This window comes from Oryctolagus cuniculus, chromosome 6 (genome assembly GCF_051225735.1).
Source record: "Oryctolagus cuniculus isolate XC-2025 breed Fujian yellow rabbit chromosome 6, ASM5122573v1, whole genome shotgun sequence".
NCBI classification, from domain to species: domain Eukaryota; kingdom Metazoa; phylum Chordata; class Mammalia; order Lagomorpha; family Leporidae; genus Oryctolagus; species Oryctolagus cuniculus.
This window is the reverse complement of record NC_142872.1, coordinates 24946611-25089962: the sequence shown is the minus strand read 5'-3', so window position 1 is coordinate 25089962 and position 143352 is coordinate 24946611. Positions and strand designations below refer to the sequence as shown.

Sequence of the window (143352 nt, the reverse complement as noted above, 5' to 3'; positions counted from 1 at the left end):
ATGAGGCCACTGCTGCTGCTGCTGCTGCTGGGGTGGCCGTGTGGCAGAGCAGCTAAGATGCTGTGTCCCATATGGGACAGGGTGCCGGGCTCCAAGTCCCCATTCCAGCTTCCTGCCAATGCAGAGCCAGAGACAGCTCAAAGAGCTGGGCCCCTGCCAGCCACATGGAAGCCAGGCTTTAGTTCCCAGCCCCTGGCTTCAGCCCAGTGTGGTGGAGGGCATTTGAGGAGTGCAAGGGAGGCCTCGCTGCCTCTGACTCTCAGACCACATACTTACGAGTCCTCACTCTAGGCCAGCGCTGTTCTCAAACCTTTGTAAGCCTCACTCGGGGCTGCACGGAAAGCACTATTACCCCACCACAATCCAGCTTCTGTGGGAGGAAGGGAGCTTGTGCAGAGACGAGGAACTGCCTGAGGGCCAGGGCCAGGCATCCTCGAAGCTGGCCGAGCGATGCAGACCCACGCCAGCCTCCGGCCTGTGTGCCGGAAGGAAAACGCGGAGCGCAGCCACGTGCCCGGAGAGGGGGGAGGAAGCGTCGCGGGCGGGCCTTGGCTGCACACACTCATGCACACGCAGCCGTCCCCGTGCGGCTGCCCGGGAAGGGCCAGGTGCTGCTCCCAGCGCGAGAGCGAGGAGTCGCATGGACGTCAGACGCGGAGCCTACAGGCAGGCAAGCAGACCCAGACTACCTAGCAAAGTGTGCTTCCAGTCAAGAACCAGGAGAGATGTAGAAGAGGAAAACGGGTCTCCAGCCGCTGGCTGCTCTGTGAGCACGGCCCGTGCACAGGTGCAGGAGACAGGAGATCTTCCATGCTTTCTGCTCTGTTGATGGCGGAGGCAAAACCTCCGTAAATTTCCCATCTGCCCACAGCCATAGCTTTTCAGACTCCATCTCTGCGGGGCTGCTCTAGAGCAAGCGCGGAGAAGGGAGAGCGAGGGCTTTGGGCTCAGGCCTCTCTGCTGGTCCACTGTGCCTTCCTGCAACGCGCTCACTGCAGCCCGCGGTCTCATCATCGAAGCGGATTCCGGGCTATCGCCACGGCATCCGCCCAGCTGGGAGCAGCGCCCTTCTCTGCTGCTGCCCTCGCGGTCTCCTCCTCCCTCGGGAACGGTGGACATCCCGCCCCTCCCAGCGCTCCCACTGGTGGCCGCGTGGGCAGGGCTCTGGTCGTTCGGTGGCTGGCTCCTTGGGAAGCCCCGTAGACTCTCGAGCGCGCCCCACAGGGTAATCAGACAAGTGGAACAGCCTAGCTGTTAAGACAGCAGCGGGGACACCTGTGTCCTGTACTGCAGAACCGCGGTTTGATTCCTGATCCAGCTTCCTGCTAACGCAGGCCCTGGGAGGCAGCAGGTGATGGCTTACACAGTTGGGTCCCCCTCACCCCAGCAGGAAGCCTGGACTGAGTTCCTGCCTTTAGTCCCTGGCCTGAGACTGCTGCAGGTACTTGGGGCATGAACAACTGAATGGGAGCATTCTCCCTCTCCCTCACTCCCCTCTCCCAGATAAATAAATAAATAAATAAATAAATAGAATTTTTCAAATGCGGGGCTGCCATTGTAATGCCACAGGTTCAGCCATGCCGGCAACTCTGACATCCCATGTGAGCACTGGTTTGGGTCCCGGCTACTGCATTTCTGATCCAACTCCCTGCTAGTGCACCTGGGAAAGCAGAAGATGACCCAAGTGCTTGGGCCCCTGCACCGTGTGGGAGACCGGATGGAGTTCCGAGCTCCTGGCTTCTGCCTGGCTCAGCCCCAACCATTTGGGGAGTGAACCAGCAGATGGAAGATCCCGCTCATCTCTCTCTTATCTGTCACTATCCAAATAAATTTTCCTAGAAATTCAGTGCAATATGACTCCATATTGAAAAAATTAAAAAAAAAAAAAAAACTTACCACATCAAAGGGGGCGGGAGCTCAGAGCCCACCAGCGGGTCTCCCCGTGCTGCTCACCTTTGGGGCACCAAGTCCTCTTAGGAAGCACAGCAGGGCAGGGCCAGAACCCAGGCTTCGGAGTCCACCCAGACACTGCTTCCAGCCCCAGGAGCAGAAACACAGCCCTCTCCCTGCCGGCCACTCCGCCCATCTCACAGGGCGAGTCCGCGCGCTCTGGGCCCGCCTTGGCGTCTTCCCGCGCATTTCCCCGCGCAGTGCATTGTGGGAGCGGCACTTGCTGCGGGCCTGCGGTGGTCGCACCGCGGCTGGGCAGGGCGTGGGGCAGGCGGGTGTCCCGCCCCTGTTCTGCATCAGTGGCCGTCGCACGGATGGCCTCGAGGAGTCGTCCGCTCCGCTGCTGGCCAGCAGTGGCCGGGTCCCTGAAGTGGACATCAGGACCGCGGACAGCGGGGGTCTCCAGACACCGCCCTTGCGGGGAGTTCCGGCCTACAGGGGGCAGTCACGGCCCCGCCTCTGCCGCACTGCGCCCCTAGAGGGCCGGGTGTGAGTCTGGGCTCAGGCTCAGGCTGTGAGCCCGAGGCGAGCCCTTCATGCCCACCCCTAGCTGTGGCCCCAGCGTGGGCAGCCCTGTCCGCTCGGCGCCCTCCTTCCACAGCGCACTCCTGGGCCGCGCGAGGCACCCACGCAGGCTTCACAATCACCCCGGCCCTGGTACCACGAGGGAAAACAGGCACCCGGGACCCTCCCCAACCCCGGGGGGTCCAGGCAGCCCACCCACCTCAACTCACCCTGCACCTCACTAATGGGGCCTTAGGGAGCCACCCAGGGGTGGTGGAGGGACTTTGGACCACTGCGTATTTCAACCAGGGGCCACAGGAGGCAATGGAGCCGAGTTCCCAGCTTCCAGACGGTCTGGGCACTCTGAGCCAGCTCATTCCACGGTGAGGAACAAGCCCTTCTGAGCGCTGCGGCCAGGCTGAGCCTTGCTGGACAGCGCCCCTGCCTGCCCCTGGCCTCCAGGAAGTACTGTGTGTCCCTGCGGTGTGAGCAGAGGGCCTGGGTGGTTGCAGGGGCATCCACAGCTGACCCGCCTCCCCCCCGCCCTCCTCAAGGAGAAAGGAGATGCCACAGCCTGCTGTCCAGGAGAGCACCGGGCCCAGCCGCCGAGCTCCCTCCTCCTGCCCAGTGCCCCCACCTCCCACCCGCGCAGCCACATTCCCAGACAGGCCTAGGCAGGGCTCCCGACAAGGCTCCTGCAGGCCCAGCGGCCTCAGGTGCCTCCCCTCCCCGCCCCTGCTGCCCCTTTGAAGCTGTGGCCCCAGGGGCTCGCGGGGAGCATCCTCATCTTTCCCGGCCTGTTTCTGGGAGCCCCACTGGCGGGGGGAGGCTGGGCTGCCGTTCTTTCTGCTCCTCTGCCATGTCTGCTTCTCCTGCTCAGCAACCCCAGCCTGCCCCTGAGACGCACACCCCACGATACAGACACGCACACACACACCTCACCACGCAGACTCACACACACACCCCACCATGCAGACTCACACACACATACCCCATGCGGATTCACAGAAACACACACACACCCCACCATGCAGACACACACACACACACACACACCCCACCATGCAGACTCACACACACACACACACACACCCCACCATGCAGACTCACACACACATACCCCATGCGGATTCACAGAAACACACACACACCCCACCATGCAGACACACACACACACACACACACACCCCACCATGCAGACACACACACACACACACACCCCACCATGCAGACTCACACACACATACCCCATGCGGATTCACAGAAACACACACCCCACCATGCAGACACACACACACACACACACACCCCACCATGCAGACACACACACACACACACACCCCACCATGCAGACTCACACACACATACCCCATGCGGATTCACAGAAACACACACCCCACCATGCAGACACACACACACACACACACACCCCACCATGCAGACACACACACACACACACACACCCCACCATGCAGACTCACACACACATACCCCATGCGGATTCACAGAAACACACACACACCCCACCATGCAGACACACACACACACACACACACACCCCACCATGCAGACACACACACACACACACACACCCCACCATGCAGACTCACACACACATACCCCATGCGGATTCACAGAAACACACACACACCCCACCATGCAGACACACACACACACACACACACACACCACCATGCAGACACACACACACACACACACACCCCACCATGCAGACACACACACACACACACCCCACCATGCAGACACACACACACATACCCCATGCGGATTCACAGAAACACACACACACCCCACCATGCAGACACACACACACACACACACACACCCCACCATGCAGACACACACACACACACACACACCCCACCATGCAGACTCACACACACATACCCCATGCGGATTCACAGAAACACACACACACCCCACCATGCAGACACACACACACACACACACACACACCCCACCATGCAGACTCACACACACATACCCCATGCGGATTCACAGAAACACACACACACCCCACCATGCAGACTCACACACACACACACCCCACCATGCAGACTCACACACACACATAACCATGCAGACTCACACATACCCCCCACCATGTAGACTCACACACACACACACACACACCCCATGCGGATTCACAGAAACACACACACACCCCACCATGCAGACTCACACACACACATAACCATGCAGACTCACAGAAACACACACATCACGACCATGCAGACTCACACACACACACACCCCATGTGGATTCAGAGAAATACACACACACCCCACCATGCAGACTCACACACACACACACCCCATGTGGATTCAGAGAAATACACACACACACCCCACCATGCAGACACACACACACACACACCCCACCATGCAGACTCACACACACACATAACCATGCCGACTCACAGAAACACACACATCACGACCATGCAGACTCAGAAACACACACAGGAACATGCAAACTCACAGAAACACACACAACCACACCACAACCATGCAGGCTCACACACACACACACACAACCATGCAGATTCACAGAAACACACACACACACGAACATACACTCATAGAAACACACATACACAAACACACAACCATGCAGACTCAAACACACACACACACACCCCACCATGCACACACACCATGCAGACTCATAGAAACACACATACACAAACACACAACCATGCAGACTCAAACACACACACGAACATGCAGACTCACAGAAACACACAGGCACACACACAAACACACCACAACCATGCAGGCTATCACACATTCACACAACCATGTAGACTCAAACACACACACACAACCATACAGACTCACAGAAACACACACACAACCATGCAGACTCAAACACACACACAACCATACACACACACACTTGTTGTCTCTGGCACACAGGGGCTCACATACACATCTACAAAGACTGTAGGCAATGAGACTGGGCCCTGAGACAATCCCAAAGGGAAAAAACACATCAACCCTGGATTTGTGAAATGGAAACACAGGCTCTTCAATTTATTTCGCTTACATTTCTACTTTCCAAGTGGACTATTTTTTAAATTAAACGTTTTGTTTGGAGAAAACTGGAGTCTCCTGCAGCCCTAAGAAATAATAGAGACTCAAGAAGAACATCTTGAAAAGCCGTGGCCCAGCACCCTGGCCAGGGAAATCCCACCCTTGGAAGCCACTGATCTGCTCACCTTTCCCTCGTTCCACCTGCGTGTGTGTGTGTGTCTCTGTGTGTGTGTCTCTGTGTGTGTGTGTTAGTCACGGCAGCTTTATCCCTTGCACAGGTCGGCCTCGACGCAGAGCAGTTCCAAAGGCTTTCCACTGCCCTGGCCTGAGCACACCCACTTCCCTCTGCTCCTCCCCTCCCCTCCGGCCACTCCTAACCCGCACCCCCTCACTTCCAGAACATCACACGAGGGGAACCACACAGCACGCAGCCTCCTGGGCTTGGCATCCTTCTCTGCAGATCCGTTCGAGCTATTCTGTGTCTGTGAAGGTTTGTTCCTCTTCCTACTGAGCACCACTTTAAGGTTGTTCTTTTAAACAACTGTTCTTGTTACAAGGAGAATTATCCTACAAGGAGAATTATCCTAACAGTAGCAGGCATGTTTATATTCATTGCTACGCTGTGCCAGGCGTGGTGCTAGACTCTTCTTTAATCCTCATGTCAGCCTAGGCATGGGTACCAGCATCACCCCACCCCACAGCGGAGCTGGAAGCAGGTGCCAAGAGGTTGACAGGGGTATTCTTCGAAGATACCGCTCCCTCCCACATGACTGTAACCTGTGTGGTTTGGGATGACTTCCGTCACCCCCCTGAACACACTTCCTCTCCACTGACTCACAGGGTTGATGCCAGGAATACAGCTTTGGCGTGTGAGCCTGTGCCTGGTTATTGCTTTCCATTCAAGGAAGAGGCAGTGAAGGCTCCAGAAGGTTCCATGAAGTGAAGCCTGCTAGGGGCCATGAGAGCCAGTCTCCATACACCCCCTCCAAGCCAGAGGTCAGACCATGTCAGAGCCCCAGCAGCACCCCCAAGTCACTTCCACAAAGTCTGCCTGGAGACAAGAATAGGGAGAGAGGCCCCGACCTCAGCTTCCCTGTGGCTGCACCTGCAGACTGCTGGCTGTGCTCGAAGGAGATGCCACAGCCGAGTGATGGAAACCACGGGAACACACTCCAGCCCCGGTCTGGACGCTGCACACGTGCAGTCCGGGTGTCAGCAGGGCAAGCACCCCTTGAGCCTTCGGGCAGATCCTCCCTTGCCTCTTCCAGCCTCTGGTGACAGCTGGCAGTCCTTGGCTAGTGGGACGGTCACTCTGGTCTCACCTGCCTCCCTGGCTGTTTGTGAAGGAATCTCCCTCTCCTTTCTCTGACCTGGACACCAGTTACTAGGTCAGCACCCTCCACCCCCAATCCAACGTGACTTCCTCTTAACTAATTACATCTGCAAAGCCCTGTTTCCAAATAAGGCCACACTCACTGGGACCCAGGGTTAGGACTGCAATATATTTGGGAACAATTCACCCCAGTACATTTTTCAAAGACCTCAGCGTCTGCTCTGGGTGTGGACCAGCCTTGGCACGAGACAGTCTGGGGTGACAGATGTGGCATCAGTAATCGCTCACTGCTTGCTCAAGGGTCAGCATGTTCTCTGTAACCACCCAAAGCACAAAGAGGAGTGGGAGGCAGGAGGACCACACGGCAGGCAGGCCAGGTTGGCCCCAGCTGCCCCTCCGAGGAGCAGGGAGTGAGCTCCCTGGCGCTAGTGGCATCCCAGCAGTAGCCGCATAGCTACCCACCAGGCATGGGCTGCAGAGCGTGCTTTCCCACGGAGCACCCAAACTCGCTCTTGGTGGGCAGAAAGCACAATGTGCCCTCCAGAAGGCCGCGGTACGTACATGGACACATGGGGTGGGAGGTACTTGCAAAGGCCCACGGAAAATGGCATTGAAGTTCATTTGCTACAAACATTTTGAAATCCATGCATAGCTGTTCCATAACACATATTTTCCATGAGCTCGTAAGAGTCCTCATCTCTGGTGTGTACTTTCTGGGGGAGGGGTGACCGGAGAAAACATGTCTAAATCTGCTCCTGCGGGAGGCACGGAGGGGACAAGGCAGAGAAACTCTGCTCTCGACAGAATGCTCTCCTGCAGGGGCTTGGGGCAAATAGTCTCAGACTCCGTGCTTGCGGGTCCAGAACTTCCCACTGCCTGAACCCCAGGTTTGTAACCTGTGACTGTTGCTAGTACAGGTGGAATAAGGGCCTGCCATTCTACTGGGAGATATTTGTAGGACAAGCTCTCCTTTGGAACCGCTGGGCCAGCTCCCTGAACCCTCTCAGAGAGAAAGCAGAGCCAGCCATGTAGTGGAAGAGAGGTTTGGAAAGGACAGACTCGCTCACACCGAGGTGGGAAGGTGGGAAGGGATGAGAACCAAAGAGGTCAGAGCATGACGGGGTCTTTGAGTTGAACCTGCCCTTGGTGCAGCACAGGGGATTCAGGGAGGAGCCTGCGTATGTTTACTTAATTTATTTGAGACAGAGATCTCCCAGCTGCTGGCTCACTCCCCAGATACCTAGGACAGCTAAGGTTGCAGCAGGCTGGAGCAGGAGCCAAACTCATTCTGGGTCTCCAACATGAATGGCAATGTGAGCCATCATTTGAGCCATCATCGTTGTCTCCCAGGGTGCACCTCAGCAGGAAGAGAGCTGCAGCTTGAATATGGGATGCAGGCATCCCAAGCACGGCCTTGACTGCTGTGACCAATGTTGCCCTTTATTCTCTTCTTGAACCCAGATCATCATGTACCTGCTGCCCACAGCCAGCTGAAGCCAGTACACCAGTGTGTGCCTGGAGGAGGGGGGAGTGGAGTCTTCTGCCAGGTTTCTCAATGACTGTGCTTGGTTCTGCTTCCCCCCACCCTGAGGATCCTGCTGGACATCCTGGAGCTGGGGGGGGGGGGCAGGTAAGATCGTCACCGAGGAAAAGAAGGCTGCTCCTCACCACCAGGTGGCAAGGGGTCCAGGCGGTGGCCATCACGGGGACTGGGAAGGTAGAATCTCAGGCACTCTGAGTAGCTAACAGCATTGTTGTTGACAGGAATAAAAGAATCAGATCGCACAGGAATCTGCCTTTTCCCAGTAAAAGCCAGGAAAGACACAGCTGGAGCAGCCCAGAGCACAAGACTACATCACAGCACAGGCATGCGAACCCGGTGTTAGGCTCAGAAAGCGGTGTTCTGATCAAGCCGGCTCTTCCGGCTTTGTCATACGGGCTGCAGCTTTGAGGAGGCACAGCTTCCTAATTACAGGGGCGTAATTACAGGTGCGAGTGGTTCCGAGTGAGAAAAGGCTGCGTCATCCGACTCGGAAGTTTTCTTTCAGGAAGCATTAGCACAGAACTAATGGATTAGTAATTTAAGAAATTTGTTTTCTCCTCCAGATGCTGTTTCTCCTGCCAACACCCTGGTGCCCAAACATTTCCTCTGGAGAGAGTTCCGAGAGGTGAGGTCACCTCCAGCCAGTCACAGCCTCCCTCCCCCTCCCAGGCATAAGTCCCCCCACAGCTACAAGTGTCTGTCACAGCACACGAGGGGCAGGCCCTGCGTGGGGTGGGGACAGGGCTGGAAAGGCCATCGAAGACAAGGGGAGCCCTCCTCCAGCTTGTCCACTCACTGCCCATCTTGCAGGGAGCTGCGTCAGCCTGGCCAGGGTGGGGGCCGCTGGCCAAGCTCCAGGAACCTGAATGCAACCTCCACCCACTTCGTCCCTGCCACAGTGGCTCACGCAGAGACCGCAGGGAAGAGCCCATCTGGGGTTGGCAGCTCCGCCCAGAGTTACCTGGAGAACGATCCACTGGGAACACGGGCTCCGTGGCACCATCAGGTGCACCCCTGTCTTTACCCAGTGCAGTCCTTCCCTCCTCATCTCAGCCCCACTCAGCCTCCTCGGGAGCTCCAGGCCCCCAGGATGCTCACCTGAGCTGCAGGTGCAGCCCAGACCTGTGAGCCTGCCCCTCAGCATCGTCTCACCAGGACGTAGCTTATGAACCCCAAGCCTGAGCCCAGGGCGCCGAGCAGAGGGTGGCCCAGCTGGCCCTTCTGTGCAGCTCCATCTGCTGCCCGGGACAGGGCCGCATGGCCTTCTCCTTGCTAATTACCAAGAAGCTCTTGTTAGAAGGGCTCGTCCACCCAGCAGTGTGTGACCCTGCGCCTCCTTTGTTTCTTCTATAAAATGGGGTAACTACAAGGCCTCCCTATGCCCGAGGTGAGGGCAGGGAACTAATGAGTGCCTGTGACGTGTGCCAAAGAGTGCTGGTGCAGGAAGTGCTCCAGCATTGCCGTTACCCCACCAACACGATGCCCTTCACCCACCTGCCTTTACCCAGTGTGGGTGCAGGGGCGGGGAGGGCCACGCACTGGGACCCCCACCTCACCAACTGCCTATTCCCTCCCCGGGTGGTCTCACCACTGCAAGCCAGGGCAGTGGGCAGTGCTTGCTGTTGCCCCACTGGGTGACAGGCAGCGATTGGAAAACAGCAGAGAGTGTACCACTCAGGGAGAGACAGCTATCTCCCTGCTCCTTCCCCCAAGCAGGTGCCCATCTTCTCCGAGGCCTGTACGGGGGCAGGAGGAAGCTGTGGAGCAGCAACACCCTCACCTGCATGTCCGTACAGTCAGTCCCCAGGAGGCGTGGTGCACGCCCACGGTCAAGGTTTGCAGTGCAGGTCCCCTGCCCTTCCTGGTGACTGTGCCCAGCTCAGGGCATCCAGCCCACCAGTGCCCCTCCGTGCGCTGACACACCTGCCCGGCTCCGTGTGTATGGCTGCGGCCCTGGGTAAAAGCTTCCAACTCCCTCAGCTTCACAACACAGAAAGCATTCTCAGGAAGCCCTGCCTCACCACACTCCTCCAGCATGGGGGTACAGGGACAAAAAATAAGTGCTCGGTCTCCCAGGACAGCCCCCATGTGGTTTCCCACAGAGACAGGCTCCGAGGAGGCAGCGCCCTTGGACCCGGGATCTCTGTCGCTGGGTGCACAGTGGAGGCTCCTGTGGGGTTGTGCTCCGTGCCCTGGCGCAGGCTGGCCCCCAGAGCAGGGCGGCTTTCCACACAGGGCCTTGCAGTAGCACTGGAATCCAGAACCCGCAGGGAAGGTTGCGTGGGGGCTCTCACCTCCCTGCCACAGAGCACAGGCAAACCTCCCCACTCTGTGAGTGAACTTTGCTCACTGCAAGTGCAAACTTAGAAGCCGGGGCTGGACCATCGGTCCCACCGCTGTGCACTACACTGGAGCCAGTCTTGACCCGCTGGAGCCTGAGTTGCCTTCCCCATCCCGTCTCCCTCAGCGGCTGTGCATTTAGTCATTTGCTCAGCTACTAATTAAACAGCTGTCCCATGCCAGGCCTGAGCTGGGTCCTCAGAGGAGTCAGCCAGGTCCCCGGCGCCTCCAGGAACTCACACAAATTCCTGTTCATGAAAAAGCTCTCTAAAAGTAGGAAATGCTGAACTACAGGTCCCATTACTGCAAAAGGCGTAGCATTAGCAGTACCGAAGCTGCCGGGAAGGGCAGAATGCATACCAGGTTAGCGCTGCTGGGGTCTGAACGCGCACCAGGACCACACGGGAATCTTGGTACACTGCAGACTGCCGCATGGAAGGGCTGGGCCGGGCCTGAGCGTCTGCGTTTCTACCACGCTCCCCGGATGTGCTGCTGCCAGTTGGCGACGCTAACTCTGAGCAACAGCTGCTTGTGAGCCAGAAACACAGCCCGGCTGATGGCAGGGTTTGGTGGGAGGGGGCCGTGGGATGGGTACATTTTGTGGGGGGTGCCTGAGTCTGGGCGTGTTCTAGAATACAGAGCCCCTCCAAGTGGCGGCCACCCAGGATGGTCGCTGCGTCTGTGAGTTGCTTTGCAGAGTGAGGCAGGGGGCCTCCGAGGGAGGCAAGCAGGAGGCAGAGACAGGGCAGCTGAGCACGCGTCGTGCACCACTTCAGTGGTTTCCAGAATGCTCTGTGGAGACACAGGTTGTCCCAGGTGCAAGCGGCAGGTGCGGTTTGAGCCCGGCTCTTGGGCAGCTTCGACTGGCGCAGACGCTGGGGAGGAGCCTGTCTTTGGGTGAGGCTGAGTTGAAGTATTTTGGACCGAGGGAGGCACCCAGCTTAAGCCACAAAGTACCTCAGGGCAAGTCCCAGGCACATCGGACCACGAGAACGGAGCTGGGGGCCCTGAAAGACTCCGTTTTTCACTCAATGAACTCTTTCCTCCAGAAATAAAGCCTCAAGGCCCGTTCAGCAGCTGGAACTTTCCCTCCGAAGACTGTACCCTGGCTGGCAGTGGACTTAAGCAGCTATTTGAAGCCTGTAATTTTCACAAAAACAGCAGGGTATGCCTGGTGGGAGATGCTGTCTACAATCCACAGGGAGGGGGAACAATGAGAAAACTTCAGAACAAAAGGCGATCCAATTCCATCAGAAAATCACCAACAACTGCCGGTCCAGACTAACAAAGACATGGAAAGTTTTCCAGGCAAACTGGGTCTCGGAGGGGCCGGGAAGCATGCCGGTTGCCGGATCCCCGGGTATGGGGGAGGTACCAGAAACCCGGGCCCAGAGAGCAGGTGGTTTTGAGGGTCCCGGTGAGAAAGGTCAGTGGCCATGTAGGTCAGGAAGATGGAGCCAGGTGAAAATCTCGAGGGAGAACCAACAAGGCTTGGAAGTCAGCCACGGGAAAGGCCCAGGCTCCAGAGGCCAGTGGCCATCTAGGGGTGCCTACCCTGAGAGGCGGCAGAAGGCAGTCCAGCCGCGAGGTGGGAGCACAGGGGGCTGGACCAGTGCGACTGTGCCTGGAAGCACTTGCAGGTCAGGGGTAATGGAAAGAAGGCTTCTGTCCTTGGTGACGGAGCAGGTCCTTGGTGTTCCTGGGCCTCCATGAACTGAGGGCAGGCAGCACTGGAGAGAGAAAAGAGCCAGCGGGATTCTGCTGCTTAGGGCACTGTTGAGGCTGTCCCCGCGCCCGGCCACAGGAACACAGCAGCTCACAGGCACGCCCGAGGGCTCTCTCCCGCGGCAGGTTCTCCCGCACATGCCAGGTCTCATGCGAGCCATGAGGCGGGCCCTGGACAGGGTCACGCTCTTCTCCTGCAGCCTGCACTCAAATTCAGAGAAGCATCATCAGCTCATCTCTGCCGGCTCCGTCCCGCTCCCAGCAACATGGAGGCGAGCAGGCGAGTGAGCCAGCTGACCGGGCTGACATGACTAGGGAGAGACATTCACTGGCTGAAATCAAACGATTTCTGCATGTTGACACAAAGATCCACGTGTCCATGTAAGAAGCACCTGGCAAGCCGTCGGCCAGGTCCACCCTGTGTGCTGGCACCGCCCAGGCTGGGGCTCAGATGAGAACCACCGACTGTTGTCTGTGCAGGTCTTTTGCTGGCTGCCATGACAGGAAGAGCCCGAGTCCCAAGGCTCTGACTCCCAGACTTCTCTCTCATTCACGGGGGCCTGCAGTGCGTGCACCTAGCAGCCCATTCTCCTGGGCGACTCTGCTACAGCAAGAGTGCGAGCACGCGGGCCCTTCCATTTGTGTTGCTACTGTGTCCCATCTTTTCCCGTTTCATGGCCAGTTATCTAATGGGCACGGAACCATTTCACTTGTATTTTAAATCAAAGCAGCCCAAATAGATGCTCGCAACTTGGAAAAACAGAAACAATACCAGTCCTTCCACATGATAGGTTTATAAGATGGGATTTGTTTTTCATGGTGTAGAAAAGATCACTTTGAGGGAGAAAATATAATTTTATCCATTATGAAACCTGACCCTTCTTCTCACCTGTACAGGTGAGACTGGATTCTCTGTGAGCTTCTAAATTCTTGGGTAAAGGACAGCTTCAGGGGCAGGCATTTGGTGCCATGCTTAAGACGCTGCTTGGCATCCCATGTGCATCCCATATCGGAGGGCCTGGGTTCGAGTCCTGACTCCACTTCTAATTCTAATTCCAGCTTCCTGTTTTTGCGCACCCTTAGAGGCAGCAGGTGAGTCCCTGCCATTCACATGGGGGACGTGGATGGAGTTCTGGGTTCCTGGCTTCAGTCTTCCCCAGCCCTGGCTATTATCGATATGTGGGCAGTGAGCCAGCAGATAGAAGATATCTCTGTCTCTCTCTTTTCATTTTTCTTTTTTTTTAAAGATTTATTTATTTATTTGAAAGTTGGAGTTACACAGAGAGAGGAGAGGCAGAGAGAGAGAGAGAGAGAGAGAGGTCTTCCATCTGATGTACACTCCCCAGTTGGCCGCAACAGCCAGCCGATCCGAAGCCAGGAGCCAGGAGCTTCTTCCGGGTCTCCCACATGGGTGCAGGAGCCCAAGGACTTGGGCCATCTTCTACTGCTTTCCCAGGCCATAGCAGAGAGCTGGATCGGAAGTGGAGCAGCCGGGTCTCAAACCAGTGCCCATATGGGATGCCAGCGCTTCAGGCCAGGGCATTAACCCGCTGTGCCACAGCACCGGCCCCTGTCTCTCTCCTTCAAACAAAGTGAAATAAATAAATTACTTAACAAGAAAAACAAACTACATGTAAGTATGCATCTAAAAAAAGAGAGAAAACTCAAGTTCAGGAAGGTGAAGTTCGATCTAAGCTGAGATTCAAACTCAGGACTTCCAACCAGAGAGCCTGGTCCTCTCTCTGCCAAGATGTGGCTCTCAGCAGGGAGGCCTCGGGGATTCAGGCGAGGTTAGCTGACCAAGATGCAGAGTCTGGGGCCCCGTGCTTCTGGGGCCCCTTCGGGCTGGGGCCAAGAACCTGCAATTAGGCTGAGCTGTAGCCGCATCGTCAGCTTATCGAAGTTCTTTAACTTGGGGGGGAGAGCAGTTGGTGGTGATCCGGGCAGAGGCTGGTCTAGGACCTGCATGCAGCTGGAGAGCCCACGAGTAGCAGTCAAGGCTGACTCCGGCTCCTCCAGCAGAAGCAGGCCAGTGCCAGGCTCAGCGGGCTCTGGGGGCAGCCGGCCGGGGCAGCACTGGCAGCTGGTGTGGCCTGGGGCCGGGGCGCCTTAAGCGACATCAGGATTCTTTAGTGTACTGCCATGGAAAGAGTGGTGAGTTGAGATCTCAGCTTCACCACAAGCTTCGGCCTGTGAAGCAAAGTCTGTTTTCTGTTATTTTCTACTCAATATGGAGTTTTCCACATTGTAGAATAAAATCACCTTGGCAGGATAGTCTTGCAACCGAAGTGGAAACACTATCCCGTGACGTGGCACGTTACCAACATTAAGCACAGCAAAGGCCATATTCTAGAAGGCAAGGGAAGGGGGTTGGTGCGTGAGCCCACCTAGCCGCGGCTGTGGCGAGGGCCGGCCCAGGCTCTTGGGCAGGCAGGGAGCCCCTCCTCCAAATCCACAGTCCGCCCGCTCGCTTGCTCGCTCTCACGGGTTTTTCCACCGGTCATAAGGAAACATTCTGAAGACACGTGGGCTTCCCCCAGCTCAGCCCCAGGCCAGGCCTCGACAATTCCCAGAAGACATTCCTTCCACTGCCTTTCCCCACTGGCCCCGGCGCCAAAGCTCAGCCTTCAGTGCTAGCCTGGCTGCGATCCCGGCCTGCCCGGGGCCTCCTGGCTGTCCCTGGGTGACTGCACTGGGGACCCGACACCCACCTTGAACGTGTGGACCTGGAATGAGTGCCCTGCCACACCCGGGGCCGCTCAGGGGCCACGCCAAGCTCCGTCACCTCCAGTGGGGGGAACGCACACAGCTGACGCCCCAGGGAGAGTTTCGCCTTAACTGTGGCTCAAGATGCTGGGGGGGGGAGGGGGGAGGCTGCCTGGGAGCAGCCTTCCTGGTGTGCTGTAGCCAGGCCTTGTGGCCTGTGGGGCAGAGGAGGAGAAACGAGACTGCGAGGGTTGATCCCTGTCGAGGCTGATGACGAGCACGTGGGTGGTTTACGCTGCTCTCTTGGCTTCTGCAGAAGCTTGAACGTTTCTAGAATAAAAAGCTGAAAAAGTAAAAGGAGGTATGGGTGGAATCCGTGTTCCTATCCCCAGCTCCTCCTGTCCAGAACACTGAGGGTTTGTGTCACAGAGGCAGGGAGCCAGCACGGAAAGCATGACCCAGCCCCAGGCCGAGGCCGAGGCCGGCTGCACCCACCCCTCCATCGCTCAGCACAGGAACACCTGTGACGGCTGTGCTCGCCTGGCAGCAGAGTCCAGCACTGCACAGGACCATCGTGGTCCCTGGCTTCAGGAGCCCACAGATGGGCTGGGAGGAAAGAGGCAAGGAACAGAGAACAAATCCTGCGACCACTCCAGACTGACCAGGGCCATACAGCCGTCCAACAGGACGCAAGGGAAGATACAGATGGGGCGGCTGCTCTGGCCTCAGGGGTCACAGGAAGCCTCTCAGAGAGGTGACACTGGAGCAGGGACCTGAGTGAAGGGAAGCGAGAACCACGAGGGTATTAGGAGGGGTCACAGGTCAAGGGAACACATGTGCAAAGGCCCTGAGGCAGGAGTGGGCTTGGGCCTACAGGAGAATCCACAGGAGGGCAAGGAGGCTGGAATGCAGCCGGCAAAGGGGAGCAGGCTGGGTCTGAGCAAGCAGAGCAAATCTTCCAGGCCTCGGGGGCAGCTCGGATTTCTCCCTGAGAGGACACAAAGAACAGGCGTGCCCACCCTGGTCTGCAGCGAGGAGAAGCGCATTCTCGAGCAGGGGTAGTGTTGGGAGACCAGATTGGAGGCCCCCCGCAGCTTCGGAGGCAGGGAGGTGAAGACAGTGTGGCCCTCGGAGACGACTGAGGAGATGGAAGAGGCTGACAGGTGGGAGACAGGAGTAAGAGGGAGAAGAATCAAGGGTGGCTCCTGGGCTGGGGTCCGAGCAGCTGAGCCAGGAGAGCTGCTGAGCTGGGAAGGGAAGGCCGGAAGGAGGGGCATGGAGGAGAGACCCGGCTGCAGAGGTCAGCGGGAGCCAGCCCCACGGGTCAGGCCCCAGAGACTGCCACCGCCTCCTCAGCAACCCACACGTCCAACACAGGGCCGTGGCTGATGGGACGCGAGCAAATCGCCCCGTGGGCATCCCTGGTGGGACCCTCCCCCACCGCTCCAAGGGCACCCGGAGTCCTGCTGCCCAATGCTCAGCTCAGAGCCCGCTGACCCTGCACCCACACCCCACCTCCCCCCCTTCTCCCCTGCCTGTTCTAAATGATCAAAAAGCCGCTGCTGTTAGAATCAGGACAACCTGGAGCTGTCCCCGAGGCATTGCAGCCACCAGGAGCACCTGCCTCCCCCACCACCTACAGGGCCCCTGCCAGCCGCTCGGAGAGAGACGGCCACCCATCAGCTGCCACTTCCACCTCTCAGCCTCCTGGTGCTCCTCCTTCAAGCTCACCCTGGCAGCGCCCTGTGCGCATCCAGGGGCCACCCAGGCAGCCCTGTTCCCGCACCCCACCGCACAGATCCTCCAAAGACGGCTCCCAGGCCTGGGACCCCTGTGTGCCTGCTGTCTCACTGGCAGCTTCTCGGGCGAGAACCGCAGCGCTCTGCTGACGGCAGGTGAAGACTGCATGTTGGTTATCCACTGGGCCCCGTGCTAAGGACATCTGCTCCCATCCCCCTCCTAGGTGGCTAACACTGCTAACCCAGTCTGCAGATGGGGGCCCACACTCACATGCTAATGAACCGCAGAGCCAGGATTTCAGGCAAGGTTTCTTTGAGCCATGCAGAGATCCTCCCACATGCAGGGAGGTGCAAACCATTGTATCCACAGTGCACGGCACAAGCCGCCAGAGGCCCTAGGGGATTGTGCCCAGCCCTGACCCAGGCCCTGCCCTGGGGAGCAGCCAACAGAAAGGCCAGGTTTACCCAGGTGTCAGGTACAATGGGCAGGGGCTCTGGGCTCAGCGTCCGGGCACCTGCTCACAGGGAGCAGAGTCTCATTGAAAACAAAGGGCTGGGCTGGTGACGGGATGGGCAGTGGAGAAGAAACAGCCAAGTTCAAAGACAGCCGCTGCAGGTGAGCGACTCCTGACGTGAAGGTGGGACAGCTGCTGCCCAAGCCCATCCCACCCAGGCAGGCAGCTCACCTTCCAGAACAGGCTCAGCCCCTGCAGGACACCAGGAGGGGACGTCCCCATGGGGACCAGTGCCCACCAGGAGGGCTGACCTCGCCCCTGCCCAGTTCTATTTCCCAGGAGTAAAGGTCCAGTCCTCCAGCCATGGGGAGAACTTCTGAGTGGAAGGCTCAGAGAGGCTAGGCAAGTCGCTCAAACTCACAAAGTTTAGGCGAGACAGAGCCCAGATGCAAACTCCAAGGGTGATCCGAGCCCGTTTTTATGTGGGGAGTTCTAGGTGGTCATTGGCTCTCCCAAGCCAAGTCGCCACTTACACAGGCCCTGAACGACATCAGGGCATGGCCCACCAGGGACCAGACCCTGGTGCTGTGCCATCCTGCTTCCATCACTGTCATCAGAGCTGACACTTTGGAAACAGGTAACGTGCCAGTCACCTCACGTACATCATTTCACTGACTCTTCCCAGAAGCTCACAAGCTCAACGTCAATATCCCCATTTCATAGGACAGGAAATCTGAGCTCTGAGAAGCTCCACCCTGTCAGTGGACAGGACAGCAGTGACCACAGAGGACCCTCGTGAAGGCAGCAGCCTGCTTTGCACTCAGCTGGAGAGGCCGTAGGTCGGCTGCCGGCGGTGAGTCAGAGCTCAGAGATGCCTGCCAGCCCCGGGAGTCGCTCTGAACCCTGGGATAGCACAGCCTGCAGGGAGCGAGGCCCGTGGTCAGATCAACCAGGAGGGATGTTGGGGCCTGGCTCGTGGCTCAGGCCCTCCCAGGCCCCCTTCCCTGGGCCAAGAACGCTGCTGGTAACCCCGCCCCCTCCAGCCAGGTCAGAGGCTGTCCTCGCCGGCAGGGCAGCCAGGGCCACAGCGGGGCCTGCAGAGATCTGCAAGCTGCCAGGAACAGCGTGAAGGGGGCAGCTTTCCCGCCAGCTGTCAGCCAGTCCTGGGCGGGACTCGGTGCTGTGGCTCATTAGTTGTGCCGCCCTGGGCAAAAATGTTTAAGCTCTCCGTCCGTCAGTTTCTTTATCTATAAAATGGAGATGCTGCTGCTGCCTACCTCACAGGGTTAGCAGCGATCACACATGTAAGACTCCTAATACACTTCCGGGGACACAGAAAATACCAAACGAACGAATGAACGAAACTGCCCTTTTCCTCTGTCCCTTAAGGTAACTGACCAAACTGCATCGGGCTGGAAGGCAGAAGTCCCAAGCCTGTGAGTCTAGCCAAAAGATCACACACCTCTGTGCCTCAGTTTGTCCTTCTTTAAAATGGGGGTGTTGCTTCCATCCTACTTGATATTTAACAAAAGGTTTTATGCTGCTGATTTGTGAGAAATACCTTTGCAAGCCCACGGTGCAGGGAGAGCTTGGTTTTCAGTTGCCTTATCTTTTTTGAGGGGACTTCAAAATTCCCATGGGAAATAAAATTTAAAAAACTTATTTTGGTCCAGAAATGTTTTTAAAAGCCATGTATTTGGAGAGTTTTCAAAAAGTTGCTGAAAAATGTACACTTTGGAATAAATTAGTAAAGATTTCAAAAATTGTTTGCACCCAATCAACCTTATGTTTGACTTTCATTTCCCCGCGCACTTTTGCTTCCCATTAGCTAGCTCACCCTGAATCCACCTGCTCCAGTTAAAAGCAAGCCGGGGGGCTGGCACCATGGCTCACCTGGTTAATCCTCCACCTGCAGTGCCGGCATCCCATATGGGCGCCGGGTTCTAGTCCTGGTTGCTCCTCTTCCAGTCCAGCTCTCTGCTGTGGCCCGGGAGTGCAGTGGAGGATGGCCCAGGTTCTTGAGCCCTGCACCCGCATGGAAGACCAGGAAGAAGCACCCCTGGCTCCTGGCTTCGGATGGGCGCAGTGCCGGCCGTAGCGGCCATTTGGGGGGTGAGCCAACGGAGGGAGGACCTTTCTCTCTGTCTCTCCCTCTCACTGTCTGTAACTCTACCTCTCAAATAAATAAATAAATAAAATCTTTAAAAAAAAAAAAAAAAAAAGCAAGCCGGGATGGGGGCATCTACTGGAACTGAGACGCTGGGCTGGTGAAGAAAATAGCAGTGCTTTTCACCTGATTCGCGTCTGACACTCACGATGATCAGAGGATTTGCCCCCATAGCACAGGGACCTCCTTCTGGCTGGGGGTCCCTCTCTTCCCTGAGCCTCCTCATGTGAGAGGCCATCACCGAAGACTCTGCCTTCTTTCCAACCTCACACCGGGGCCAGAATGGGATGTGACAGCCAGAGCGCTGACTGCACCATGCTGCCTACGACACAGCGATTTGCTGCACTTGTGGGTGGAAATCTTTGCAAGCATGCGAGGCCGCTCTAACTCCCAAACTGCGTTGTGCGAGGATAACCAGAAGAGCACCGCTGACTCTGCAGACAGAGGCCGCTCACGGACGGGGCAGTGGGGACTGGGGGTCACGCAGAGAAGGAGGCAGGTGGTCAGTCCTCAGGTCTGCCGCAGCCCCCTCTCAGGCCAGTGTGGCTGTGTGCTGCTGGCAGGCCTCAGGGAGCCCACGGTCTGGTGGGGACAGTCACTGAGCAAGCCCACGGTGTGAAGGAAGCTGTTCAGGGTGCTTGGGGAGGCTAAAGCCAGGCAACTCAGCAGGCTGGAGAGTGAGGCAAGGCTTCCTGGAGAGAGACACTTCTGCTGTGAAGCTAACCTGGCTGAGTGCGTGGCAGGGACAACTGGGCAGCCGGGTTGCCAGGGGTGTGGCTTGACCTTGCTTCATAAATGCCTACCCCAGAGGTGGCCACTTAGCCTGGGGGTTAAGTTGGAACTCCTGGATCCCATATTGGAGTGCCTGGGTTTGAGCTGTGACTCCACCTCCAATCCCAGCACCGGGCTCATGTGCACCCTGGGAGGCAGCAGGTGTGAGTGACTTTCAGTATCACCATCTTGACGGCTGCTCAGGTCCATGGACATTTGCATTGCCCTTTCTGGAGTGACGGCGTTCCATGGAGCCTTTTTTCCCCAGTGCTGATGACAATGGCAATGGGCTGGTAAGTTCAAGCAAGTTCACTGGCAAGGATGGGGTTTTCCAGAAGAGGCTCTGTCCATCTTCATCTGCCTACAGCCCTGCCCAAGAACTCTGACAGCGTGGCCTCTCAAAGTGTGCTCCGTTTCACCCCATGCTAATGGGGGGTTCCAAGGTTAAAGCTGACCTCATCAAATCACACTGAGGGTCTCAGCACCTTCCGGGTGTGGGTGGGTGTTGGCCTGTCCCCACCACGGGAATGAGACAGTGTGTCCTCTCCTAGGGGTGCTGTGACAAAGCGCCACAAACCAGTGGCTTCACACAACAGCAGCTTGGAGGCTGCAAATCCAAAGTCAAGGGGCCAGTGGGCCAGGCTCCCCCTGGAGTCCAGTCTCTGCCACCATCATCACAATGTCTCTGTCTTCACCTGCCCTGCTGGTATGGACATGCGTGGTGGGATTTAGGGCCCACCCTAATCCAGGATGACCTCATCTTAATTGGCTGCATCTGCAGAGACTCGCCTTGCAAACCGGGTCACGTTCACAGGCACCAGGCGTTAGGACTTGGGCATATGCTGTCTGGGAACATTGTTGTGACTTAGAAGGGGAAGAAATGAAAAGTCCGGAAGCCGCGCCTCGAGGAGCTCAGCAAACAGGCTTCGTAGCTGACTTCTGGTCTCTGGCAGCTGACTACCAGCGATTCAGCAAATGCAGTGTTTGCAGGCGAAAATCCCGACACCTGCCTCCTAGGATTACTGCAGGATTAACCAGGTAAATAAGCAAAGCACGGAGCCTGCAGCTGCCCAGGGAGAGGGCAGGGGACTGGCAGTGTCAGACGGGCGTCTGACAGGAAAACGACCGCCTGCTTCCGCGTGCGGGATGGGCTGGCCGGGGCGGGGATTCTCTCTTGATCTTGCAGGGCCACGTCTTGGGTGCTCTCAAGCCAGCCACAAGGACCGCCTGGATCCGGGCTGTGTGAAGAGCGGCTGTCCATCTGTCTGCCTGCCTGTCAGGTCTCACACCACCAAGCTCCCAGGAGTTTTATAGCCTCTTTGCTCAGCTCCAAGCAGGAGTGAGAGTCCCTTGCTGTGTCCCTTCATGGGAAATCAATGATGAAGAGTTTTGTAATAGCAATTCAGTGTTCAAGATGTGCATGTCCGGGAAGGTATGACCCCAAATTCTGCTCCAGCATGGCACCAAGCCCCTCCCTCAGGCTGCCCGGTTACCTCTGGCACCGTGGTGTGTGACAACAGGGTAGAAGTGACTGTTAGAAAAATAAACCCCAGGATGTGAAGGTTGAACCTTTAGCATCCACGGTGCCTGGAGCAGGCACAGGGAGAGCAAGGAAGGGCACTGGGGGGCTCGGCCCTGCCCGTTGCAGCTGGAGCTGCTGGGACTCGGGATGGGGAGAGCTGTGGGTCCCCAGGTGACTGTGCACAAGGCAGCGCAGGATGAGCCCTTGCCAGGCCTGCGGGCTGGACAGGGCCCAGCAGCACTGCCTCCTGAGTCCAAGGCAGGAGAGCGCGCTCCCAAGGCCCCAGGGGTCCCATGAGTTATCAGGGCTGTGGTGCCCCAACCTGCAGCACACCCTTCCTTGGAAGCTGGAATCAGGGGCAGGCTTGGCCCGCAGGCCCTCAGCGCACGTGCACAAGTGGCACGCACTGTGCACTGCCAGCAGGTGCACTCCCCAGAGCCTTGGGTATGGGGAGCCACACAGAGGCCCAGGCATGCACCTGGAGCCCGCAGGGACTTCAGGAAGGCCTCTGACAGAGCGCCTGTGCTTTGACCTGCTCCCAGAACCTGCACCTGTGAAGAAAAGAGGGCGCCTGGACCACCAAGAGGAGTTTCCAACGGGGCCCCTCTACAATCAAGGCAGGGCCGGAGGCCACGGACGATCAAAGTTAATTTGGCCTGGGGAAGAGTCAGGGAGGAACAGCAGGGTGAGCAGACCTTCATGGGGGGCCTCTCCAGGCTGGGGGGCTCCTGAGGCAGGGCCCCGCCTTCATCATGGTTGCTCAGCCAGCAGTGTTGGACGTGCAACACATACATGGGAGATCTGGCAAGGACTAGAACTCACATTCTCAGTCCAACAGCACTTCCTAAGTGCCTGCCAGGCTGAGTGTTAAACACTGGCAAGGACACAGAGGCCACAGTGTGGGAACCAGAGAGCGAGCAAGCGGTGTAGGGCTCAGGCCACGGCGCCAGTCTCCCTGTCCACAGTTCAGTGGCTTTGCAGCCCCATGCCATCTCTTCCTCAAAGGAAAAGGGAGTGTGATAAGGTGGAGCCCTACTTGTTACAGGGACGTGAACCCTGCCGAGACCATGGAGACACAACCGCTGCACGCTGCACAGAGTACATTTTCCATAACAGTCGACTACTGACATTGGTTTCTAGAGTGTGCTATAAAATTCATCAAATAGGCCGGCGCCGTGGCTCACTAGGCTAATCCTCCACCTTGCGGCGCCAGCACACTGGGTTCTACTCCCGGTCGGGGCGCCGGATTCTGGCCCGGTTGCCCCTCTTCCAGGCCAGCTCTCTGCTGTGGCCCGGGAGTGCAGTGGAGGATGGCCCAAGTGCTTGGGCCCTGCACCCCATGGGAGACCAGGATAAGTACCTGGCTCCTGCCATCAGATTAGCGCAGTGTGCCGGCCGCAGTGCGCCGGCCGCAGCGCGCCGGCCGCAGCGGCCATTGGAGGGTGAACCAACGGCAAAAGGAAGACCTTTCTCTCTGTCTCTCACTGTCCACTCTGCCTGTCCAAAAAAAAAAAAAAAAATTCATCAAATAAACACACAGACTTTCAGTGTTCCAGTCGATGAGCTCTGATACTTGTATGGACTTGTGTAGCCATCATCCAGGACAAGATGCACAGGTACTTTAAAAAGCTTGTGGAAAGTGGAATTAGAAGAAACAGATTTTGGTGCAGAAAACTATGCCTAGTATTTTCATAATGTTCATTCTTTTTTTTTTATTTGACAGAGTTAGAGAAAGAGAGAGAGAGAGACAGAGACAAAGGTCCTCCTTCTGTTGGTTCACCCCCCAAATGGCCACCACGGCCAGAGCTACGCCGACCTGAAGCCAGGAGTCAGGTGCTTCTTCCTGGTCTCTGATGCAGGTGCAGGCGCCCAAGCACCTGGGCCATCCTTGACTGCCTTCCCGGGCCACAACAGAGAGCTGGACTGGAAGAGGAGCAACCGGGACTAGAACCCGGTGCCCATATGAGAGGCTGGCAGTGCAGGCGGAGGATTAACCAAGTGAGCCACGGCGCCAGCCCTGTAATGCTCATTCTTAATGAACTTTCTGTATGCCTGGATCTACAAATTTTATGTGAAAAAGTAAACTTATTTTTTCATCCCATTTTTCTACAAGCTTTTTGAATCCCCCTTAGTTAGCTGTTACACATTTCCAACCCTGGAAAGTTCCCTTGTGCCCTTTCCACTCAAGCTCCACCTCCCTGTACCGCCATGGCTGTGCCCAACCCAGAGCTTCATGCCAATGGGGCCTGAGTACGTCCGCAGCCTCCTTCTCCATCTGGCTCTTTGGCTCAGTATAGTGTTTCTGAAGTTCATGCAGGTTGTTGCAAGTATTAACAGTTGGTTCTTTTTCATTGGTGGCTACTATTCTGTTGTATAAAAATATACCACTGGGGGAAAACACTCTCTTCTTCTGTCAGTGAACATTTGGTGTCTTCCCTATTTTTGACTATTATTTTAAGTGAGTTCACTGTAAATCTCTGTGTGAACATGTTTTCCTTTCTTTTTGGTAAATGACAAGGAGTGGAACCCCTGGGTCATATTACCGCATCTATACATCTATGCTGGGAAGACACTGCCAAACCGTTTTCTTTTTCCCATTCTCATCAGTGAGATGCTGTTCCAATTGCTCCATGCCCTCGCTGGCACTTGGCATTACCAGTCCTTTTACCGATGCCTTTCCAGTGAGTGTGAAGTGACGTTTCAAGGTGGTTTGCATTTGCGTTTCCTTGTGATGACTAAGGGCGCTGAGTGTCTTTTCACGAGCTGCTGGCCATTCACATATCTTCCTTTATGAGATCTCTGGTCTCACTCTGAAACTTGGCTTGTTTGTCCTTTTACTTTGACCTATAAAAGTCTTTATGGGTTCTGGACACAATTCCTTTATCAGATATGCGTATTTCAAATATTTTTCCATCTGTGGTTTACTCATTCATTTTTTTAATGGTGTCTTTTGATGATGAAAAACAGAAACGTGGACCTTGGCCACCAATTCATTATTCTTTCCTTCATGGTTCATGCCTTGTGCAACCTAAGAAATCCTCACTTAGCACACAACTGTGAGGACGTGGACTTTTTTTCTGGAACCTTTTTGATTCCAGGTTTTGCATTTATACTAATGATCCATCTCAAATTATTACTCTCTCCCTCTGTTTTCTAACTATAGTGGTTGTTTAAAACCGGAAACACTCAGGTTATTTGCAGGATCTGAACTTAAGCCTCAGGCCAAAGAGCTACCACCAGTTCCCAGAAAAGGCTGTGTTCCACTCATGGTTTGACGCATCCCCAGGGTGGCCCTTCCTGACCACAGGCCACAGATGGCCAGCTTGACAATCTCAGTCAGAAAGAACTGAAGCTGGCTTCCCTGTGCCCACCATGGGCCACTGGGCTCCTGCATACAAACTCAGACAACCACAGTGGCCCTTCCAGCAGCCCCAGCAACCCCCACAGACCCAGCTCAGGGCTCAGGAGGAGCTCCAGGGCACGCGCTGAGGGTGGCAGGTGAAGCCTGCCCGCGTCTCACTTGATCTGACAACTCGGGGCATGGCACGACGTAGGCATTCCCAGAGGCCCACAGTCCTAAGAAGAGCGAGGTTCAGCTACAGCAGGCAGCTGAGCCCCTGCCATAGCTTACCACCACTAGGACACTTGGGGCAACAGGTTCAGGGCAAAGTGACAGGAAATCCTGGGTTGGGGTCAGGGAGGGGCATGAGGGCTTGGGGTCCTCAGGAGGCCAGGAGGAGGCCCAGAAAGGTCATGGTCTTAGGAGCAAACAGCTGTAGCCCTGCCTTTAAGAGGCAATGCGGGCGTTCCATTCGAGTCCTGACTCCATGTCTGATTCCAGCTTCCTGCTAACGCACACTCTGGGAGGCAGGAGATGACAGCTCGAGCACCTGGGGCCCTGCCACCCATATGGCGGGTCCAGACTGAGTTCCTGGCACCCAGCCTGGCCCAGTCATGGCCATTCGGGGAATTAACCAATGGCTGGAAGGTCTCTGTCTCTCTGCCTTTCAAACAAATTACAAAAATAATAAATAAATTAGAATGAACATAAAAATACAAATACAATAAAAATACAAATAAAAATACAAAGCTAGCGCACCGTGGCCCGGGGATCTGAGTCCAGGCGGCCTGGCTCCAGAGCCGCTAAATACCTTACCAGGGCTGAGAGGTCGGACTGCTCCCTCAGTCTCCTGAGTAGCCGGCGCCCCCAACTCACCAAACAGTGGATGCCTTGCGTGGGGAACCCAGAAAATCACCACCCACCAAGTCAGGCAACCCCGGGGCGGCTGGGCCACATGGAGCCAACACCTCTGTGTCGCCGTGCTCCTGGACACAAAGCGTTACCTGAGCTGACCCGTGGCCTCCTCCCAGACTCAGAGTTCCAGAAAGCCGAGCTGCTTCCCTCTGGGTCTCTTAGAAGACTCATTCCAGCCTCATTTCTAACTCAAATAATTTTAGATGTCAATTGTGTGTCTTTAATGAGCCCAGAAATTTTCATAATTATCCTTTTTTTCCCAAGTCATAATTATAGGGGAGGGTATATGCTACAGACAAGAAATTTAAATAGAGCATTTTACACACTGAAGCATTCTCCCCCTTCTCCTATAAAGAAATTGCTTCAAGAAGGCTTCCAACTGTCCTTCTCTTACCTCTCTTTGCTGTCTGAGGTCAACACTGGGGCTGACGTTCTAATTGTCCAGGCCTTGGCCCCTTGTCCCAGGTGGCGGCCCCAGCCCCAGCCATGGCTCAGCGACTGGTGGGAGGTGGGAGTGTAAGTAGAGCTGCTCCCTGGAAGGAAGGCCCAAGTTAGCCCCGAGTATACCTGGACACCCCTCATAGGGACACAGGGATGAATGAACAGAGCCCCAGGGGGTGGTGGGACCAGTCAGCAGACTTCCCAGATGGGTTTGCTCCAGTGTCAAAACCTGTGTCCAGTGATCATGGGCAGCCCTGTGCAGGAACTTGAATGGGGTGGGAGTGATAGGCCCAGCAAGGATTGGGGGAAGGGGTGCTGGGGGGGACACCAGGATTCTAGATTCAATCATTCCCACGCTCAGCCTTCATTGAGCATCCCTGGAACTCACTGGCTAGCATCCCTCTCTTCCCGTACACCTGCTGGCATCTGGCCCAGGGGACCCAAGACAGCAAAACTCAGACCCCTCTCATTCAGAGCCCCATGCTTCCGGACAGTTCCACCAAGCTTGGTATCAAGGCCCCCGTCTGGTCCTCAGCTGAAAGCTGAGGGGAGGGCTCTGCCTGTCCCTCTCTAGTTCATCCCCTGCCCTTGTGAGCCAGCTCAGTCTGGAGGCCTTGCCACAGCACACTCTGCTAACACTCCCTGGCAAACCCAGATCTCCCAGACTGAGACCGTGCCTGGCACTTCCCATTGTGTGCTGTACTCTCATATTCAGTTGCCCCGAGGCTTAGCAGCTACTGCTCTGCCTGTCTGGGTGCTAAGACCTGAGGCTCAGAGCGGCCACCTGCCAAAGGCCTCAGTGTGCTCGTCCATGCAGCCCTGCCCAGCACTTGCTGGATGCCGTGGTGGAGGCTAGAGCCTGCAGAACTGCATCTTCCTCCATCTTGGCTACACAGGGGCCTGCTCTCCACGGGACGCCAGCATTTTCTCTCTTGCCAAGTGACTAAGAGCCAACCTCCCTCCCTTCCAGAGCTGCTAGGAATTTGTTTACTTCTGAACCCAAGAGCCCATATCCTGGGGAGCTGCTAAGGGCAGGAGCAAAAACATGTGGCCAACATCAGAGGAGAGACGCCCGGGAGCCTGTGTCCTCTGGCAGGGGTCAAAGAGGAAGCACAGCCGCCTCCAGTGCGGGCGGTGAGGGGAAGGTGCCAGCACAGCTGCCCGAGGTGGGGGGCCCGGCCCTCTCTGTGTCCACTGGTGGCCGGAGGGAGGAGGGCCAGCCAGGCCCTTGCCTGTGTCACTCTGGCTACCAGATTCAGGCAGGCTGGAGTTGTGCCCTCAATGGCTGGCCACCCGACCACGCCTGCTGGGAAAACACAGGGGGTCCTGCAAAGGCTCCTTCAAATGTGAACCAAGAACATGCCCCGTGCCCAGCACCAGGTCATGCTCTCCTGGATTTTACCTTCTTGTCGGGGAGACTGACAAGAAGCAAGAAGAGAGCGATCACCAACAGCATGAGATGGCTGAGAGAAAGGCGGGGCAGGTGGATCTGATGGTGGGGACTGCAGGAGGGCACTGGGTGGGCAGGGAGGAATTCTCTGTGGAGGGGACCTTGGAAGTGACAGGCCGAGGACAAGAGCAGCCAGCCTCCCAAATCCAGGGAAGAGGCCCACTGGTGGAACAGCCCGCAGGCCCCAGCAGGCTCAGTGCTTTAGAGGGGCAGGAAGAGGTGGGTGGTAGAGGCCGTGAGGAGGGGTGGCAGGGGACTGGTCTCGCAAATGCCAGCTCAGCAGGGTCTCTGGATCTCACACCAAGTGGCTTGGGAGACCCGGGAGGCCCAGAGTGGGTTGTGGACGGCTGAGAGCTGAACGTCTGAGCCGGGCAACAGGAGCCTGCAGGGCTCTTGTTGTCAACATGATTTGCAGTGATTTCCCGGAGCCCTTTCACATGCCAGGTGTCCAAGCCGTGTCCTCCTGCAGGCAGCCCCTCTCACCTCCGTGCGTCCCATGGCTAGGACCAGGCTCCCCGCCCCCGGGAGCCGGCAGAAGTCTGGGTGGGCCGGACACATCTGTGTCCTCGGAGGATCAATAAAAAGCAGAACACGGCGCGCCAGGCCACCCTGGAGACCGGAGTCTTCTTCAAAGTCTGCCCCTGCCCCCCCCCCCCCCCCGCCCCGGCAGGCCCCTGTCCCTACCCTCAGTCGCGGCTGCCGGGCTTCCTGTGAGGCGCCCCATCCCAGGACAGACGTCCCCGCCAGGGCCGCCAAGGTGGAGGCCTAGAGCTCTCCCGCCTTTCAAGTGCATCTCCACCGCTACTGGAATGTTCCATCGCGCCAACCCGGACACCTGCAGTACAAAGGATCTGAGGGGCCGCTGCTGGACGCTGCAGCCCCGCCCAGGCTGTCAATGAACTTGCCTGTTCTCCCCTCAGGGCTTCTCTCTCCCGTGGCAGAGGCGCAGACAGGATGCTAGATCGGAGGGGTACGGCAGCTTGACTTTAGCCTCGATTCCATTCAACCGGTAGTGGCTGCTTTGAGTGCGATGCTAACAGGGCTTTGGGCCATGTCTGCCTCTCCAGAAAAGAGGAAAGAGGGGAGAGCTGGGTTAGTGATGCCTGCCCTGAGCACAGGAGAGGGTGGTAGGGGCACACGTGTCCTGTATCTGCCAGTCCTCTCAAGCTGGCAAGTCTGGTGACATCACAAGGGGAGCCGGCACACCAGTGCCTCTTCCTCTTGGCAGAGCCCCTCAAACGCTACTGAGTCTCGAGCAGAACAGGTGCCAGCACCGCCAGCAGCCACTTCAGGTGGGCTCACAGGACAGCTCCTACCAAGGGCCGCTTCTCAGCACTTCCTCAGGCCTGGGCCTCTCCCTGCTCCAGTCCACAATGCCCTACTTCTAGGCCAACGAAGACAGGTTTGAAACCAGAATGCTCTTGGACAGGCACGGTCCACAGCAGACTCTGTAGCTCTTGGATCACTGCTAACGGCCCAAGCTAAGCAGCAGGAGTTTTAATGAACTATACTTTCAAAGAAAATACCACATTTTTAAAAACCAGGAGCATTTAAAATGATCAAATTCACAAGGGAAAAGAAGGCTGAATGAAGGAGCCAATGCAAATGCACGCCAAATACACTTCTGAAATCCAAGGAGATGTGGTCTGAGCTTTTAGTCTGAGCGCAGTGAGCGTGGAGGCCCAACTCCGGAGGAGGAAGACCTGCCGTGTTCAGAGCAACTTCACTCCTGGGGCCTTGCATTCCCACCGGCCTTCCACCCTCAGCGCCGGCCAAAGACAGGCCGGAGCAGATCCAGCTCTGCCGGAAAACATCTCTGCCTCTGCTGGCTGAGTGGCAGGCTTAATGAGCAGCCACATTCTGACTTAATTGCCAGATGACCAGCAGTGACAGCGTCTCCAAGGATGACTGCGTCGCATGGAAATGTGTGTGAGATCCTCAGCTATGCAGCTTCTTCTGAGGGGAGGAAGGGTGGAGAGGGCTGGCTCCCGTGGGCTCCACCGGGGGCGCTTCTGGTCGTGCCCTGTCGCTGTTCCTGCGTACGGGACACTTCCTGACAACACAGGACATCGGACACAATGTGTGAACACCACGAAAGCCTCCTGAACAGATTAATAATGCATCTCATTTGTCTATTTTTCCTCTTACATGGTGCAGACTATCAGGCTTCATTAGAAAACTCAGAAACCACTGAGTCTGGCTCACTGGGAAACACCAGCCCTCCAAGCTGGCTACTCCAGAAGGCAGCCCAGGGCCAGACGAAGAACCACCATGAGCTACTGTCCACTGTCTTCCAAAGCTTTGCCACTTTGGCCAGCACAGTTGCAAGAAAACTCAGGCTTGGCTCTGGGCTGCTCTGAGCCCTGTGGGCTGCTGCAGGGCAGGACGGAAGAGCCTCCTACACCAGCCGCACTGAGCAAGCGGCAGCCAGAAGCGGACTTCTTGGCTGGTCAGCAGCCTTGACTGAGTCTGTATCCCATGCCAGCCTCACACACCTGATCTCACATGATCCCCACGCAACTCCCAGTGGTGGGAAGACAGTGATCCCCATTTCAAAGCTGTAAACATATGGGCATGAAGTCTAAAACCAACACCTTTGGTTTGATATGAGGGTAATTCCAAAAGTTGGTAGAAAATGGAATTAAAAGAGAAGTTTATCTTGGTGCAAAAAAAATTTTGAGATTCATGCTTATGAGTACATTTTAGAAAACTGGGAAGCAAATAAGAACTCTTGCAAAAAGATCATGGTTGTCTAACAAGTAACCACTGTGCCCTGGTCTGCCTGGAACTTCTCTCGTTTTGCCATCAGAAGTCTTGTGTGCTTCAGTCCTGGGCAAACTGGGACGGTCTGTGCCCAGGCAGTGCCTTGCACCTCTGAAAGCTTCCAGGGAGCCCCTGGCTTGCTGCTGCCCACCCCAGCTGCCCGAGGACAGCGCCTGCAGAAGGCCTCTGGGCAAGGCAGCAGACACGAGCCCTCTGCGTCGCTCCCTCCCCGTAACAGGGAGCTGCGAGGCAGATTTACGAGTCCTGTTTCCCCTGGATCCGACCTTCTAACCCTGGGAGCGCTTAATTGCCTTTTCCAGGTTCTGCTTTAATAACCAGCTTGACTCTTGCCAATTCTGGCTTCACTGAGAAGCGCTGAATGTGTGACGGGAAACGGAAAGCCCATTACTTGATACTTGATCCTGCCCGTGCCAAAGCCTTAATTCAGGAACTTCACTCGTCGAGGCATCCTTTCTGAAAGGATGGTCAGAAACACACTGGGTGCGTAAAATCTCCCAACCCAGGAGGTATGCAGAAAGCTGAATTTTTATGAAAATGTTCTCCCCTAAGACACATTTCAGAGCAACTCGTGACATGAATTACAGGAGGGCTTTGGAATCCTTGGGCTCTCCCAGAGGAGCTCGGCATGTCTGTTGGGGCCTCTTCGGGCCCCACGCTCCACCGTCCAAAGCAAGCACGGAGTAAGGTGCAGACATCTGGTTCCTGTTTCTGGACTCAGAATTGATCTGCTGGGTGAGTCTTGGCAAGTCACAGAACCTCTCTGAGCTTACGCTTCCCTAATCCTGGCTCACTGGACTCCTCTCAGGGGCAGGGCTGGGAGGCCAGTTAATGAGCAGGTGTTTTGGGGAGGGAGGGCTCGGGCTGTGGCATAACAAAAGTGAATCCCAAGGAGAAGTGGGGACAAGTAGGAGGTCGGGGACGGAGGGGCTTGCAAACCACAACAGATCAGTAGCGAGACCGTGCCGACACAGGTGGCTTAAAGAAAGCGAAACGTCTGCACAATCCCTCAGCTGTAGTGTAGGATGATCTGATCTCCTGGTACAACCTCTGGCCGAGTCCTGCGGGTTCTTCAAGGGCCCTCTGGAGCACACTTGCCTCCAGGTATCCTTCCCAAATTCCCTGGCTCATGCTGGCCTTGTCCTCTCCCCGAGGAGCCTCGTTCCTCCTCTACCGGTCCCCCAGGTGCCACACGGCTTGCAGTGTACTGCACTCAGCTCTCACTGCTGACACTGACAGTTGGTCATCATTATCTCTATTTTTCATATGAAGAAACTGGGGCACAAGAGGTTTTTGGCAACTTTGATAGTGACAGATTCATCCTGCTGTGTCTAGGACTTTGCTGGCTTTAACACAGGAAGTCCTGCACCCTGGGAAACCCCCAGCCCCAGACACTCAGCAGTTGGGGACCCAAGTCCAAATGCAGGTCTGGCTCAGTGCTCCTGGCTCCTTTCTTCCCCCATCCTCAGCCCCAAGTCCCCAGGCAAGACGCAAAGTCCCCAAAGACAGCAGCTGGGCCTTCAAGCCCAGAATAGAGTGGGACTGGGTTAATCTTTGCCAGTTTGAATAAAATCATATCTTCACTTCCATGGTCACAAGATCGGATTTCCTTTAATGGCATAGCTGGGCTGCTCTTGTAAGCTATTTAGGGAAAGGTCTTGCACAATTCGGAATTACAGACAGTAAAGACGTTGAAGCTCATGTCTCCTCTGTTCTCTTATCGGCAAGGAAATGAGTCAGCACGGTGGCACCACAGGACCCTCAGGCTCCCACCCGAGAGGCACCTGCCATCCCTCGTCTGCATCAATCCAAATGTGTTAATGCACAGAGCAGACCTTTGGAAAGGCACGCTGTACAGAGGAGTCTGCGATACTGGCTATGAACTGACACGTTCAGCTCGTGAGGCCGTTTCTTTTAGTTTAGACACTTGTTCAACCATGTACGTATGTCGTCACCAAATGCTGGTACCATTAAATATAAACCTCAGCTGACCAGTTCTATGATTCTCTTCCCACAGCCACAGGCAGCAGAGGAAGAATCTGCTCACCAGGTCGCAGGGGCTGCGGTAAGACACTGCCTACGGATTCCCTCCAAGGCCTGGCTGGGGTCTGTGTGACAGCAGAGACCGATGGTAGCAGGCTCAGGGCCGGAGGCACCAGTTTCTTGTCACCAAAGGCCAGAGTGGGTCAAGAGAAGGAGGAAGACTCTTTATGTTTTTACTTTCTGTGTATTTGAAATTTATATCATGCCCATATCTTACCTATTCAAAGTAAGAAAGAAGAAAACAGCAATGCCTTTAAAAAGTAAAGGCTGGGATGTCCAAGAAAACCTAGCCAATCTCTTCCAGCCAATGGATTCTTGCCAGAATCCAGCACAAAGCTTCTGCCAGGCAGACATGCCAGGGCAAGGCACCGAGGCCAGAGCTCATGGTTACCACCTGGCCTGCTGACATCTCCAGGAAGATGTTACCCCTGGTCCACCCCAAAGCCCATAGGAACACGCTGGACCTGAGTGAGGCTGTGAATGAGAAGTGGATTCTGGAAGGACATGCCAGCCTGGGTGCTCCATGGGGCTGCTTCCAGAGTCCAGGCATTACAAAGGAGCCTCAGGCCTGTGGGGTCAACCCATACCCCCATTACAGTGGGCAGGAAAGTATAAGGTCATGGCTGGCTCCTGGTCGTGAGCCGTGGATGACGACGAGACCAATCCTCCCACCTGGCCCCGTTATGGAGAGTGTCCGTGAGCCTGGCCTTGTCCTGTCTCCGTGCTGCTGACCACCCAGCTCTGCGGCACATGCTTGGGTGTGGGAGATGCAGTCCCTTTCCAGATGTTCCATCCAAACCAGGAATTCTACTGCCACAACTAGCCAAGCCTTGCATTGAGCATCCTCTTCCCCAGCCCATTTGTGACTGTACAACTGAACAGTTGTACAGTCCACTGCTGAATCTCTGAGAAAGCACAGAGATGAATTTCTCAAGAGTGACCAGGTCAGCACAAGGATGCCAGGTGTCAAAAGGTGAGACTGAAGGTGGAGGCACCTCCTGGCTCTGCAGGTCCCAGGGTACCTGTAAACAGGTGATGCCAACAATCCTCGTCCTAGCCACAGCACAAAATGCTGTGAGGAGTTGAGCCTCTCCTCCACACCCAAGCTCTCTCCTCACTCCCAGGCCCTGCGGCAGCCCTGCCCTCTGCCCACCTCACTCCTTGGCTGATACTGATAAACCACACAAGAGTGCCTCAGGGCCCACTCTGTTGGCACCAGCATGCATCCCTGGAGGCCCAGTCAGGTTGGTGCTGCAAATGGAAGCAGGACTAACCATGACAGCCACTCTGGGCCACCTTTCACTGGCTTCCCAGGGGACTTCAGCACAGAAACAGCCACAGCCATCCAGGGACGTGAAACCTTTCTCCCACAAACGCACTTCTCAGAAGCAGACCTGACAAATGATCAGTAGCAATCACAGTAACAATGCAGATTGGTGGTCCTCCCAGCGAGATCACGGGGAACATTTCACTGCTAAAACTATTTTTAAGACATCTCTGTTAGTGGTGGCACTGACACTCTTCCTCCTCACTGCTGCCCATGGGAACCGGGTCATTACTTGCCACTCATTCTTGAAAAGACACACTCACCTGGCCACTACGGGGACACGGGTTCTATGTGCTATGCGTTCCACCTCTGGGCTCTCAAGGATTCACAGCTGAAGCCCCTCCCAGCAGCCTTTTCTCCCATTTTTTTTTTCTTTACTCCAAAGGAATGTGGTTGGTGTGCACCTGCAGGAATGACCTGCCCATAGCCAAATCACTGTACAGACTGGCTGAAGTCTCTGTGCTTTTCAAGGAAAGGCAGAGATACCTGCAGGTACACATACAAACATGTGCCCACACATATGTACATTCAGGCATGCATATTTATGGCACACATATACATATGAAGGTACTTAAAAAAATTCATGGGAAATGGAATGAAAACATGCTCATTTTGCTGTAAACACTTTAAAATTCATGCATAGTTTTTTCATAACATGCATTTCCCATGAAATTTCTGAAGATCTCTTGTATGCATAGAAACACACACGCACTAATACCTCCCTGGCCTCATCCCAGGATATATGGGGAAGTACCAGTGACCCACCTGGGCTATGAGCAAGGGCAAAGGTGATGGAGCAGCAGGAGTCAGACTTACCCTCCCATCCTAAGCAACAAAAAAACCATTTTACAAAATAAACCAAACAGCAGTTTTCAGATATTGGACTAGCGCCAACACAGGACAGTGGTCTGCAGGAGAACGGGAACTTCCTGCAGCTTCCGGGGCAACACAGAACCCAGCAGGGAAGGATGTGCGACGGCCGGGGCAGTCAGAACTCGCAGTGCCTGCCGGAGAGGCAAGTGTTGGGAGCCGAGGACTGGGTTTCACACAGAGCCCCAGGGGTCTGCAGAATCTCAAGTCTTCGCTGACTACTCATCACCACAGGCAGGGGAAGAAGCTGCCTAACGCCAGATGAGAGCCACTAGAAACCGCCAGTGATGACACAGAGTCAGGGCACAAACAGCTCAGCATACACAGGGCGTCAGATAAGTGTGTTCATGGGGTATCGCTCCTCTAGTGGAGAAAATTAATCCCGAATGAAGGCTGCTTTGCCCCTTGAGAATTCTTTCATATACCTAGGGGCCACTTGTATATCCTCTTTTGAGAAATACCTGTTCAGACCACTTATTTTTTCATAATTAATTAATTAGTGTGTGAGACAGAGACAGAGATACACAGAGAGAGAGAGAGAGAGAGAGAGAGAGATCTATTTCATTTACTTCTGTCCTGATCTTTGCCATTGATTTCCTTTTACTAATTTTCAGTTTGATTTGCTCTTGCTTTTCTAGTTCCTTGAGCTGCATCATTAGGTTGCTGATTTGGAATTTTTCTCTTTTTATGCAGGCCTTTATTGTTATAAACTTCCCTCTTGGTACTGTTTTTGCTGTATCCAATATTTTTTGGTATCTGGTGTTCTCCTTTTCATTCGTTTCAAAAAATTAAAAATTTCCTTTTTTCTTTCTTTCTTAACCCATTGTTCATTCAACAGAAGTGAATGTTTTCTGACTTCCATGTGTTTGTACAATTTTTGAAGTTCCACTTCTTGATGTCTACTTTTATTCCATTTTTAACAACTTAAAATTTTTAAGAAAGGCACAATGTAATGGGAAAGGACAGCCTGGAAACAAACTGTGTAAGAACCATTGGATAGTCATGTATAAGAAGTAACTCAATCATTTCTTCACACCATACTTAAAATTAACTTCAGGAGTGGGTGGTAGAGACAACATCTGGGAAAACCACATTCCACGTCACAGCAACTGGGTGTGCATCTCAGCTCTGTTCCCTATCATAGCGTCCCGATAGTAACATACACTCTGGGAGGCAGTAGATGGTGGTTCAAGCACTCACATATAAGACCTGGACTGTATTCCTGGTTCTTGGCTTCAGTATGCCCAGACCCGGCTGCTGCAGGCATTTAGCAAGTGAACCAGTGGATGGGTGATCTCTGACCATCTGTCCGTGTCTGTCTGTCTCTCTCTTTGCCTTTAAAATAAATAAGATAAATAATTTTTAAAATTAATTTGAATAGATAATAGACCCAAATGAAAGAACTAAAACTCTGAAACTTGCATAAGAAAACCCCAGAGAAAACCTTAATGACCTTGGGGATGGCAAGGATTTCCTAAAAGGTACAAAAAGCACACACTATTTAAAAATAAAACAACAAATCGGACTTCATCAAAATTTAAAATATTTTCTCATTAAAAGATGTTCTAATGGCAATAAAAAGGCAAGTCATAGACTCAGAAAATAATTGCAGAATATCTCTCTGGAATACACAAGGAACTCTTACCACTCAGTAACAAAGAAACAAATAATCCAGTTTTTAAAAAGTGAGAAGAGATGTAGGCAGACATTTCACCAAAGAAGATGCTGAAATTAAAGTGTCCACAGGAAGTGTCAGAGAGCGCCTGGAGCACCTGAAACTCACACATGTCTGCAGAGGAGACAGGGTGGTGGTGAGTCAGCTGGGACAAGAGTTTGGCCGTCTCTTAGAAACTTAAACACACATCTACCGTACAGCATAGCCATTCTACTCTTAAGTATTTACCCAAAGAGAACTGAAAGTACCTTTCCACACAAAGACTTACACATGAATGTTCAGTGCAGCTGTATTTGTAATAGCCCCAAACTGGAAATAACCCAAATGCCCATCAACAGGTGAATGAATGAACACATTGTGGTATATTCATACAATGGAATCCTACTCAAAAAGAAATAACTATTGGTATGTGCAATAACATGGAAGAATGTCAAAATAATTATGCTGAAAGGAGCTAGACAAAGATACACACTGTACAATCCAATTTATTAAAAATTCTAGAAAATGTACATAATCTGTAGCGACAGAAACCAGATCATTGTTTTGTTGGGGGTGGAGTAGGGGGCAGGGACAGAGGGAGGGAGAGAAGGACTTAAGAAGGCCTGAGAGACTTCGCAGTGGGGGAAGTGATGGATATATTTACCATCCTGATTATGAGTACAGTTTCTTTGGTATATCCATGTCAAAAAACATCAAATTTAGCACCTTAAATATTACAATTTATTTATGTATCAATTCTACCTGAGCAGAGCAGTAACTAATAACGAACACCTTTTCCAAGAACTACAAGGGAAAAGGGTGAGATTGGGTATCCATCCTTAGAACACCCAGCCAGGATCTGACTGGCCAGCCTCACCCTCCTGTGCACGTCCACTCCAGCTTGGCCATGGCTGGTCTTAACCGGTTAGCAGCTGGAGCCACAACGCCCGAGCCTCAAGAACTGACACCTGAGATGTGACGCTCGGTATCAGCAGCAGGGGTCAGTCCCACACGCTGGTGGGAAGACTCTCTTCCTGCCATTTAACCTGCTTGGTGATGAACTAATGGTAAGAAATAAATAAAAGGAAGGGCTCGTGGGGGTGTCTCAGGCACCGATGACAGCTGCACAAAAACCTGCTGTGCTTATGAGAAGTTCAACATGATCAACTCCTCGCTGGCTCATTTCAGGCCCAAGGCCCACATCGCCTCCTTTTATGAGGTTTAATATCCCTTGGAAACCCTCTCCCCTTACATTCTCCATCTCCTCCCTGGAACAGCTCCAGAGGGGTCTCTGATTGGGTTACATACAAGGTCCTGGGCTTGCAACTTCCTCTCTGCCATAAATCACCCCTTACACACTCACTTTTTCCTTCTCAGTGTTCTTCGGTATTAATAGCCCCAAATCCTGGGAGCATTTGAGAACTGTTCCAATTTTGGTTTGAAAATCAATTTGGAAGTTAATGGTTGGCTTTGCTCAGACTCCAATCCCTCTGGGAAGCTGAGTTCCTACAAACCTGGCCAAGCCTGGGCTGGGGGCTCCCCTTGAAATGCTGAATACTTCGGTCTCAGTCTTCTTCTTTTACTCTGTCTCTAAAATCAAAATGTTACTGTTGCGGATAAGGGGTGGAACCTAACACCTTGTGCCCTCGGAGCTTACAGATAATGCTTAAATAGACCACGGAAGAGGAGGTCAAGTTCTGTTAGGAAAACAGAACAGTCAGTATGAAGTCCGGTTGTGCTGATTAAAAAGCCTCTGACGATCTTCTCCACTTTTTTGGAAACATCTATTTCCTAAGTCAGTGCTGCATCCTCTGTAGGTTGCTGACCTCCTGCAAGAAAAATGAGAAGGTGTCAGGTCTCATCAAATGTTGCTGCAAGCAGGGACCCTCTGCTGCCAGACAGGCCTGCCCCCACCATAGGCCAGCTGGGATGTGCATTAGGGATAGAGGAAACAGACCCCTTGTTGGGTTTCTCTGAGAAGACAAAGGAGAAGCCCCTCATGGACCAAACCGCACCAAGAAATGGAACCACTATTGTTCAGCCGTGGTACTAGCGCCAGAATTCAGCCATGGGCACTCTGGTTGGCCTTCCTGAGTGCCCCCTGCATAAAAAGAAAAGGGTAAACACCGTGTCCAGCAGCCTGTTGGTGACCAGCAGTCCTGCGGCCCCATGGCTGGGCTGCCCAGCACCCCCTGGCCTCCCTTGAGGCTGGCTTGGGCAAACCTGTGAATTGCAAGCTTGAGCCCAAGTTTAAATAGTATTCCTCCTCCTTTCTCTAGCTCCTTCAGCCCTAGTTCTACCCTTAGATATTAGAGGCAAGGTTTCAATCTTTCCCTCCACAACTAGTGAGGGGTCTGCCTGTGGTACCCCTAAACATGCCCCTTAACCTCCAAGCCAGTCCCCTGTGCTGTTACAGCAGGCCTCTGTCTCGGCCCAGGGTGGGGCTCAGGTATACCAGGGCGAATTATTTATTTAGGTGTAGCTCCATCAGGCCCCTCCTGGAGACACCATCAACAGTACATCTGGGAAGGGAGGCTATTAGTCTATTCATTCGAAGGAGACAATGTCCCTTTTGAACCTGATATATCTCATTTTGGAAGAGAACAAAGCAGGACAATTGCAGCTGGAGGCAAGCAGAAAGCATCTGCTTCCGTGACGTCAGGGCTCCTTCCATGCGGCTCCCAAGGCGCCTGGTGTCCCTTCTGGCTCCCCAAACAGGGTCCCTGTGGGGCAACGCGATGATAACAAGAGGCTCCCATTTACAGAGCACCCCAGCACACAGCACTGCATCTGCACTGTCTGGTTTCATTCTCACAAAGCCAAGAAGAATTGAGTTTTCTCATCTCTGTCATACAAATGAGAGAACTGAGGCTCCAATCAGTGAAATGGTTTGCCCGAAGTGATACAGTGGGGCCAGGACTCCACCCCAGGCAGCCAGTGCCAAAGCCTGTGCTCCACCCGCATGTGGTATCCAGCCTGGGAAAAGATGGCAGCAGGAGGCTGGGCTCCAGCTCAGAGGCCTCCAGGCAGCAGCTTATCCAAGAGCAGTGGGGAACTTACACAGTGAGTCACATGCCCTGGGTTCCCCAGAAAGCATCCCAGATCTGTGATGGGCAAGACAGAGGCAGCAGGCAGGCCATGGAGACCGGCCCTGATGACATTTCCTTTTCACAGATGAGAAACCCAGGCTCCAGGGAGGTTAGGAGACTCTCCAAAGTCATGGAGCTACAAAGGGACAAAGCTGAGACTCCAATCCGGACCTAGTGCCCTGCAACCCAGGGTGGCTTGAAACATGCCTAAAGGGAAACCTGTGTCATTTACCAACACTGCGAACATCATTCAAGTCATGAGAAAAGCCCTCATGCCTGTTTACAGCTAAGAAGTGCCTCTCTACTGGGCTGGAACTCAGCTGTTGTGCCCCAGACCTCACCCTAACAAGGAATGAATGGCGGGGGTCTCCAGGCACATGCACAATGCACCAACTCTGGGCACCACCATGCAGGGGCCTCAGACTCTGAGACACACGCACCTGCAGCTACTCATGGACTAGAGCAGTGCACACCCCTCTGTATGTGAGAACTCAGATTCTTGGCAGGCTGGCGGCTTTGCCAAATGGGGGGACAGGCACCTTGACTTCCTGGAGACTCAGCGAATGACAGGAGGCGGGCATGATGCTAACATCCCCAACCTCTTCACATGCCACTGGCTGGCCCTGAGCCATGCTCCCTGTTGTCGCACCAGTACACCCTGGTTGTCCACAGCAGTGACTTGCTCAATCCTGCATCCCGACTTGGTTTCCTTCCCTCTGTTTCACATCCCTGATTCCTGGGATCACTTCCTGATCACTCAGACTTCATCTCAGAGTTGCCTGAGATGAACGTGGGGTGGTGCCTTTCTAGAAAGCGTCTCTCCCACCTCAGACCCACAGGCTGTCCCCTCTGTGACTCTTCCCAGGAGGCAGGACTGAGGCTGAGGGCTCAGGCTCTGGAGAAGTCGGGGCCTAGAATGGGACTCAGGCAGGTTCTTCCTGGGCACATGAGCTCACCTCCCACCGTCTGTTTCCTTGGAGATAAAACCACCATAAGTGCACTGATGTCACAGACCAGTGTGCTGTGTGGTGTGTTCATGACAAGCTCATAGCACTGTGCCCAGCACACCCTGAGTGCTCACTCACAGACGGCTTCCTTGTGATGGCTCAAGTGCATGGGTCCCTGCCACCCATATGGGATATCTGGATTGAGTTCTAGGCTCCTGGCTTCAGCCTGGCCCAGCTATGACTATTACTGGCATTTGGAGGAGTGAGTCAGCCAATGGAAGGTCTTTCTCTGTGTCTCTCTGCCTTTCAAATAAATGGAACCTTTTCAAAGGGTGTCTGCTATTATTACTGGTGTTCTTTTGTATGAGAATAACCCAAGCATTGTCGTCCCTCTGTCACCTGAGCTGTGATACCTCTGAAGTCCCACGGTGAAGATATTTGATCTCTGCCTTCCCCAGGGATCCCCTCCCAGGCTTGGTGCTCAGTACACACCTGTTGCATTCAGCGGCTTTGTTTACCCTTTCACGATCCATTCCCTAATGAAAGCGACAGAGACACACACATTATCCTGCATGGCAACTCAGGGAACAAGGCTCTGAAGGACTTGTGCCTCTTTTTCCTCTCAGCCTAGTGTGCTGCTCAGTGCAAGCCCATGGGCAGGAGGAGGCAGCTGGGATCCACGCCCTGGGTTAGGATTCACTCTCACATGTTGATGGCACGCTAGACAGGGAGTGCCTCAGGACAGTATCTGTGTCCATCTGTGTTCATGAGTCTCCAGGCCAGGCCCGGAGCAGGTGCTCGGTAAATGCTTGCCCGCAGGCTGCAATCATCTCATCTTGGGCTGTCAAACAGCACCAGGCGTCTGCCTTGTGAACTGAAGTCACCGACAGCTGGATAGAGCCAGAGCCTGAGCTGATTTTAGAGGATGCTTCACAAGTTGGAAGATCGTCACGACTTTTTAAACTTTGCCCTTCCCATAAATGTTATGGATGTCAGGTTACATTAAACTTTGTGGGGTATATAAACAGCTTACATTCAGTTTTCACACCCAAAGTCTTAAAGTGTCTCAGTTTGTGGGATCCCGAGTCTTGATGATTCAGCCACTGTGATGGAATCTCTGGCTCCTTGCTAGCACCAATAGTTAGTAGCTAAGATTTTAAACATTTGACTAGGAATGAATGCAACCACCATTTGGGACTATTTGTGAGATACTGGGACAGCCTAGAGTGTGCATGGGGCCATTTCTTAGCGCTGGGTAGCTCCGCCACTCAGCTGACTCCACTGGCCGCTATGACTGGCAGAAACCTGTGTCTTCACATGCAAGAGATTTCAAAACAGATTTTGTGCTTAGGAAAGAGCCATCAGAAGTCTGTGCACTTAATTCCAAGGTGAGGTCCCCAAGCCTTCTCAGAGTTCACAGGTGTAGAACCACCTCACTTAGAGCTCACCTTGGCTGCAAGCTACCATCAGCAGGGGTGTCTGGGACCCAGTCTGGATAAGGAAATCAGAATACCTGAGGGTGGGACATAGGATGGGGATTGCATGACTTTCTCGGGTACCTGTCACATGTGGCAAGCTAGCCTGGAAACTGGCTGCTCTGAAGATCACCAGTTCAAATACCTGATTCCCCGGCAATCAGCAGATGAGAAGCAGGAGGGGGCAATGGCAAGCAGTAGATGCATCATGTACATCAGAAGCAGCCATGGAGGCCAGCGCTGTGGCGCAGCAGGTTAAAGCCCTGCTCTGCAGTGCCGGCATCCAGATGAGCCGGTTCGAGTCCCAGCTACTCCACTTTGGGTCCAGCTCTCTGCTATGGCCTAGGAAAGCAGAATGGTCTAAGGCCTTGGGCCCCTGCACCCATATGGGAGACCCAGAAGAAGCTCCTGGCTCAGATTGGCATAGCTCTGGCCGTTGCTGCCATCTGGGGAGTGGCCCAGCAAATGAAAGATCTTTCACTCTCTGCCTCTGCATCTCTAACTCTGACTTTCAAATAAATAAATAAATCTTCTTAAAGAAGCAGCAGCAGCAGCAACCGTGAGAAGAGCAGAGCAATGAATCATGGGTACAGGGGAGCCACCACCCCTTCTCTTTGCCCCCAGCACGTGAGACATGCACCTCTTAGCCAAGCACTTGCTGTATGGAGTCATGTCTACCTTTTTCTTATTAATTTCAGATTGTGAGCTCCTTGGAGGAAAGAAGCAGTTTTAATTCATCCTGACACCTCTGATGCTGGCATCACATCTGGGACAACGCAGGAGTTGATGAAATGTTGGTAGAGAGAGTGAAACAAAGAACAGCCTTTTGCCTTCATGCCTGGCCCTGAGAATGTTACAGTGACAATGCCTAACCAATGGGACAGAACCCCCCCATGAGTGGCAGAGGGTTTATGGCCCTACATCATTCATTCAAACACACTAGTTTGACACCTCCTGTGGGCACTAGATGCCAGAGTGTTTGTAGGGGAATTCGGAACTGAAGAGGTTTAGGAAACAGACGTGTGGAGACAAGGGCACCACACACCCAGAGAAGGAGAAGCATGGGACATGTTCCACGACACTGATGGGCAGCTGCCTGGGACTCAGGGTCCAGTGGCGGTGGCCAAAGCAAGGTGCTGCTCCACGAATTTCTTTCCCAGAACCAGAGATGATGCAATGCCCATGAGAAAGACTCCCCTCCTAAATGATTATCTTTTCTCAAAACCTGCCACAGGGCTGACATTCTTTATTCTGAGAAACCCACTCATGGTAAACCTCATTCCCATCATCCTGGATGAGCAAAGCATCGTCCAGCTATACTTCCATCTGGTCCCCTTCTTCCTTTCCCATGGTCACCTCCCCCTGCACCCTCATTTCTCCTTTCCTTTTCCTAATCAGCAACAACTATAACCCCTGGATCCCTCCCAACTCACCACTAGCTCTTGAAAGACAGTTTCTGTCTGTCTCTCTCTCTCTCTTTCCCTCTCTCTCTTCCCCTGCTCTGAGCAATTCTCTGAGCTTGCCCCAAATCTTCCCAAAGTCTGTCATGTCCCAGAGTAAGGGCCCTGGTTTATCAGCTGTAGCTGTTAAGTTGGTCATTGCTTCCAGAAGTTCCCCAAGATAATAGGAAAACCACTTGAGAGCAGAGAGATACAGGCCAGGGGTGACTGGAATTGGATTTCAATCCTCACTCTGGCCTGCTGAGTTCTTCCTGAACACAAGCTCTTCATGTGAAAGATATCTCAAGACAGGAGACCACTGGGATGTTTTACTGGAAAACCACAGCAGTATTTCCTGATCTCACATGCACAGATCGCTGAAACTAGCCCTCTAATAAATGGAATTTTCCTCATAGGGATTGCACACGCCTAAACATAGAATCTCACCAGATCCCTGGAGTGGGGACTGTTTCCCCCGTTTTATGGAAGGAACACTGGGAGATGAAGAAGTTAGGAGAGTTGGCGAGGGTCCCAGTGATATGGTGGCGAGACAGGGCAAGCATGCCGGTGTCCTGGACAGTCACAGAAGGACCTTATCTTCCACAAAGTCTTTGCCCATTAGTGCACGTGTGATAAATGTCATGGACTCCAGCAGTCAAATCACATGGCTGGAGTCTCACCAAACAGTAATGGTAACCAGAGCAAGAGGACTGTCTCTTTAAGGACTGCACACACTGAGGGCGAGAGGTAAGTCCCAACTGATCTACGGAAGAACAGACTATTCAAGGTCACAGGTCAAAGTGCAGGTCCAAGAAGTAGAATGAGATCCCATATCCATCATGCAAGGGGCAGACGGGCCTAAGGGAGGCTTAGGAGTTGGGGAGGCAGGATGTGAAGGTGGATAAGATGTTTTTCAAAAGGAATAACAAAGTATTTAAGAAAATTTGCTATCCGGGGTCCTTCAAAATCCTACTTCCCATTAAGGCAAAGTTTGTTCCAGATTGCTCCATGCTGGTCCTTGGGATTCAGACACGCATGGGCCAGAGACTGCGGTACAGGCTACCGGAGTCCACTGGCCTGAGGAATACAGAGCCTTCGGAGCACAGCAGGCCCAACTGGCTGGATCTGTAACAAAGCCGAGGCCGTCAGAAGGACAAGTCTGTTGTGGCATCTGTGCTTTGGATTTGAGGCCAGCCCAGGCTTCCATGGGTACCTAAGAAGCAAGGGGCCATTTCATTAAAAGCACTGATCCAGGTTCTGCAGAAACCACACCCCCAGAGGGCTCCCAGAGATGCATGGCTACATCACAGGTGGCAGACATCAACGCCTGGCTAGTGGCTCATGAGTAGACATCACCCAGCCTGTCAGAGGCCACAGCAGATTTTAGTGGGAGGGGCAACTTGTCTTTCAAGGGATTCTTTTCTGAGGCTCTGGGAGGTGAAGCAACCCTAGCGATTTCCTGGGTTAGAATCCTGCCATAACAGGTGCAGATGCGAGACAGCCAGAGAGTAGCCTGGGGAATCACAGGTCACACAGCTATGTTCATTTTTGCATAATCTGTTCTGGGCCTCATTCATTCACCTGCGCTGCTTAGCAAGCACAGAGTAGACTTTTCTGTAATCTTTTTGCTTTCACTTTTTACTTTTCTGTAATTTTTTTTTAAGTAGCTCAACCTGCCTTGAATATGGGCTACATATAAGGGGAGGGAACCCAAGGAGAGAAGTTAGGGCAAAATCTGAGGTGTGTGGATTGGACTCAGGGCCATGGGAGGGAGGACTCAGGGGCTGGCTCTTGAGGTGTCCGCATGGGTGATGAATCAACACCACTCACTAAGGGGGCACACAGCGGGAGAAAACATGCTCAGATAAGAAGGTTGTGGATTTCCTGGGCAAGAGCCCCAAGTGGAATTGACACCAAAGCCGGGGAATAGCTGCACAGGACCCAGGAGAGGCCCTGTCAGCCAGCCAGCTGGATGAGGCTACACCAAGGCAGCCCCAGTGGATGACCTTGGGAGGCCTCTGGGGTGTGTAGATGGAGAATCAGGGGCACCCAGACAAGGTCCCTGGAAATTCAAGAAGCTAAAATGGGCACAGAGCTGAGAGAGGAGCTGGCAAAGCCGCCACTGATGCTCAGGCTGCAGTGGCAGGAGGAGGGTGTGAGTGAGGCGACTCAGAAGCTGCAGGACTTTGAAGAGGATGAGATGGAAGAGAGCACGGGGCAGCTTGTGTGTGCCCTCTGCAGGGAGAGCAAAGGTTTGACCTGGGGTCTGCTGGCCCAGGCCCCTGGGTCTCCCCTCAGGCTACACGGCAGCGATGAAGGGCCCTGTGGATGCTTGCATGGGTCTCTGGCTTAGACACAAGGCGCTGGCAGAGTGGCTCCATCAAGAGTGATGATTAGGGACCGACACTGTGGCCTAGTAGGTAAAGCCGCCACCAGTAGTGCCGGCATGTGGGCTCTGGTTCAAGTCCTGGCTGCTCCACTTCTGATCCAGCTCCCTGCTAATATGCCTGGGAAAGCAGAGCAGGATGGCCCAGACTGGACCGTTGCAGCCATTTGGGGAGTGAACCAGCAGATGGAAGCTATCTCTGTCTCTCCCTCTCTCTGTAACTCCACCTTTCAAAATAATTCTAAAAAAAAAAAAAAAGAGTGACGATTAACAGTCACCAGAACAGACAGCGTCTGGTGTCACACAGAAGCTTTCTCCTTCCCTCTAACACGAGTTGCAGGCCCTCTGGGGGCTGCTGGGGCTGCTTCTGCAGCAGGGTTTGAAGAGGCAGGATAGACTGCCTCATCCTGCAGGAAGTGCTCGGCGGGGCTTCCTCCATGGGGAGCGGTCCCTGGCTCCTCACATCCTGATTTAGAGAAGCAGATGACAAGGACACATCGGAAGAGATGCACAGTCAGTCATTCCAGGGATTGAGAAACACAGCTGAGGCAAGCGTGGGTTCTACCTTTCTCCCGAAGACTGAGCAAAGTGAGAACGCCTGGTGACCTCCTGCAGCGTGTGGCGGGGACTCGCCCAGCTCCCTGGTGAAGTGAAATCGTGGAGGACACAATCCCTGTGGAAGGCACCACTCATCAAAAACACACACGTGCTTATTTTCTGCTCCAACAACTCTTCTGTGCAGCCTCTGTCCTAGACAGCATCCACCGCAACCTGCAGAGATAAAAATGCAGGGATAAGGGGCAGCGCCATGGCACAGTAGGTTAATCCTCCACCTGCAGCGCTGGCATCCCATATGGGCATCGGTTCTAGTCCCGACTGCTCCACTTCCAATCCATCTCTCTGCCATGGCCTGGGAAAGCAGTGGAAGATGGCCCAAGTCTGTGGGCCCCTGCACCTGCATGGGAGACTGGGAAGAAGCTCCTGGCTCCTGGCTTCGGATTGGCGCAGCTCCAGCCGTTGGAGACATTTGAAGAGTGAACCATCGGAAGGAAGACCTTTCTCTCTGTCTCTCCCTCTCACTGTCTGTAACTCTACCTCTCAAATAAATAAATCTTTTTTTTATAAAAATGCAGGGATAAACTCAATGGCTCTCAGTACAGCATGGTTTAATTGTACTGCAGTATATGCACATCGCTGTGTGCAGCTGTTAAAGAGTGGGGCAGGTGCACACACTGATAAGAAAACATCCAGGACTTATTTTGAAGTGAAAAACACAAGTTAAACTAGTGGGATGATGTGTATAGCATGGCCTGGTTGTTACTGACAGGTTGGTGTGCCCATAGAAGGAACACTAGAAAGAAACTCAAGGTTACTCTTCCAGAGGTGGCTGGGAGGGTGAGAAAAGGGGGTGATTCTTTCAACTTTACAGACTGATGTGCTGGTTGTGTTTGTACAACAAGGCTGTGTGATGGGTGAGATCTGATGCCTGAATGTTGGCATCCCAGCTGTCTTGGACACAGAAACCCCAGCTCATTCACCTTCCCCAAGGCTGCTAGCTACCATGGCAACCTGAGTCACATGATGGGCCTGTTCTAAGAGCACAGCTGAGGTTCCCATGACCATAGATGATACATAGGGTGGGCCAATCTTGGTCAGTTCCAAGCTTCTCCCAGCCACCTGGGCACCTGTGGTGCTTCTCTCACTTGCCTGGGCTACTGTCTCTCTTGCCCTCACACCTGCCAAAAATGAAGGAAGGGAGCAGAAAATAAGTTAAAGCAGAAGCCAGGTGATCCTGGGGCCTTCTCCTCCTGTGGCAGCAGCATGAGCACAGAGAGTTGGGATCAGGAGCAGCAAATGCACTCTAACCACTTCCCTGAAGGTCGACCATCAGCCTCATTCTCGGGGGTCTGGTGTGACTCTGGGATTGGCAATGTCAGGGGCATTCTGAGATCTCAACTTTGAAGCTCAAGCTCACTGCCTCAGGTTCTATGCAACACGGCTTCAGACTCAGTTAGAAAAACACAGCCAACAGATGATATGTGCCTACTCAGTGTTGGGGGTTCTTCTGAGTCCTTGCTACTCAGAGTGGGCCATGGACCACCACCACCAGCAGCAGCAGCAGCATCCAGGAGCCTGTTAAGAATGCAGCATCTATCCCATTTGGGTACCAGTTTAAGTCCTGGCTGTTCCACTTCCGATCCAGCTCCCTCCTAATGTGTCTGGAGAAGTAGCAGAGGATGGCTCAAGTGCTTGGGTGCCTGCACCCATGTGGGAGATCTGGAGGAAGCTCCTGGCCTTGGCATGGCCCAGCCCCACTATTGTGGCCATCTGGGGAATGAACCTGTGGAAGCAAGATCTCTGTCTTTCCCCATCTCTCTCACTGTGTAACTCTGCCTTTCAAATAAATAAAAAACAAATTTTAAAATGTGTTCTGATTTCAGAACACACAGTGAAGTCCTGGGGATGAATGAGCAGAGCCATCCAATACCAAGTGCAGGAACAAACCAGAAGCACATGCGCTTCACCACCTGATGTTCATCTGTTCCAAATCCCAGCTTACAACACACACCTCTCCCACCAACACAGCCCGTCTGTGCATCAATGAGAAGGAGACTATCTCATGAGAAAGCATCCACGGGGAAGAACAATGCATGAAGGCCGCCAAGGGAGGAAACACTTTCTGACTTGCAGCATGTGGAGCATCCTTTCGCCCAGAGTTGAGCTTTAAGTCCCGCTCTTTGTGAACCGTCTCAGGAAGGGTGCCATGCTGCTAGGTTAGCACAAGTAGGTAACACACTGTAACAGCTGCCGCACTTGCTGCTGAGACTACTGTCTAGGGAATCTGGGCCAGACACGCACAGCCAGGAGCTCCTTATCTGGAACATGGTCAGGCCTGTTAGGCTGGTGGGAAGTTTGTGAACTGAGGGTCAGGGGAGCCTGCTTGGGACTCCTGCCTCCCAATCATTGTGCCCTCCGCTCTGTGACTGATGCATCCTATTCCCATCACGGTCAGCTCCTGGGTCGTCACAGACATTCAAACACAGAGACCCACGTAATAGACCCCAGGAAGCCACAGCGTGACTCTCTCTCATCGGGTACCAATTGAAAAGACAGGCCTCCATGTCAGTGGTTCCCAGGCACACATGAGGATGTTAATATCAGCCGCTTTCTTTCCATCCCTTCCCTTCCCACTTGTATGACTCCTTTTTCTTCAGATCACCCGGGAAGGTGCTCTTTAACTAAAGATTAATTAATTCTGCCTCCATCACTGGAAACATCCAGAAGACTGATCAGGATACTTCCAATGAGATCTGATACATTCACCATCCTGTCTTAAAAGGGGCCCTCTCTCCACACCAGTGGCTTGATGCTAGCCTTGCATGAAGAACATGCCACCAGCACCAGGTGGCCTGTGCAGCTTCTGTCTGGAGTGGCTTTCCCTGGTCCAGCACACTCCACTTCCCAATATGTTTCTGTTCCTTCCAGCTTTTGACCTCCTGCTTTGTTTTCCTGCTTATTCCCTCACTGCAGTCTATCTGCATGTAAATATGAGAGGGTGAGGATTCCAATCCGGTTTACCCTCACTGTTTCCTCAGTGTGTGGTGCCTGGTGCAGGGTAACTGCTCAACAAACATGTGCTTGAAGACTAATGGTCTAAGACTGAGTGTCTCACAGCTGAGGCTCTGTCTGGCTTCTCTCATTCGTGGCTTTGGCCATTATCTACAACTCATATTGGTCCCTGCTATTCTGGAGACACTCCAGAGCCCAAGACCTCATCTCCTCGGCCTGTGTGCAACCCGGTTTAAATGCAGCAGGAACAGACATACACACAGGGCTAAGGGCCCACATGCTAAAGCCGGTTGGAAAGCCTCCCACATCCAAGACCTGGATGAGAAGCAAGGCCTTTGATACAGGTGCTAAAGAGCAGGTGGACAAGAAGCCCTAACACGGAGAAGAGCTGAGAGATCCTCCAGGGATAATGCAAGACTGAGACCCTCCAGAGAGAACACAAAGCTGAGAAAGACCATAAAGCAGAGCTGCACACCCAGTACCCACAGAGCCAGAGGCTAGGAGGAAACAATCCCTCAACACGATTCTTTGCACACGCAGAGGAGAGAGCCAACCACTGGTTTCTTTACCCCATAGCTCATGACCTGTTTATGGCTGCCATGAGCCATAAAAATACATAAGAGTTTGTGTCTCGGGAATCTTTGACAGTCCTGCTCTCAGCATTCTGAGAAGTATCCTGGGTCACACTGGGGTCTGAGCATGGTCTCTACAATGGCGGGGTAAACGGGGAGGAAAATTCCTGCATTCAGCTGTTAGCCCCAAACTCCAATGGCCTGGTTACCCAAGGATGATGTAGCCTGGCTGAGAACTAAGCAGTGATGGAGATCAATACTGTGGCCACCAGAGGGAATGCAGCTAGGCTCCAAACACCTTTGCAACAGCCACCCTCTGAAAAGGGCAGCCAGTATCCTGAGTTGCTCACCCACTCACTGAGGTCAGGCTATGCTGGGCCCTCTTAGAGGGTACAGGGTGGCTGTGGTGGTGGGGCACCAGAACCTCTCAGTGAACTGAGATGGAGGAAGCATTCATTTCCCAGGGCAGCTGTCACAGAGACCCACAGGTTGGGCAGCCTCAGCAAACAGAGATTTACTTTCCTGTTGGTTCCGAGGCTAAACACTTCCTTTGAGCCCCTGGGAGCTCTAGGGATCCCTTCTTGCCCCTCTCTAGCCTCCAGTGCTTTGCTGGCCATGGTAATCTTTGGCATCCCTTGCCTTGTGGATGGGTAACTCCAATCTCTGCCTTGCTGTCACATGGCCTTTCTCCTCATGTGTCTCTGAGTCTATTCTTTTAACGACACCAGGATTGGGAGGCCCACCCTACTCGAGCATGTCCTCCTTTTAATTTAACTAATTATATCTGTAATGACCTTGTTTCTAAATAAGGTCACATTCTGAGGCACTAGGAGTTAGGATCCCAACTTATCTATCTTGGAGGAGACAAGATGCAGCCTATCAAGGAGAGAGACAGTGCTAACCTGGAGAGGTCAGCAGCTAAGGGATTCTATAGTTGGCAAGTCCAGAAAACCTCCAAGAGAAACAGCTGAGTAGGGAGAACAGACCCAGGACCCAGGACCCTAAGCCTTAGCATTGACCTAGTACCCAAGCTGAGTGTAAAAAGTAGCGAAACTGCCTAGGGTGGACCTCAGGGGCTTAAACAAGTAGCATAAACAAGGAGCGTATCAGATGACCATTGCAGGCTGGAGACCAGCACAACCTGCCTGGTGCTGGCCAGTGTGAGCCTGAGAGCTTTCACAATGCAGCATAAGGGGTGGTCGGGGAAAGAGCCTCAATAGGGACCAAGGTTAAATCTTACTATACCAGACCTTGGCCTTGAAGTCAAGTTTATTTTGGATTAGAGACATTACAGCAAACAGGGAATTCTTAAATCTAACTAATGTTGTGGCTGGACATTTATAACGACGCTAACCATATCCCTTCACCTGTAGTCACACACTTCCATGTGGTACACAAAGACCAGCCCTCGGGATATGGAGGTCATGACTCAACGTGGCAAACGGGGTTTTAAATGACAGAAAGAAGCCAAGTGCAATGTCACTGGGCTGGATAAGCCAGTGTCGCTCCCGCTCCTCCCCCTCAAATCCTGCAGACAAGAATATTAATAAAATAAAACTTCAAACTCTGATCCTGGAGCAATAACAGAGCGCCCGTGCCAAACTGCACAGCCGGGGGGAGGATGTACGGAGCTGAGCAATCTGCGGACAGCATTTCTCGACTGAAATTCTTGAAAGCTTGCAGTGCTCGAGCCAAAATGCTCTGGAAAACCATTTCTATGGAAAATGCAAACTTTATGAATTGCACATGTGGCCACATAGCCAGCTCTACGGCTCTGAACGACAAGATCTACACAGAAATCTGTCCCCACATCAGAGACCACCAGGGCTAGTGCAGACCATGCCATGGCTCCCAAGAAGATGGGAAACCTGTTCTGGCCCTGGTCCTTCTTGGCAAAGCGGAAAACAGAACCCAGTGGAGGCTGCAGGCTAGACTTGGATGTGACAGACAAAAGGGCCACTTCCCTTTGCCTGAAGGGACCTGCCTGGAGAAGGAGCCCCCGAGGGGAGAAATGGATCCTTTTCTAGCTACTTACCTTCTTTGTTCCCTCTTCTCCCATCTGGGAGACAGCCATCAGAACTGTACTTTTCTTGTGTCGTAAAGTGAGTTAACGGCTTCTATGGGAAGTGCTCAGAAAGCGCCCAGTCCATCCAAAGACCCAACATCAGTTCTCACCTGCAGCAGGCAGAGCCTCACGATCTTCCCCCCAGGTGGCCTTGTTGCCAGCACTCCCCCTGCAAGTGCATACTTTATAGATCTCCATTCCCTTCCCACTTTGTCTCCCAACAACCTATTTAGAGTCTGGACCGCTTCCCACTCCCTGTCAGAGGATCTGAGGACAGGAAAGGCCCTCCCAGGTCCCTCAGCTTCCGCCCCTGCCCCAAGGCAGAGCTCTGTTCACACCGACTCCGACAGATGGATGTCGTTTCAATACAGGAAATATTTATTGAGAACCCGGTCTGGGCCAAGCCCTGCACTCGGCGCTGCTAGGAATACACAAAGGAGTAGGGCAGGCTGAGTTCCCGCCGTCCACACAGGGGGACTGGAGACTCAGGCAGGACTTGATGCTGGAGTCATGAAGGAGAAATTTCTTCTTCTCTGGGAAATCTCACTTTCTGCACTTGAGGCCTCCAACTGATTGGATCAGGCCCACCCACATCATCTAGGGTCATCTCCTCCATTCAAAGTCCACTGGCTGTAGATGGTTAAATCTGTGTTTTAATAAATAACTGGGTACTGGACTTTGGCCAGATTAACAGAACCCAGCCAGCACACACTTGTCAGTTTTTCTTCCTGACCACCAGCAACTTCCAGCTCACTATGAAATGCAGAGAAAGTAGCTCTCTAGTGACTTCACCAGCTCCCCCAATTGCATTAGACTGACTCTCAATAAAATATCTTCCATGCCACTTTACTCATAATGGTCTCATCCCCTGACCGCATATGGCTAGGAATTGTCTGGCCTTCTGGAACACTGGATCAGCCTACTGAGCCCTAGGTTACAGCCCATTCGGGAGACCACACCTTGGCAAGGGTGGGGGCACTCCCATGGGGTGAAGTTTAAGTCTTAAACCAGAAACCAAAATATGATGCTGTTCCTCCCATAGCTTCATTATAGGGCCTAGACATTGAGGTGTGTGAGCGGCCCCTAAACTGTTGCAAATCACAATCCATCCTCACAGTGCTGGGTCCTCCTGTTCCCGAAGGATTGTCCACACACATCGCTTGGTGAGTGCCACACCAGGGGCCCCCAGCGGCTGCTCCCCAGGAGGCTTTGGCTCTCAGAGAGGCTGCCATTGTCACTGAAAAACTGAGGATCCACATGGCCGGTGACAAGTTTCCACTGCCCCCACCACTAGGTATCAACACCAGGTGTCACCAGTCCCAGAGAGAACAAAGGCCCCTCTAAAAACCCTGAGCAGTCACATATGGTGACAGAATTCCTGGGACAACCCCAGTCTTGGGGCATGGAAGCTTCTAAAGAAATGCCCTTGACAAGCCATTCCTTCCTGGGGCTCCCATCACAGGCAAGCTCGCCTACTGAGCTGGCCCTTGGTGCTGTCAGCTCCTTTGTCTTCCAGGGGACTGGAGACTGGTCAGTCCATGGGAAACTCCCCTCCCTCCCTCTAGCTCCTTAAACCTCATCCAACAGGCAGTCTCTCCCCTAAAATACACGTAAGTGGTACAGCCCTCATTTGTGTAATTGGTCATGAGGTCATAACCAGTATCTGTGGTTTCTTCTTCTACTAACCATTCTGTGCCCTCATACTCAGTCAGGACCTCAGTTAGCTGAGTTCTCTTCCTGGTGGGGTGACCCAAGCCTTAATTCCTGGAAGGCCTGAGTCCCTAATCACCACGCCTACTTTTAGTTGCCGTAGTTTACCAGTAACCCTTACTACTTTGCACGGAAGTATTAAAAGGCACCCCAGAGAACCTCCAGTGTTCTAGAACCAGTCATTCTTTCCCTGTTGTGTAGCTACAACCCCACTATTTCACGGTAATCAGGATCACTCACTCCAACCAGAAGAGTCAGTACTTACTCTGCATGTTGGTTCAGTGGCCTAAGCAGCTCAAAATGGCCAGATCTTATCTTTCAATTTAATGAGAGTACAGTTGTAACTCCAGCTGTAATCCTGTGTGTGGACTGTTAGGCGTAACAGTGAGAGATGAAACTCCCATTTATAGCCCTTGCTTCCCAGACCCATGTACTCTATCAGGAAAAAATACTGTATTGTGGTTTCTTCTTTTTCAAATTTGGTTATTTATTTATTTATGCCCACAGCTGCCAGAGACAGGCCAGGCCAAAGCCAGAACCTGTGAACTCTATCTGGGTCACCCATGTGGGTGGCAGGGCCCCAAGTACTTGGGTCATCTGCTGCTGCCTCCCAGACACATGAGCAGGAAGCTGGATCAGAAGCAGAGGCAGGATTCAGCTCTAGACACTCCATGATATGGGACATGGGCATCCCAAGTGGCAGTTTAACTCACCGTGCCACAATGCTCGCCCTCTATGGTTTCTGATTCAAAGCACAAGACTGTGCCTTCTAAACAGAGCCCTGTCCTTCCAAGGTATTGCTTCCAAGTGGAGCTGCCACTGAGTCTTCTGTAAACCACTGCAAATCTCATTCAGCCCACTCTCTTCCAGCTGATGTGGTATATGGTAAGGCCATTTATTCCTTGGAAACACGACCATACTTCCTCTACTGAGAAGTGGCTTCTGGAATCATGGTTCCTGCTGTAGAGAATGCCAGGATGGTGGGTAAAGTACTCCGTGAAAGCAGGAGTAGTGGGGCTAGGAGAAGCACCATGCAGAGAGAAAGCTAAGCTGTCTGGGATACAAGTCTCATCCAGTGATGCCAAATACCTGGCACCGTCAAGATTGAAGAGGCCCACCATCACCAGTCTGTCACCACATGGCCGCCCGCCTAGGCCCCCCAGGAACAGGATCATTTCAGAGACTTCATGTTGGTCTCTGCTGGAGGCAGATTAGGTGCCCAACTGCAGTAGTAGCCGTGGCAGCCCTCGTAAGGGGGATGTCCGTGCTGCTAAGCCCCTGCACGTCCTCCTCCCCAGTCAACGCAGCACCTGTGTTCATGGCCCACTGAGCTGCAACTGGGGAGCTACTGGCTGATAGCTACCAAGCTGGTCACTTTGTCCACCAGCCAAACTCCTCCACAGTAGATGGTACCCTTTGGATGTCCACACAAGACAACACCTTCACCATTTGTACTCATTCTGAGAGAGGTCCATCTCTGTACCTGTACCTAGATATTCTTATCGTTCGTCTTCCAATCCTGCTCCTTTCAAGTGCCTGCCCATGCAGCTGCCCACAAAGCAAAGTAGACCCATGCTCCTGGCCATTTTTCAGTCCTTACTAGTGGACAACCAAATGTTCTGCTTAAAGTCCAGTCCTTGGGGTCCAGTCAGCACAAAGAAACCACACAGAAATGCAAACAGAAGAAAGTAAATATAAAGAATTACTAACAGGGGCAGGTTTTTGGCATACCAGTTAAGACACCACTTGGGATGCCCGTGTTCCATGTGAGAGTGCCTGAGTTCAAGGTCCAGCTCTGCTCCTGATTTCAGTTTCCTGCTAATGCACACCTGCGAGGCAACAGGTGATGCGCCAGGTACTTGAGTCCCTGCGACCCACATGGAAGACTTGGATTGAGGTCCTGGGTCCTGCTTCAGCTTGGCCTTGGACTCTGGCTTACCCTAGTCCCAGCTATTGCTGGCATTTGGGGAGTGAACTAGCAGATGGGGGAAAATCTCTCTCTCTCTCCTTTAATTTCTCTGTTCTTCAAATAAATAATCATGAATAAATAAAAAGTCAAGAAAGAATTACTAATAGGGAATTAAAACAATGGCTAGTAAGAGTTGAAGCAAACTCTGAGCAAGATCCTGGTGCAGATGTAGGTAGCAGCCACAGCCACATCTGAGATAGTATGTGCCCTTCCCTTCCCCCAGGGCTGGGATGAAGACCTTGGAGAAGGCCGGGCGGGGAGAGGAACCTGTTGGGATTCTACTCTCTGGGATGTCAGGAGAAGGTATCTATAGAGGCCATGCTTTGGAACTTCCTGTACAGCCATTTGAGAGAGTCTTGAGGGACGCCACTCACAAGGAAGTGACTTACTGATGGCATTGTCCTAGAGAGAATATGTTGAGGGGCAGCGAGGAATACATGCCACTGGGCACTGCGGGAGCTCAAGGTGTCCCCTCCCCACTCCCTGGCAGGAGCCCAGCTCTCAGGACCCAATCTGGAAACAGCTGGCTCTGCAGATACCTGGTAGATCCAGCTCCTGCAGCCAGGAACAGAAAAGCTCATCCTCTCTGGTGTCACCACAGCATCTATCAGCAAGGTTTCCCTGCTTTCTGCTAGCACAGAAGTGTTCCCACAGAGCAGGCAAATAGGGGTGGGTTTGGAGATGATGGCAAAAAATGGATTAGTGTGCTGTTGCTCGGAGATGGGACCAGAGAGGAAGGTGGGACAGAGCACGTTGCCCACACCCTGCTCACAGATAAACCAAGCAGGCACTGCCCTTGGTCAGGAGCTCGGGCTGCTGCAATCAGGACAGGAAGCCTGAGAGGCAGGATACCAGCTCCCTCCACCCTGTCACTGGGTGACAAGCTCAACCCCAAAGCAGGGGCCAAATGATCTTAGTTCTGTTTGCCTCTGAGCAAACCACCTTGCAGAGTAACCCTTGTGGGTTTGACGCTAGGGGACTGACAGCCTTTGCTCACCCCCCCACCCCACCCCCAGGGCTAGGCTAACAGTAGATGCTTAATAACAAGCAGCGACTTCAGGAAAAGAGGTTTTCAGCTCCATGCCTCAGCGCGTGACCAAGCTTAGCTCCAGGCTCACCCTTCTACAGGGCGATTCCCTCCCTGTGACCCTGGCTGGTTCCTGAGAACTCGCTGTGTCTGGAGGCTCCCTTCCACCCTGTGAGAAGCAAGTGTCATCCTCAATCACACTCACCACAGCCTGGCCCTCTCAGAGGCCGGCAACAGCCCTCGGTCCTCGGGACTAAGAGAGCGGGAGGTGTGCCGGGGATGGGGGAGGGGGGCAGGGGGAGCAGTTCTTGACGTATCTTGGAGTTGGCTCATAGTTTTGACCTTTGCGCTTGGTGAGTGAGGCTTTTGGAAAGGGAAACAGAGAAGCAAACGGCCGCTGTGGCACCTCTGGGATTTGGGGTCAAGGAAAAGATGCACCACATCTGGTCACTGGGCTCTCAATCTTGTAGCATCTCCAAGTTGGGGCCCTGATTTCGTAAACATCTCCAGTCAGGGCTCACAAAGCAAAAACTGTCTCGCACAAAGAACGTTCCAAGAGATTCACAGCCTTCTCCAAGGTCCTACAGGCCTGAATGAGCTGCTCAGATGCTCTCTTCTCCCCCTGCCCGATGCCCCCTACCTCCTCCACGTTAGTGACATCAAGCACGTCCCCAGCCACAGCCCATAGGACCACCGTACTCCCCTGCTTGGCTTTCAGAGGCTGCTGGGGCCCTGCCTCCGGGAAGCTCAGCACCCATCTAGTCCAGCAGACTCTCCCCACTCGCAACACTGGAGGGCATGGCTTAGACCTTCGAGCTAGCACAGCAGGGTTCAACACAGTCAGCTTGCAGCAGGAGCTCACCAGGGCCAGAGAACAGGTCTCAGCAAGGTCTGTGAGGCGGAACAAAGCTACACAAAGTGCTGGGCACTGGACCTGGATGTCAAAGACTAGGAGCCTGGAGTATTGGAAGTGTTCATGCAGGCATGCCCCCAAAATTTCACACAAGGAGAGCAGCACCCTCACTTCCTCTTGCCACAATCACAGCCCCTGCCTCAGACCCATCTACCTCCTCCTTGGGCTGATTTAGTTGGAAAAGTTGGATCAAGAACATGCTGTAAATCCAAGGTTCCGTTACTACCTCTCTGACCTCTCTGAGGGCAGGAGTCACCTTGTCACTGGAGACGGACACTTCAGGGGCTCTCTCCTCAAGCAATTGTGGGTCAACTAAAATGGGAGTCCAGGAACCCAAGCACGTGTCTATTTGGAGAAAATATGAAACATTGAAAGACAGAACGGCTGGTCTCTGACAGTGCCTCCACATGAAGTGGGTAGAGAGGGAGAAGCTCCTTTCAGTCACTGATGAGTCCCTGCAGAGCCAAGGTCCTCCGTGCTCAGCCAGGACTCTGCATGAAGCAACCCAGATGCCACACTTCGCCCAGCTGGCAGGGCAGGTCAATTCCCAAGTCTCTGATGGGTACACACATCCTCCTCTTTGCCTCCTGGTTCCACACAAGCATCCTCACCCCCAAAGCCACCCCTTCTGCCCAGAACTCGCAGCCAAGCAGACCCCACGTGTGCATTACCTGTGCCGCAGCCCCCACTCATTCAAAGCCTCCCTCGCTGTCCATCAAGCCTCAGCCAGCGCTGCTAAGTCAGCCAGGGATTCCTTGTCTTACTCTCAGGACACGGGATTCTCTGAAGCTTTCCAGTCTCAGGGGAAGGCCACCTGCCCTGAGAGGCTGTCCCTGCCCACTTGCCCAGCATTTGTCATCTCTTCCTCATCTGTTTCACCTGTTCACGCTCTTTCTTGCCAACCAGGCTCCAGCCACCGTGAAGTCAGGCACCACCACAGGATCTGGTAAATATCAGACACTCAACACACACTCGATGGAGGACACAATGAGGCCCTACAGATTCCCGCCCCTCACAGAAGGCATTCCCAGCTGGCTGACACCAGCATGATCATTTATACCTGTCTCTCCCAGTGGGTGTTATTAGCCACAGAACTCTTTCCCACTCTAAAGCAGTCTTACCCGAGCAATCTGAAAGCCCTCTATCATGTGGCCCACAGATGCTATGTCTTCCAGCTACCCCACGGCAACATCCAGTCCTGGCCCACAGGCTGCCCCAGCCTCTGCTCCCGTTCCCACAGATTGATTCACTCAAGCCCCCATCACTCAGTTGTTTGGCTTCAACAGGAATTCAAATTTGGCAACAGGGCATCTTCAGGGCCCTCCCTCAGGGCAGCTGGGCAATCAGGGCCATAGGCTTCAAGCCTCTATACAGGAGAGGGTGAAAGAACTGCACTCCAGGCAACTTGCTTACCCAGCTCTGGGCCACTGTAGAGAAGTCATCTAGGACTCCTAGCAAACTGGTCCCTGGGAGACCAGCTCACGCCTTCTCTTTTTCCTGCCTCCCCCACAAACAGCCGCAGAAGGGGGTTTTGCAAGCACTGTTTACATTCCTGCCATTTTTGCCTGTGTTTAGACTCACTGCAAAACACAGCTTACACATTCACAAGGAATCATTGGCCCTGGTGGATCTCAAATACCCTTTCTTATAAACCACACAGCACTGTCTCTACCCCCTAAGACCATACGCCAACATCCTCATCTTATGGCCGCAGAAACTGAGGCTGGGAGGGGCACAGCTGTGCCCAAGCCCACGTCTCCTGCCCCGGTAACCTGTCACCCCCATTTGAGGGGCAAAGCCTCTGAGGGCCTGAGGTTCTAGTTTTTAAGAGAAGAAACTGATTTGACGTTTCAAAACACTCATGTTCTTAGGGCTTGGACAAGTCATGGAGGCGAAGTGTACATGCCTGGTCGTGAGTCACTCCTGGCGCCAGGCAGGCGTTTGCCTGATGACCAGGCTTGGGCTTGGTGTGTCAGGAGCATGTGGCACAGCTCCGAGCACAGGAACCAAAACCACTGTGCTGAACAGCAGCTCCTCTGGAAAGGGCCAGGGCCAGGCGTCCCTGAGAGCAGGTGCTGAGACAGGACGAAGGCCTGGCCTCTGGTTCCAGCCAGGACAAGGGCTGAGGGTCTGCATGGCAAACTCTTCCTTGGGGTCTGCACCAGTGGGGGTTTAGGGGCCACTCACCTCCCCTTAAGAAAAGTATCAGGGCACCAGGAAAGGAGATACCTACTGAGGCCCATCATATAAGGCCAGCACCCAGACAGAACCCTCCAAAGCCACCATAGACTGAGCCCAGAGAAGGGGCATGAGGTTGGAGGATACCATGAGGGCTGTAAGCCCTGTGGATCCCAACCTACTCTCTCTGCTACCACTGGCCCCAGGCAGAAATTGAGCATGGTTCTTTCTAAATGTCAAACGAGACTTCCAAGCAGGGCTCCCTGAGGCCAGGCCTTGCTCCAAGGAGTCACATTATAAAGAAAGCTATGGGCTATGGGCTCTGGGGCACAGGCACCTTCTACAGAGTGCACTGGACGCTGTATGGGCTTGGGATGGTAGTAGGGGCCAAAGACTGGCTCAGGAGCCTCAGAGAAATGGACTCCTTCCCTGCAAGAGCACAACACAAATGCCCTGGGGACCTCGCTGCCCCTGTGTCCCCAAGTCCAGGAGGCCCCTCTACACATGTCCTGGCTCTGTCCTCCACAGGTAGGGAGGCCAAAGGTTGGTGGAGCTCCAAGGACTGCTAGCCTAATGGTCTCCCCAAGTCAAGGAGATTTAGGGCAAAATGGTTTTAGAGCCAAGTTACTTATGGCATCCCTAAGTTCCGGTTGGGCCCTCGCTGCATGGCCTGTGCTGGGTTTGAGAGAGGAGAAAATGCTACTTCGATCCTTAGCGGCTTCCAGACTAACAGAGGAAGGATAATAAAAACAAGTCTAAAGTAGTAATTTGGTGCCCTGGCTTGGGTCACAGAAGAAAAGACACAAGTAGAAAAGCTAGTAAAATCCAAATAAAATCTTGAACTAATACATTGTATCAGTGTTGCGTGTTTGCTCCCTCTCTCTCTCTCTCGCTCTCTCGCTCTTGTTCTCATATTGTGGACCATCCCCTCCAAATTCACCCATTTATTTCCAGCATTACTGAGGTGTAACTGGCCAAAGGACTGTATCTATCTCAGTTTCTAATGTGATGTTCTGATACACATATGCCATGTGAAATGATAACCATGATCAACCTAATTAGCATATCCATCACCTCACATTTTTTAATTCTATGGTAAAAGCATTTAAGATTTCCTCTTCTAGAAAACTTCAAATATTCACTATAGAATTATTAGCGGTGGAGGCTGGTGCTGTGGTATAGCAGGTAAAGCTGCCACTTGCAATGATGGCATCCCATATGGGTGCTGGTTTCAGTCCCAGCTACTCCACTTCCAAGCCAACTGCATGATAATCTGCCTGAAAAGCAGCGGAAGATGGCCCAAGTGCTTGGGCCCTGGCACCCACGTGAGAGAACTGGAAGAAGCTCCTGGCTTGGAGTGAACCAGCAGATGGAGACCTCTCTAACTCTGCCTTTCAATGAGGTCCAGAACTTACTCATCCTGTGTAACTTAGACTTGGTGCTCGCTGACCAAGACCTCCCTATTTCTCCCACTCCCACTTCCTGGAAATCACCATTCTACTCTCTGCTTCTTTGAATTCAACCTGTTTAGGTTTTACACACATGTGAGATCATGCAACATTTGTCTTTATGTTGCTGGCTTATTTAACATAGCATAATGGCCTTCAGCTTTCTCCATGTTATTGCATCTGTCAGAATTTCCTTTTTAAAGGCTGAATAATTTCCCATTGTGTGTGTGTGTGTGTGTGTACACATATTCATACACATATCACATCTCTTGTATCTACTCATCCATCAGTGAACACTTGGGCTGTTACCATGTCTTGGTTATTGTCAGTAATGCTGCAGAGTGAGCACAGGACTGCTGATATTTCTTCCTCTCATCAGGGGTAGCACAGTTATGTCAGGCGTTAACATTAGGAGAAACTGGGTGAGGGAAACAGGGGAAGCTGCACTCTCCCTGCAAATCCAAAGTTATTCCTCAAACACTGATTTCAAAAAGCAGCCACTGTGTGTTGGGCACCATATGAAGTCCTTCACATGTTTTACATCATGTAATCCTGTAATCCTCCCCCCGACGAAAGCTGCACAGGGACTGCAGTTAAACTCTCCATTTAACAGCCAAGAAAACTGAGGCCAGAGTCACAGAAATTCAGAAACTAGGCAGGTGGCCAGAGGCTGTTGGAGGTCACAGGTACTGGGAAGAGCAGAGACCAGACAAACACCTGCACCACCCTGCGTACAGAGGGGCTGTTGGATCAGTTTGCTCAACACACAGCCAAGTCCAAATACAAAGGAGTGATTTGCCATAAGGGCCCAAACACACACAGGGCTTCCTGAGCCCCTGAGAAACTGAGGCCCACCTGTGAAGACTCCTCCTCATGCACATCAGCCGCCACCCCCCGTCTCTGCGGCGTGCAAAGCCTTCCAGCGGGAAATTAAATTCTTTCCTCTTCTCTCCTCAAGGGCCCTGGAACACAGTCCGCAGAAGCTTACCAAGGGAAAATTCTTTCCTCCTTCTATTTAAGACTGGTTTTTGCAAGACTCAAAACACTTCCCTGGGCTCTTTTTCACACACACAGAAAGCCTACAGCTATTCCCAAGTCTCCCACGAAGCACAAGGCCCTGCACCCATCCTGCCTCCTGGTTGGGCCCATCAGTGCAACCCTCAGCCTCCCTCCCCTCACCCTTCACTTAGTCCTGAGCTTCACCACCTGCATTTGTGGTTCAAGTTAGGAGATTCAGGGAGGAGGAGGAGGAGGAGTTCTCTCTTCCTTATCAGCCAGTGAGCCTTCCTGGGCAGAGAACAGTTTTTGAGTTCTCTTTCTTTATTACCCAGGCTCTGCTGGGGGCTAGAACTGGGAGTTCTGAGCACCTACTGGAAGTAGGTGAGAGGATGAGCTGCAGAAGAACCGAAGCCAAGGGCAAGAAGAAGGCTTCCTCACCAGGCTCAATGCTGTCTGCCCTCAGTCTCACTTATGAGCAAGGGAGACCTGGCCTGGCTGTCTCCCTGAAAAGCCTTCCCCAGGGATCACGATCGTGGCCGTAGCAGAACTGGAGTCTGGGTGACTGTGTCATGGTAACCCAGGGTGGAACTGTGTGTGTGTGTGTGTGTGTGTCCAGCATTGCTCTCGATGGCTGACTCTGTCTCATTAGAAGAACTCTCTGTTTCGCCCTCCTGGCTTTGACCACTTCCTATCAGTGACTCCAGCGAGCAGGGCCACAGCAGAGGAGCTGATGGTTGCCTGGGGTTGTTTCATGCTCAGTGAATAATTATGTGAACAAACTAACACAAAGTGGTTGCCAACAGCTATTAGACCTGTGAAAAAATAACAATGCAGAGTGCAGTGGTCTGGCTACCAAAGGGCCCTCATGGACAGGAGAAGGCCAGCTGCACTCCACATCTGTAAACTCCAAATGCAACACGAGAAAGGGGAACAACCGGAGAGGGGGGACTGTCCCCAAAGCCTCCGTCCCAGATTCTATCAACGCTCCTGTATGTGCTTTAATTGCCTGACAGTTGGTCCTGTTCCACACTGGGTTGCACCTGAACCAGCCAGGGAAGCCTTGCCAAACCTTTGACTCTTTGAACAGGGGCAGCTGAGGCAGGAGACAGGAGAGTGTACCTCCACTGCCTGCAACACAAGACATCTCCCAGCACTCTCCCTTCAGACGCTGCACCTGGCTGGCGCTTTCCCCTGCACGGAAGCCCTCCCTGCCCTAAGGGCAGCAGTGCTGGCCGCAGAGGTCCTGCTAGAAGGTCCCTCCTTGCAGGGCAAATTGGCACAGGTGACAGTCGCCTGTCAACTCACACCTGGGAAAGTGGCCTCCCAGGAGACAGCAGGCACAGGAATACCCATCTTCATCCCACCTCTGCTGCCCTTGGACACAACTCTTGAGTCACACAAAGAGTATGGCTTTGCAGTCACACAGACCCAGGTCTGACTCCTAGCTCTGTTATTCACGAGCTGGGTGACCCTGGAGAGGCGATTTAGCTTCTCCGAGCTTTAATTTCCTTATCTGCTCTTCAGGGTCATGGAAAAGACTAGGCACAATGAATTGAAAGCTTCTGGAACAAATGCCTGCTCTTTTCATGAACACTAGCAGGTGGCACTGCCCCAGGGAGGTGGGTGAGCCATGCACCTGGAGCTCTTCCGATGTCTGCATCAATCACAAATCCGCACTCAGACCAGACATCCCTGCCCCAAAGCCTCACGGCTGTCACCATTCAGCTCACAAAGTCAGGCTCCAGAGCGGGAGCTGTCTCGTGTCATCTTCCGCCACCTTCTCTCGTGAATCCCAGGTTCCCACGTGAGACTTCTGGGCCTGAACACGCCCTGCTCAGGCCCAGCACTGCTGCGGCCAGGCCTCCTGCGGGGCCTCTTGCTGCCCATCTGCAACTTGCCGAAAATCCATTTGTCTCCCAAAGTCGGCGTCCTGAATCACCTCTGAAGAGTTCCCTTCCATCTCTTCATCAGAATAGCCACCTTCCCTCTCCACAGCACCGTCTTGGGTGTATTACCAGTGGCTTTTCATCAGAGCTAGATTAGAATCTCTCTCTCTCCTCTAAGGTCAGTCTTCCTGCTCTAGGGAATCTATTCTAAATCCATCCGGCCCTTCCACTTCCTGGCGGGTGGCTCTGGTCTGGTCACCTAAGCCTCGTCCTCTGTGAAGTGGGATGAAGATCACAGCCTCAGACTCATGGAGTTGCTGGAAGGATGCAGCATCGGCCACGTGTGTGCCCAGGGAATGTTACTGCTCTGAGAACAGTTTGAGTTAATGGGGCTGCTGGCCCAACAGCCTGGAAATTCCCCAAGGCCAAGCACTGGATTGTCCCCTCATCATGAACACGGTTCTTGGCATGACCAAATGCTCCATGAATGTTGGCCGAACAGGACTGGACATTCCCTTGGGGCAGTTAACCCTTTGAAGGCAGAGATGGAATCTGCCCTGGCCTCTTTGAAGAGTCAACCCTGTCCTACTCTAAGGCTCTGGCCAAAGGCTCTCCCACAAGAGCAGCACAGTGATAGTCTGAGACTATCACCACAGAAGGTTCTAGAAGTTCAGCTCCATCACTTATTCTCCACAGGGCTTCCATGTTTAGCCCTGTGCTATGCAGGGCTGCAAGTGTACAAGGAATTGGGCTTCGTTCTCACGGAGGCTGCAGCTGTTCTCGGCTTTTCCTCACCGCCTGTCAGGAAACAACTCAAAAACATAATTGAGCAGCTGGGGCTGTAAAAAGAACCTGCTTCAGAATAATACGTCACGTCCAGCAAGCATGAGGACTTCAAAAAGTTATTGGAAAATGTGTACTGCAAAAAAATATGCATAGATTTCGAATGGCTTGCACTAAAATAATCTTTTATTTCTACTCTTCTGCAAACTTTATAAAGCCCCCTCTCATGTGCCATCATCCTGGTTGGGACACTAATGCATGTGGGGGACAAGGGGACAAGCTTTCTCAGTGTACCCCTGACTGCTCTGACTGCTCCCTGCCTACTGTTCCGCTGGTGAGGCACAGGACTCCCTGCGCTGTGTGCTCGGGCTCCTGCTGGCCTGGGCCCCCTCCCTCAGAGCCTATGGATGAGATGGTCTCTCAATACCTTTTCAGAGACCCTAGCCGATGGGCTCAGTTCCACAGACACCGTCTGAGCCCCTCACCCTCTCTCTCTACTCTCTAGTGGCCATGAGAAGTCACACAGTCAGGCTCCACCAGCAGAGTTCTCACCCCTTCATTCTGCATCTGCTCACTGTGGCTTGCTGTGAGACTGAGGCCAACTTTGATCAAGTCACTTGCACATGTGTTGTTTTCAAAGATTAGCACAGAATCCAATACAACATTTCCCTTGGATTTCTCTTCCAAGCCAACAGTGAAAGAGCTATTTCCAAAAACTAACACATTATTAACCAAAGAATAAGAGCCAAGAAAACAATGTGGCCAGCATATTTATTCCAAACAGCTTGTTTAGAATGCAAATGGTGAATCTATCTAATTCCACCAGGCTCTTCAGGGAACCACACTGAAGGCCTCTTCCAGCCAGCAGAGCCAAGCAAGTCATCCAGATGGTTTGGGCTCAGCTCAGTGGCCAGGAGCTGACCAGTCCAGGGCAATCCTGGGTTCTCCTACATCATAGAACTTGCTCTGCTACCTCTCATATCTCCAACTTGTGAGCCACACCCCATCCTCCATGCTCTGACTTTGCCTTGAAAATGACCATCTGGTCACAGTCAGCAGCAGCATTCAAGAAGCTTCCTGTAAACAAAGGCAACTCTCCCTTGAGAAGAGAAAACCAAACCCTACCATGACAGCCTCCATTAATAGACGTCAGAACTGAGCCCTAAGCTTGTGAAGGTCCCAACCCACTAGATTTGTGAAAAACAAGCGAACTTTCCAATGGCTCTGGAATGTCCACAGCCTTGGAGAACTGCATTCATTAAACTGCCTCTGCTCATTAAGTAGATAAGATCTTAGCAGAGACAAGCTAGGTTTTGTCTTTAGGAAAAAATGTCAATCCATCTGACTCCATATTTTACAGTAGTCACTGAAAGCCTGAGGCCATGTGAAGTGCCCAGAATTTTCATCTTCCCAGGTCTGGGGGTGGAGCAGAAACAAGACATCAACAGCAGAGCTCCGGGGCTGGCAGCACGGTGATGATGGTGATGTATGGGAGCACTCCTGTCTCTGCAGGGCCCAGAGCCAAATACCATAGGAGGCCTCAGTGCATACAAAAGAATTAGCCTGGAGTTTATCACAGAAAGGCCCCTTGTTGGGAAATCAATAGAAGGAAGATTCATAATCTTAACCTCTAAGCTGACCGCTCTCCTAGGCTAGAAAGAACCACTTCTCTTGGGCACAAGCCTCTGAGTGTCACTCGGCTACTCAACATGGTCATCACTAACACAAACTAGAGAGCCCGTCAATACAAATAGGAATCTATTGTGCAGGCAAGGGAGTTCCAACGCCCTTTGGGAGCCTGTTGTTGTTCAAATGAAAGTCTCTTGGAGGAAAATACCAAACTATACTGAGTCCCCCACCACAGCCGAAGCCCCATAAATCCTTCTCTCACAATCAGGGCTCAGAACAGGCTTATGGGTAACATTTGGAAGAGTTTCTTCATGAAAGCAGCCTCAGTCCTTGGACATTTGTTTTGCTTAGGGGATTTCATTCCATCCAATGTGTTTTAGTTGAGAGAGAGAGGGAGAGAGAGAGAAACAAGAGCTCCCATCTACTGGCTCATTATGCAAATGCCCATAATGGCCAGGATTGGAGCTGGACTGAGACTAATCCAGAATTCTATCCAGATCTCCCATGCAGGTGGCAGCAACTCACCTACTTGAACTTTGGGTACCATTATTTCATAACTATTTTTCTGCCCCATTCTTTCTCTCATATCCTTCTAGGCCTCTAATTACCACGGGCTAGACTGCTTGCTATTGCCCCACAGGACGGCAAATCTGTTTAATTTTTACTCTTTCTTCGCTCTCTTGCTCAAACATTTTCAGTGATTTTCCAGTTCACCAATCCTTTCTTCTACAGTTTCTAATCTGCTGTTAATCCAACCCAGCAAATTTTCATTTTAGACATTGTACTTTTGAATTTAAAATTTCCATTTGGTTGCTTTTTATAGTTTCAATCTACTTCTTTAATTCCATCTTTCTCTCCAAGTTCTTTAACATATTTGTACTAGCAATTTTTTAGTCCTGTCATAAGTATAATATCTGGGTCATCTTTTGATCTTTTTCTTTGCTAGCTGCTACATTTTATATCTTAGTACTACCTAGTATTTTTTGTTGTAGTCTTGACACTGTCACTACCTTATGGGAATCTAAATAATGCTGTCACCCTTTAAAGGGTATTGTTGTTTATTCCAGAAGACAGCTAAATCATTGACAGGTCCTCTTGGCTGGCCTAGCCCTGGCCACTGCAGCCATCTGGGAAGTGACCCAGTGGATGGAAGATCTCTGTCTCTCTCTTTCTCTCTCTGTAACTCTAACTTTCAAAAGAATAAATAAATCTTTTTTAAAAAGACTATCTGTAAGATTATTTTTGGTACTTTAATTAAACTATGACCGGATACCTTAACAAAAGCCAAGAGACTCGTGCAGTAATTCAACCACCATTGCTCTAACATTTCTTTCATCCTGTTCCTGATGGTCTGGAATTTCTCCTGCCTTTAGAAGGATAACTTACCAAGGGATAACAACCTGCTGCGCACAACTCAGCTAACAGCATGAGTGCACCTTCACCTACTTGCTGCTAACTTCCTTTACTTGATCCTGAAACGCCTTGCTACACTATGTGTGGTCTGGACCCAAAGCATGGACCGAGTACTGGTGACAAAAGAAAAGCCTCAGCTCACCCCCACCCAAATAAGTTTAACAAGATGCCCAAGTGATTTGATTTGTTCACATAGTAAAATCTGAGCAGCATTTTCACAAAGTACTTGGTTGTTGTTTTGTTTAAAAAAGGGAATTTTGGTGATTTTCCAAATAGCAAGTATTTGCTTCACGACTCTGAGTTTTAGCTACCTCTGATCTTTTCTTTCTTTCAGTGCCAAAGCATGATGTAATCTTGTAAAAAAAAGACTATAAATGCCAATTAAATTTTACATGTACAGTATCAAAATGCACATAACTTTGTAACTCAATTGAAAGGAAAATATGAATAGCTAAGACCAAGTTTTCACATGCACAGAAGATGAAAACTATGTTATTATTGCTCCCTGGCCGACAGTAGTTATGCAACACCATTAATTTCATAGATGTTAAAATGCAGAAAATAAGAGCAGGTATTTAGACAACCAAGTCCCACACATCGCAACGTCTGTGACAAACTCCTGGCTCTGGCTGTTGACTCCAGGTTCCTGCTGATGCACACTTGGGAGGCAGCAGCGATGGCTCGAGTAGCTGGGCTCCTGCCACCCACATGGGAGACCTGGACTGCATCCCCAGCTTCCAGCTTCAGCCCGGGCCAGAGTCTGGCCATTGTGGACATGTGAGAAGTGAATCAACAGATAGGAGCTCTCTGTCTCAACAATGAATTAAAAAAAATTTAAACTGTAGAAAATAAGGGTAAAATATGTTATAAAATTGATGAAAAAATATCATCATTCTTGATCTAGATTAGGGTTTTTCTGGTACCGGAATCAAGTTACTGGTTACAGTAACAATAAAAACAATGCAAGCATCAAGCGTGGTCCTTGTCTGTGTAGCCTACCTTTCAGCAAAATCTCCAACTAATTTCCCTAAAACAGACAAGAGGCAGAAGAGGCTGCCATGACTCAGGCGAGAGCTGGAGACCACTAACCCACTTGGGAATGAGTCCAAGTGCCTGTCACTTGTGCAAGGGGCTTTCTCTGTCCCGCTGCATGCCATAGCTTTGCCAAAGATGACCTCTAAGGGATCCAGTAGAATCTCTAACTTCTCACCTTGATTTTCAGCATGAAAAAACGAATGAGTTAGGAACCATGAATAAAGGGACCCCACAACAATTTTTCCACCCAATTTTCTCTGGTTTCTCTGGTTTCAGGCACTAGAGCTCCATGAGGTTTGGAACATCTTGCTCTTCTTTCTGTCCCTGTGTGCTCAGTAAGTGTTGCTTGAACAAACATTCCTTTTCAACAAGGAAATGTTGTAAAAGATAGAGACAGAGAGAAAGAGAGAAAATTACCTGGATTAATTGGTTAATCTGGGAACCCTGCATTATCCATGCCTTTACACAGCTTTCCTGCCCTGGTTCACCTCCAGTGGCTGAGCTGTGTTCATTGTCCTACCCTCTCTAGAACCAGCAACTGAGAGACAGTTTACTTGGTTAATTGTGTCGACCACACAGATGATAAATGATAAATTCTGAAGGTCGCAGATGGAATCAGTTTAACTCACCCTGCATCAACTCCAGATCCAAATGGCTGTTAAACAAATGCCAATCAACACAGATGTTATGAGTGACTGTGTTTATTGACGGGAGCTGGCTTTTCAAGGCCATCTTCAGGCATTTTCCCTCAACTCTGAGCAGATGCTCACTCTCCCTCTGCTAAGGCAGTGGAGAAAGTGGAGTGCTCATCCTGAGCCCCAGGGGAAGCAGACCACACTTCAGCAGGGCTGGACAACATGGCCTGGCGTGGCCAGCGGCAGCCCACACACTTCCGGCTGTGTGAATGTGGTATTGCTCAATCTCAGGGGCAATGGAAGTTGAAAACAGGCAGGAGAGTCCAGTGTTTGAAGGCTTTGGCTACTGTGCGTGCAGTTGCTACAGGGGATGTTTCTAATGCACGAACACAGGCTTGTTCCACTCCACACGCCAAGCTAGGGATCAGACTCACAGTGGTGACGGTGAAGCTCTGACTGTCGGGCAGACTCCTGCAGACACATGTGAGACAGAAGTGGCCCCGAGTTTCACGAGGAACCTGCTTTCTGCTCTAAGAAGTCAGTCGTGCTAACCAGTCCATTCCATAGCACGGACACCAGACACGACAAACCACAAGCATCACAGCCGTCTACAGATGACTGCCATGGAGACCTCAGATCTCATGTTGTCTTTAACTACCTTTCTCCAAGTGGAAACTCCACAGCACATCCTATGGCCCTCTCAGAACAAAGCACCCGAGACCACCAAATGCCCTGTCTTACTTAAAAGCAACCCCCTTAGGAGCTGAGACTGCATCTCCTTCATTAGTTCCCCCTACAGTCCAGCACTACAGTAAAGTAGATGCCTCACTAGGCTTTTTTAAAAGTATTTATTTATTTTGAAAGTCACAGTTACACACAGAATGAGAGAGAGAGAGAGAGCTATCTTTCACCCTCTGGTTCACTCCCCAGACAGCCACAAAGGCTAGTGCTGGGCCAGGCTGAAGGCAGGAGCTTCATCTGGGTCTCCCACATTAATAGCAGGGGCCCAAACACTTAGGCCATCTTCTTCTGCTTTTCTTGGGCCATTAGCAGGGAGCCAGACTGGAGATGGAGTAGCTGGGACACAAACAATGCCTATATGGGATTCTGGTGTCACAGGCAGTGGCTACACTACAACGCTGGTCCCAGATGCCTCCATGTTTTAGTGAATGAAATTAATTAGAAGCAGAATGTGCTAACACAAAGTGACCTGGAAGTGGACAATCTGAAGGTTGGCAGAAGACCACCATCTAAGATCAGACACCAATAATTATCCTTTATCACTAGTCATTCCCCTCTAATCCCACAGTCCTTCCTGTTCCTTACTGGCTATAGGAATAGGAAACAGAAATGGCAGCTAGGGGGTGGGCAAGTACTGGTTAGTAGGAAAGAATGGCAGATTTGATTTGGATAGAACTTCCCAACATTTGCTTAAGGATGGGCTTCTTTTGGTCCTCAAAGAGGGCTGAAATCTGGCAGGCCCAAGAAAGAAGAAGATAAGTGGAATGGGACACAGCAAGAGGTAGTGCGTTTCCTGCTGTTGCAGGTATCCTGTGAGAGACAGTGGCAGCAGGACCTGGTCCACACTTTGTGAGAGCTGGCTGTATCTCTTTCCAGCTCTGCATTCAGGGATACTGTGCTGACAGCTTGAAATCAGCCATGGTGGGACTGTTTACACCATGGAAATTGACACACTTCATATCAAGACTTACATTTTCTCCAGAGAGCCAGTTGTTAAGCACTTGCCAGAATACCACTGGTGAAGGTGGCCTGTACTAAGAAAGTGTGCACACAGATCTTGTGTTAATGCACTGCTTGGCAAGATAACCTGTAAGGCCCCTCCAGCAGCAGGATTTTAAAACATCTCCTGTCCTACTTGGAGCGAGAGGCCCCATGCCTGGGGCTGTTGTAGTTGGTGTTGGCATCACCCCATTCCCAGGCCTGGTTACCCCACTCTTTCATGAACCCACAACACCAACACTACTCTTAGCCCAGACTCGAGCTCAGGAAATGCAGCCTCAGCACCTGGCCGCAATCCTGCCTACAGCCCACACTGGCTGACTTTGAGATTATTTCCTAATCTGTGGCATCACGGGCGCTTCCCCACAGCCCCATGGTAGGGATGGAGCTGCCCTGGTCTCCACACGCATGTGCCCAGCACAGGCTGGAGGGCACGATCACCAGCACCAGAGTTTTCCTGCAGACAGCAGGTACCTTCTGAAACCAGCCCCAGGGATGCCATTCCCTCGTTCCCTCATGGAGCAGAGGCATGTGGGCCATGGGAGAGAAGGAAGGATCTGTGGAGTTGGGGGAGATGTGGATGGAGGCAATTAGCAGCTGTCACAAAAAAAAGCTACAAAGACAGCAGCAGCACCTGTTGCCTAGGGAACACCTGGCTTTCTCCCGTGAGTAAGGACGGCATCTGGCTCCAGTTTTCATGGTCTTCAGACCCCAAAAGACCTGGAGAAATTACTTTTCCCCACACAGCCATAACTACTTGCTTTATCCTGTACATGGTACACAGCCCAGGCCCAGCATGCCGCAGATGCCGCAAAAGTGTTTGCTGAGTGAGCAAACTAGGGAACCACTGGAGCTCTGTATTGGGACTCTAAGATTTCACTCCGCTTTGAGGGCCCAAACAAGCTCATCTTCCCCAGAAGGCCTTCCTAAACCCAGGTGCTGAGCACAGCATCAACTGACCCCCCAAATCACTTCTTTCCCTTCTCAAAAACCCCCTGGCACAAGGGCTTCTCTCATTCTTTGGGGACATCGGATGCTTCTTGAGAGCGGCGCCCAGGCTTGCTCTCTCTCTGATGTCCTTCAGTGCTGTCCAGCTCAGGTCCTAGGCATGTGGTAGGGTCCACGGCCCCATGGTGACTGGTCACTGGTCAGGAGCTCCCTTTACTGGATCACACTGTGCTCGTCACTCCCGAATGGCTTCTCCTAAGTGATTCTGGAAGAGGTGCAAATTCTGTGCCCTTGGAAGGGTACATTGTGTTGCAGAATGGACCCGTGCTGCTGCATCACCCAGCTGAACCTGGAATCGACCCTGCCTCCGACCTTGTTCTTGGACAACAAATGGAAAAGATAGGGCCAAGGGCCAAGTCCCCACACCAAATAGCGATGCAAGTGGCAGAAAGTACATGGCCTTCCTCAGTGCTAACTTAGTCATAGAAAATAGCTAGAAATCGAGAAGGAAAGTGTGTATTCTCTCTGTCACTGCCACAGGAGGACTATGCTGGCCATTTACAAATTTGGAATTTAAATTAACTTTTTAATATATTTTAAAGTATATAACATTTATGCAGATTCTAAAACGGAGCAAATAAGGTATTTCCCACTTCACTGTAACAAGAGGAATCTCTCTCTTTCTGTCTCCTTTAAATTAAAAATCTTTATCTTAGCAGCAGGATTTTGGTGGAGAGTAAAACCACCAGTTGGTATGCCTGCAATCCCATATCAGAGCACCTGGCTTCAGGTCTCAGCTCCACTCACCACTGCAGACTCAAGTGTCAACTACATGCCCAAGTCTAGCTTCCTGCTAATGCATACCCTAGGAGGCACAGGTGACGACTCATAATCTCACATGGGAGATCTGGATTGCATTTCTGAATCCCAGCTTCAGCTGAGCCTATCCCTACCCACACCATGAGATCTGACTCTATTTGTTCACATGAAATACTGTTATTCAATCATCCTCACTTCTCCATGTCTGTCTTAGTCATCTTGTGTTGTCATACAAAAGGCCATTGGCGGGTGGCTGCAACATCAGGAATTTATTTTCTCACACTCAACCTTCATTGCCTCCTATAAGCCTATCAGTTACATAGGGGTTAGGGCTTCAACGCCTAACCAGGTAGAAGGTATGGGGGGGGGGGGACACAAGGCAATGTTTGTAATGAGCTTCACTGGGCCTCAAGCGCGAAGTTCTTGCAGCCCAGGGCATCTTTGTCAGGAGGAAGGTCTGTGAGCAGACCGTGCAGCCCACTTCCTTACAAGAACTCTGTACCAACCATGTCCATCCATGGTATGTATCTCCCACTGCTTGGATTAGTGGCCCCTCTGCTTGCAGTCACCATTAAACTGCAGAGATAATTACCATATGAGAGCTGCCGTCCTCCCACATAACCTGAAGCCATTGCCATTTGTCACAACAGATCATTTTTTGAACTCTGACAGCCAGTCCTGGAAGCAGGAAGAATGCTCATTTTCCTCACCCTGACAGAGCTTCAAAAAGCGCTTGGCTCAAAATAGCTGCTCATGAGGAGGTACATAGCCCGCCAATGCCTCCACACGGGTCCCTCTGCACCCCAATCCTACTGACTCCGTGAGAGCTGCTGCCACAAGCTCTGTAATCCAAAACCATTAGGTATTCATAGCGCTGGCAATGGCAAATAGAAAATGAATTCGATCAGACTCTTTCAAATTAGTATAATGACATTATCTGTGAAATGATGATAAAAGACTTCCCAGGACGTGCTTGGATTTAGTCCCCACCATTCTGCTCTGGCTCTTCTCTCTGTCCCTCACGATGTTGCCCTGGTGATGGTTCAGAGACCTTTGTGTTCAGTGGCAGGTTCCCTTTCAGCCTTGAATTTGTGTACCTGTCCTATCTTCTAGCCAGAAGCTGGACTTCTTAAGTTGCCTGTTAGACGACTCATGAATATGCCTCTCTTCTATGTTTCTTCTATCCCTTCTCTGTTCCAGGCTACCACCTCTCTCACCTGAACAAACACACCTGCCTCCTAACAGGTCTCCACACCTCCAGGTTCTGCCATGGAACCATCATCCACATGGAATCCTTCTAGAACACTAAGCTTCCTTGCCACTTTCCTCAGGGTCCCCTGCACAAAGCCCACACATTGCACACCAGCAGCAAGGCCGCCCCCTGCTATCAACCTATGATGTTACTGTGGACCAGGCTTCTAGAAGACACTGAAAACAACCATCGAGCCACATGAGATGCCACACTAAGGTTTGTCTCACCCACCTCTTTGATCCTGACCCTCAAGAAGCAAGAATCACACAGGTAGAGGGGATCTGAAGGACCAGAACAGGTAGGCCCTTGTCTCTCTGCAGCAGGCATCCAAACTGTAGCAGACAGAAAGGCTGATCCCATCTCCAAGACCTCTGCTCCCTTGGGTTTGACCTCAAACTTGTGCCTCTGCCAAACAGCGTTTTAAATCAAGAGCAAAAATAACCCCCAGGAAGTTACGCCCATTTCCATTCACATGAATGATCAGATTGACAAACCCTGTAAGCCATGTGGCTGTCCTCCTTACAGGGCTCCACTGCAAAGCAAGCTCAGAAAGCAATGTTTTCAATGAATCATCCTCCAGACAGACTCTTCCCTCTGGAGTAGCCCCATTCCATTCATCAGCGATTACACTGTCATTTTGTGCAACATGAGAATGACTTTGACAGTTAAGCTGATCCGGGGAGAAGAAAGAAGACAAGTGGAGCTGGACAGATTAGTACTGGAAAATTAGGTATTTGCTGGGTCATCCTGGAGCTTTCAGCTTTGAATTTGGCCTCCTGGAGCATAAGTAGGCCTGAAATCTTTCCAGAATGAGAACTGTTAGGGTGCCAGTTGCATATAGCAGCTCGAGCAGCCAAACAGCCTGGATCCAGGTGGAGATCAAAGGCACAAGCCACGGCTCCACCTCCACATCTTTGCCTTGAAAGTTATAGCTCAGGTCACATGGAGCAGCTGCCCAGAAAACTCACCTGTCTACTGAAGGAGGTACCATCGTGAGGATGCAGGGCCAGTCAATGCTTTAAATGAGGAACTCTCACTTTTAGTCCATTTCCCTCCTCATTTTCCATTCTCTGCTCTCCAAACCATACCTAGAACACTACCTGGAGAACTCTACACTTAGCACGGGGAGCCTGCCCTGTCTCCCAATGGAAAATGCTTGAGCCCCTAGTCGGGGGCTTGCTGAAAGCTTGGGGTCAACACAGGAAGGGAGGCGCTGAGACCCCCCCACCTTCTAAGTCTTCTAACCTGGCCTCTCTTTTGTGGCTCTAGGGTGGAACAATGCAGAGGTAGTGCTGCCACCTTCAGGCCAGGCCCAGCTCCGCCCGTGTGTCCCGGGTATCCGGGATGCATGCATTAGACAGGTGCTAAGCCTAAGAGATCTCTCCTCCCCTTGCCTTTCACCCTTCCACCCTCAGCCCCAGCAGAGGGAGAAAACAAAGAATGGCTAACATACCATCCATTGGTTCCATCCTGAGGGCCTTGGGCCTGGATGCTCCAGTCCAGGCTCTGCCCAGATTTCCCTGGAGTCTAGGTTTTATCATACCCTTGTGAATAAGCACAGCTGTGGCACTTTCCCCCAAGGTGTTCAATTCTCAAAGCTGAGAAGGAGTGTATTACAAAGAGCAGCAGAAGATTCCTTTCAAGGAGGTCTCCTGGGACTCTGGAGAGCCTGTGTGTCTGAGGGTCTGGGCTGGGCACAAGAGCACCCCCCAGTCCACACAGGCTCTGTACCAGCAGAGAGACCACCCTGCAGGAGGGTGTAGCCTGCCTCCCCAAAACTCTCAGCCACCTGCCACCTTCTACCTAAGCCACTGGCTTCTGGGTGTAACCAGAAGCCTTTGCCAAGACCCAGGTAAGCAAAATCCCCACCCCACTTCAGTGAAGGTGGAGAGGACCATCCACGGGGCTCTGGCCCCTTCTGCGGGTGAACCGAGGTGATCGTGACTCTCCGGGATCTCAGTACATGTGGTGGTCATCATTAGGGTCTTTCTCATTTGACCTTCATTCACCCTTCTCATGTCAACCTATCACTTCCAACTGCAAGCTCCTGAAAGCCACTGTCCTGGAGTTTTGTCTGGCCAAGGGTCATATGCAGGGCAGATGAGAAGAGCTGGGGAGCTAACACCCCACACCACTGGGGGCAGCCCTCCATCCTTCCTGAATGGGGAGTTGAAGGATCAGTACTCCAGCTCCCTCACCCCTTAGCTGTGAAAACTCTCAGCAAATTCTGTACTGGCTCCAGAGAGATCTCAAGTCTGCAGCATCCTCACTTGCCCTCAGGTAATCCACCCTTCCCTCTCCTCCCCTTCTCTCTCTCTCTCTCTCTCTTTCCTCGTTCTTCCCTCCTCACCCTAACCTACCTTCCAGTGTCTCCTGAGATAAGAAGCCAGATCTATGTGACTCCAAAGCCACGAATCTTCCTGCAACACCAGCCTGACCTCACCCGGGCCCCTCTGCAGCGCCAGCCCTCCGAGGCAGGTGGTGAAGTGGGCTGTGAGGCTCAGGTTTACCCGCAGGTGCTGCATTCCTGCCATTCCACGCCTGTTTTCTGCATTCAGGTCCCAAGCCAGGTGTTTGGCTGTACATCCTAAGTCCAGGAGCTTGTCCTTTCTTTCTTTTCTTTTCCTTCCCTCCCTCCTCCTCCTCTCCACCCCATCCCCTTTTCTTTCAGCTGGGCTGCTTAAAAGGAGTTGTAAAGGTAGGGATTCTGGTACTAGATGTCCTTCGGGTTCATTTAAGCCCTGAATTCCTGCAGAATGAGCCACGACAGCCTGAGGTAGAACCGGAAATATAATTAATCTCCCTCCCCTGCCTAAAAACTCACAGCTTAATTGTCACTCTAATCATAGAGGACCTTATGAAAAGACTACAGCCTCATTTCAGAAGCAAATCTAGCACCAGCTGCAGCTTCCTGGCCCCCGAGCCGTGGACATATATCCTTGTCTTCACACATAGGCTCATCTGGTCATGGGGTGGCCTCAGGGGGCTGAGGCTTGCAGGATGAAATCCCACAAATCTCCATTATGAAATCCATGATGTATTTCAAATCCCACCCTCCATTTGCTAATGATGCTTCTGACATCCCTCCAAAGGAGGCGGGAGAGACGGAGGTAGGAAGCAGAGAGGGGAGAGGCTCCTCATCTGCTCGCCCATATCCACAGCCTCCTTTCTGCCATAAGCCTGGAACGGTGCAGGGCTGTCCATCCTGAGATGAGTCCTCTCCTGAAACCCTCTCTGAGACAGACCCGCCAGAGTGACTGTCACCCATCAGATGACATATGGGAGCCCAACTCCACCTCCCCAGGGGCCACATCCTCGGGCGGTTTTAAGTTACTCCAGACTTGGGGTGATCTCCCTGGAAGATGCTTGGGTCTGAAATCTGCTCCACCAACTGACCTTCATCTCTCCCCAGGCAGACACATGAGAAAAACCTAACCCCCAAGTGGGGTTTGAGGAGGCTAAGCCACCCCAAACAGAGACTTTCAAGTACTCCACCCTGGCCCAAACGTGTTGGGGGTCACCTCTGGCTCCCATTCTGTAGCTAAGGAGCCTCCATGGAAAAGTTTTGGGAGTCTTGACTGAGGCCCAGGTGGACAATGGGGGGATGTGCGGTAATCTGCAGAAACTGGAAGCTATAGATTCCACCTCTAACCTCAGAATGACTGTCTCAGGTTTAACCCAACAATCATCTCCCCAAATCCTACTACCCTTCAAGTCCCAGCCAGATGCCAGCTTCTCCAGAAAGTCCTCCTTGATTCCCTATATTAAGGAGGCTCTGCGCCCTGATCAAGGAGCCCTTGTAGGACAGGTCCAGCCTGGCCAATCTGGGATTCAGGGCAGGCAGGCAAAGGGAATCACCAAGCTTGTCAGCAGGCTCTGGAGAACTCAGCACTGCCCACCACCTCACCCCACCTGCTCCAGTGGGCCCACAAAATCAACTCTTTCATGGTCTGGTGGTCAACCTGGTCTCTCAGGACTTGACGGGCTGCACAGATCTAATGCACAGATGTGGATACTACCCTATAATTCATTTTGATGAGAGGCGCAGAGAAAGCTGGTCCACAAGAGGGGGGAATTGAAAACACACACATACACACACAGGCACACACGTGCTGTTGCACACACTCATGTAACAGGTATACACACGTTTTCATGCAAACACATTCATATATACACACTCTCAGATGCACATGCTCATGCAACACATGTGCACACATAGATGCTCATGTGTACACGCTCATGCTCACACACACACAACATACTCATTCAGTATTTCTCCAAAGTTCTTTTTAAATTTGATTCCTTTTTCCTCTTGATAAGCCAAGACTTTGGCTTGGAGGATGATGTTCTAACATTAAAAAGCCACTTTCACCAGAAACACTCATCAAAATCTGGAAACCAGGGAGCAGCAATGCTGGGAACAACCAAAGATGACCTTTAAGCCGAGCTCATGTGCCCACGGATGTTTATGGGAAGACACGGAAGAAATTACACTTTGCAGAGAAACAGCTGGGAGTTTAAAACTTTGTTTATCTTGAGCATCTGCCTCAAGAACTTGACATGTCAAATAAACTCACTACCACCCACCTTGCCCAAACTTTCATCAGAGAAATGGAAAGGCAGGTAGGGTTGGCTGTGCAGACGCTGGCCTTAGCAGTCTCAGCCTAACCACCCCAAGGTGGCCTGACTCCGCCCCCTCCCCTCCACTGTTGGGAGGTTTTCTGCAGGAAGGTTCAGCCTTGGCTTTCAGGTCTGCCACTGAGCTTCCAAGATCCCAGGGGGGTGGTACAAACCCCAGGAGAGGGGCAGTCAGAAACCTGAAGGCCAGCAGCAGAAGCTCAGCTCATACAGAAAAAGTCTTCTTTGGGATCTGGAGATATCTACCCTCTTAGTGATCACATGAGTGATTTATTGAACCAGATGCATTCCTGGAGTTTGCCCGCACCACCCCTCCCCAGGAAGTGAAGGTGGACACTGGGAGACTCCGCGGCTCACAGCCAGCACTGGTAGGAGAGGGAGTCTGGAGAGGGTTGTTTCCCACACTCTTGCAGCCTCTTATCAATGACCTTCTTTCTTCTGAACTACCTGGGGCCACTCCAAAAGGCTTTCAAAATGCCCTACACCACTAAATCCCACCAAGCTTGCTTCAGGCCCCTCGGGATCAGGCACACAGTGACAAGGAGTAAGACTCTCAAGCCGCCAAGTATGTTGCCCAGTTGAGACTGCAAGGGTGGCAGTGCGGTTAGGGCTCTGCCACTCTGCACCCCTTCCTGCAGGGAGCCTCTGGTCCTCTTGGTGGGCTTCATTGTGACCCACAAAGTCTGCAGAAGAGCTGCCACCAGAGGGTGGACAAGAAGGGCCCTGAGCAGCCCAGAGCCCTCTCAGTGGGAGCCGTGACCTGTCTGTTACAGTCCCAGCAGCCCTGCCAGCCTCATCTCCTGCTGTCCCCACCACACATCCCTCATTGGGTTCCCAGGACCTTAATCTCCAATATACACTGCATGGGCTCTCTTGCTGTGACTTCTGTACCTTCGTCCATGCTGTGCCTCCTCCCGGAAGGTCCTTCCCTACCTGCAAAACCCTGGCCTACAAGGACCAGGCCTCTGACAGCCACTTCGTTGGTGAGGCCTTTCCTGGTCTTGTGCTCACTTACCAAGGCTCTGTCCTTGCCCCAGTTGGGGTACTTCCTGCTTCCTCTGACCTCCACATCCAGCTCTTGTCTTTTTATTTTTTATTTTTATTTTTTCTGACAGAGTGGACAGTGAGAGAGAGAGACAGAGAGAAAGGTCTTCCTTTGCCGTTGGTTCACCCTCCAATGGCCACCGCGGCCGGCGCGCTGCGGCCGGTGCACCGCGCCGATCCGATGGCAGGAGCCAGGAGCCAGGTGCTTTTCCTGGTCTCCCATGGGGTGCAGGGCCCAAGCACCTGGGCCATCCTCCACTGCACTCCCTGGCCACAGCAGAGAGCTAGCCTGGAAGAGGGGCAACCGGGACAGAATCCGGCACCCCAACCAGGACTAGAACCCGGTGTGCCGGCGCCACCAGGCGGAGGATTAGCCTAGTGAGCCGCGGCGCCGGCCCAGCTCTTGTCTTGACTCAAAGACCATGAGGTCCTCATTATCCAGGCATAGCCTCCCACAGCAACAGCCATCACAATATGTCACCCACCTATGGCCAAGCACACCTGAGTTCCACAAATCAGCTCACACAAGAACCCGAGCCACTTGATCATATCAGCAACGCTCCGTCAACTGACGGGGATGGAAAATCCGGTCTCACACATCTGACTTTGGCCACAGGCATATCTGAGACCATCTGATCTGATCCAGCCAAAGAAATGCCAACCAGCCATACCAGCCAAAAACACACACTGTCTTTTCCATGTGTCTACAGACTCCAACAAGCTTCAAACAAGCACCATGCTAGAACACGTTGGTAAAGCCTCCTCCAGGTTTGGACTGATGTCAAGGGTCCCTTGCCTTGCCTCAACTCATTTAAGAAAACCCATAAAAACAGATCAAGATGGGACATTCAATTTACAAAAGGCTGGCACAGAACTCCAGTTCCCCCAAAACAGTCCCAAAGGGTCACTCACACACCATTGTCACAGTTTCTGCCATCATCTACTTACCATCTGTGCTATTTATGTTTTTTCTTCATATTAATATTAAAATGACTTTTATTTAAACTTGGATTAACTCATGGAAAACATTTTGTTTTTCCTAATATCCACTAAACCAAACCTATGGACCTTTCTACAAGTTTGTATATAACCTAAAATCGTGTTATCTCCCACTCCTGCCTGGCCCACTCAGGGTAGCCCCACTTGGCTCTGCCTGCCTCTTGATGCTGGGGACCCCAATAGCAGCACTCTGCTTCTCTCCATCAGCAGCTGACCCTGTGGTTACAGCACCCGGTGTCTGGGCTCTCAAGATGACTCATGGACCATGACCAGCAGTTCCTGAAGGCCCAGCCAACAAGAATTTGCAACCACGGAAAGTAGAAGACAAAAAACAAAAAACAAAAAAAACACAATGGTAGGCTCTGTGCTCACCTCAGGAAATGACCATCCTGCTCCCAGCTCCCTTGTACTTACTGTCCATGCTCACAGATGCCCTGGTAGCCCAGGGCCCTTTCTCACAGAAGCCCCAGAGTGAGAAGTTCTGCTGAAGGGGGTGCTGTAGCCTAGCTTTCTCCTCATGGGGTGCCAGGTTGGGCATTGCCATGGCTGCATCAGCAATAACAGTGGCAAAAACTTGTGTACACACACTACTATCAGCCAGCCTCCCACAAGGGGCGGGGCAGGGGTGGTGCTGGTGGGACGAGAAGGGCCCTCACAACTAGAACCATGACTCCTCCTCTGTGGCTGCTGGGATGAACGCTCAAGTACATGCTTCACATGGCACTTGAAGGTGCTTGTTATCCACAGAAAAGCTGTTTGCAGAAGGAGGGGATCCTTTTTTTTTTTTTTTTTTGACAGGCAGAGTGGATAGTGAGAGAGAGAGACAGAGATAAAGGTCTTCCTTTTGCCATTGGTTCACCCTCCAATGGCCGCCACGGCGGGCGCACCGCACTGATCCGAAGGCAGGAGCCAGGTGCTTTTCCTGGTCTCCCATGGGGTGCAGGGCCCAAGGACTTGGGCCATCCTCCACTGCCTTCCCGGGCCACAGCAGAGAGCTAGCCTGGAAGAGGGGCAACCAGGAAAGAATCCGGCACCCCGACCGGCACTAGAACCCGGTGTGCTGGCGCCGCTAGGTGGAGGATTAGCCTAGTGAGCCACAGTGCCGGCCAGAAGGGGATCCTGAGGCTCAGAAAGCTAATGTGAAGGAACCTGGGTCAAGCCCAGGGTCATAGGGTTCCCCCTTGTTGGAACAGTGGAAGAGATCACACCCAGTCTATAAGCACTCCAACAACCACAAGTCATCAGCTGCTTTTCCACACCTGTCTGAAACCAGCCTTCCTTGGACATCTTGGTGTCCCCAGGTAGATGCTATTGTACATTTGGTGTGGCCAAGAGAGATGTGTTCTCCCAGACCTTGAGCACTATGCCGCTGGGGAAACACAGGATTCTACATCAGCTAGCTATTGTGGGTGCCAGCGAGCACCCAGAATCCTGGAAGGAGATGGAGCTGAGATGGATAAGTAAGAGGAGAAAAGGCTCAGCCTAGAAATTCTATCAGTGTCAGGGCTTCCTGGGAGCAGTGTCTTGATACTAAAGGTCCTTTCCTTTTAAAGCTCTGTCCCACATGCACACCTCTGTAGAAAGACCTTGTGCATAGGCAGCTATAGTAACGCAGCAGGTGCCTGCTATGCAGGTCTCCTTTGTGCCCAGTCCAGGTATCTCAGAAGGGTTTTCAACCTCTCTGAGGAGCTCTGGGCCTGCAAGCCCCCCAGCACTCTGCCTCCAGCCTACCTGTCCATCTCCATTCCTCCTGCTCTTCCAATCAGACTCTGATGGATCTGTCTTGCCTTGGAGAATGATTTTTCTATGAAACCCAAGACCATAACCTTTCTATTATTACCATTTCTTAGTCAAATGACATCAACATCTCTTGGCCAGTCTCATCTATCTTATTATCTTTTCACTAACATTTTTGTCATCACATGATACAAAGTTGGAAAATCTAAAATGCATAAAGAACATAAAAATTGCTCAAAGCCAACCACCACACATAGGAAATGTTAACGTGCTGGCGTCCCTTCATGCCCTTCTTCCATCTTTTTCCCTTGTCTCTGGTGATTTTTAATTTAAAAAAATCATGCTATAAATAGCTTACATCCTGGTGTTTTCACTTTGGGAACATTTTCTCATGTCATTTAATGACAGGATTCTTCAAAAACATGATTTCTAATGACCACAGAGTATTCATCATATGAATGGGTGGTAATTTCGTTAACTGTTACCATATTGTTGGACATTTGGGCTGTTTCCAATTTTTTCTGCTAAAATAATGCTACAGCAATCCCTGCATACATAAGTCTGCACATGAATCTCAGATTCTTCCTCAGGCTAAGTTCACAGAAGATGAAATGCTTGGCTCTCCATTCCCGGTGCTTTTCAGGTTGTCAAAAGAAAACATTTCTGAAAATTATTTCAACGGACCTAATCATCACCTGCATGTCAAAGTGCCCCTTTCACTGACCCTCATTATCCCTGGATCTTATCATTTTAAAAGTACTTTTCCTCATGAAATACAAAAGAGGATACATTGCTTTAATGTATATTTTTGAAATGTTAGTGAAGGTTAGAATTTTCCCATGCACTTATTGGCTTTTTTTTTTTTCACTTTTTTATGGTTTGATTATTCATGTCCTTTGCCCCTTTTCCTATCATGCATTTCTTATTTTTTTTTTCACTAAACTGCAAACTATATGGAAGACAATGTAAATATTCTCTCATGCTGTCTTCTGACACTATCCCTTTCATTCATCTGGAATGTCTTTTGATGTATGGCAGATGACATCAATCCCCATATTTAAATGGCAACTCCAGGTACTCTGTCCCACTCTCCCAGGGAGACCTTGGGGTCTTACATTTTAAGAACTGCTCCAGGGAATTTTGATTCCTGTGGGACACACTTTGAGAGATACTTCTACAGAGTAATAACCTATTTTTGTGGTAATGCATGAATTGTCTCTGAATATTTATCAAATATTCATTGGTAAGGAATATTTATCAATTTTTATTTATCAATATTTATCAAATATCAATATCAATATTTATCAAAAATTTATCAATATTTATCAATTCCTGTGGAATGCCAAATAATAAAATACATTCCTGTATCCAACTTGTTATTTTCATAAGCTTACTCTAGTTCATTGGTTGTCTTTCAGTTAGTGTGTTAAAGTCACAATTTTATCATTATTAAGACCTTGAAATGCGCATAAGTAAGTAGACACAGAAATCCCCCTATAACTCAAGTTTCTTGACCATTCTTTGCAACTTATGAATTACCAGATAAACTTTATAAATTTTTCCCAAAAATTCCTTCTAGAATTTTGCTTGACATTCCCACAAGCTAAAAACATAACTTCTAGGAATTAGTATACAATGATATCCCATCTCAGTGAGCCTGTGTGGCAGGCACTGGTCTAAGCACTTTGCTCATATTAACCCACAATAATCCTAAGATGCAGTGAAACTATCATCTATACTTTAGAGATGGAAAAAAATGGGGACCCAGAGACATCTGGTTGCTTGACCAAGATTACACTACAGCTCAGTTAGATCCAGGAAACTGGAGTAACGATAGGGCTCTTCGTCTCAGACTGCATGCAGCACTGTCTCACACTTGCATGGACGTGGTATGGTTTTCCATTAACTTGAGTCATCTTTAACGATTTTCAGTACTGTTTTGTGGTTTTTAATAAGTGTCCGATCTATTTCTTATTCAGCTTATCCCTAGGTATTTTATATTTTAGACAGTTAAAATGAGATCTTCCTTATTAAATACTTTCCCATCTGACACACAAGAAAGTGATAGCACATAAGCATTCCTGTTGCCTGGCCACCTTCCTGAACTCTCTTATTAATGCCAATAATATTTCTGTTGATGCTCTTAAGCATTTTCGGAAGGCAATTATACAATTTTAACATAATGTTAATTTTGTCTATACTTCAGCAGTGATGAGTTTTGCATCTGCCTCCATGCCTTAGTGTATGGAGAGATATTAAGTGGCAAAAGTTGGGGAGCATTCTCATCACCCTGCTGATTTTGGTGGAGATGTCTCTGCTATGTTCCCGTTTCCATGTTGGCTGTTAGTAAACATAAATATTCTTCACGCTGTTTTAGAAACATGGTGACACTGCATTTTAAAACTTTACTTCTGATAAAAGTCTTTCCAAATTTCATTGATTGGCTTCCAGAAGATTTGGAACACACGTTATGTGGAAGATTCAGAACTAATGATGACACATCCATTCTTGTAAGGTTTCCAGACACATGGAACTCTCTTACCCGGCCATGCATTCACCCCAACACTCTGCTTCTTGAAATCAGGTCTCTGCTTTTCCTGCTTCTTCTCTCTCCAGGATGTCACTTTTGCAGGACTCAAAGCCTCTGTCTTTATCTAGTCTCTTTCCCCTTAGAGGTCTTTGCAGACATACCAACTAGAAAACTCCACTTATCGTACTTACCTAGCACAGGAGTGCGTGTTCTGAGACAGCAGTGTCTACCTTCTAAGAGGGAAGGTGCTGCTCCATAGTAAACTTCGGCCCATCTGCTCCATTCATGGACCTTCTCACTCTGGGGTTGTCTGCTCTGATGTGGAGAGAAGCTTCCAGGGAGCTGAAGCATGTGCAGAAAAGTAAACACAAACATTTTTTAAGAACTTCAACAGCAAACAATGAGTACATCAGACAGTAAGAGACAAAACTAACTTCGCAATTCTGCAGTCATTGAAAAGCTTCCATGAAATGGTTACAAGTTTTCATCCTAATATATGATAAAAGTTATTGGTATCAATGTTCTTACTACCCTAGAAAGGTCTGGAAGAGGAATGAAAATCTCTAAGGGCAAGAAATTCAGTTTTGCTTCTATTCCACACTTATCAAAGCATAAATGCTGCATGAGGCATGAGTCTCTGTGCTAAGGACTCTACGGGTATATAAACCTGTGAAAGAACTGAATGCATATACAAATCATTAAAATAAAAATCAGCACAGATGTGAGCATGTGGGCTGAGATTTTCACCCCTAAACAAACATATTTTGTCAGTTTAGGGAAGAACATTGGAGAGGGGAAGCGGGCACCCACTTCACATGCTGAGAGGAGAAGGGCCACTGAAATGCATCTGTGCCTGTGTGGCCCTGCCTGGGGTCCTGGCACCCCCCTTCCCAGGCACTTCCGTCTGCAGCTGGCCCAGGCCCATCCTCGCTTCCAGACCTGGCTTGTTTTCCTGGCACCTGGAAGATTCCACATACCCCTGTCTCATTTTTGTTACCAAATTGCCTACAGACATTTACTTTAAATAAGTATACATGTTTTAAATGACTAAATTTTTTCATTGTAAAATAATATATGCACACGGAAAAATAAATCCAAATCGTAAAAACAGACAGTTAAAAGTGAGTCTCTCTTTCACCCCAGGCACCAAGACTCCCTGCTTGGGCACAAGCATCGGCTTTTGCTATGTCCCTCTTGAGATGCCTGCAAACCACACACAACATACACACACACATCCTGTCTCTCTTGCACACATGGTAGCAAAGTATGCACCTTGCCCTTCATCTTGCTTCTTTCACTTCATTATCAGTCTTGGAGTTGGAATTAATCCTAAGCCAATGGGCTAAGATCAGACCACCTCTAATGAACTTTTTTTTTTTAAGATTTTATTTATTTATTTGAGAGGTAGAGTTACAGACAGTGAGAGGGAGATCCAGAGAGAAAGGTCTTCCTTCTGTTGGTTCACTCCCCAGATGGTCTCAACACCCAGAGCTGCACCGATCCAGAGCCAGGAGCCAGGCGCCTTCTCCCAGTCTCCCACACAGGTGCAGGGACCCAAGCACTTGAGCCATCTTCCACTGCTTTCCTAAGCCATAGCAGAGAGCTGGACTGGAAGAGGGGCAGGCGGGACTAGAACTGGTGCCCATATGGGATGCCGGTGATGCAGGCGGAGGATTAACATACTGCACCAAGGCGCTGGCCCCCTCCAATGAACCTTGTAAGGAAGACCTGTAAGCCTGAGACATTAACAGGACTCACTGCGGTCTCCCTCCTGGAATGTGGCCCTGTACCCCTGGACATTTGTCTCTTCACACTTGGTCTCGGTGCACAGGTCACTCTCATATATGAGTCTCCTCTGATCACCCTATCCAAGAAGGAGCACCACACCCAGGCACATTCCTTCTTTATCTCAGAACCCTGCTGTGTCTGCTTCCTGTCATTTAACATCCAACTATTTTATATGCCCATTTATTTTTTTTGGTTCAGCATTAATTTTTTCCCATAGAACATCAGCTCCACGAGGTCCAGGCTGCTCACTGTCGTGTTCCTGGTGATCACTGCTCACTGTTACGTGGCAGGCCCTCGGGCTGCACTGTGAAGGGACGTCACAACTTACCAAGCTCTTGAGCTTCCTGAGTGAGCTCTGAGACAAGGGATACATGAAGCAGGATGAGATCACCAAGATAAGAATAAACCCCAGTGTAAGATGGAAAAACAGGTTTGGGGATCAAGCAGAGTTGCCCAAGGCCACACAGTGGGTAGACGGTGAAGCCAAAGCTGTAAGGTAGGCTCTGTGATTGCCTCATGCCCCTTCCAACTCCAGGTACTGGCAGGCCACGTCGATGGAACCCCAGCTCCCAAAATGCCAGCCCTTGTTTCCAAACAGGACCCCAACTTGGCAGGCGGCCACAGATAAAAGGCCAAGACACTCTCCCATTTCAGACAGGAGAATGTGTCCCAGGCTACCACAGGAAGCAGCAAGTCTCTCAAGGAATACAAACCACCCTGTTCACACTGGATGAACATCAGGGGCCTCAAACACCAGGCAGAATCCAGTCCCTTCCTCTCACCCTTGCTTGGCCAGGGCCATGGGAGCAGGAAGTGGGGATGGAGAAGGCACCTTGCACTCCACCCGTTAGTGCTGGCTGCAGCAGTCCTGTCCTGTCACCTGCATGCTGCGGCACATGCCCAGGACTGCACAGCCAAGGTGAGAGATGGGAGAAGAGAGGTGGGGCCCCACAGAGAACCTGCCCTGCCGCAGACAGATCCAGCTTTCTGGGAACCACCCCATAAACTGGCCCATTTGGAGACATTCCAGGCCAACCACAGAATCCTCCCTTTCACATATGAAAAAGGGCTCCTGCCCTCGACAGCAGCCACTCGCTTCTGACTTGAGCTACAAGGACCAAGCTTGAATCCTCCAGGCTGGGCCCGGTCCTCCTCTGACCACCACCAGTAGATGACACTACATCAGGAAGGCAGAGGTCACTGCTACTTCAGCCAAGGTCCATGTCCTGTACAGGAAAGGACTTCCCATGAGCAATCTTCCAGAACAAGAGTTTTCAGAATATAATGGGGCAGTCTTGCCATCTTAATTACTATCCCAGGATTTCAGGCATGTGTCAGGGCTAACTTGGGCAAATCGGGCATCGGTCACCCGAACCAAGGCCACAAGACTGCTGGTCCAATGGCCCTAAACACATTTCTGTACCCGGAGCATTTGCCCAATGAGTCATTCATCTGCACATCTTCCATGGCATCGCATTTATTTAAAAAAATCCCCAAGCACTTTTCTTCCATATAATCTTCTCACCAGTTAATGAAAATAAATTCAGTTTCCACTTTAAGAATAATGACACAAGTGAAGAGACTTGCCTAAGATCCTATAGCAGCTGTAGCAGAGTTGGGACAGAACTGAAATCTCTTGACTCTAGTAGCTCAGTAGATAAAGCAATTTACCTACTGGTGGTTGATTGACATAACTGTCAAAGTAAAACCAAGGCCCTTTTGATGTCAGGAGCTGCCACTAGGAACTAACAAATCACTACTGGGTAAGACACGCTGAGCTAAAGAAATTTTCTCTCTTTACCTAGTGCAGTTTCCAGTGGGTTTAATTTAGTTCATCTAGAGACGGGAAAACATGCATCCTGTGTGTACATGCACACTTCCCTTCCAAAGACAACCACCACGTGGGCCCTACACCTGTCTGCTTGCAGCAGGTCTCATCCTGGGGCGTGTTTTGGTCAGTCTCCCTTTCCATAGGTGAGAATGAGTGCTGCATTCATCACTGTTGGCCCTGCCTCTTAACACACACAGGTACTCACACTCCATGAGTAGCACACATGGGAAGATACACAGGTGAGCACACATGTTGGACTCCTTCGAATGAGGATCTGCTATATCTACAGACTGACTTGGTGAGCAGGTCACAGTGAAGTTTGACCTTTGTCTTCTGCTTCCTACACTGATACCTCAAGGGCAGCAGTGCAAGAAAATGGCAGAAGGGGGTTAGAGAATGTTCTAGACCACATCCGAGATCAGGGGCCACTAAGCCTCCGAGAAGCAGTGCTTTAGGAGGGCAGCAGAGGTCCAGGGGGCCAGGTGCTCTGGGAGAGAGTTCCTGCCTTCAGCCCTGGTGGTGGTCAGGTTCGGCCACACGGTGACGGGGGGGCCAGGGGAACTTCAGTAGAAAATCACGGCTTTCTCCAGCAAGTTCTCCTTTAGCCTCTCACGAGCCATGGTGGTAATTTCATCCATTTTATTGTTTCTCTGAACTATAAAAGCAAACCAAACACACGCTCAAGGCAGCTTCTCTGGGCCTGGAAAACCTCTCCTTTACAGTCGGGGGTGGGGGGGAGGATCTGTTCCAAGGCCACAGAAACAAAGACACCTCAGTCAGTGATGCTGTTTTTCCACGTAACTCCCTTGCTGGTGGTTTGTGGAGCACACACCCCAGCGAGTTCCTCCGGCACTGTGGACTGGGGAACACAGTGGGTCCCAGGAGAGCCAGGCTCTGCTTCAGGGCTGCTGCTGTTGACGAGGAGACCCTGAGCCTGGCAACTCAGTTTCTCCAAGCCTCGGTTTCTTACCTGCTAAACAGAACTGACACTGCTGCCATCTCAACTGTGGGGAGTGCCACAGGACAGACAGCCACCCAGTGACCTTGAAGTGCTGTGCAGATGTTAAGTGGGCTCATCTGTCCACACAGAAACTTAAAAATCTGATACAACGTACCTGCATGTACATGCTGCTCCAATGTTTAACACAAAAAAATTTAAAAACAAAATCAGATCCTGGCAAGCTTTTATTATTTCTGGGGTCTTAAATTAACTCTGTGTTTAACCCAACTTAATCTAGCCCCCTCCTTTGCCTAGATCAACCTACAACTCAAACCACCTCCCTGAAAAGAGACATTTTGTGTAGAAATGTCACATACACGCCCCTGCCAACACCCTGAGTCTCTGTCCAGAAGCAGGCCCAGGCCTGACTCCACTACATGTCAGTGCAAACCCAAGTTCAAGGTTTTTGAGCCACTCGACCCTTGTTTTAAAAAACAAGTAATAATAAAAAGCCAGATTTTTTTTTTCTTTCCCCCATGACTGAAATTGTTCTCAGCACCCTCTGCAGTGGCATTGCTCAGTAGAGAGCCAGGCCCATTTCAGACTCTCAACACAGATTTCTTGAATTGACTCTTAAGTCACAAAACACAGTGGTAACGTGAGAAACATTGGCTTCAACCACGAAACGGCTCTCTGACAGCACCCTTCCAAGCCAGAAGCTTCTCTCCCAAACCTGCATCTTCTGTGACAATACAAACTTTTCTCTGCTCATTTCTGGGACTGCAGCAAAATGGGAGTCTCCACAAGGTCCAACAAGGGTCCCGTCTTCAGTGGCCCCACACCCACAGCAATTTTCAAGTTTAGTATCATGTTCAAAGGCATGGTCTCAAACAGTCGGATTCTCAGCAGTAAAGTTGGGCAACAGCAGTAGGAAAGACACTCAGTGTTTCTGGAAAGCAAGGGCTCAGGAGCACCCACTGGATCCATGAGTACCTGCGGCATTTCTGCAGGGGCTCAGCCCAGGAGCCATGAGTCAGACCATGCCCAGTGGTTCTCTCTGGGCACCCTAGACATGGACAGGGCAGACAAACAGATATGACTCAGGCTCTCCAAGCCTGATCCTCATACTCAGAAAATGCAGTGCCTTTGCCTGTTTCCAGAAAGTCACCCCCAACCTACCCAAGGAGCCAGCACAGTCCTCATGGCTTAGAGAGGCTCTTGTAACAAGAGTGGGGCTGCAGCTTGGCAGGGGGGAGCAGTCTTTGTTCTGTATTTTTAAATGTGATTTTTAAAAATTATAAAGTAATGCACGCTCTTTGTAGAAAAGAGAGAAAATGGAGAATATTATAAAAACCATCCAAATTTCCACAACAGAGATAATCACTCACATTTATAGAAATGCATACACAAATAAAATTAGAAGCATAATGTATATAATTTTGCTTCCCATCATTATCTGAAATTACTTAAAAGTACTTCTCCCTGCCGCTCCATGTTGATATTTCATGAACACCCACATAGCACTTTCTTGGTACCAGAAATGCTTCTAAGTGCTGCACTAGCATCGGTGCCTCATGACAGGCCTGTAAGCTGCACAGCATTATCATCCCTTTTGCAGGTGGAGACACAGAGGAATTGGCAAAGCCGGGTTCAGTCCTGGTGCCCTTGGCAGTCATGGATCTGTGCCCTCTGGAAACCTGATGTTTAAAGAGTGCACGGTAGGGGTTGGCGCTGTGGCTTAGTGGGTAAAGCCGCTGCCTGCAGTGCCGGTATCCCATATGCACACCAGTTTGAGTCCTGGCTGCTCCACTTCCAATCCAGCTCTCTGCTATGGCCTGCAAAAGCAGTAGAAGAAGGCTCAAGTCCTTGGGCCCCTGCACCCACGTGGGAGACCTTGAAGAAGCTCCTGGATCCTGGCTTCAGATCAGCACAGCTCCAGTTGCTGCAGCCAATTGGGGAGTGAATCAGCAGATGGAAGACACCCCTCCCTCCCTCTCTCTCTTCCCTCTCCTTCTGTGTGTAACTCTGAATTTCAAATAAATAAATAAATCTTAAAAAAAAAAAAAAAAAAGAGTGCACGGTATTCCAGTTTGGCTTCTTGCAATTGGAGCAATGCCACGGTGAAGACCTCCAAGTTCCTCTCAGCAAAGGTCTGTCCAGCTCACTCCTTTACCAGATTCTTTCCAAGTATCAACTGCCTCAAGTCAACTACAAGGTTGGGGTTGGACCCACTGGGACAGGCTGTTCACAGAGAACTGGGTGTGCGTATGTGTGTCTGTGGTGTGTGTGTGTGTGTTGCCAGGAAACCCCTCGGGACTGCAGGCCCCATGACCACGGCCTCCCCAGGACCCAGCACCCAGGCCGAGGCTGGTTCTCCACTTGCTCCCACAAGGCTTGCTGTACCTGAACTGTACCGCTCATCGGTTCCAACAGGCACTAACGCCAGCCTGGAAGTGTCTCTGAGGACTGAGGAGCTGTGAAGAGATGGGGATCAGGCACCTGGCCTGAGCTGGCCCTGGGCTGGGTGAAGTACAGGCTGCTGTTTTATTTCTAATTCACGTGTTCATTTGGACCTCTTTTGCTGCGATGGAAAGGGAAGATGCCGAAGTCAGGCTGAGATGGACTCTGAGGCCTGTGTGTGGGAATGCATACAAGTTTCCTAATCTCCCTGAACCCTGGGCATAACAGAACCCACCACACAGGGTAGCTGTGAGGAGCAAATGACACGGTTCCAATGCAACAGCTTGGCACCAGCGGGTACTCAGTTGCAGCTGTATCGCTTCTTTGCTCATTGTCCCTACTTCTGCCTTCCCTGGACTCTCTTCTCTCTCCTCCACTGAGGCATAGCCTGGAAACGAGGCCTGAATCTGCAGCAGCAGAACCCGGAAGACCCAGAGTCCTGGCACAGGTCAGAGCACTGGTCCCCTTCCAACTCTGCTCTCTTTTCAGTGGAGGCCTGAGTGCCAGGCCACAGTTTCAGTGCCACGGGCTATGGGAACCTCAGCTGCCTGCAGGCCAGGAGCATCCTTTCCCTAAAGGAGACACCTCTCCCCTCAGCAAGCCTGCCTGCCAATTCTGTCATGCTTCTGGCGCTCCTTCCCTGGGTCCCAACAGGGCCTGCAGAAGGCTGACTGTCCCTTCTCCTCCCCTCGCCTGCCAGCTTCAGGACCTGACTGCCCAGGGCTCTGAGTAGCCCCTCCCCCAACCTAGGGAGGGGCCCCTCTGCCAGGGATGTGACCCAGGCAGGGCCAGGCCTGCTGGGAGGCTGTCCTGCCCCAGCAGGATCTGCACTCAGCCTGGGGCTGAACCGGAGACTGAGCCGCTCCTCAAAGCCTCTGGTAATCGCAGGAGGCATTAAGCTTCATTAAGCTAGTCATTTGCCTGAAGTCTCCCTCCAACCCCAAAGGCATCTTGAAAATGACCCCAGTGCAGTTGTGGGGCTGTAGGGAGCTGGGGAGGGGGGCTGGAGCTCTTAAAGGTCCTGTGGCTCAGCCTCAGGAGCCTCACAGGGGACCCGCCAGTGAATCTACAGCTGAGGTGAGCATAAACAGGGACTTGCCCATCGCTGGCCCTAAGCCAGGTGGCCTTGGCTGGGGTCACTTCTCTGCTTTTCTTCAGAGTCAGTCTGACTTGTTCTGTGGAGACCCCATCAAGGGAAATCAGCACACAGGTTTCCACAGGCCTGTGTGTTCAGCTGTGTCACTGACCAACAGACAGACAGATGTCCATCTGGGGCCAACTGCTCTTTTCCCGGAAAGCTGCAGGCAAGGGTTCAATGGCTGAAAGCCCAGCTGAGAATGAACTGTGCTTTTCAACAAGAAAATAAAAAAAAAAAAGTCTACTGAGCAACTCGGCACTCGAAGGCTCTGGGGAGTGGAGACGACCACACCGCTGTAGGCACACCCTCCATGGTGACTCAGGGTGGGGAAAAGCACCGGAGGGAAGGTCCCATGCCCAGGTCTGCAGAGCCTGCTGACCTAGGGCAAAATCCACTGAGCTGCATGGACCATGCGGACTTTTCCTTCGCAGTGGTTTACGGGAAGCACACTGGTGGCAAGCTGGAGGCCTCCCTGTAGCAGCACATGGTGGGTGCAGATGTCAATCACTCCCTTCTGTTTGTCAAGGAGGAGCCTCACCTTGGCTGAGGTGCACTCACTTCACCGGGTGCAGGCCCTGGCTTTGTCCCCCGCCATTTAATGAGCAATGGAGACAGGGAGTCCATGAATGATGCCAAGCACATGCTAGAGAGATCAGCACTGACTCCTCTCCAGCCCCCACCAAGGGGCAGGCCCTGAGCAAGGGTGCCCCTCACAGTAAACTCATGCAGTAGACACTGTCAACTGTGTCCTAGGAACAGAAGAAACCAAGGCCCAGGAGCATGAAGTGACAGCCCGGGGTCACCAAGCACACTGCTGGATGCAGACCTAGGCCCCCCAGCACCAGTGTGTACACACCTGCCACTCCAGGGAGTTAAGATTAGAGTTTCCTGTGGCCTTCACTCTGGTAGCTACAGGGGTAGGAGCAAGTCAGAGAGGGCAGAGGCTGGAGCCAAAGGACCTACAAGACAACCCACTGTCCCCGCAAACCACTGAGAGAAGGCCAGGGCAGCGGGGCAGGGGACCCGCCCGAGAGAGCTGTGAGAAAGCTCAAAGCTCGGGGCAGGAAGAACATTTCTCCCAGTGCTGCCAGAGCCTGTGGGTTTCTCCCAGATGGGTGCAGGGAAGAGACATCGTCTCGCCTAGTGATGTAGACAAGGTCAAGCCCAACTCTTGAAGCAGCCAGGACTGGCTCCAGGAGAGAAGAGCATTTCCCTGGCTGGTTTCCAGCACTGTCCAGGAAGGTGGAGAAGTGAGAGAAAGCCGGACTCCCACAGAACAGCAGCACGAGGTGCCTAAGGGAGGGCCAGCCCTGGGCAGTGACAGCCTCTCACTGCACAAGAAATAGGGTGCCCCACACTCAGGTGGCCAGCACCGAGCCCTGCAAAGAGGACGGGCAACAGGCAGAGGTCATCGTCACGGATGAGAACTTTGGTGTCAAGAGCCACTAAATGCCTCACCTGGGCCAGGAAACGGGTGATCCGAGGGGTGGGAACTTAGCCAGAGCACTCTCTCCCCACAGTGACTGGCCCCTCACTGCCTGCTAACATCTGTGGTTTCCACCTAAGGCACCAACTCCATGAAGCCAGGGAAGGGTTGCTGTCTCATTCATCCATCATTCAGACAGTTGGTCAATCAACAAACATCTGAGCATCTATGTGCCAGGCACTGTGCTTGATGCTGCGGATACCACAGTGACAAAGTGCCACAGTCCCTGCAGGGAAAAGTATTCTGGTCGGGAGGGACGAGCAGTACAGAAGGCTGGTCAGGGAGGCGGCAAGGGGCATGACACTGTGCAGGCTCTGGGCTGTCTCCTGTCAACCCGGCCATTCCATAAGGAAGGTATACTCCCTCAGAGGACTGCAGCTTTTCTGTGCTCTGTGCATCCTTAAATCCACAAGCCTACAGCCCACCTCTCAGGGAAGAGCAGCAGAGACTACAGGGACGAGGTCCTGCCCGTGAGGAGCAGGAGGAACATGTGAGTCAGGTATTCCCCAAGCCAGTCCACTTGGAACATCCCAGCCATCGTCACCACAGGCCCTGGAAGTGCCCTGTTACTTTAACCTACTTCTAATCAATCAAAAGCCGCACCCAAACACACAGTTCCCAGCATGAGACGTGTAAAGAGGCCAGCAGAGGTATCCTTGACAACCCCAACACAGCAGAGCCATGAGTGATAGATTGAGCCCCAGGGGGTTGGCCAGGAAGAGAGGAGCACAAAGGGACAGGAGGGGAGTTTTCCCCTCAGGTTTGCGGTGGCAGGGAAAGACAGGATGAGACTCCTCTCCCGAAGGTCACTGCCATGACTGGCTTCTCCGAAGTTTCTGAAACGCTACCAAGTTCCCAGAGAGGCAGGCCCGTCCTGGGAAAGCCTCGGAGTACAGGAAGCCAGGACTGAGGCTGCTGACCCTGAGTTCCAGCTCTTCACTCAGGGTCAGGCCAAAGGCGCCACCCAGGGACACTTAATGGATGAACCCAACAAGGGGGTTTCCACCAGAGTCTGGCCACTGGGTCAGTGGATGTCCACTCTGTCAGAGCCCAGGGAGGGATGTGTGCGGCACCAGACTCCCACAGAGGTCCCCAAATGAGCAGTGAGTGTGACGTCCAGGTGGGAGCCTCCCTGAGCAGGAGGCACCTTCTCCTAGCCTCTCCCCAGTCTACGCCAGGCTCTGTGTCCGTAGTTCTAGGTGCCTTATTAGTAACGACGGTTATGGAAACCCCAGCATCTCCTCATTCTCACTGCCCTGGGCCTCCTCCTTTCCTGGACACTGCTCACTCTAGTCTGGGTGGCCAGGTGGCTCTCGGCCTCCTCTCCCAGAGTCGCTTGCACCTCTGGCTCCCCTCCATGCACACCTAACACCCCTGCACTTCCGTACTCCAGCTCTCCCCACTTCCTCCTAGCTGGGCCCTCTGTGCTCCACCACTCAGGGCACCTCGGCCTCCAAGGGGCCATCAGAGCCTTGACTGCTCATTGCCAAGACCTGCACCCACACCCCTTCCAGCAACCACGCCCACCCTGCACCTACTACGCCCAGAGTCACTCCATCTCCCCTGTCACAACTCGGACGCCTCACCTGTTGGCCATAAGCTCCTGGCCCTCCATGTCCTTCAACTCCCAGAGGAGACCTGCTTCAAGGCCACTCCTGACCTGGACCCCACTACAGAGCCCTGCAGGGGGATCACGTGGCCTCCCAGGGAGATGCCTGCGATTACCAGGGTGCTCCAGGTGAATACTCCCCCCACTCCACAATGGCCCCCAAACTCCCCACTTCTGGGAGGCACTGCCCCTTTCCTGACAACTGCAGACCAATCCTGACTTCACTGAGCAAGTACCCAACTTTTCACTCAATAATTAGTCTCAAAATTCAAAACAAGTGCAAGCCCTTGTGCTGGGCACTGGGGACGTAGCAGTGAAGACAATGTGAGAATTCCTGACCCCTTGGTGCTTACAAACAGGCTGGGGTAGGGACTCACACCATGAAAGGATAGCCAGTGAGATCAATCATACGTGCGTGGTGGGAAGGGCTATGGAAAAATGCTGGGCGGAGGGCAGAAACTCAGACAGGCGCTCCTTTCATGCCTGCTACCTGGGAAGCACTCCACAGCTCCCTCCTGCCTGAGGCCAATTCCAGGGGGCCCTGCTCCCTTCTGCTTCCTCCCACGGAGGAGGGAGGTCTCTCTCAATTCAGCTGGCACTGTGAGGAGGAAAGTGAGCAAGGAGGGAAGCAAGAAGTGGAAGCCTGTCCACTGTGTTCACAAATCAACAGAGCAGCGCAAGAATTCAGGGGACTTGAGTACTGCCTGCAGAAAGTAACAGGGGAAAAACACAACCCAAGGAGGTAGAATTATGCAGGGGAGGGTGCGGTACCTAGAGATTGTACTTGTGTACACTGCTGGCTGCCAGGCAGTACGGAGACTGGGAGATGGCCTCCTTGGGTGGATGAGCTCTGCAGAGGCCTGATCCCACCCAGCCCTCAGGGGCTCCTCAAAGCCACCTCTTCTGCCTTCCTGGTCCCCCCAGCCATGGGAGCCCTGTTGCACTTTCCAGTCCTGGCTTACAGCACTGACCTTGGCTCTCTGACCTTTGCTCTCTGACTGCCACTTGGACTTGTCTTACCTTCCTCCTGGGCTGCGAATTCCAGGCATCGGAGGCCTGATTCTACCTATAGATGCCTTCTGCAGCCCTATCGGAGCCGCATACCCAAGGGCCCCTCAGCAGAAGCACAAGCCCAGATGGGGGCACATGTCAGAGGAGAACAGGTTCCTTACATGGGAGTGGCTGACACTGACAGACCCGGTGCACAGGGATGGCAGAGGGAGAAGAGGAAGTTCTGGAATCCTCTTCTGTGCTGGAGGAGCAGGTCATATTGGATGGCAGAGGAATATGGAAGGAGTAGGAAAGGGGACCCTGTGGTAGATCAGCGAGGATTCCACTGGGAGGCAGCCTCAAGGCATTACGCCAAGGTCCCAGAGTCAGCAGGAAGGTGGGCAAGGAGGAATAGAGGAGGCCAGACGCTTGGGTACAGGTGTGTTTGGGGAACCACAGAAGCAGGAGTGGATGAAGCCAGTAGGCTGTGAGACTGGAAGCACTGGGCACAGAGGTACTGGGGTCAGACCCACAGCATGGGCCACCTGAAAGCCAGGGAGCCACTGAGGAGGGGGAAGCAGTGGAGGGAGTAGCAAGGTCCTGCTGGTACTTCAAGAAGATGTGCAGACTGCCAGGTGGGCAGTGGCCTAGAGGACAAGGCAGCTATTGCTGCTCATCTCAGAGATAGGATGGAGACCTGGCCAGGAGGCTGAAGGGACAGGCGTGGGCCCCTGCAGCAGCCATGGGCATGGCAGCTGGCTGGGTGAGCATGTGGGTATGAGTCAGAGTGACGCAAGCTCCTGACACAGGCAGTGTGCTGGAGGGAGTAAAGATGTCCTCAATGTGGTGGGATGAGACACGATGGATAAGGGAGGCCCCGACACAGAAAGGCACCCCTTCACATGCTTTACAGGGGCTGATAAAATCTGTAAGGTCCCCTACAGCCCAAGGCTAGGCTGCCAAGGTATGTGTACAAGACTCTCAATCGCATCAATACTCTGAGCAGGTTCCATCATCCCAATGGGTAACACTTTGCACTGGATCCTCTGGGTGCTTCTCTTGATCTCCACTCTACTCTGTGGTTAGTTGGGTAGGTGGGAAAGCTGCACATACTTTCTAGACACTTTTGCAGCTAAGGTTTAGGGTGTGACCCAGATTCCAGCCATTGGCTGCATCCCAGCAGATCTGGGGAGCAGAAGGAAGGTGGAGCCCACCGTCTCATCTCTCTAGGCTGTGTTGGTCATGAGCAGCTGGATCCAGCATTTGCAGCTTCCTCGTGGCTGCACCAGCAACACTGCATCAATTCCAGCTTCCTAGTGTCTGGATCCCAGCTCCAAAAATGAGTCTTGAGCTCTTAATCCCAGTGTCAGAGGCGAGACAGAAGCAGGTCACTCTAACCTGGAATCCCTCCAGGGACCCATCAGTGACACACTCCTTCAGCCCTTAAGACACCTCATTCCCTGCTTCAAATCCCCTCTTGCTCAACTCTGTAATTTGGGTCCTGTTCCCTGTACTGAATCCAGACTGAGCTATGGATACCAATACAGCCATGTGCCTGGCACTACTCTCTGAGCTTTAACTGCACTAACTTCTCTAATCCTCCAAACAACCACACAAGGCTAAGCATGACCCTGGGCAAGTCACTCACACGTGGTGTCCTCCGGTTTCCCTTTACAGACTGGGGCTAATGACAGCACAGTCCCAGTGAACTGGGCACAGGGCCAGGGACGCCAACATGCACTATCTCCTCGCAATAGACCTACGATTTCCTCTTCCTTCAAGCAAGTACTAAGTCATGCAGATATTAAGTAACTCGCCCCAGGCCACACAGCTGGCAGGTGGCAGAGCCCATTTCAGCCTACTGTCAAATGTATCTCCAACTAACACATAAAACTACACTGCAAGAAAGGCCCCGGGTCTCCTGGCAGCTGCCACAGGGACACCTGATGACCCAAAGCTTTCAGTGAACTCAGAGTGGAAGGAAAGGGGGACCTTGCTGGGATGGTCACTCCGCCAAAAAGACAGCAGAATGGACATGGGGGAAGGCACCGAGGAGGGTCACTCTAGCTAAACAAGGGCCCGAAGCTCCGCTGCTTAGCACTCTCCACAGGATGAGACAATCCTCCTAGTCCATGTTAAAGAGGGGAGGAGGAGTGAATGCAAATTATGTTAAGGGGAGAAGATGGCCACTTGTTCCTGAGCAGGTACACAGCACCCGGGCATGTCTGATCATTCCAGGGCCCACACCCATGAGTTGTAGCCTGGTGGGACAAAAAAGAGATCAAGGGGGTGGCAGCAGTAAGGACCAAAGAATCGAGATACACTGGACTGAGAGAGCAATGGAGGCTAAAGCCTTGGGTCAGACCCCAGCCCTCTCTAGGGCCCCTCTCTTGGTAGGGCCAGGGCACGTGGTGCTGCGACTCCGCCCTCGCCAATCCTCTCCCTCCCTGCAGAGGTTTTTCCTGGCTGCTTAGCCTGAGTGAAGTCATGTGTCTTTGTGCACAAGTACAACAACTATAATTTGCAGAGTTAATTACCTTCATACTTTGATCTGGCAAAGTTTCATCTCTATGGTTACCAGCTGAGGGTAAACAGTTATCATTCATCTCTTTTACATAAAATATTCTCAAAAAATACCCCTAGGGCTCCAATCATGGAAATCAAATACACAGAATGTTCACAGAACCTTTAAAATTGTTTTATATGAAATGCCTCTATACACATAGATAATATTGGGTAAGTATTGGCTATAAATACTAATTCGAGCATTGTCTGGGGCTTGCTTTTTCAGATCTCCTGAGTGGGATGGGTCGGGCAAGAGTAAAGTATGAGTGACAGATGGGGGTGCCCAGGAAACAGTGTCCAGCACCTGACGCTGGTCACTCTCAAGGGAACCACAGAGGAGGAACTGGTACTCAAAAGGCCCTTTCAGGTAAGTGATGATTTAGTGACTGTTGTGGTTGTAACTGCTGGGGCCTCATACAGCTGCTGGTGTGATTAGATGCAACCTGCATTGAGTGAATGAATGAACAGAGGCAGATAACAAAAGTGAACAGGGACAGAGCATGTGCCATGTACAAATTATTACATCACACCATTTACAAATATTTCATATCATCTCAATACCATCTGAGGGAGATGCAAGTCATTATTATACAGAATTTACAAGTGAGGAAATAGGGGCTTGAGGGTCACATACCTACCAGATAAACCCAGGCTCCATGCTCATGCCCATCTCAGAACACCTATTCTCTCTACCTCCTCCTCTGCTGTCACCACATAGCCATCCCATCAGCGTCACTGTCGTGTCTGCCCAGCAGAATGCTCAGATTTTCAAGGTGGAAGACATAACAGCTTTTCTGCCAAGACAGAGCTCCTGAATGGTGATCCATGCATTGGTAGCTCCATGTCCCTGATCATCAGTGCCTGTCCATGGGTGGCCTTCCCAGCCAATGTGAGACCTGCAACAGCTCTGCTCCCCAGGAGCCTATGAGGATGAACACAGTTACCATATGCTTCAACCTCAGGGGCAGACAACAGGCAAGGGATACCCAGTGCATTTGGGCATAACCGGGCCCTGCTCATAAAATCTTATCTCTAGGCCAGCGCTGCAGCTCAATAGGCTAATCCTCCGCCTGTGGCGCCAGCACTCTGGGTTCTAGTCCCGGTCGGGGCACCAGATTCTGTCCCGGTTGCTCCTCTTCCAGTTCAGCTCTCTGCTATGGCCTGGGAGTGCAGTGGAGGATGGCCCAGGTGCTTGGGCCCTGCACCCCATGGGAGACCAGGAGAAGCACCTGGCTCCTGGCTCCTGCCATCGGATCAGCGCGGTGCGCCGGCCGCAGTGCACCGGCTGCAGCTTCCATTGGAGAGTGAACCAACAGAAAAGGAAGACCTTTCTCTCTGTCTCTCTCTCTGTGTCCACTCTGCCTGTCAAAAAAATTCTTATCTCTAAAAATTGCACCTGACTGGGCCACAGGGAGGTGACACTAGCCAAGGAATAAGGGGGTTTGCCAGATAACATTGCCTGAAGATGAAAGGCTCCACTGCTCTCTACCAAGGACTCTTTGGAAAGGGGCCCAAAGCACCATAGACGCTTGAGGCTGAGTCCTGATCCCTCAGACAGGAAGCTGAAAGACCAAGGTTCTGGCTCTATCTCAACCCATGTCTCAACACCATTCCCTCCTCAGTTTTCTTATCTGTAAGTTGGGTTATCTGCACCTCAGTTTTCTTATCTGTAAGTTGGGTTAGTAATCACTGAGACTGCTGCCTAACAGGAATTCAAAGAAGCTTACCTGAGACCACGTGTGACTGTGCTGTTCTCACTGTAAAGCACTATCCACACAAGGAAGTTGGCACCCTTTGGGCAGAGGTGCCACTGACAGACAAACTGGCACTCAGCCAGGCTGTATATCCACATGCCCCCTTTCACAGATGCGTCTGACTGTGATGTCACCCTTGCTGCCCATTGCTCTGTATTTACTCTTCCCCTGGGAGCTGTCCTGAGGGAGGGGCAATTGTATTTAGTTCAACTGTGACCTCCCACAGCCAGGCACTGGAGTACCTGCTCATGCCATCTTCAGTCTTCCCATGAGGGTACTGAACTGCCCCACTACACAGATTAGGAAACTGAGATCCAAGAGATTAAGAGACATATCTGAAGTCACACAGCAAAACAGTGGGATCTGAACCTGGTGCTACCAGGCTCCAAAGCTTCAGATTCCCCACTGTTTCACACCATCTCCTGTCCCCCAGGGCACTCTGCATTTTACAGGACTTGGGAGTTGGGGACTTGTCAGGTTTCACCACATCTCTTGTTCTATACAAGTATTTCCAACTGAAGCCACTCTGTCCCAAGGGAAATTTAAACAAAGTACAGTTCTGCAATGACACAGATGTCTACCCCCAGCAAACACTGATGCTTTAAAGGAGCTGAAGTCACAGAGGCAACCCTCAGAAGTCACAGTGCTTGGATTCTGTTTTGCTCTTGACTGAGGCTGTGCATTCATCTATCCACTTCATGATTTCTGAGTGAATCCCTACCGTGTCCCTAACACTGAGCAGGTAAGCAATGTGATGCTATCTCATTGCTGCTCCATCTATGGTTGGGGCAGCTGGTCATAGAACTTAGAAAGTCTTTAATCGGACATTTCTCCTAGCCCTAATTACAAAATAAATACCAATGTGCCTAATAATGGTTCCTCCAATTCTCAGAACATTTGGCCATCACTTTGTTAATTATTATAACAAGACTATGATCAGATTCAAATAAGCATTGATCACACCTCCAAGATACAAAATCGGGGCCCAAGACCTAAGAAAAGAATGGGGGGGGTGGCTGGTGCTGTGGCATAGTGGGTAAAGCCACCACCTGCAGTGCCAGCATCCCATGTGGATGCCAGTTCAAGTCCTGGCTGCTCCACTTCCAATCCAGCTCTCTGCTATGGCCTGGGAAAGCAGTAGAAGATGGCCCAAGTCTTTGGTCCCCTGCACCCATGTGGGAGACCTGGAAGAAGTTCCTGGCTCCTGGCTTCAGATCAGCACAGTTCCATCCATTTTGGCCATCTGGGGAGTGAACCAGCAGATGGAAGACCTCTGTGTGTGTGTGTGTGTGTGTGTGTGTCATTCCTTCTCTCTCTATGTAATTCTGACTTTCAAATAAATAAATCTTTAAAAAAAAAAAAAAAAGAATGGTACATGTGGAGTAGGGACTGCTCTCTCCAGCCCTGGATGTCAGATTCCCACAGAAAGGGATCACTGTAACAGTATGAGCTCATCAGTCAGGCCCTCGAGATGCCATGCCTCGTCTGCTTTCTGAGGGAACCCTTGGAACCTGGTTTGTGGTGCTGGAGCCTGACAGTGCTGCTTAATCAACTGCAGATGCTACCTAATCAAGTGGAACTGCCTGTCCACCTGCATCAAAGCACCTGTTTTCTTTCCTGTTCTGCTTGACTCTTTCAGAGGCTACAAATTCTAAATGGTCATTGAGTGTGACTTGAGGTAGGGACACACAGGTTGTGACTGAGGCTGATGTCTGGGTCGGAGCACAGGGAACCGTGAGCCCCTCCAGGACCAGAGCAAGCAGCTGCACACAGTCAGCCAGCATCTCCCTGAGGACCTCCTGTGCACTTGATCCTGTCCCCAAGGTCAAGAAGTGTGGGGAGCAACTGGGAGCAACTCGGACTAGACTAAGTTACTGGAATTAAGACTTATTCTATGCATCTGCTCTCCCACAATATGGCGCTGGGAGAGGAGGAAACAGCTTCTACACAGCTGCCTCCAGTTCAACCAATAGACTGTGGGACCTGCTCCTGATTGGAGGAGAGCAGCGTACTCGGCGTGTGGGTAGCAGAGTTGGGATTGGTGGAAGAGGACTATAAAGGAGGAGAGAGACAACATGCACCAGGAACATCTATCTGAAGGAACATCTGTGCAGCCCCCGAGAGAGCCGGCTGGCGGTGTGCCGCTCCCCCGCGGAAGTGGGGAAAGTGGCAGGGGGAACCGCCCTTCCACGGAGGTGGGAGGGACGGTAGCCAACCCGGGAAGAACCAGCAGCAAACCCGGGAAGGGCCGAGCAGACGAAAGAACAGCGCAGGGTTCTGTGTCGTTCCTCCACGAAGAGGGGGAGCGACAAAGAAGCCCTGGCTTCTGCCCTCAATCACACCCGTGACAGAGGAGGAGAGAACAAGAAGAAGCAGGGAGGAGAGTGGAGGGTCAGCAGAGCTGCAGTAGCTCTTCTCACAATACAACCTCAGGATCCCCAGTAATGTGCTCCGGCCCTTTGGAGATGAACCCCTGACCATTCAACAGGAGTCACAGAGTCTGCGAAGCCACAGTCCTGTTGGATTCGGATGGAGTTTCTCTCAGGCTGACATCCAAGCTCCAGGATCCTGAGTGATGGGCAGGGGTGGCCATAATCTTCACATCAGTCATAGAATACGGCACCAAGGCTCTTGCCCTCCCACAGTCACCCCTGCTGTACCCTATCTTCCTTGCTGGGCTGAGCGCTCTGCCCAAAGGCGCTGGTGCTGAGTGGGTTTCAGAGTCTCTGGATGCCTCAGATGCCTGCTGTCCTCTCTCCAGTGCCTGCGTCAGAATCAGATCCCCCAGCTTCCTAGAGCCTCGCTCCTTCTGCCTGCTTCCACATGCTCACGCGCTTCCTTTCTCTCCATCCTTCCCAACGTACCTTCCTCTTTCTCTTCCTAGAGGTCTAAGTTTTCCTTCCCAAACTCATCCCTCAACACCCATTCCTTCTAGGACTGTTGGCTGAGCCCTTAACACCCACTGTTCTGAAACGATGTGCACCTAACAGCAGGCACCTTTTACCCAGCCAGAATGCCAGGGCATGACTCTGATGAGCACCTGCCTCCTTTCAAAGGTGCGAACTTCTAACAGTGGACTTTCAGACACAGGACACAGTAAAGACGTTTAGGAGCAAGAGAGCATTCCTGGGGTTACAGACAATGTCTATTCGTGGAAGCTTACTTCCACATCCCTAATGTAGACCACAAGATGAGGGGCTTGGCATATAACAGGTGTGCAGCACATTATAGCTCACATTTCCCCTCCTGCCACCAAGCCCCCAAGCCCGGGGGCAGGCAAGGATCTGTGTGTCGTTCAGGATCTGAGTCTGGGGTCCACAGCGCTGTGTTCTAGTCCTGCCCTAGTGCTAAGAGACTATGGACGAGTCAGTCCCTGGCTCAGCCTTGGTTTCCCACACTAACATGGCAGGGCTGGGGTGCTCTCAAGGGCCCTTCACCCTGCAAAGAGCTAGGGCAGGGACAGCCGAGGGCGCTCCTTAGCTTAGGTCTTCCTGATTCTGGGCCTGTATAGCTTAGTGGGGAGGAATCTCAGCAGGTAGGAGTGAGGGGTAGGAAGAGAAAGACAAGAAGGAGAAAAGGTCATACTGTAAGGGGGTTACTGAGGTCATGGGTACAGGCAATGGGGGCTTCATTTTGTCAGGGTTCCCCCAGCCTGCAGATGCCTCCTAGAACTGCACCTTGGCTGGCAGGGCTGGGCCACTTACCCACCAGCCCCCACTACCCAATGCCTGGGATCTGCCCCCAGAGATGCCTACCCTACCCCACCTGACATCTCCAGGCTTTGACTGAGTAAGGGCAGCAGGAGCTCCGCAGGCTGGAGGAGGCTCTGTGGGAGAAAGCGAGAGGAGGCTAAGAGCATGAGAGGGGGTGAGCAAGAACCCTTCAACACAACTGCTGCTGAGACCAGAGCTAGGCCACAGGGACTGCTGTGACAAGCAGGTATAGGCCTGGCCCCTAACCCAGGACCTGAGTCATCTTCCATGCACAGAAGGACCATGCCACCAACATCTAAGTGACATGCTAGGGATGGGTCTTTGGCTTAGTAGTTAGAACACTGCCTGAGACATCCATTCTCAGATCACTATGCCTGGGATTGAGCCCTGGCTGAACTCATGATTCCAGCTTTCTGCTAATACACACCCCAGGGGGCAGCAGGAATGGCTCCCAGGGTGATCTAAGTGGCTGGGTGGCTGCCATCCACAAGGGAGTCCTGGATTGGGTTTCCAACTCCACGCTCTGGCTGTTGAAGGCAGATGTGTGTGCCTCTCAAATAGGTAAATAAAAAAATATTAAAATAAGCTAAGTGACAAGCCAGGCATGGTGCCAGCACTCAAACATCTGAGAACAAACTGTGTCCAATCTTGTGGCCTCAGCAGGTCCCTCTCTGCTCTGGCCCTCTATCTCTTCATCCCCCAAAAGAGAGTCAGAGGGTCTGCCACATAAACACAGCTGGCATAAATACAGCTGTAGGAGCCTTGTGTGACCCCCAGAGCTTTGCACTTGCACTGTAATGGGATGGGGGAAGAGACACGCCTACCCTAGGGAAGTACAATCCAGGGATATAGTCACAGGTACCTGCAGCAGGGAAAACTCCAGGGACCAGGTGGGCCCCACACACTCCCAGCCCAAAAGTTCCTGCCCTAAGAGCAGTGTTAGGCAGCCCTGGGTGGGCTGGGGTAGGCTGTGGCAGGGCGTGGGCCTGGGAGTCAGATGGGACAGTTCACAGCCCAGCTCTGTTCATTCACTGGCAACTATGGGAAGGTCACTGATTCTCTCTGCCAATGGGAACATGCTGCACAATGCACAGAAGTGAGAACCCCAGGAGACATACACATTAGGTCCACTTGGTCCACTCTGCCTGAGCGCTGGAAGTGTCTAGATCTCAGGCCTCACAGGCAGGATACTATCTTTCCTAAGAACCTGGGAGCAATGCAGCCGGCCCAGGTGTTGGGGGTTGGAGGGGCAGCTAACAGCAGCCCTGGAATCGCTCCGGCTAAACAGCCCCCAGCAGGCCTCTGTTCTCCTCCACTACCTCATCCCTGGGCCCTCGGAGGCGCCCGGAGCATAAGGGGACCAGGTGCCTTCATTAAAAAAACAATCTACAAATAAAGGGGGAGCGTGTGCATTCTTGGGGTCTCCAAGCAGTTTTACAGGCTCAGAGGCCGAGCCAGGACACCAAGGGACTGTACAGCACTTCCCAGGCCCTCGCAGGCAGGGATGGGCAGCAATGGAGGGGAGAGCCCTCCTCTGGCTCCTCACCCACCTCCAGCTGCAGCTCTGCAGCCCTGCAGCCCTGCAGCCCAGGTGCTGGGTGTGGGCAGGGAAGGGGCTGCTCACTGCCCTTCCTGCCTCAGAGGCCAGCTTCTCCCTCATGAGGCTTCACAGGAAAGACCACCCCAAAACCCAACTCTACAGGCACTTCCAAAAATTCAGTCTCTCTCTTTCACCAAAGCAACCTGGGAACTCAAGGCATCAAGAGAGCCGCCGGACTGGACTGAAAACGTGCCTGTAAAATCTCTTTGGGCAACACACAACATCCAAAAGTCAACGCCTGTGAGAAGACGTCGGTCACCAAACACGGAGAACAGGGCAGCCTCAGGAAGCCCCAAACGCCCACGCATGCGACCAGCAGCTGCCGGAAGCCAACCAGGTCTCTGTTGGCTGAGCTGCCAGAGCCTAGCCTGCAGCATTCCCACTTTTGGGAAGCCCACCAAGTGCCCCCATAGCACTGAGCCCGTGGCCAGAAACCGGGCAGCAGGGGACACAACTCACTTTTCATGGCTTTCGGGGAGCTTGTGGTTGAGCAAAATGGGTGGGCAAAGGCCTGAAGTCTTCCCCAACTGCAGGTACTAGAGAATATATACGTATAATTTCTGTTATCCTCAAATTAAAAACCACTAAGCCAGGAAATGTTCATGTTTCAGAAAGTCTGAGTGGAAAAAAAAAAAGAGCAAATAAGTATTTTTATAAAGAATAAAGTTTTTAGAAAAACAAAGTCTGAGTGTTTCCCACAGGGTCCTTTAAGCCTCCCAACCTCTTTAAGTGGGGATTCAGTGGGGGTGGGAGTGTCAATGAAATAATGTAAGCCAAGACAGGTGCACAAGCCCCTGCCACAGGCTTGCAGGACCCACAGGCTGGTTCTCGGAATGGAAGATGTCTCCACAGAGGCCTTTCTTCTTGGTTCTGCTGGGCTGTCTTAAGAACTGCATGGCTTACTCAGATTTGTGCTTGACCGTTCGTTTTAAGAAATAGGAGATGAAATGGCCTCATGCGGAACTAAGCACAAAACTGCACTGTCAATCAAACTACACGTGGCTGGCACCAGCATGCAAACCTTTCCTCGAAACGGCCTTGTTGCCCACCTTCCTATCCACCAGCTAAGCCCGCCCACCACACACATCTGACCCCTAGAGTCTTATCTCTGCTGCTGTGTCGTCAGTGCTGTCCTTACCCACCCCTTCTCTACCTGTCTAAATCCTCCCATTCCTCCAAAGTCTGTTTCAACTACCAGCTCCAGGTAAGCTCTCCTAGAGCCCTATCTGAATGGCAGTGTCCCACAGCCACCCCCTTAGGCCCCAGAACTCATATCAGTGCTTCCTTTGTTCTTAGAGCTAGCACTGTGGTGTAAAAGGTTAGGCCACCACCTAAGACACCGGCATCCCATATGGGCACTGGTTTAAGTCCTGGCTACCCCACTTCTAATCTGGCTTCCTGCTAATGCACCTGGGAAAGCAGAGGATGATGGCCCAAGTGTTTGTACCCCTGCCATCAACATGGGAGACCCCTGAAGAAGCTCCAGACCCACAGCTTCCGGCTGGCCCAGTTCTGACTATTTTGGCCATTTGGCAAATAAACCAGTGGATGGATGATATCTCTGTCTATACTTCTCTATGTCTATAACTCTGCCTTTCAAGTAAACAAATAAATCTCTTTATTATATAAAGTTGGGGCTGGAGTTGTGGTCCAGTGAATAAAACCTCCACCTGCAGTAGTGGCATCCTGCATCAGCACCGGTCCGAGTCCCAGCTGGTCCATTTCCAATCTAGCTCTCCGCTAATGGGCCTGGGAAAGCATCGGAGGATGGCCCAAGTGCTTGTGCCCCTGTTGCCTACATAGGAGACCTGGAAGAAATTCCTGACTCCTGCCTTCAGCATGGCCCAGCCCCAGCCATCACAGCCATCTGGGGAGTGAACCAGTAGATCTCTCTCTCTCTCTCTCTCTCTCTCTCTCTCTCTCTCTCTCTTTCTGTCTCTCCCTCTAATCCTGACTTTCAAATAAATAAAATAAATCTTTGTACACGCATGTGCACACACACACAGTGTTCTTTACAGCCTGGAGCCTGGGGTCATGGGTGCCTTACACTGAGGCATCACAGTGAGCTGCTGGCTTGCAGCTACTGCCACCCTGGGCTGGAGCAGGTACCCAGCCACAACTCAACATGCTGCTTTCACACAATTTTGCCTATGTGAATAAAACACACCTGAATCTCAGGCCCAGGATAGCGAGGTGCACAAGTGTACTCTCTACCCCATTCTAAAGGGATTTCCACATGTGTTGGTTACGTTTATCCTCTGTAGAACAAACATGTGTGTTCTCTTCATGGGATCTCAAATACCTTTTTAAAAAACTGCTCCAAATGTTATGTCTTCAAAGACAAAAATCCAGGGAAAAGTTACAAACACTTCCGTGAGTGCAGACGCAGCAACAGCAACTGCAGCCCTTGGGCCTCCGGCTTTCCCCTCCAACACCAGACCTCCCTGCCCTGCTTTCCGAAGCCCGAGCCTCTGGCACTTGGGTCCCCACCAGGGCGCAGTAGGTGGCATCTGCTTCTGCAAGGGCCCTTCCTCCACCCCCCATTCCTGCCCCTCTACGGCTTCCACATCTGGTTTCCCTTCAGTGCAAGCTTCACAATGGACAGATTTTGCACTTGGAGGATTTATGGCTCCTGCCGCCCCGCCTTGCTTTTGATATGATTCCATTATGTGCTTAAAATCTGGGCTGTGCTCTTGGCTCCAGGGAGCTGTTTATGACAATTCTTTTACGGCCTTAAATCGCTCACCGTTAAGAACCTGGTCGTGTTCAGAAGCAAGGCCTAGCTGCTAAGACAGAAGACTGCAACATAACTCAAACAGTTCCTTGAAAAGTTTTCTTCGTACAAGATTAATTAAGGGTAGTGTTCGACTGGCAGGTAAATCCTCTGAACAGTACCCTTGACCCTGACCTCCTACAGGGGCTGCCTGAAACACTGATTTAAAAGCAAAGGAGCTGCAACCCCTCACCCCAAGCCCATTACTTCCTCCCTCCGGCTGTGCTGCTTCCTCCAGGAGCAGGAGACCCCACTGACAGAGACTAGCAAACATAAAAATGCCAGTATCGCCAATACTGCCCTCTTGGTAACAAACAGAACGAAGAACCAACCTTCCTTTTCCATCTCTGTCTTGTGTTTTCTGAAGGCAAAGAATTCCAGGAATGGGGAGATAAAGCTTTGATCTCCTGACCTCCAAAGACTTCCCTTGACCAAGGTTTCTCTCGCCTCAGAACCCCCTTTGCCACCCTTCCTTCACCCACCACCAAGAGGGAGGCCACAACCAGCCACGCAAGCCTCCCACAGGGAACTTCCGAGTGTGTCCCTGAGACATTCTGGATGCAGCCCAATCCTCAGGCGTTCACAGCCCTGCAAAAGTGGGAGCTAAACTCCACTTCCCCCTCACACCTCTGCCTACCAGCAGCCCTGCCCTCCACCCCTAGTGCTCTCTCAAGGTCCTGGGGAACCCCTGACCTTCCATACTTCTGAGCCTCTGTGCAAGCTGTGGCCTCCACCCAGAACATCTTCCCCCCACTCCTGCCTGTCAGTCTCCCTTCTCTTCCCCATTACAGCACAAATGCCCACTCTACCCTATAAGAGAGAGAACGGTGCTTCTTCCAGCCTTCTTCTCCCTAAGCCTGGCCCATGACAGACCCTTGGGAGCTCAAGTCTGTGTATCTAAGATTACTGCGGAAGGGCTGCAGACCACCTTTGGCGCTGGTCTAGGACGTGCAGTTAAATTTGAATTTCAGATAAACAACAAATAATTTTTAGCATAAGTTTGACCCAACAAATTTATCCTGTATCCTGCTTAAATCTGGCCACCCTAGCTGGGCACAAACCCTGGGACAGCCTCCAAGGAAAGGAGCTGAGGATCAGATAGCAGCAGCGTGGTGGGAAGGGGAGGCGCGGTGAAGACAGGCAGGAGTGGGGAGGGTGCCCCTACTTCCAGGAGGCAGGCAGCCTGCAGCCGCCATTCTGGTCAGGACCCCAGAGCCATACTGCTCGGATGGAATCCCTGTTTTGTCACTTGCCAATTACACGGGGCAGAGTCCCGACCCAGTCCCTGTGAAATGGGGATGGTCTACTCCAGGAGGTTGTTTTGAGAATTAAAGAAATGACCACTAGAGCAGCATCCAGAGCAGGCTTTGCCCCTGAGGAAGTGCCAATTGAGCAGCCTGTAAATGCTAAAGCAAAGGAACTGGCCAAGCACACCACAGAGGAGGGGCAAGCTCTGGACATTCAATAACCATGAAACAAAACAGGAGTAAACACAGACGGGGCATGTGCAACATGACAGGGACCTGCACTTCATGCCTACCCTGGAGGGTTCTCTAGTCCTCATCAAGTCCAAGTGTTACTTAATGCTACTACTGTTATTATCAGCATCCTCCTCCTCCTCTTTTTACATGAGAAGGGGCAGGGGCACAGAGCGGTAGGCCAGGATTCCAAGACAGTAATTCTGATTGCAGGATCTAATTTCTTGACACAAAATCGTGATGCACACGGATTCGCTCGTCATCCATCCAGGCGTGCCTTCTTTGAGCACCTTCTGTTTGCCAAGCCCTATGACCACATGGGACAGTTAATGAGATACAGAGCAACCTCTGCCATCCAGAGCTCAGGGGCTGATGGGGGAGACCTTGAACAAGACTTTGTAAGTGTAAGGAATGATCAGAGAGAAAAGGAGGCGACAGACAGACAGACAGCAGGGCCTCTCCCTGGCTGGGAGACAGCAAGATATTCACTGTCCAGGAACGCTTCCCTCCCTGCAAATCAACACCTTTGCAGGTTCGAAGTAAACAGGCACAACCGGCCGGCCAAGGGGAGAGGACGAACTTTCCCAGCAGAATGGGTAGCTTCAAAGCCTCGAGTTGAGAAGCACCTGGAGCTTTCTAGAAACTCAAGAATTAAAGGGTGTGGCTAGAGGCTGGGTGGTGAGCAGGCTGTAAAGCAGGCCAGCAATGGGCAGCTCCAGGACCCTCCTGAGAACATGAGGCCTGGCCTGGCAGGAGAGGTGGAGACACAGCAAGGCAGAAGACGACGGCGTGATATCAGCAGGGGTAAACTGATGTGTGTCAAGCAAAAGGGGGCAGCTCTGAAGATGGAGCCTGGGCCCTCAGCATGTGACTGACCTAAACTGCCAAGGCCTCTCTGAGTTGAATGCTCCTGAGTTTCTGTTCTAAGGACGTTCTGATGAGTTGGGAAGGGAGCAGAGAAGCTTGCAATCCATGCCCAGGGCCACACTACTCAGAGAGGATGGCGAGCGTCACTTTCCTCACCATCCTTTATGCAGGGCTGATGACATCCTTGTCACCAGTGTCTGCACAGCCCTGCTCTCTCCTTGGGAAGCCCAGGGCCTGCAATCGTGTCTTCACACCACCACAGCATTGCAATGAGCTCTTCCATGGTTTCCTCATCCCCGGTCTGGGCACTCAGGGTAACTGTTTTTACCAAGGCACATCATTCCATGTGGCGTTTCTCCACCACTGGCTTTTGAAGAGACTTTCTGAGGTGGATAAATGGGATCAAGTGATTTACTTCAATCCCTCTGGACACACACTCTAAGTATACCTTCCCTAAACCCTTGTAGGGACAACACACAACCAAGGCTTATGAAAGTGCTCCTTCCTTATTTTGTTTGGATGTAACTATTAAAAATAAACATTTCCTTAAAGGGTAGCACCAAAACCAAAGTGCCACGATGTTGCAGCACTGATGCGCATCTCCTTGACTGCTGCCAAGGAGGCCCATTCTTGTATGAATTTAAGAAAATTTCCCCCTGCGTTGTCCTTTGAGACCTTTTTTCTCATTTACATGGAGGGCTTTCTCTGGAATTAATTTTGCTTCACGATGCAAAGATGTCATCTGCAGGGGTGTTGCTGAGTGAAGAAAGGGCGGAACAAATGGGACCTGATGCTCTGTCCCCTGTGTGGGGGAAGTCTCAGAGCATCCTCCACTCCCATTTGGGTGGCAGGGACTCTGCTGCCCCCGGGCTGCCGTAAGCCTAATTCAGTCCCACCCAGCTGTCCCTGAGGTTTCCTCCGGGCTGAGAAACTCAGCATCCCTGAACAATCCCAGTGTCAACAACAAAACCCGGGGCTACATGGTGCAGCGGGTTAAGCTGCTGCTTGCCACACCAGCATCCCATATTGGAGTGCCAGATCAAGTCTGTGATGCTCCGCTTCCGATCTAGTTCCTTGCTATTCCAACTGGCAAGGCAGTGGAAGACGGCACAAGTGCTTGGGCCCTCCCACCCACATGAGAGATCAGGATAGTTTCTGACTCTTGGCTTCAACCTGGCCCAGACCAGGCTGTTGTGGCAGTTTGGGGAGTGAAACTGTGGATGGAAGATCTCTGTTGCTCGTCTTTTAAATAAATCTTTTTAAAAAATAAAAACAAAATTGTAACACATCTTCTATGCTATTGGGGAAAAAAAAAAAAACAACAAATGCAGGAGTTGTTCTGGAGACCCTAGCCCTTCAGTACCTGGGACAAGGTTCTGGGCAGGCAGGCAGTGTGAAGGACTGTGCCGAATGGGGACCAGCAAAGGAAAGAAGTGAGTGGGAGGTGTAAGAGAAGAGACACTGATGTGTCTGTCTCCCAGCTCCAGGACAGGAAACAGCCTTGCCCAGCAAGCCACATCCGCTCAGGAGACTGAGAGTGTGGTGTCCATCCACATACCTGGGGGCTTCCTGAAAACCACTCTCCTGGTAATCACCTCCACTTAGCCAGGAATGAGTCCTGCTCTGAGCCAAGCACCAGTGAGAAGACACAGAGCCAATCTTGAGAGAACCAGCAGAGCAGAGACTCTTACAGTATACCCCCAGGTAAACAGGAACACAGGGTGTCGTGAGGCTGCTGCAGGCACAGTGGGCACAGGGAAATTGAGCGAGACATGGAGTGGCTGCAGAAGGGTGTTAGCACAGCTAGGTCTGGAAAGCGAACACTGGAGCAGGGGCAACAGGACAGACAGCTGCCTGACCACAGCCTGCAAAGGGTGAGGCCAGGGCAAGGACCCTGGGATACAGCCATTGGGATGTCTGAGGGCCAAGACCAGGTATAGCCACATGAGATCCTGGGTCAGAGAAGGACCTGGGGCAGGGACTGCTCCCCGAAGATCCTGTGTGAGCAGCAAGGATGACGAAGGGCCCTAATCGGCCAACTGCTCATCCTTCAAGCCCAACACCAGGTCGCTTCCTCCAGTAAGCCATCTGACGAGTCGCAGGCACCAGCTTGCCTCTATCACATTGCCTCTGTGGGACCTCCCATCAACCCCTGTGGCTACTGCATAACCCACTAGAGACTGAGCTACTTAGGGACAGACACACACCTGCCTCTGTCACCTCAGGTCCCCAGCTCTTTCTGCAGACCCTAACACAGTGGGTTCTCAGTAAATGTGAACAGAATATATAAATCACCAAGTCTCTGCACCCTCCAGGAATAAGGTCCTGCTTCTGCCCCCTTCCTGCTCTGTGCCCCCCCACCTGTATCTGTAGAAGTCAGCTTAGCCACCAATGGTTGTTGGGATGTACACACACACACACACACACACAAACACGGGGTGGGGGGCTGTACCTCAAGAGGCAGGGCATATGTACCGTCCTTCCCTATACCACAGGGGACTTCTCGAAGCAGACGGTGGCACAATGCATGGGATTCCCTGCCCCAGGACCACCCTACCGTGGCTGCATAGCCACCCAGCTCAGGCTCAGCAGAGTCTGTGCCCTGCAGGTGTGTTGGGGGCCAACTGCATGGTTGCCCAGTTGCACAGCCTCTCCCACAGCCACCTGAGACCAAGGCCCCCCTCCATCCTCTCCTGTACCCATGGCTCCAGGGGAGCTCACACACAAACTGTGGTCAGCTCCATCTGTGCAGACACAACTGCTGTATTTTGCAGACTAAAGACCAGCACCCCTGTTAGATTGAGGAACACCTGACCTCTGGTCCAGCTCAAGTAGTAGTGGAACTTGGGGCTGTGTTTTAGGACCAGTGACTTTTTCCTATTAAAATGCCAGACTCACAAGCTCTAGGACTTTTAGACTCCACATAATTAACTCATAGATTCTTGAAACAAATATGTTAGAAATATTCTGATAATGAAAATCAGTATTTCACACTTGGTAATTAAGAAATCCCTTTTTCAAGATAAAACGTATTGGGACTGGTACTGTGGCATAGTAGGTTAAGCATCTGCCTATGGCACCAGCATCCCATATCAGTGCCACTTCAAGTCCCAGATGCTCCACTTACAATCAAGCTCCCTGCTGAGGGCCTGGGGAAGCAGTGGAAGATGGCCCAAGTGCTTGGGACCCTGTACCCACATGGGAGACCTGGAAGAAACTCCTGGCTCCTGTTCAGATCATCCCAGCTCCAACCATTGTGGCCAATCGGGGAATGAACCAGTGAATAGAAGACCTCTGTCTCTGTCTTTCCCTCTCTCTGTGTATAACTCTGCCTCTCAAGTAAATAAATAGATATTTTTTAAAAAATAAAATGCATTCTTTTTGGAGGGCAGTTTTATGAAAAGCCTTAAAAATAGGCCTATCCCATAGCCCAGTGATCCCGGATTCAATTTAACAGACTACTTCAAAACTGAGCTACAAGAATTTCTGTCAACCAACACTGTTTTGTTTGCAAGAGCACATGATTAAAAATCATCCATCAGGAAGTAATCAGGGCATTAATATTGGCACAACTGGATAGAGGGACACTCTATATCCAAAAACGTGATCACAGCAGAAGTTAGCACTTACAAAACACTCAGCACTTTGCAAAGGAACACATTCAAGGTTTATAAATACCATCCCATTTAATTTTTCCTATGCTATAGGAACCTTTATGAGCCCCATTTCACAGATGAGTAAATCAATACCTTAAAGGAGTTCAGTCATGTACCTTCAGTACCTACAGTTCTGATTCTACCCAGGCAGTCTGACTCAGCACACCCATCTCCCAGCCCTTGTACTACCTGGACTCAAGAGATACCCATAAAACAGAACCTGCAGATCCAAAACTAGTCCCACAGAACCATACCAAGACCCATCGGCAAGTACACGAGGAGGTTATGAGACAGTACGTGCAGCCTCACCCCATTTTTCACTCACATGCAAGGCAAACACACACACACACACACACACACACACACAAACAGGGTTTGGAAAGCTACCCCTGCTCACATCTTGATAGAGCTCTCTGAGTGGGTGGAAAGCCTTGTGTTTGCTGATTTTTCCCATAACAAACATTTTGCTTCTGTATTAAGAAAAACTTTAAATGTTAGGAAACTAACATGAATGCCAAAGTCACTCCCACACATTCATCTTCAGCTCCTGCTTGGGTCCTGCTTTCAGGATGGGCACAACTGCTCTGCAGGCTCCCTAACCGAAACTAACCATTCCTTTAACATGACCCTAACCCTAACCCTATCCCTAAACCTAACACTAACCCTAACCCCAACTAACCCTAACCTTATCCCTAAACCTATTCCTAAACCCAACCCTAACTTTAACCATAGCATACTCTTAACCCTAAACACAACCCTAAAACTTACACCTAATCCTCACCCCAAAACCAACCCTATCCCTAAACTGTAACCATAACCCTATCCTTAAACACTAACCCTAACTCTAAAAGAAACACTAAACCCTACCCCACCCCTAAACCTAACATTAACTCTAACCCCGACTAACCCTAACCCTTGCCCTAAACCCTAAACCTAATCCTAAACTTAACCCTAAACCTTAACCCTAAATTCTAACCATAATCATACCTCTAATCCTAACACCAACTCTAAAACCTACCCCTAAACATGACCCTAACACTAATTCTAACCCTAACTCTTATCCTACCCCCAACCCTAACCTAACCCTGAAACCTAACTATAACACCAAACCTAACCCTAACCATACTCCTAAAACTAATCCCTAATCCCACCCTAACCCTAACCCGGACCCTACCCCTACCACCACCACAACCCCAACCCTAAATCTAACCCTGAAACCTAACCATAACCCTATTCCTAATCCTGAACACTAACCCTAACTTACTCTAACCATTACACTTAACACTATCCCTAACCCTATCCCTATCCCAAAACCCTAAACTTGAACCCTAACACTAAGCCTAACCCTAGACCCTAACACTAACACTAACACTGACCATAACCATAAAAACAAACCATATCCCTTGAGGCTACAACACTCTCCTGAGCAGGGAGGAGACCACACAGATTTCCCCCCACCCCCGCTCCTTCCCTTGTCTTCCCAGAAGCCCCTCTGGGCGCCTGCACCCCTAGAAGTGCCAGATGAAAACATAGCCCTGGATACCCCCCGGAAGTGCCAGATGACAGCATAGCCCTCGGTAAGCTCTGCCACTGGAGCCAAACTCAGCCACCCACTGCCTCAGCCATTCCAGTACTGTCACGGGCTCTCTCGTGGAAGGCTGCACTGAGAAGTGAGAGCTGACAGGCCTGAGGTGGGAGCCAGCGCCATGGTGCACTAGGCTAATCCTCCGCCTGCGGTGCCAGCATCCCATATGGGCACCAGGTTCTAGTCCTGGTTGCTCCTCTTCCAGTCCAGCTCTCTGCTGTGGCCTGAGAAGGTGGTGGAGGATGGCCCAAGTGCTTGGGCCCCTGCACCCGCATAGGAGACCAGGAAGAAACACCTGGCTCCTGGCTTCGCATCGGCGCAGCTCCGTCCGTTGCAGCCATTTGGGGAGTGAACCAGCAGGAGGACCTTTCTCTCTGTCTCTCCCTCTCACTGTCTGTAATTCTACCTGTCAAATACATAAATAAAAATCTAAAAAACAACAACAACAATAACAAAAACAAACGCCACTTGGACTCTGGCATCCACATCTGAGTGCCGGGTTTAGAGCCCCAGCTCTGTTCCTGATTCCAGCATCCTGCTCACATGCACCCTGGGAAGCAGAGATGATGCGTCAAGGACTTGGGTCCCCACTTTCCATGTGAGACCCAGATAGAGATCCTGGCTCCTGGCTTTGGAATGGCCTGGTCTGGCCTGGTCCCAGCTGTTGTGGGCATTTGGGAAGTGAACCAAGCAGGCAGAAGATCTTTGTCTCAGCCTTTCCAAATAAAATGAATATATTTTCAAAAGTGCCAACCAGGAAAAGAAGTTCTAAGAATGAAACAGTATATATAAAATACAGAGAGTCACAATGCCAGGCCACTGGCTCAGGGCAGGCACCCTGCCTGACACTGTGTTTAATCTCACAACCAACTGTAACAGGCACTGTGGCTACCCATACTTTACAGATGAGGGAACGAAGTCTTGGGGTGGTGACATCACTTGGGCATTTCTGCCACCATGGCTACTCCTTGCCCCCTACAGTGTACCACACAGGCCTACAGTGTCCAGATGGTTAGTGCTGTCATGTTCCCTGCAAGCCCCCGTCTACCTTTGGAACATAGTGTCACTCTGAGGAACCCCTGGTTGTCCCCACCCACACAGCCTAGAGAAGCCACAGACCCCCCCCCCCTTAGGGTGCCTTCCTTAGGCAGTGACCAAGACTCCCCACACACAGACTCTTTGAGTCAGTTCCAGTAACCAAGGCAAGGGCTCACAGCAGGACAAACCGTGAGGAACCTCTGTCCAGAGCTGCCCTGTGCTCTGACCCCCAGAGCCGCTGGCCCAACAGGGACTGCTCTCACCTGAGGGGTCAGGCTTGCTGGCACACGCAGCACCTGAAGTCTTCATCAGGGAACTGGGTCTCAGGCCTGGGTCTGCCAGCGGCTCAGAATGGTACGCTTGCCTGGCTGGAGGGAGAATCCAGCAAGTCAGAAAAGCAGCGCCCTTTGTAGCCTTTCCGCCGCCACGTCTGGGCAGAGGCAGAGCGGCGGCATTGGAAGGGTGAGCGCTGTAGTCTGAGTGTACAAGTGCGTGGAGGGGCGCACTGAGAGCGGGAGGGCAGCGGATGTGAGTGTGCAAGTGAGTGCATGTGCGCCGCTGAGAGCTGCAACTGCATCTGTGCTCGGCTCTGCCGTGCCGGGGCGGGCGGCGGGCGGGCTGGGAAGGTCTCCTCCCCCCACCACATTGAGAAATCTCAGTGAGTCACCGAGTGGTTCTGCATATTAATGAGCTCGCTCTGCAAGGGCAGCAGCGGATTTAAAAGAGGCCAGGGAGGGCGGAGGGAAGCCGCGGAGAGCGCGTGGAGCCCAGCTCAGAGCGCAGCGCGCACTGGCCAGACGACAGCCCCGGGCACCCACTGACGGCCACAGCCAGAGGGAGCTGAGCCGGGACATTCACTCCAGGCAAGAGAGCCGAGGCAGGCGGAGTCCCTGGGCCGTCTCGCGGACTGGCCGGAACCCTCCCTGTGTCCCGGCTCCCGCGCTGCACCCCTCCGGCCAGCATGAGGCTCCTGGCGGCTGCGCTGCTGCTGCTGCTCCTGGCGCTGTGCACGGCGCGTGTGGATGGTGAGTGCCGGAGGTCCCCCTTGTCGCCGTACCAACCCGCCCGGGATCCCAAATGCCAACTGCTAATCTCAGGATCCCCGGGGTCTGGATGGGCACCCAGGGCCACCCAAGAGCAGGAGACCTCTGCGCAACTGAGCAGCCCCGGCGTGCACTCTCTCCCGCAGGGTCCAAATGCAAGTGCTCAAGGAAGGGGCCCAAGATTCGCTACAGCGACGTGAAGAAGCTGGAGATGAAGCCCAAGTACCCGCATTGTGAGGAGAAGATGGTTATGTGAGTTCTGTCCTCGCGCCGTGCTCCTGTCTCTTAACCCCGGGCAGGGGCACAGCGGGGGCTGGGTCGGGTTAGCGAACGTTTTCCTCTGCCATTGTCAAGGCCTCAGGGATGCCTTTGTAATTGCCCAGTGAGTCCTTAGGACGCTGGCACCACCATCTGGACGACAGTCTGGAAAGGGGGTCACTGTCCCTGCTCCGGAAACAGCGAGGTCACCCTTGCCAGGATTCACACGGTCAGGCTTGGGGTCTGCACTAGCAGCTGCCTACCCTGCAGGGGCCCCTGTGTGCCAACTTAGAACCCCCAGATGGAAATCACTCTGAATACTCTCACACTCTAACTGGGAGGGGTGCTGCCCTCCTGTCACTGGAGAGAGGTTGTCACAAACATCCCCTCGTCAGGACTTTCCTTCCAGGGCCTTTTTGCAATCAGGGGACCATCTAGTAGGCTGGCCGATGCCCGCTCCTGGAGTTTGCATTTGGAGAAGGCTCAGGCCCCTCCCTCAGTGGCTGGACTCCCTGCAGGTCCCTGAGCCCGAGCAGTCCTGCACACTGTGGGGTTAATGTGCCCCGCACCAGGAGCCCTGCTTGGTGGGGACGCGGGGCAACGTCAAAACTGGGGCAGAGTGAGAGAACACGGAGTCTCCTCATTCCTCTCCCTTCTCAATTAACCACTTGCAGCCAACGCTGCTGTCTCCCCATCAATGAGCTCTTGGCTAGGAAGGGAGACCTTGGCAAAGCAGCTTCCAAATATGTGCCACAGACCACTGCTCCTCGTCTCTCCCCACCCTGAAACAGGCACACTTTATTCTCAGGCAGGCAGGCGCCACCCATGGGCTGGTCTGTGGGCCCCAGAGCCTCCACATTGCATCTGCTGAGGCAGGACACATCTTGTACCTCCCATTGTCTGGGACTGCACAGTTGGGCTAAAGTTAGTGGAATTTGGAAAAACCAAATTCCTTGCCCTTGGCCTCATATACCAAGTCCAGGAAAACTATCCCCAGCCACTTGTGGTGATGGCCAGGGGTCAAATGAGCTGAAGGAGGAGCTCCAAGCACCATAGCACTTTCAGGCTGGGGAATGAAAATGACAGAGGCTATTTAATACCCACTTAGAACCGCGAAACGTGCCAAAGACCGAGAGCTGCTGAGACCCTGCTGGAAATGGGACAGTGACATCTCAGGACAGGACCCTTGGCCAACAACAAGCTTACTCTTCCTGGCCAGACTTGCCCTAATGTGATAGGAGATAACAGCCAGGAAAGTGCATGAGGCACCCTGATGTCACTGTGAGAGGAACCTCACGTGACTAACCCAGTCACTCTCTCCTGAGTCCCCACCCTGTGCTGCAGGGGCTGGAGGTACCTCTCCCCTCCTGCCATCCCAAGTGCCTGGAGATAAGACATGGAACCTGCACTCTGCCAAAGCAGATCTCTAGCCACAAAGACTTAAAAGCAAGTCTTCTAACTACCCCGAGACACCCAGAAACCTCCACTCAGGGAGAGGGCAGAGCGGTCTGCTTGGTGAGAAGTCCTTGCACCCAGCATAGCACAGACTCTATAAAGGATCACTTGTGGCATACATATGTCCACTGAGCTCTTGCTGAAAACCCTGGCAGCCAGAGCAGCCAAGGAGATGGCCGCAAGACCCAGAACTTCTGATAACTGTGGAGGTCATGGATCCCGTCTACCCCCGACAACTGACTTTCATAATCCTGGTCTCACAGTGCAGTATGGAGCACTGTAGCAGGAGGGCTCAGCCTCCTGTCCTGCTGGCCCTGGCCTTTTGTATTCAGGACGCCCAGCCTGTACACTGACCCAACCTGAGAAGGGGAGTTATAGGCTGTGCTGCATACACAGAGAAAAACACATTTGCTACACTCCTGCAGGGGTCCTAGGCACACTGGGGAAGGGAGGCTGACAGATCACACCAGGATCCTGGCCCCAAGGAAGGAGAGGCACTTCCTGTTGGGGTCCAGTGAGGTCAGGGCCCAGTCTCCCAGCATTGGCACTGGCGGGCACCCCAGGAATGCACAGTGCAGAGAAAGGAGGAACGCAGGTTGTCCACAAATGCCCTGCTTCCACTTTACTGGCAAAATTCAGCTTGCTTTCCCCCCACACCGAGGGCTGAGCACGAGGAAACCCTGCCCCCATCCCAAGCCTGGCCCACGAGCCCTGCCACTCTACCTGTGGTAACTTGCAGGAACTGGCAGATCCCTCCCTCCCCACCCACTCACCTGCCCCAGGTCCCCCAAGCCACTCCAGCACCACCCCTCGCCCTACTGTGAGCCCCCCGGAAGCGGCATCTACTCATCTCACTTTGCACTTTGCCTTCAGGGTCACTCATTTCTGAATACCACCCTCCACCCCCAGAGGCTGGGAGAAGCACAGTGGTTCTGGGCAGCAGGCTCGCCTGCCCTTCGGGCCAGGGCTCACACACACAAAGGCTCCTCTTTCTCCTTAGCTGCCTCATTCCCCCTTAATTACTAACAACATCTGTTCATTGTGTGTCCACTCAGTTCAGATTCTTTTCCTCAGCCATTACAAATGCCCCGTGAGGTAGGTCCTGTTACTGTACCCATTTTACAGATGGGCAAACTAGATTCAGGGATCATCCAAGGCCCCATAGCCAAACCTAGGATTCAAGCCCAGGTCCATGCACTGTGCAAAGTGCTACCGCACTCCTCTATCACTTGGCTAGGCCTTGAAACATCAGTGCATGGAGGCCTGAGTGCTTCAGGCTACAGGGCAGGCCGGCCATGCTCCTACCTCAAGGTGAGACAGCTGGAGCTTGCACTCAAGACTCAAAATGAGCTTCAGGGCCAACAAGGCTCTCTTCTCAGGCTCAGCAGGTGCCTGGCCCTGGGACAGTCTGCAGAGGTCAGGGGCTGGGGTGAAGGTCAGACACAGGCCATGGCATCACAGAGCAGGTGTTATCACCACCAAAGGCTCCACACACCTTGCTGGATATACCTTGGTCCAGGTCACAGGAGCTGGGAACTTCTTCTGACCTTTGTACCCCAAGAGAGGCCTGAGCCCTGGAGAGAACCCACAGCTGGGAACAGGGGTGGATAGAGATTCCCCCAGACCTCCAGGGCTCAGAGGGAAAGGTGAAGGCATGACTCACAGGACCAGATCTCAATGTAGGTCAGAGATTGAGGGGACACCAACCTTCTAAGAGTCAGCCAGGGCATGGGCTCCATTGAGAAGAGGCCACAGTCTCTTGGGAATCTGATTTGGAAGGACGTGGGCTATAATTCAGACTCTCAACCCTCTACCCATCCTGCCCTGTTTCAGCATCACCACCAAGAGTGTGTCCAGGTACCGGGGGCAGGAGCACTGCTTGCATCCCAAGCTGCAGAGCACCAAGCGGTTCATCAAGTGGTACAATGCCTGGAATGAGAAGCGCAGGTAAACCCTCGCCCACCTCTGCCCTCCTACCACCTGCTCTGCTGCGGCTCTCAGCATGGGAAGCGGCACTCCTGTCCAGGTCCTCCAGCCCTGTCTAATGAGGGAACCCCCATCACAACAGCCACAGGTGGTCCCCAGACACTATTTACATACCCCAGGGTCAAGGGCCTCACCCTTCACAAGCAGCTATTACTCTCCTCTTAGACTGGTAGAGCACCACCAGGTTTTCCTCTTGTGGACTAAAGTCTGTCTCATTCTAACTTTTCTATCATAACCTTAACCCTGCTCTTAGTCAAGTCACTAAGCTGCTCATTGTCTGGGTGGTCACCTGCTGGGGCAGGCCTCTGGGCTTCTTCTGGGGTGAGCTGTGGATGCCACAAGGTGATGAGGGTGACTCCAGGCCAATATCAGATTCTCTACTCTAAGATGCCTCATGCCCTCTGCCGCCCAGACCCCTGATACACACTCCTTTTTTCTGCGCAGGTGCCAGAAGGTACCTTGGGTTTGACTCCTTAACATCAGATCCCCCCTTTACCCCAAGGGAGAGGCCCATACCCTGTGCTCATCAGGCAGCTTCTCAGCTCCAAAGCCCTGGGCCTGAGGCCTGCCCTTGGAGAGAGAGGCCACTGCCTACCCACCCCCTCAAATCCCCACCACATGCCGCAAGAAGGCAAAGCTGTCCTGGTGCAGGCCCAGCCTCAACACTCAGAGCCTGTTTATACCTTCCCCTGCATAGCACAGCCAGGGACGTGCACCCATGCAGGTGACTACTGAGAGGGAAGCCAAGGCTAGTGACAAGGGGCTGACGTGCTGGGAGCACAGGGAAGGGGGCCGGGCCTCCAGCGGGGGAGGTGCAGAGAGGGTGGACGCCTGCCCCAGCCTTCCCATCCCCTGGCCCTGCACTACTCCACAGCTCTCCCACTGCTCTCCCACAGCTGGCACCTGGGCCTGGCTCCTGTACCTGAGCCTTCAGTGCTGCCTCCAAAACTGCCTCGTCTGCAGTTGCTTGAAATAGAAAGTGATGAGGGCAAGAGATTCTTTTCTATGAATCTGATGGGAGCGAAGCCTTCTTTCTGCTCAGGGCAGTCAGCTCACGTGGCAAAAGCAGGACCTGCTCTGTCCACATGCTGTCCCCCTTCAGGCCCTGTGTCATCAAAAGTAGCACATTGCTAACCCCAGGGCCAGCTCAGCAAGGAAGCCAACAGCACCTCCATCCGGCTCAGGAGAGACATGCACCCACTCCCACAACGTCCCTCACCCCTACCCCTGGACCGTGGTTTTGAAGGAGAGAAGGCACCCACAGGTCCAGATATGACCCTGGCTCCCTTTTCTTCCTGCACATCCCAGTGGTGAAAGCAGTGAGAACCTCCCAGTACCAGGCCTTCCGTCATTTTGTGACAAAGTCAAGGTGGCAGTGTGCTGAGGTGGCCTGGCCAGAGGAGGGGAAGTACCCCTGTAAAATTTAGGTGGAAAATGAAATCTCAGAAACCTCCTTGAGCTGGCTCTGGGGTTAGCCTCGTTCTACTTTGATGACACAGGGCCTGGAAGGGGAAAGAGAAAGCATAGGGCAGGTCCTGCTTTAGCCACATGGGCTGCCTACCTGAATGCAGAATGGAGATAGGAGAATTGTGTTAAGCCACCTTTGCAGAGAGAGAGGGAGAGAGGAGGGAGGAGGGGGATACACATTGGGTCCAGGTCCTCGGGGACCAGAGACACAGGAGCTCCAAGCACCTCGGAGGCCAGAGCTTCCTGCTGTCATAGGAAGCAGGTGCTTTGGGTGTCTGATTTCCATGGCCTTGCCCAGAAATCAAGCAAGAAAGTGGAGAGGTAGACTGAGTGTGAAGCATGATCTGGGGGCAGCAATGAGACAGAATCAAAGAGAACAAAACTGCGTACATGCAAAAAAGGCTTGGGGGGTGAGGGAAAGTACTGGTGATCAGTAACTGGTGACTGGCAGAGGTGAGGCTGTGCAGCCCAGAGGAAGTGAGTGTGAGACACAGCCGCCTCCTGTCCAGACCTAGGCCCTCTCTAGGCTTCAGGCAGCAGCCTCTAGAACTGGACTTTCTCTTCTCTTGTTCTGAATCCTTTGGATAAAAGGCTAAGCTACAAACCCAAGTCAAGGGAGAGGTCCTTTGTACCCTCACTATTGTCTTGACACAAAGACTGAGTCCAGGTGAGAAGCAGCAGCAGGTCCAATAGCAGCCTGCCAAGCTGGACAGAGACGTCCTTCCGGCCATGATGGTGGTGTCACTGGCAGTTCTTGAGACTTGGGCCTCAGTCTCCTCTTACGCAGACTGGGTTCGTGCCACAGGGTTCTGAGAATTAAGTAAGATGGCAGAGGTAGAAGCTGATAGGAAGGACATAGCCAGGCATGTGTGAGCTGTAGTCATCCCTCCCACTAGCCCTGGAGTGCACCTGAGCCACTTACACTCATGTTTTCTCTTCACAGGGTCTACGAAGAATAGGGAAAAAAAAATCTCAGACAGGAAAACTCCAGACTGGTTGGGAGACTTTGAGCAAAGGACTTTGCAGATTTTCAAAACTCAAAACAAACACCTTCCTTTCTCACAGGCATAAGACACAAAATATATATTGTTACGAGGCACTTTTACCAAGGGTCAGTTTCTACATTTTATAGCTGCGTGCGAAAGGCTTCCAGATGTGAGACCATCTCTCCTGCGCCCCAGACTTCATCACAGGCAAAAAGGGGGGAAATCATGCCTTTCCTTTAAAACAAAACAAAAAAAAAGGCGTTTTTGTATCTGACCATATGTCACCATGCTTTTGAGCTTTATATGCGCCCGGGAGGAAAAGTGGGCTTGGTTGGGACATTTCATTGCAGGCCTGCTCTGTCCCTGGCTCTGGAAGCTTCCGCTCCAAGGCCCTGGTGCCTCGGCACAGCTGCTGGGGGCTCTCCTGGGCTTACAACCAAGGTCACAGCCTCAGTGTGACTCTGCAGTGGCCCTGTCACTGGGCATGCAGGGGCAGGTCTTTCTGCACCTTTTCTTTGAGGAACTCAAGCTTGGTAGCTTCCTTCCTCCCTGGTCACCTTCGACTCACTCTAGGTATCAACTCCAAGATCACGCGGTGGCCAATGGAGGGAGGGCCGCTGGGGGCTTTTCTCTGACATGGGGGTTTGTGAGAAGGTCTCGTCTTCCCTCTGAATGCTCTGAAAGCATGTGAAGTTTCCAGCACTTAGTGAAAACCCTAGGAGAAAATTTACAAAGACATGCACAGCACACAGCCACCAAAACATGTTCTACCGACAAGGGACAACTTCTCCCCCACCAAAAAGGGACACATACACAAAAGCAATAGACATGTGACTCCCCACTTAATTCTGCTGGGGTGAACACACAGCCCTCTTTTGAAAGCTAAGACAGCCACGCGCCCTTGTCTTTGTCCACAGCCCGTGAGAATGTCCTCCGCTGTACCACTGTGCTATGTGCTGCATACATGTCAGTCACCAGTAGTGTTGCATGCCGGCTTCATGTGCTTTCTAAGACAAAAAGAAACATAATAAAATATATTTGAAATGTACCCAAATTCTAGACTTCTGACTTCTATTTTCCTATTAAAAGCTAGAATGGTTGTAAAATATTTACCATGTCCTCAATCAATGGGGACAAACATACTGGGCCAGGAAACTCATGTTTCCCAAATGCCAGTCTGCACTGCTATGTCTGTGGAAGGTGTGGGGCTGTCGTTACGCCCTGAAGTAGAACAGGAAGCCAGGCTTTGGGGCCAGTGCTCCCCAGGCATGTAGCAGAAATTTGATCAGAACAGGCAGGGGGGTGCATTCTGGACTGGGCGGAGGAGTCCCAGAGAGGTGGCCAGTCAACATGGCCTGGGGTTCAGAGCCCCAGGAGCCAGTAGCACTCAGGGAGCGGGCAGGAAGTGCCCACCTGAGGGAGACGCTGAGCCTCCGCTTCTACAAGATGAGCTCGACATTGCACACACCTCATGAAGCTTCTGGGGCCTGAGTGTGACAAGGATTCCATGGACAAGGGCAGCAGGGCCTGGTGGGCACTCGGCACATGGCAGCTATTTTAGTATGCACAAGACCAGGCCACTCCACCTTTCCCACAGCTGCCCAGCAGCCATCTGTCTCACTGGGTCCTAAGTCACCAGGCCCTGAAACAGCCCACTGCCCCACTGCTCAAGGAGCCATGCCTGCTCCCTGTCTGCCACAGTTGGAGCCAAGAGCCAGCCACCCAGGTCCTGTCCCCTCTGCACATAGCTTCCTGCCATGCTGGCTGTGTCTACACTGCCCCAGCAGGTCCCCTCAGGGTGCTGCTGCAAGCCCTCTCCTCCCAGCAGCTCCCAGTTACACACTATGTATTCCTGAGGAAATCAAACACCAGAGAGGGCAAGGAAGTTGTCCAGGATCACAGCAGACTCTGAACATGCCTCACAGTCTCCAGTGGCTGGGCCTGGCAGCCTTTCTGGTGAGGGGTGCAGGAGAGGGTAGGCTGGTCCCACACTGGGGCCCTCCCCTTCTCTCCATTGCACAGAACAAAGTGAGCAGGACAGGGAAGCCTGGAGACAAGGCAGAGCAGCACCCACCAGGGCAGGGGATAGCAGAGGCCGCCTTCATCTGGGCATATGAACCCTGTCTGGTCCCTGGGCAGCACCAATGAGGTATCACAAGGAGGGGAGGCTGGGGGAAGGCCCCATCACCTCCATGTTCACTGTGTGCTCCACTGTTTCCTGAGCACCTATCCTCCCCTTCACCACTTCTACTCACTCTAAACCCATCCCACACCCTTCTGCACCTCGCCTGGTCTCCCTTCTTTCCAGCCTATGGTCCCTGTGCCAGCAAACCGTCTAACCCTGCTGGTCTGGAAGGTCCCTCCCTTCTCCAACCTCTAAGCCACAGACTGCATTATTCCTCACAGTCACAGGGTCCTTTCTGCTGGGTCAGCCACAGATCCAGGCTGTTCTTTGTTCGCACTGCACTGATGAGTTGGAAGAACCCGAACAAGCAGACAGAGCTGGCATGGAGCTCCAGGCTGTGACGGAGCAGGAGTGCAGACGTGGGCGTAAATGTCCTCATATCCCTGGACGACACATGTTGGGCTCTGCCTCCCTTAGGGTCCTGGACCCTTTCCCCCAACAGAACCTGCTAGCCAGGCCACCGAGAGTGGGCCCTGAGCCCCCGGCACATCTCCAGACGCCAAATGAAGACCTGCTGATGCCAGGAACCATGGTAGGCCCCCAGGACCAATCCCTCTATGTGGTTTCAGAGCCATTTCCCGGAGTTTCTCCCTCTGGCTTCCCAGCAGCCCTGTGAGGTATCCACCCACCACATTCCAGAAACGAGAGTAATTCCAGGGCAGCACAGAGAGGCAGGCGGCCATTCTGCGTGGGCCTGTGGCTGACACTCTCACAGGCTGCCCTGGCTAGGGGCAGGCCTGCTTCTCCACACATGGAGCAGACCAGGCCCATGTGCAGGCACCACATCCTCACAGACAGGCTCCCAAAAGATCATGTGCCATTTCCTCAACTTCCCACAAGCATTTCCTGAGCAGGTGCACAATGCTGCACCGGGCTGGACCCCAGGATGTCAGAACCCTCAGATAATTTCAATCCAACCCAACTTCTCTACATGTCCAAATCCTCCCTGGCCCCCTCCACCAGGAGCTTCTCCTGGTCACCACAGACCTTGGGTTAGGACCAGCTGCATAACTTGCAAGGCCTATGCAAATAAAAACAAAGATGCAGAAGCCCCTTTTCAAAACCGTTAACAATTTTAAGACAGTGACTACAGAGCAACAAACCAAGCATGGGGCCTGTATTAGCCAGCTGTGTGTCAGAATGCTAAGACAAGCCACTGGCAAAGAAAGGAGGCTTACTCTGGCTCATTGTTTTGGAGGTTCACAGACCAACATCAGCTGGGCCCCAGTGGTTTGGCTTCTGGTGAGACCAGAGGCAGCAACCATGAAGCACATGCCAAGGGTGAACCACATGGCAAGCCAGCAGTCAGAGCAGCTCTCTGGGGATCTAACCTCCAAGAACATGCCCCCAGGGACCCAAGGACCTTCCACTAGGTCTACCTCTTAGACAGCATCACTGGATCAAGCCACTACCCTCCCAATACACCCATGACCCTGGGACTTAACGGTCCGCACAGGTTCAGAGCCAGATCCTACTCAGTCCTTGGCAGGGCCCTTTCCACATCAACCTCATGCAGTTCACCTGTCTCAAGGCCACGTGCCAGCCCCATCTCCACTATCAACTCAGGACACCAATAATCAGCCCTGAAATGTTACATGATTTGTACTACATCTTAACAGTTCTACTCTAACTTGAACACTAACAAGAGGTGCTCTTAGCAGCCAAGGACTATGTCTGATGTTTCTGTGAAATCCCTCTCAGGACCCACAGTGGCATTCACATGGCACAATCATGCTCCTTACCCATGAGAGGTGTAGTGCAAGACTCCAGGTTGTCTTGTCACACATGGCACCAGACCCCAGACAGACTGTGCTTGCTCCTATACATGCCAGTTATGATAAAAATGTATGAATTCAGCAGGATAAGAGATTAACAGCTAAACATAAAATACAGCAATTATTATCGTGTTATGAAAGCTAAATGAATGTGGTCTCTTAAAATTCCTTATTGTACTGTAGACCCTAGCAACCTCAACATAACGATATTTCTTCTTTCCTTACTAAGAGCTTACAGTCTACAAAAGAGGCAAAGTCACTGCCTTAAGTTGCTGTTTCTCTCATTGCTAGAGGGACACAATGCAGGCTGTGGGTGCAACCTCCCCATAGGAGTCCCTGACCGAGCGCTCCATCAGGCCTGGAAGGTCTCCCAGCAAATTGCAAGTTGTTATCATGCTGATACCACATGGTTCTGACATGGTGCCGTGAGTCTCGCCAGCAAAGGCAGAGTGTGTCGGGGACGGAAAAGTAGAGAATGCATGGCGGGGTTCAGAGGGTGGCCCAGGTGACATCAACCTCAGCCCAGGTGAGCCCCCAAAGAAAGCAGCTCTCTCCCTGTCCCTGGTCACCACCGCCCACTCATCCTGCAGAGAACCCCAGGAACTTCACAGCAAGGCAGCCCCTCAGTCTTTCCTGAGGCCCCTGATAGTGGTCAGCTTCCCTCCCTGACTGAGGCACCTGAGAGCAATGTCTCAGGATGGAGCAAGGGTCCTTTTGGCACATAGCTTCAAGGCTCCCAGTCCAATGTCGTGCAGCCCCGTTAGTCACACCTGTGGTGAGAGCACACGTGTGAATGACGATCACATGGCGGGCCAGGAAGTAGGGGGTGGACAGCACCTGGCTTTCAGGCAAGAAAGCTTTCTGAGGACCTCCAGGGACCCAAAGGCTTCCTGCTGGGCCCACCTCCCAGAGACATCGTTAGAGCAAGCCTCCACCAGTTTTAACTTTTTAAAAGATTTATTTATTTGAAAGGCAGAGGGACAGAGAGAGATCTTCTATCTGCTGGTTCACCCTCCAAATGGCCACAATGAGCATGACTAGACCAGGCCAAAGCCAGGAGCATGGAACTCCATCTGGGTCGCCCTCATGGCTGCAGCGGCCCAAGCACTCAGGCCACTTTCTGCTGCCTTCCCATGTGCCTGAGCAGGGAACGGTATTGACAGTGGAGCAGCCTGGATCCAAACTGGCACTCACCTAGGATGCCGCTGATGCAGGCAGTGGCTTAAGCCAACGCACAATGCCAGACCCAGACCTCCACCTTTAATCCACCAACCATGAACATAGATCCACTTACCACTGTTAACATCAGGCTGTGAGGTTTACAAGTTTGCATGGCATTGGGAAGTCAAATCCAGTGCAAAACCACAATACCCTCTCATACAAGAAGACCCAGTGCTACTTCTAGGACTGATGAGTTGTTTTTCTCCTCTCCTCCCATTTCTTTTCTATTTATTTTTTAATATATACTTGTCTGAAAAGTGGTTACAGAGAGAAAAACAGAAAGAGAGATCTTCCACCGAGTGGTTCATTCTCAGGAGGCTGAAAAGGCCAGCACTAGACCAGGACAAAGCCAAGAACTTCATCAGGGTCTCCCACGAGGGTGGCAAGGGCCCAAACACTGGGGCCATCTGCTTTTGCTTTTCCAAGGCCATTAGCAGAGAGCTAGATCAAAAGTGGAGCAGCCAAGACAAGAACTGGTGCCCACATGGTATGCCAGCATTTCAGGTGGCGGCTTTACCCACAATGCCAGTCCCACCTCCCATTTATGAAAAGCTGAATGGATATTCTTAGATGTCATCAGAAGAGCAATAAAACTTAGTTTATTTTCTCATTTTCAAGGAACCATCTCCCAGCTGCTTCTACAGGCAACTACCCAGAGCCTTACCACCAGAGGGCAGCAAAGATCCTCTGTACTCGGGCCAAGTTCCCAAGGCTGTGTGGGGACAGTCATTGTGACAGTGCCACTATTGCTGTCATGAGCCAGACTTGTGTGCCTTATCTCACTGAATCCTGGGAACAACCGCGATAGGGACCTTTACTACAGTCCCATTACAGCTGAGGACCTGAGGCTTAGTGAGGTGAACCCACGACCCATACTCACAGTTAGCAGGTGGCAGAGACAGTCTCTGAGCAGGTGACTGACTCTCTGCAGTAGGCACCACCTTATACCTCCTATCCACTCCAGCCACCAGCAGTTCCTCCCTTGCTTAAACCCTCTGGTTCATGGCGCCTAACCCTGGGCAGACCTCTTTTTTTTTTTAATTCATTTACTAATTTTAAAGGCAGAGTTACGGAGAGACAGAGATCTCTGAATTGATTTTTTTAAACCAACATCTTGATGATTTCAACTTGTTTCTAACTAAAACACTGAGATGAATTCAATGACACCATAATCATGGTGCTTATTCCATTGATTTGCTGCCGGTGGAAGTGGAAGCTCCCAGCTGCTTCTACCCAGGCAGAACCCATGTCCATCAAATGCGAGCCTGGGGTAATGGCAAAAGCCCTAGAAGGCCACCTGGTCACCATGGTCTCCTGCCTTGTCACACCCTGTTACACAGTCCTGGCTACTCTGTTTTTGATCCAGCTTCCTGAAAGGTCTCACTCTGTCTCTGCCTTTCAAATAAAATGAAAATGAGTAAAAATTCAAAATCCACAATACTTAAGTTTGCTGCCCTCTGCATTCACAGCCATTACCATTAGCAGCCAGAGGAAATTTCCAGTCCTACTTGCACACCATCACAGCAGTGTCAAGGGAAACTTCCACAGGAAAAGGCTTTCAGATTCAGTTGGAAGGAATAGGCATTTAGTGCAGTGGTTAGCAAGTTGCTTGGGGTGCCAGTGTCCCATATTGGAGCATCTGGTTTGAGTCTCATCTCTGCTTCTGCTTCTAGCTTCCTGCTAGTATCCTGGGAGGCAGCAGGTGATGGCACAAACAATGGAGTCCCCACCACCCAGATGAGAGACCTAGATTGAGTTCCTGGCTGCTGGCTTTGGCCTGGCCCAGGCCTATTTCAGGCATTTGGAGAGTGAACCAGAGAATAGAAGATCTTTCTTTGTCTTTCTGCATTCCAGAGAAACAAAAATAAGCATTTTTTAAAAAGACAAAACTAGACACTGGTCAAACAAGCATGGCTAAGGAAGCTGGCCTGTGTGTTAACTGAATGATTAATCTCCACTTCATAAAAGGAAGTGTGCCCAGCTCGCTTGAGTGCCAGCTGCTCCACTTCCAATCCAGCTCCCGACTGATGTGCCTGGGAGGGCAGCAGCAGATGGCCTCAGTATTGGGGCTCCTGCTTCTCACATGAGAGACCTGGATGGAGTTCAGGTTCCTGGCTTCAGCCTGGCCCTACCATGGCTGTTGCAGCCATTTGGGGAGTGAAACAGAGGATGGAAGATCTCTTTCTCTCTCTCTCTCTTTCTCTCTCTCTCTCCCTTCAAATGGATAAAATAAATCTTTTTAAAAAATGAATTCAACACTGGATGTACAGTACTCGGCCCTATCCCATCAGGACACTACTCCAGGATAACCACAGGCATATCCTGTGAGATTTGAGGAGACATCCAGAGCACACTCACAGCTATTCCCAGAGCTAACAGGAGAGTAAGTGGGGGGCTCTCCCATTGGTCCAGTTCAGGCAGCCCCAACATGGCAATCACTTCTAAACTAGAAAGGACGGTTTTCCCCTGAAGTAACAACCCAGAAAGACAAATCAAAGTGTCCACTTCAGTAAAACCAAACAAAATTACAAACCAAGAGAACTGTGGGAAAAGGCTCACCCTTCCACTCCCCCGCAGCTCCTCAGCACCAATGCTGTCAATCAGGTATACTTCAAAGGGCGGTAAAGCACAACAAAAGCAAGAGCAAGACCCACAGCTTCCTCACCAAACTCCACTATTGCCCCCTTGTACAGATGAAGAACCTGAAGCTTAGGAAAACGAAGAAACCTGTCCAAGGTCGCACAGTGGCTAAGAGGTTTCAAGAGCACAGAAATCCTGTGTGGATACTCCTGGATGGGGGACCACATACCACGGCTTGCCTGGGACAGCCCTGGTTCACACACATTGTCCCCAGAGAGCCCTAGCACAGCTGATACAATCTATGATGACCCTACTCACAAGGGGTGGGGACATGAGGTGTAGAAGGAATAATAAAGCAGCCACTCCCCCTGGATGACCTGTTCCTCACTGATGTGGGGCCCTCTGCAAGTAAAGGTAACTCCAAGCTCGTGGAGCATCCCAATAAAATCTTCTAGGGTAATCCCCCAGTTGCCCCAGAGTCATCCTGGGCCACCTCCCCTGCTGGACAAGACTGGATCTGACACCACGGGACTGTCCCCAGGAGGCACCTGGACCTTGAAGACCCATCTGTTGAAGGAAAATCCAAATCAAAACACTTCCCCGGGGCCAGCGCTGTGGTGTAGCAGGTAAAGCTGCCACTTGTAGTGCCGGCATCCCATATGAGCACCAGTTCAAGTCCCAGCTGCCCCATTTCTGATCCAGCTCGTTGCTATGGCCTGGGAAAGCAGAAGATGGCCCAAGTCCTTGGGCTCCTGCACCTGCGTGGTTGACCCGGAAGAGGCTCCTGGCTCCTGATTGGCACAGCTCCGGCCATTGCAGTCATCTGGGGAGTGATCCAGCAGATGGAAGACCCTCCCCACCCCGACTCTCCTCTCTCTGTGTAACTCTGACCTTCAAATAAATAAATAAATCTTTAAAAAAAAAAAAAAAAAACACACTTCCCTTCCACGTGCCTGTGTACCCACTTCCCCAGACACTAAAGGATCAGGTTCTGCTTTCAGGAGAACAAAAGTCAGCCAAGGGGGCTGGTGCTGTGGTGCAGTGGGTTAATGCCCTGGCCTGAAGTGCCAGCATCCCATATGGGTGCCGGTTCTAGTCCCGGCTGCTCCTCTTCCTATCCAGCTTTCTGCTGTGGCCTGGGAAAGCATTGGAAGATGGCCCTGGTCCTTGGGCCTCTGCACCCATGTGGGAGACCTGGAAGAGGCTCCTGGCTCCTGGCTTTGGATCAGCACAGCTCTGGCCATTGCGGCCATCTGGGGAGTGAACCAGCAGATGGAAGACCTCTCTCTGTGTCTCTACCTCTCTCTGTAACTCTGCCTTTCAAATAAATAAAATAAATCTTTAAAAAAAAAAAAAGTTGCCGGCACTGCGGCTCACTAGGCTAATCCTCTGCCTGCGGCGCCGGCACACCGGGTTCTAGTCCCGGTCGGGGCACCGGATTCTGTCCCGGTTGCTCCTCTTCCAGGCCAGCTCTCTGCTGTGGCCAGGGAGTACAGTGGAGGATGGCCCAAGTCCTTGGGCCCTGCACCCCATGGGAGACCAGAAGCACCTGGCTCCTGCCATCGGATCAGCGCAGTGCGCCGGCCGCAGCATGCCGGCCGCGGCAGCCATTGGAGGGTGAACCAACGGCAAAAGGAAGACCTTTCTCTCTGTCCCTCTCTCTCACTGTCCACTCTGTCAAAAAAAAAAAAAAAAAAGTCAGCCAAACAGCTACCCTGCAAAAGGCCTCTGACTTCCTAGTCCTGCTTGCAGGAGGCTGGGAGGCTGAAGCAAAGCTGGGAGCTCCTCCCCCACATCACCTGGCCTGACTGCTTGGGTGGGTCAGAAGTGCCGTCCTGCAGTAAGGCTGCTGACTTGCTCCTGTCTCAGAACCTAGAAGGAGCTGGGCTCGGAGACCCAAGATGCAGGCCAGTGGGGCCTTGTTGTGGCGCCTGAGCCCCGCAGGTTCACAGGCTGTACTGTCCTCTGTGCGGTCAGCCTTGGACCAGCTCCCTGCTGCTGAGGCTAAGGACAAGTGTACCTGGTGCTCTGGGACCTTGAATGCTCCCTCCCCAAATGTGAAGGAATTTGCTGAACAACGATGGTGTCCATTCCAACAGCCTCTCATCTGGTGGATGTGGGGAGCAGGCCGGACTAGACTGAGTTACTGGAATTAAGACTTATTCTATGCATCTGCTCTCCCACAATATGGCGCTGGGAGAGAAGTAAACAGCTTCCGCACAGCTGCCTCCAGTTCAACCAATAAACTGTAGGACCTGCTCCTGATTGGAGAGCAGCGTACTCGGCGTGTGGGCAGCCGAGTTGGGATTGGCGGAGGAGGACTATAAAGGAGGAGAGAGACGGCATGCACCAGGAACATCTATGGGGAACATCTAAGGGAACCCGTGCAGCCCCCGAGAAAGCCGGCCGGCGGTGTGCCGCTCCCCTGCGGAAGTGGGGAATGCGGCCAGGGGGAACTGCCCTTCCACGGAGGTGGAAGGGATAGTAGCCAACCCGGGAAGAACCAGCAGCAAACCCGGGGAGGGCCGAGCAGACAGAAAGAACAGCGCAGGGTCCTGTGTCGTTCCTCCACGAAGAGGGGGAGCGACAGGTGGATACACAGAAGGGACCCAGACCCCCAGCTCAGGGCCCACCCCCAGGGGTCTGCAGCGCTTCCTGGCCCCTCTCCTTAGAAGCCCAGTGACCATGGGCTCGTCACTTAATTTCTCCAAGTCTCACATTTATGGTATCGAGAGATGCTGCAACACAGGAAGTAATAAGTCAACCAAAGATAGCTATTTATTATTAACTTTATTGCTATCATACACTTTTACAATGGCCAAGAGAAACTAGAGTTGTATGGCCTACGTTGACCTACCTGGGCCAGCAGTTCATTTATTAGGCACCAAAAGGCCAAGCCTGAGACACACATCTATCAAGAGAAGAAGCTGAAACCTTCCTGGACCTTGGGAAAACTTCTGTGCTCCGGCTGCACCACCATCAGTCAGATAAGGACACTATGACTTAATCTCAAGGAATTTTTTGTGACCCTAATAAGATAATTCAAGTAGAACATGTAATATTTGGGGCAGGCATTGGCTTAATGGTTAATATGCCACTTGGAACACCTGCATACCATATCCAAGTTCCTGGTTCCAGGCCTGGTTCCACTTGTAATTCCAGCTTCCTGTTAATGCAGACTCAGAGGCAGAATGGGACAGCTCCATACTAGGATCCTCGACACCCATGTGGGATGCAGATCCTAGCCCCTGGCTCACACCTGGCCCAGTTTGGGCTTTTGTGGGCATTTGGGGATTGAACCAATATAAATCCATCTCCCTAACGTTAAATAAATAAAAATAAATAAGTAAATAAAAGAATGCATAAAGCACTTGATAAGCGGACAAGGAATGACACGTAAAAGTAACAGTGACTTCATGCTACAAGGACTAAGAAACCTTCAACTTGGTGTGTATTAGGGGTGGGGAGACCTTAGACTCCAGCCCCAGCTTGCAGTGGTAGAAACATCTCTCTGACATGGCTGATTTTTTTCACTACCTTTGAACTCTGAGTTCCCTTGAAAAACAGGTGAGTGCTATGGTTCCTTTCCCTAGAATATTTTGCCGACAATTTTGGTGGCTCCTCGGACTCCCCCGACTGAAGTCACCCTGCAGTTCTGTGCACGGTTCCAGCTCAAGGCAACCACGCCTAAGAGCTGCCAAAGCCACTCCAGCCACAGGAGCCTCACCACACACAGCGCCGCTCACTCCATGTCCAGCGACGTGCACGTGCTCAAAACGGTGAAATGCTTCCTCGAGCTGCACCCTAACGGCCGCCGTCAGAAGCGCAGCCCTGAGTTGCACATGTCGTGCCAAGCCCTTTCAGGTGCCAGGCCTTGCTGTGTCCAGAAAGTGTCACTGCTGACCTTCTCCAGGCTCGCCCGGCCCATCCTCTCAGTTACCGCAGGCCACGGCTGCCAGGTCCTCTGCCACCCAGGGCAACCTCCCCAAACCACCTTCCGTGGGGCTGACGCTCACTTCCTAACCCCACCTAAGTCTGTGCTGTGTTTTCAGCGCCCTCATCACATCTGTTAAGCAGAGCTGATCCCAGGGCCCTTGTTACAGAAGAGCAGAGTTCCAGCCACCCTCCCTCACTCACTCACACACACACACACACCAATCTTGCATTTGAGCAACCGACCCTTTGAACCCAAGCCCACCACATGACAGAGGTCTGTCCCAGCCACACTTGGTTTCATCGATCTCTTCCCCTCACCCAAATCTTTAGACGGTGTCTGGAATTCACATCCTACCACCCACTGTATTCATTCTGAGCTTTGAGACATCTGCAAATCCTACAAGGGAGAAGGAAACCCCTGAGATTCGGGCACATCCCTGTGCCCATCTCAAGGTAGCCCACCTGTGTTCTCACTCAAGCTCCATGGCAAGCCGATGACACAGGCACTGACACACCTACTACCACAACAGACGTTCCATTACTGGCATAAGAACCCCCCAGGAACCAAACAGCCACAGCCGGACTTCAACCAAGGCCTGTCTGAGCCTATTTTGCCACACCTTGGCACTGAGTGGCATTTTCCTAGACACATCTGTCTCTCATGTAGGCTACGGGATCCCTGGCAGTGGGGAATGTCACCGAGACGCTGACCCGGAAGGATGGACGGTCCTGCTTCACTCCCACACCAGACCCACCCCAGAGCCCACACGTGGATCTCCCCACAGCTGGCCTCCTCAGCACAGGGGCTTTTGGGGCATGACGGAGAAGGTTCCCGAAGCCTCTGGCCTGAGACCTTCCAGATGCCGGTGAAAGGACTCGCAATTCCCCGATTCTAGAGTAAACTCAAAGAATTGTTACTCAGAATCCTGCTAAAAAGCTTAGCACAACGCAACGACAGGCACAATCACCATGAGCTGTTGAACCCGTTCTGTCCACACCCCACTTCCCCACGCACAGCCCTCTAGGGGCAGGCAACCCGCCCGCGGCTGCAAGGCGGTCATTCTGAAACCCCTCAGGCAGCGGCACGTGTCTCGGCGGGATCACGGGGAAACCAAGGGAATCAAGTCCCCGTCCGAGAGCTCGCAGGAAGGCGAAAGACCGCAAGCGCCATCTCGCGGTGACTTCGCAGCGTGCAGGCCGCGCGCAGCCCGAGGCCGGCGTCGCGGGGACGCGAGGCCGAGCCCGAACCCTTTCCCGCACCAGTTCAGCCCTGCGCTAAGACAAATGGCGCGCCTCAGGCGGCAGCGGACAGCAGCTCCGCAGCCGGGGAGGTGTGGGTCACAACGGGACCCACCTTAGGGGCCCCGCACTCCGCACTCCCGCCCAGCAGGACCTGAACGAAGGTGCATCCTGAGGCGTTCCAACGCGAGGCAAGCAAGGCCACGGTGGAGGTGACACCGGCCGCCCTGCACCAACCCCAAAGGGTCACAGGACACGAGGCAACCACCACCTACTCCAAGGCCGCGCCCTTTCCCCGGGTCCTCACCATCCGGGACACACGCGACTTCCCAGCATTCCCAGGGAGCGGGTCCTGCTGCCCACGTGACGGGCCCCAGGTGAACGGGCTCCGCCCAACGCGCAGCGCCATGACTACCACGGCAGTCCCAAAGCCAGCGTCGCCGGAAACCTCTGTGCTGGGAAGGAGAACGAAGTACAGAGGCGCTCCAGAACCTTCTGGCAGCCGCTTCACACCCACCACGCTGTTAGAACTGAGCCGATAACCCAGCCTTGGGAATGGGCCTGAGCGATAACCCCGGTTGGCCAATCAAAGCACAAGATCCTCCCTCCGGCACTATGATTGGCTCAGGTTGGACATGTGACCAGAAAATCCAATCCGGGACTTCTCAAGATTAACTCAGAAAAATCGAGAATTCGGGCCCACTTCTGGGTCACCAGGCATTGCTTGTGACTGAGGGCGCCAGAAGTCTTCTCTGAAGTCCTTAGAAGGCCATCCAGAAGCCGAAGGAATCAGAGAACAAGAGTGCCAGGCCCGAGACCAGGGGTCACCCGTTGTAGCAAGCTTTGCTCCCCTTATACCAGCTCTTCCCAGGTCGCAGGTGCCAACTCTGTGATTTTGTGTAAGTTAGTCAGTTCGCTAACACTTCCGCTCAATAAAGGAAAAAAAGGAGTAAGGGCCGGCTGCAAAAAATCATGCCGACATTAACCCTTTAATGAGCAGACTCTAAAAACAATATAAACTATTTCTCTGAATTCAAAAATGACGTGATTACACCACCACGGATTCCAACCTAATAGATTAGAATAAAAAGCTAACACCTGGTGCAGTTGTTAAGCCACAGCTTGGGACACCCACATTCCATACTGCAGAGCCTGGGTCAAGTCCTACCTCTGCTTTGGATCCAGCTTCTTGCTACTGTGCACCATGGGAGGCCACAGATGATGGCTCAAGTACTTGGCTCCCTGCCACCCACATGGAAGAACTGGATTGAGTTCCTGGCCCTGGCTTTGGCCTGGCCCAGCCCTGGCTGTACCCATCATTAGGGTAGTGAACCAGTGGATGGAAGATCTCTCCCTCTCTCTCTCTCAGATAATTAAAAATAAAGATTTATTTATTTGTTTGAAAGATGGAGTTGCAGAGGCAGAGGCACAGAGAGAGAGAGAAGTCTTCCATCCACTGGTTCACTCCCTAAATGGCCACAATGCCCGAGCTGTGCTGATTGGAAGACAGGGGCCTGGAGCTTCTTCCAGGTCTCCCACACGGGTGAAGGGGCTCAAGGTCATGGGCCATCTTCTACTGCTTTCCCAGGCCATAGCAGAGAGCTGGATCAGAAGTGGAGCAGCCGGGACTCGAACAGGTGCCTATATGGGATGCTGGCACTGCAGATGGCAGTTTTACCTATTATGCCAGAGTGCTGGCCCCAAAAAATAAATTTAAAAAAATTAAAACCAGCATGGAAGAAAAATTTCAAAAGTAAATGTTTCGTGCTGGCCACAGCGGCCACTGGGGGGTGAACCAATGGAATAGGAAGACCTTTCTTTGTCTCTCTCTCTCTCACTGTCCACTCTGCCTGTCAAAAAAAAAAGTAAATGTTTGATGAGCGTAACCAGTTCTGGCTTTTATTGTCCAACACCTTTTGCAGCTTATACAACAATAGGGAAGGATCTTCAAGAGCAGTTCAATAAACCTTTAAGGGGCAGTCAAGCCCTTCCCATGAAAACTACAGAAAGGGCTATTCAAACTTTTATTAAACACCAATAGTAGTTTATTGAGTTTTTATTATAGCCTTTATTATTATTTATAATAATAATCCTTGGACTATTTTACTCACCTTTTAACGGGTGCGTAATCTAAGGCTTAGAGGGATTTGTAACTTTTTGTAAGAGTTGGACTGAGGATTTGAACCCAGGGTCCAAGTCCACAGTGCACAGCCGTCCATCTAGTACATGAGCCAGGCCGGAGCCAGGGGTCCCCCGGGTTGCATCAGAGGCAGCACAAGGTGTTCATGGGAGCGGCTGCTCCTGCCCTAGATGTTTGTTTCCAGCTCCCATTCAGGCGGGAGTGAAGGAAGGCGCCTTCATAGGCACCATGCAAGGACGTACCCTGTGCTGGCTCCTTGGTTTCTGTCATCCGCTTTTACCTCTGCGAGGACCCTTTTCTACTTCCAAGGAAGACTGAGAGGTTCGCTCACGGTGAGGGCCATGGTGCCTCATCTACCTGTGTAACAAGCACGCAGACGGACCAAGTGTGGAGATCTTAACACTGAGGGCAGCGTTCGGAGCTTTGAGAGCCGGGAGAAAGGAACTCTGCGCTCAGAATCAGGGTGGGTAGAAGGGGAGCGCGAGAGTTTGCTGTAAACGGCTTCGCCCTCTTTCGCTAGGCGGATGACCTCACCTCGCCTGGGAACAGGCCTTCACTCCAGCTATCATCCCATTTTACAGATGAGGACAACCAGCAAGTGGCACCAGCAGGCTACAAATCAAATAAAGACCCATTTTCTCCACCCTCCTGGAGGGCTGAGTCTGTGTTTCTGAGCACAGGGGACAGGGGTGCCCGGGTGGGATAACCCAGGCTGCCCTCGGGGCCTGAGGTTCCGAAACAGCGGCGGCACAGCTGGCGGCAGACAGCAGCCCAGCGCCCCACGAATGGTCCCCCTTTGTGGCGTTCGGCTAAGGACTCAGAAGAAACCAATCTTTGTGTCTTTTCATGGTTAAAATTCTACATGGAACTGAAACCTCAAAGCCGCCACCAAGCCAGGCTTTGTTGAGTTTCTAGGCAGTGGCGGCGCTGCATCTCAGCACTTAGCGCTCGCAGAGAAAGGGGCTCGGTTATTCAAAGGGGAGCTCAACAAGAGCCTTTTTCTCCCAAGTCCTGGCGATTTCAGACTCACTTTTAATCCCCGGAACAAACGCTGGATCCCTTTTCCCCTGCACATCGCCGCGTTGTTCCTGCGCGCTCAGAAACCCTTGGTGGAAGACTTCCGTGAGCAGCTGAGCGCCTCCCATCTTCCATTCACTTCGAGTAGAGTCTGCCTGGGTTTCAGCACTGATTTAAAACCCCGATTTTGGGGGGAAAAAGCTCAACATGCTCAGATACCCCCTTAAAAGCCAGGTGCCTGAAAGATGGAGGAACTGGACGCAGTGCAGTATCAGAAGCCAGCCCCAGCGGCGCTCCTCAGAACAGGGGTGCACACAGGCTGCCGGAGAAGCTGGTGCGGGGAGGCTCTCTGCAAGGACAGTGGCCATCCCGAGAGACACCAGAGGCGCCGCTGGGGTTCTCAGCTTCCCTCTCCTGTGGAGGAGAGGACTGTCTCCAGCTCAAGGAAGAATCAGCCACTTCCACAGGCAGAGCTCTCTTGCCCTCTCTCGTCCATCATCGTCCAGGCCATGTTTCTAGAGCAGCTGAGGCTCACGATATGCTTCTCGGCAAATCCTCCAGCTTTCCAGACAGGACAACCTCCACCTCCGGGCAGATGAGGGCTCCGAAGCCCGGGGGCTGCGAAGACCCACAGAGCCAGCAGGCAGCTCAGCCAGCAGTCCAGGCCAGGCTGCCGGCCGCCAGCCCTGCATCCTTCACACCCTGCCCCTCTCCCAGCCTTGGGCTCAGCCCACAGGAAGAACCACGAAACGTGGATTAGGTGAGGTTGAGGTGGGAAGTGCTCCTCCTCTTCCAGGGGTTCTCATTCGGTGCCACCACCCCTACAGGCCATGCCCACTTGAACGTCTTCTAGCCATTTACCCAGGAAAACTGGTCCTGCCGCCCTGGGCCCACTTACCTTCCTCCTTATGTGCATCAGTGCATGCTGGCCCCTGGGGCCACGTTCTCCTCCCTCGTACCATCAGTGCCACAACTTTCAGGGGGGTAGCGTCTTGCCTGGGCAGGTCAGCCCAGGGCCGCCCAGCAGGAGCCCCCTGGGGCCAGGACCACGGCCACAGCCATGCACAAAGTTCTCAACATGGCAAAGCAAAATGCTGCAGCAGCTCTGACCTAGGGGGAGTACATGAACACTCCAAACTCCTACAAAAACACTTAGGGGAATCTGGGCAGAGGACTTGTGGCTTGGACAGGCTTTGGAAAATACTCATTCCGAGGGTCCCTGGTGCAGTCTAGAAACAGGCAGGGTGGAGGTTGTCTCGTGCCCTTCTCCAGGGCCAGCTGTTGG

At 52.2% G+C, this 143352-nt stretch overlaps 1 protein-coding gene and 1 long non-coding RNA gene across 3 annotated transcripts; one reads left to right on the top strand and one right to left on the bottom strand.

The window, feature by feature from the left end:
- Positions 1-37120: 37120 nt before the first annotated feature.
- On the bottom strand, positions 37121-139516 carry LOC127490504 (uncharacterized). 2 transcript variants are annotated; one of them, XR_011389737.2, is made up of 4 exons: positions 139218-139516; positions 85700-85850; positions 46535-46740; positions 37121-38462 (listed from the first exon to the last, which is right to left on the bottom strand). It is a non-coding gene; the product is annotated as an uncharacterized LOC127490504 (long non-coding RNA). The 2 variants fall into 2 exon arrangements; XR_016236138.1 differs by lacking the exon at positions 46535-46740 and having other exon boundaries at positions 37181-38462; positions 139218-139513.
- Positions 119525-127028, top strand: CXCL14 (C-X-C motif chemokine ligand 14). The gene is made up of 4 exons (XM_070076119.2): positions 119525-119804; positions 119969-120074; positions 123369-123482; positions 125932-127028. The coding sequence occupies exons 1-4, from the start codon at positions 119741-119743 to the stop codon at positions 125945-125947; spliced, it is 300 nt and encodes a 99-aa protein (XP_069932220.1). The 5' UTR covers positions 119525-119740; the 3' UTR covers positions 125948-127028.
- Positions 139517-143352: the final 3836 nt, after the last annotated feature.

Excerpts from the sequence above, each read along its gene's own strand:
- CXCL14 (XM_070076119.2), top strand. The coding sequence starts at position 119,741 with ATGAGGCTCCTGGCGGCTGCGCTGCTGCTGCTGCTCCTGGCGCTGTGC. Across the intron at positions 119,805-119,968 it reads GTGCACGGCGCGTGTGGATG|GGTCCAAATGCAAGTGCTCA; the intron begins GTGAGTGCCGGA and ends TCTCTCCCGCAG. Across the intron at positions 120,075-123,368 it reads TGTGAGGAGAAGATGGTTAT|CATCACCACCAAGAGTGTGT; the intron begins GTGAGTTCTGTC and ends GCCCTGTTTCAG.